The sequence below is a fragment of the Suncus etruscus genome, chromosome 10 (assembly GCF_024139225.1).
Source record: "Suncus etruscus isolate mSunEtr1 chromosome 10, mSunEtr1.pri.cur, whole genome shotgun sequence".
Taxonomy (NCBI): Eukaryota; Metazoa; Chordata; class Mammalia; order Eulipotyphla; family Soricidae; genus Suncus; species Suncus etruscus.
This window is the reverse complement of record NC_064857.1, coordinates 34,600,394-34,724,651: the sequence shown is the minus strand read 5'-3', so window position 1 is coordinate 34,724,651 and position 124,258 is coordinate 34,600,394. Positions and strand designations below refer to the sequence as shown.

Genomic DNA, 124,258 nt, shown 5'->3' with positions numbered 1-124,258 from the left:
ATCTTCCACTTTCAAGCCTTCTTGGGCAGCCCGTGATGCCCCAGGAAAGAGGGAGCCCCTAAAAGAGACTGTTCTGCCTGCTCACCCAACCCCAGAGGCACTTGCCCCTCCAGGCCCCTTCCCCCTCGCCCCCTCCCGGAACTCTGTCTCTATGCTCCGTTTGAGGCCCCATCACCATCCCCTGTGCTCAGAACCTTTCAGGACAGGCCATCTGGGGGGCAGTCCCACCACAGCTCTCAGATCATGGGGTGGTGCCCAGGTTTGATCTAGGGGCAGCCGCTGATCCCTGTCAGCAACACCCACACAGGCAAACTCAGAAGAGAAGAGCTGACTGACCTGGGCAGCCCACACTGGGAACCAGGTGGAAGGTGGCTGCAGGCAGTGAGGCAAAAGGAAGGCTGCAAGGCCGTGGGAGGCTCTGATCTATGCTGGGCCTTGACCTTCCCGCCCTTTCTGCTGTGAGGCCAGGGTGGGTGGGAAGGGTCCACACCTGAGCAGCTGAGTCTCCCCTGCAGCCACTCATAGGCCTTCAGAATCAGATGGAAACATGGAGAGGTTGGGTTCAGCTGCTTTGTGCTATGGTCTCACCTTCCTTCCTCATCCATCAGTCATTGTTCTCTCAGCTTTTTTTTTTTTTTAAAGAATGTCTGTAGAAAAAAATGAAGTCATGAAATTTGCCTACACGTGGATAGACACGGAATCTATTATGCTGAGTGAAAGAAGTCACAGGGAAAGAGGTAGACACAGAATAGTCTCACTCATCTATGAATTTTAAGAAAAGTAAAAGACATTATTGTAATAATACAGAGAGACAATAGAGATGAGGGCTGGAAGGTCCGGCCCAAGATATGTGGTGAGTGGTGAGTTCACTTAGAGAAATAACTACACTGACAACTACCATGACAAGGGTAGTGAGTGAGAGAAATGGAATGCGTTTCTCGAACACAGACAGGGGGTGGGAGAGGAGGGATATGGGGGGCATTGGTAAGGGGAATGTTGCACTGGTGAAGGGGGGGTGTTCTTTTTAATAACTAAAACCCAACTACAAACATGCTTGTAATCATGGTGCTTAAATAAATAAATGTATAAAAAAATAAAGGAATGTCTGTGTAGTAAGTTAGAGCGTCTGCACACCAGATTCCTGAAAACACCTTTCTATTCATACACACACACACACACACACACACACACACACACACACACACACACACACACACACACACACACACACCCGTGATCTTCCTTCTCTCTGGAAGTCACTGTGATTCCTTCATTCCTAGGCTAGGGCTGGCCCTTGACCCCTGATGTGTCCATGATCCTCTTGCAACTAGGAAATTGTCTACAATGATTTAAAATTGGCAAACTATGGGGGCTGGAGAGATAGCATGGAAGTAGAGCGTTTGGCTTGCATGCAGAAGGACGGCGGTTTTAATCCTGGCATATGGTCCCCCGAACCTGCCAGGAACGATTTCTGAGTGTAGAGCCAGGAGTAACCCCTGAGCGCTGCCAGGTGTGACCCCCCCCCCCCATAAAAACAAAACAAAACAAAAAAATTGGCAAACTATATCCTTAAAATGGGTAAACTATGCTGCATGTAAATAAAATCTTCAGGGGCTGGAGAGATAGCATGGAGGTAAGGCGTTTGCCTTTTATGCAGGAGGTCATTGGTTCGAATCCCAGCGTCCCATATGGTCCCCCATGCCTGCCAGGAGCAATTTCTGAGCCTGGAGCCAGGAATAACCCCTGAGAACTGCCGGGTGTGACCCAAAAAACCACAAAAAATAAATAAATAAATAAAAATAAAATAAAATAAAATCTTCACTGTTGGGACAAGAGCAACAGTACAGCAGGTAGGAAACTTGCCTTGCATGCAGTTGACCTGGCACCCCATAGGATCCCCCAAGTCCGACAGGAGTAATTCTTGAGTGCAGAGTTAGGAGTAACTCATAACTACCGCCAGGTGTGGCTCCCAAACTAAAATAATAATAACAGTTTCAATGTTAAAGGACCTAAATTTTAGTAGCATTTATTCTTGAAACTTTAAAACAACTGATGATAGGAAAGATACAAAGGAAAATTCCCCTTAGTGGAGAAGTCATTCAGCCCCAAGCAACAGAATTCTCAGGCGTGGCCTCTGACCCCACACAGATGAAACAAGTAAACAAAACCTCCAGATTGGAAAGACAAAAGGCCTTGCCAGAGATAGAATGAGCTCAAAATTAAATAGAAATGAGAAGCTTTTTTTTTCCGGCCACACCCGTTTGACGCTCAGGGGTTACTCCTGGCTATGCGCTCAGAAATCGTTCCTGGCTTATGGGGACCATATGGGACACCAGGGGATCAAACCTTGGTCTGTCCTATGTTAGGTACTTGCAAGGCAGACACCTTACCTCTAGCACCACCTTCCCGGCCCCAGCTTTTTTTTTTTTTTTTTTAATGGCCTAACCCAAGGGTCTCAAACTCAATTTACCTGGGGGCTGCAGGAGGCAGTCTGGGTAAGGCAGGGCCACATAAGGGATCTCACAAAAAAAGTCCTCAAACGTCATTTATTAACAGTTTTAATTATTTTTTCTGAACATGAATAGAACATTGAGTGAATATCATGAACAGTTCTTCTGAGCATGGCATCTTTTGCCTATTCCTTGCTGCCAGAGACTTGACAGCGCTTCTCACAAATCTGAACCACATTTGGCTTTAGAGAGGAAGCAGTTGAGACCCTCAGTATGGCTTGAAAATTATCATCATTAAGTCTAGACCTGTACTTTGACTTATTTAAGTTCAATATGGAGAATAACTTTTCACACAAATATGTGCTCCCACAAAGGCACATGGTGCGCTTGAACATTCAGGAAAGCTCAGGGAAGCTGGGGGGCAATTCTCTCAAAAATTCCCCTTGCATGTCTGCTTTTCCACTAATCTCCCTGAACTTGGCTTTGAGATCAGAGTGGCATTGCAGGTCAATGAACTCCATTTGAAGCACAGGAGGGACATCTTGCACATCAAAGGAAAAGGGGTCCACAAAAATTTGGAAAGTGGCTCTGTGCTTTTTGAAGTCTGCAAATCTGTGATCAAATTCCTTCTCTAGCTTAAAAATAGCATCAACATATTTCTCACCACTGAATGGTATGTCTGCATCCACAAGTTCCTTGCATGCTGAGAAATGGTAAAGGTTTGTCTGAGAGAGCTGGGATTTCCATAACACAAGTTTTGTGGAGAATGCTCTCACGTTGTCATAGGCAGCACTGATAAGCTGCCTCAGACCTTGTAACATCTTGTTTCGTACATTCAGCTTATGTGTGATGTCAACAAGAAAAGCTAAGTCCATGAGCCATTTGTGATCACTCAACTCAGAAACAGTATTCCCATCCTTCTCCATGAAGGCTTTCACTTCTCTCAACTCAAAAAATCTTTTCAGGACATTTCCCCTGCTGAGCCAACGTACCTCGGTGAAATAGAGCACATCTCCATATTCTGACTCCATTTCCTCTAAAAAAGCACGGAACATCCTGTGCTTTAAGCCCCTGGATCTGATTTGGTTGATGCATTTCACAACAACAGACATCACATTGTCACACAGCAGGCATTTACTGCAAAGGGCCTGCTGATGGATAATGCAGTGAAGAGCAATGGCCTTCTCTACACCCTCCTCTTCAATTTTTTTTGAACAAGTGCCACCAGTCCATATTTCCTCCCTGTCATCAATGGCGCTCCATCGGTTATTATTCCAACAAAACTCTTCCATGGCAAACCTGCATTCTCAATGGCATCACACAGATGCCGAAATATCTCATTAGCAGTGGTCTGGCCATGCATTGGAATTATTGTGAGCAGCTCCTCTGTCAATTCAAAATTCAATCAACACCACAGACATAAATAGTGAGCTGCGCAGTGTCTGTTATATCTGTGCCCTCGTCAAGAGCAACTGAGAATGCATCAAAACATTTGGCTTTCTCACACAGTTGATGATAAATGTCACTTGACATGTCAGAAATGTGCTCTGCCACAGTGTTGGCAGAAAGGCTGATTTTGCTAAACTGACCTTTCTTTTCTGGACAGATAATACTTGCAGCCTGTAACATGCATTTTTTTTTAACACACTCTCCTTCTGTGAATGGTTTCCCTGCCTTAGCAATCATCTCACTAACCATATAACTAGCTTCAACTGATGTAACATTCTCTTTGGTTGCTTTCTTGGAAGAAATCTTGTTGCCTCATTAGACATGCTTTAAGACTGGCAACCCGCTTGACTCTCTCATTTCCTTGATATTTTGCATATTCCTCAGCATGTTTAATTGAATAATGGTGTTTCAAGTTGTATTCCTTGTGCACTGCAAATTTCTCTGAACAAATAAGACGTGGGGATGCCCCTGTGCTTAACAAAGAAATACTGCATCTCTCACTTTTCCTGAAATTGTCTGTGCTCGTCATCAGTCTTTCTCTTCACTGCAGGCTTTGATGAAGTCATGATGAAGGTATGATAAAATCTAATTCTGTAATAAACTTCTCTCCCTTCTCTCCCTTAGGCCTCCAATAATGCAAGGGACAGCGGGCAGGAGCAGCAGAAATGACGTCTTCACTAGGCGCAAAGTATTCGCGATTATTCGCTTACCGAATATTTGCAATAAAAAATCGCATTAGTAAGAAAAAAATCGCAAAAAATCGCATTAAACATTTGTATACCCAGAACGGAACTGCTCGGGGTGTCCGAATGTTTAATGCAATTTTTTTCTTACTAATGCGATTTTTATTGCGATTATTCAGTAAGCGAATAATCACGAATACTGCGATATTTGAAGGCCAGCCGCGGGCCACAAAATGTTGTACGGAGGGCCGCAAACGGCCCGCTGGTCGCGAGTTTGAGACCCCTGGCCTAATCCTTTACCATTGGAATGTTGAATGAGATTTTCCCTTGCTCCCATTTGAATTTAAAAATCTTTCAAAATATTAAATAAATAAATAAATAAATAAACAAACAAACAAATAAATAAAAACCTTTCACACAGGGCCGGAGAGATAACACAGAGGTAGGGAGTTTGCCTTCCATGCAGATGGAAGGTGGTTCAAATCCCGGCATCCCATATGGCCCCCTGAGCCTGCCAGGAGCAATTTCTTAGTGTAGAGCCGGGAGTAACCCTTGAGCCCCTGCTGGGTGTGACCCATAAACAAACAAACAAAAAAACTTTCACACCAGGACTAAGAAACAGGCACAGCAGTAAGGGTCCACAATTTAGCATTGCCCCACTTGGCTTCAGTTCCCAGCACTGAAATCCTCCTGCATGGCTGGGGACAGCCCTGGAGCGGGGGAGTGGGGGCAGTGTCCCCATCACTGAAGGGTCTGAGCAGCACCAAATCCTCAAGGCCTTACATAGACCTGCCACTTGGTTGCCTGAGAATCCCTAGCTGTCATCTAGTGCATGACAAGCCCCCACCCCTCCAATAGATATCATGCTTAGAGAGACAGGTCAAACATGCCCTGAATAGTCAGGACCTTTAATTTTGCCCCAGCACCACAGAGCCCACCCAAGCACCTCTGAGTATACCCCACTCCTCAGCATTCCAGGGGATGTGCTGGGTGAAAGCCATACCATACATCCCTCCCCTCCTCAGTGAAAGAGATGAAAGCCTCGTGCCTCTAAGTGGATGTGCTCAGATTTATGGGAAAAAAACATCGGGTTTTTTGAACTGTTTCTACATAAATCAGCTCTGCCCATCATGCTCCTTAGCCCTGCTGAGCTGAGACAGGTTGAGTTCATCTTTTCCAGGAGAATTACCAGACTCAGGGTTGGCAAAGCCCATTGGTACTTGTTTGTTTCCTTTCATGATGGTTGTTTGTGTTCCCTCGAGGAACACCCTGGAGGGTATTTTTTTTCTTTTGGTGTTTTGGGGGCGCAGCGGTGGCTCTCAGGGGTTACTCCTGGCTCTGTTCTCAGAAATCGTTCCTGGCAGGCTCGGAGGACCATATGGGATGCTGGGAATTGAACCAGAGTTGGTTCTGGATTGGCTGCATGCAAGGCAACCCCTACTGCTAAGCTATCCCTCCGGCCCCCACCCTGGAGTCTTGAACCCAACACCAACCCCTGCCTCTGGGGAAATGCCCTGAATTTTTGGGGAAGATTGTAGTATGTGATTTTCTGGGTCACCTCCAACTCCAAGACTCAAAATAGCTGAGTTCTGAGGCCACTCTCCCCTGGAGCATTTGTGATAAGTCCTGGTTTGGGTGGAAAGGGCAGGTGGTGTCAAAACGACATTGGATTGAATCCTCAATCTGTTGCTGCTGATTCTCTCTCTTTCTCTCTCTCTTTCATTGCAAACTCAAGTACGTCTGCATGCAATCTGGGCAGAGGGATTGTTCCTGCTCTTTTGTATTTTTCTTTGTTTTGGGGCCACAGGGGTTTATACCTGGTTTTGCATTCAGGAATCACTCCTGATAGGGCTCATGGAACCATATGGACTGTCAGAATTAGAGCTCAATCAGTCGTATACAAGGCGAGCTCCTACCTGGTTGTATCATCTCTCTGCTTTGGTCCTATCCTTCTCCACAGTCCTGGAGCAACAAGGACACAAACTTGGGATCAGCTAATTGCCTTCATGTCTCCAGGCCAGTGTTTCTCAACTCTTTTGTTCCCTTCTGACCTGGATTCCTTACTATGCCCCCTTCTACTGGTTGGTTTTCAGCCTCCTACTGTGAAACGACACCACACACACACACACACACACACACACACACACACACACACACACACACACACACACACACACACACACACACACACACACACCTCTCAGAGAGATAGCACAGCGGCCTTTGCCTTGCAAGCAGCCGATCCAGGACCAAAGGTGGTTGGTTCGAATCCCGGTGTCCCATATGGTCCCCCGTGCCTGCCAGGAGCTATTTCTGAGCAGACAGCCAGGAGTAACCCCTGAGCACCGCCGGGTGTGACCCCCCCCCCAAAAAAAAGAGAGAGAATTGCTGCTCCTTATCATGCATATAATTAGATAGTTATATCCCAGCCCTCACTCAACAAAGACAAGGTTGAGGCAGGGATCTTGCAAGAGCACACTTTGTTCTTCCTACAGTCCAACCAAGATTTCTTGTTCTCTTGATTTTCTTGTTCTCCTAGATCCATTTCTTTCTGTTCTGTTTTTTTTTTCATCAATATATCCCTTTTGCCACATTTATGCATTAAGTTGATTCATTATTTTCTGTCTATAAATACCCCAGGAGCAGGGATAAGTATTTGGTTTATAAATGCTTTTATAAAAAGCACCTGAGTAATAATATGGGTCAAAAACGCTATGAAATGGGAACCAGAGCAATAGCACAGTGGATGCGGCATTTGCCTTGCACACGGTCAACCCTGGTTCCATATGGTCCACTGAGGTTATCAGGAGTAACCCCCGCCAGGTGTGGCACAAACCCCTCCCCAATGCTACTGAATGAATGTTTCCTTTTACTAGAAAGTCCTTTCATAAAGACTGAGTTTTTTTAGAATCTCTGGGGATTTGTGGGGGAGGAAAGGGACAGGTATGCCCAGAGTTGCTCAGGGCTTACTCCTGGCTCTGTGCTTAAGGATCACTCCTGGTAGGACTTGGAGACCATATGGGGTGCTTGGGATAGAACCCAGACTAGCAGACTTGCTTGTAAGGCAAGTGCCAGGCCTGCTGTCATATAGCTCCAGACAGATCCCTTCCTTCCTTTTCCTTCCTTCCTTCCTTCCTTTTCCTTCCTTCCTTCCTTCCTTCCTTCCTTCCTTCCTTCCTTTCTTCCTTTTCCTTCCTTCCTTCCTTCCTTTCTTCCTTTTCCTTCCTTCCTTCGTTCCTTCCTTCCTTTTCCTTCCTTCCTTCGTTCCTTCCTTCCTTCGTTCCTTCGTTCCTTCGTTCCTTCGTTCCTTCCTTCCTTCCTTCCTTCCTTCCTTCCTTCCTTCCTTCCTTCCTTCCTTCCTTCCTTCCTTCCTTCCTTCGGCTTTTGGGTCACACCCAGCAGTGCTCAGGGTTTACTCCTGTCTCCATGCTCAGAAATAGCCCCTGGCAGGCTTGGGGGGACCATATGGGGTGCTGGGATTCAAACCACCATCCTTCTGCATGAAAGGCAAATGCCTTACCTCCATGCTATCTCTCCAGCCCCATACCAGGTATTTCTATAAATTTTGTAGAGGCATAGTTTTCAGATTACCAAATGACTTATTTCAAGAAATGGTTCTGGCCTCTCCAAACCCAGTGTTTCCACTTAAAAATATAAATGAGGGGCTGGAGAGATAGCATAGCGGTAGAGCTTTTGCCTTGCATACAGCCGATCCTGGCAACCCATATGGTACCCTGTGCTTGCCAGGAGTGATTTCCGAGTGCAGAGGCAAGAGTAACCCCTGAAAGCTAGCGGCTGTGACCAAAAAAAAAAAAAATGAGTGCATAAAAAATATAAATGAGATTATCAATTTCACAGGATTTCTTGGAGACATAAATAAGAAGACTGTAGGTGACTCAGGACCTGGTAAATACTCAGAACATAATAACATTATTCTTACCATTGTTTTTGCAAGAATAAGCCCTTTCATTTATGGGCACATATTGTACAAGGAAATGAGTAAGCCAAGCAGTAGACAGCTCATATATTTACAATTTGGAGGTATTATTGATGGTGTTCTTGCACTCTTGTAACAAAGCATTTTGTGCAGCTGGTCAGAAACAATATATGAAAACTTTCTGATCACTTTTTATCATGTCGCACAAAGAAATCTATCACAGTTGTATAGCTCAGTGGGGCAGATGATGTCTTTCTATGCTTAAGTGGCCAGCCTTGAGTTACTGGTTCAAAGCTCTGCCAGACTCCTCAATACTTAATTCTTGTAGAAAATCTAGGAGTAGGGACCACAGAGATAGTACAGTGGGGAAGGCACTAACCTTGCATATGGCTGATCCAAGAATAAGCACAAAATAAAAAGTTGATTTATGACAAAGAACAGAAACAAACACAGTCTTTGCTTTGGGCCACACTTGGTAGTTCTCTGTGTTTAGTCCTGGATCTGTACACAGGAATTACTCCTAGTGGGTTTTGGGGGACCATATGGGGTGGTGGGGATCAAACCCAGGTCAGCTGCATGCAAGGAAAGTGGTTTTTTGTTTTTGTTTTTTTATGGTTTTTGGGACACACCTGGCAGTGCTCAGGGGTTACTCTTGGCTCTCTGCTCAGAAATAGCTCCTGGCAGGCATGGGGGACCATATGGGACACCGGGATTCGAACCAACCACCTTAGGTCCTGGATCGGCTGCTTGCAAGGCAAACACTGCTATGCTATCTCTCCAGGCCCAGGAAAGTGTTTTAACCCAGTACTATATACCCAGTTCCAACACTTGTATTTTTCATAAATTATTCTAGTGTATTTTTTGGTTTTGTTTTTATTTAACATGGTAGATTAGTGAAAGTTATCCATATTGGGAGGGAGGTATCTGCAGTTCATTTGTTTTCATTTTTGTGCTCTTATATAATGTCCAAATATTATGGAGAGCTTTGAAGATTTGTTTTTTTAGGTGTTTGCATGTTTGGTTGGTTGGTTTTTGTGTCATACCCAGCAATGCTCAGAGGTTACTTCTGGCTCTGTGCTCAGAAATCACTCCTGGTGGGCCAGAGAGATAGCACAGCAGTAGGGTATTTGCCTTGCATGCAGCCTATCCAGGACAGACAGTGGTTCGAATCCTGGCATCCCATATGGTCCCCCATGCCTGCCAGGTGCAATTTCTGAGCGAAGAGCCAGGAGTAACCACTGAGCACCACAAGGTGTGACCCAAAACAAACAAACAAAAAATAACTCCTGGCAGGTTCAGGGGACCATATAAAATGCCAAAAATTGAACCTGGTTAGCTGTGTGGGAGGCAAATGCCCTCACTGCTGTGCTCCATCCCCTATTTTCTTTTTATTTTTTCTTATTTACAGGAATCTATTGTTTATTGGGAACGGTTTCAACTTTGAAGAAGATTAAAGGTTTGGAGATAGATGGATTGATAGTTCTACAACAATATGAATACACTTTACAATGTGAATCTACTTAATGTCACTAAAATGTTACATTTAAAATCATTAAAATGGGGCCCGGAGAGATAGCACAGCGGCGTTTGCCTTGCAAGCAGCCGATCCAGGACCAAAGGTGGTTGGTTCGAATCCCGGTGTCCCATATGGTCCCCCATGCCTGCCAGGAGCTATTTCTGAGCAGACAGCCAGGAGGAACCCCTGAGCACCGCTGGGTGTGGCCCCCCCCCAAAAATTTATTAAAATGGTAAATTTTATCTGGGGAGGTTGACTGAACCACAACTAGAAAAAAGAAGCAACACAGTTTTTTGGGGGTTTTTTTTGGAGTTTTTTTTTTGGTTTTTGGTTTTTGGTCACACCCAGCAGCACTCAGCGGTTACTCCTGGCTCTATGCTCAGGAATCAATCCTAGCAGGCTCAGGGACCATATGGGATGCCGGGATTCGAACCTTCGTCCTTCTGCATGAAAGGCAAATGCCCTACCTCCATGCCATCACTCCAGCCCCAGCAACACAGTTTTAATCAATACCTACAGGGGTTGCAACTGGGGTTTTAAAATCTGGAATTTTGAAGACTGGAGCAGTAGTACAGCAAGTAGGGTGTTTGCCTTGCATGCAGCCAACCAAAGTTCAATCTCCAGCATCCTCTATGGTGCCAGGAGTAACCCCTAAACACTACTGGGTGTGACTAAATTTAATAAAGAAAGAAACTGGAGCCAGAGGGATAGTACAGTGGCCTGGCCTTGCATGTGGCCAACCTGGGACGAACCCGGGTTCGATCTCCGGCATCCCCAAGCCTGCCAGAAGTGATTTTTGAGCCCAGAGCCAGAGCCAGGAGTAAACCCTAAGCATTGATGGGTATGGCAGAAAGGAAAGAAAAGAAAAGAAAGAATGAAGAAAGAAAGAAGAAAGCGAGTGAGAGAGAAAGAAAGAAGAAAGAAAAGAAAAGAAAAAAGAAAGGAGGGGCCGGGCGGTGGCGCTGGAGGTAAGGTGCCTGCCTTGCCTGCGCTAGCCTAGGACGGACCGCGGTTCGATCCCCCGGCTCCCATATGGTCCCCCAAGAAGCCAGGAGCAACTTCTGAGCGCATAGCCAGGAGTAACCCCTGAGCGTCACAGGGTGTGGCCCAAAAACCAAAAAAAAAAAAAAGAAAGGAAGGATGGAAGGAAGGAAGAGTAAGAGAAAGAAACAAAGGGAAAGAAAGAAAGAAAGAGAAAGAAAGAAAGAAAGAAAGAAAGAAAGAAAGAAAGAAAGAAAGAAAGAAAGAAAGAAAGAAAGAAAGAAAGAAAGAAAGAAAGAAAGAAAAAGAAAGAAGAAAGAAGAAAGAAAGAAAGGAAGAAAGAAAGAAAGAAAGAAAGAAAGAAAGAAAGAAAGAAAGAAAGAAAGAAAGAAAGAAAGAAAGAAAGAAAGAAAGAAAGAAAGAAAAAGAAAGAGGGGCCGGGCGGTGGCGCTAAAGGTAAGGTGCCTGCCTTGCCTGCGCTAGCCTTGGACGGACCGCGGTTCGATCCCCTGGTGTCCCATATGGTCCCCCAAGCCAGGAGCAACTTCTGAGCACATAGCCAGGAGTAACCCCTGAGCGTTACCGGGTGTGGCCCAAAAACCAAAAGAAAGAAAGAAAGAAAGAAAGAAAGAAAGAAAGAAAGAAAGAAAGAAAGAAAGAAAGAAAGAAAGAAAGAAAGAAAGAAAGAAAGGAAAGAAAGAAAAAAGAAAGAAAGAAGAAAGAAAGAGAAGAAAAAGAAAGAAGAAAGAAGAGAGGGGCCGGGCGGTGGCGCTAAAGGTAAGGTGCCTGCCTTGCCTGCGCTAGCCTTGGACGGACCGCGGTTCGATCCCCTGGTGTCCCATATGGTCCCCCAAGCCAGGAGCAACTTCTGAGCACATAGCCAGGAGTAACCCCTGAGCGTTACCGGGTGTGGCCCAAAAACCAAAGAAAGAAAGAAAGAAGAAAGAAAGAAAGAAAGAAAGAAAGAAAGAAAGAAAGAAGAAAGAAAGAGAAGAAAGAAAGAAAGAAAGAAAGAAAGAAAGAAAGAAAGAAGAAAGAGAAAGAAAGAAAGAAGAAAGAAAGAGAAAGAAAGAAAGAAAGAAAGAAAGAAAGAAAGAAAGAAGAAAGAGAAAGAAAGAAAGAAAGAAAGAAAGAAAGAAAGAAAGAAAGAAGGAAAGGAAAGGAAAGAAAAGAAAGAAAAGAATGAATGAATGAATGAATTTGGGACCAGAAAAGTAGGGTGCTTGCCTTCCAAGCAGCCAACCTGGTTTTGATCCCCAGCATCCCATATAATCTCCCCATCCCTGCCAGGAGTGATCTCTGAGCACATAGCCAGGAGTAAGCCTTGAATACTGCCAGGTATGGCCAAAAAAAAAAAAAACAACTAAACAAACAAACAAATAAAACAAAAAATTTCAGGAGCTGGAGAGAGATTGCTTGTCTCGCATATGTTTGACCCAGTTCAAGCCTAAACACCACATATGAACTGTTGAGCACAACCAGAGGTCATTCCTAAACACGGGCTTACTCCTGAGCACTACTAAGTATGGTCCAAATCTCTCTCTCCCAAAAAGAAAAGATTTTAAAGGGAGGGAGGGAGGGAGGGAGGGAGGGAAGAAGGGAAGGAGGGAGGGAAAGAGGGAGGGAGGGAAGGAAGGAAGGAAGGAAGGAAGGAAGGAAGGAAGGAAGGAAGGAAGGAAGGAAGGAAGGAAGGAAGGAAGGAAGGAAGGGAGGGAGGGAGGGAGGGAGGGAGGAAGGAAGGAAGGAGGGAGGAAGGAAGGAAGGAAGGAAGGAAGGAAGGAAGGAAGGAAGGAGGAAGGAAGGAAGGAGGAAGGAAGGAGGAAGGAAGGAAGGAAAAAAGGAAGGAAGGAAGGAAGGAAGGAAGGAAGGAAGGAAGGAAGGAAGGAAGGAAGGAAGGAAGGAAGGAAGGAAGGAAGGAAGGAAAGACTCATGATGCCCTTACAGCTGAAAAATGTAACACTGAAGCAGAAATGAGGCACAAGGTACATAGCAGCAGTCCAGAAGAAGACAGAAGGGGACAGTGAAAAGCCACTGCTCTGGTGGTCCCATGACAACAGGTCATTCCATGAAGATCAGTAATTATAGGTGGGGTCAATCTGATAAGTCTGTGAAGCTCTATATCATCCTTACTAGAGTACACCAGGTACTCCCCAGGGGTGTGCAGGTACCCTAACAGAAAGATCATTTGATCATTTTTGTTTGGTTGGTTTTTGGTTTTGGGTCACACCTGTCAGCGCTCAGGAGTTACTCCTGGCTCTACACTCAGATATCACTCCTGGAAAGCTCGGGGGACCATATGGGATGCTGGGATTCGAACCACTGTCCTTCTGCATGCAAGGCAAACGCCTTACCTCCATGCTATCTCTCTGGCCCCTCGTCTCCATTTTTTCATGGTGGTAAAAAAGTCACAATGGCTGGGAGCATATGAACACTGCTGAATGTCCACCACTACTACCAGCTTAGAACTTCATTTTCCCAAACTCGAATGTCAACACTTATCTCCCATGAACTCTCAGGCCCTCCAAACATGATCCCTCCAGGAACCTTATATCAAAGGTATCATAGAGCATTTGCTGTTTTGTAACTGGATTCCATATTACTTTTGTTTGTTTTGGGGGGGGGTCACACCTGGCAGTGCTCAAGGGTTACTCCTGGCTCTACACTGAGAAATCACCCCCAGCAGGCTCGGGGGACCATATGGGATGCAGGAACTCGAACCACCATCCTTCTGCATGCAAGGCAAATGCCTTACCTCCATGCTATCTCTAGGCCCCCTGATTCCATATTATTTTGTTTTGTTTTTGGTTGTTTGGGCCCCATTTGGTGATGTCCAGGGCTTACTACTGGTTCTGTGCTCAGGGAATGCTCAAGGAAGCATATATAATGCTAGGGATGAACCCGGTCATCCACCTGCAAGGTCTTACCCACTGTACTATCATACCAGTCCCCCTTCTCAAACTTTTAACTATGAAACAGAGCCAGAGAGAAGTTACTTAACTAAGGTCACCCCCACCTTGATGACAGAGCAATGGCAGTAACCCAAGTGGGTTAATTCCAAGACATCCTTCCACCTGACTTGAGGATTCCAGTTCCGCCCTTCACATTTGAGATCCGTCCCCGATTGTCCCAACTGTTCAGATCTGAGTCTCCCACTGTCTTTTTAGTAGCTCATTAACTTCCTCCAAGTCTGGCACGTTAAGCTCCAGTGATTTTCTATCCTTGTCCTGAGTCACTGTTTATAACTCTCTCCATTTCACTACCCATTTTGCCCTGGCCTCATCCCCCATTCCCCAAGGGGAAACCAGTGGAGCCTGCTGTCTTTTGGAGGAACTTATCAGGTCTTCGTCCAGGTGCAGGATGCAAATGAATATTCCACAGCAGTGTGAATAGATGGGCAGGAAGAAGGGCAAAGTTGAGGTTCCTCAATACATCTTATGCAGCAAAGGTCCCATCTGGCTGCTGATCTTAATTTCCTCTCTAGACCAGGACTCGGGACCCCAGAAAGCTGTGAGTTATTAATCCTGGTAGCTGGCTGCAAAGGAGCTTTAGTAATAGGTCCCTTCCTTTTCTTACTCCCAGAAGAGAGTCAAGATATCTATTTCCAGGAGGCAGCAGGTTGGGCACTTGGTTTGCACACAGCCAACCCGGGTTCCATTTTTGGCACTGTATATGGTCCCCTGAGCCCTGCCAAAAGTGATCTCTGAGCACAGAGAATTTCTTGTCCTATGTCAGAATAGAGAGACACCAAGGCACAGAGCAGGCTTACCCCATGCCTTCTTCAGGGGTAGGCTTAGGGGATCTCCAAGAATGGAAAGTGGCTCCTTGGGCAGTCTGGCCCTGCCTTAGAAAGCTAACCTCTAGGGGCCAGAGAGATAGCACAGCAGTAGAGCGTTTGCCTTGCACACTACATATCCAGGAATTTGGTGGTTCGAATCCCATATGGTCCCCCATGCCAGGAGCAACTCCATAGCACCACCAGGTGTAACCCAAAAATACTAAATAAATAAATAAATAAATAAATAAATAAATAAATAAATAAATAGTTAACCTTTAAAGGGAGGAGCTCTGAAGGTAAGCATAGGAGCCCTTCGAAGGAATATTTTCTACCCACAATGCCTATGGTCCCATTCAGGAGGAAATAAAAGATTAAGTTAGAAACACTTCATTTCTTCCTCTTCTTCTTTTTTTGTTTCTGGGCCACACCCTGCTGCACTCTGGATAACTCTGGGTTCTGTGCTCAGAAATCACTCCTGAAAAAAAAAAAAAGAAAGAAAGAAAGAAATCACTCCTGGTTTGGGGGACCATATGAGATGCCAGAGATCGAACCTGGGTGAGGTTCATTGTACTACCACTCCAGCCCCCTCCATTTCTTTCTTTTTTTCTTTGGGGGGGGCCACACCCAGCGGTGCTCAGGGGTTACTCCTGGCTGTCTGCTCAGAAATAGCTCCCGGCAGGCACGGGGGGAACATATGGGACATCGGGATTTGAACCAACCACCTTTGATCCTGGATGGGCTGCTTGCAAGGCAAACACCGCTGTGCTATCTCTCCGGGCCCGCCCCCTCCATTTCTTTTGAACAGCAGACAATGGGGACTAAAAGAACTAGCACCAAAGGGCAATATCTTACAGAAAAATTATACCAGAATCCCCTGGAGAAACAATAAAGGGTCATCTCAACGAAGAAGCCAGTTTTGACCGAACATCTCATAAGAGGAAGGACTGACAAGGATTGAAGTAAGTGGAAGAATGTCAGACTAGGGGCTGGAGCGATAGTGGTTAGGGCGTTTGCATGGCATGCTGCTAACCTGATCCCCAGCATCCCATATGGTCCTCCAAGTCTGCCAGGAGCAATTTCTGAGCACCGAGAGCCAGGAGTAACCTCTGAAGGCCATTGGGTGTGGCCCACAAACCAACAAACAAAAAGAATGTCAGATTTGGACTATTCATTTTCCCAGAGCCAAAAGATAAGAACAGTTTGTCTTGAATTTACAATTCCTACAGAGACTCACCCTGACTTTGTGTAGGTTTGCAGATAAGATGGAAGGTGCTTTGCTGACCTGCCCACGAAGAGATTCTTGTTCATTCTTATAGCCACTGGTCTGCTACCTTCCTAAAAATGTGCTTGCCTATTCTCTTTATTTAAAAAATGCTCTATTGGGGCTGGAGCAATAGCACAGCCATAGGGCATTTGAACGTGGCCAACACAGAAAGGAACCCAGTTTGAATCCTGGCAACCCACATGGTTGGAGAGATTTCTGAGCGAAAAGCCAGGAGTAACCCCTGAGTGCCACATCTGGGTGTGACCCCCAAAACAAAACAAATTAAAAAAAAAAAAGCAGACATCGTCTGATGTCTGGATAGCTATTTTGTTTCTTCTATGTGTTTTGTTTTATTTATTTATTTATTTTGGTTTTTGGGTCACACAAAGCAGTGTTCAGGGGTTACTCTTGGCTCTTCACTCAGAAGTCGCTCCTGGCAGGCACAGGGGACCATATGGAATTCCGGGATTCGAATCATCATCATTCCTGGGTTGGCTGCGTGCTAGACAAACACCCCCTACCGCTGTGCTATCTCTCTAGCCCCCCCCCCCTTTTTTATCTTAATCATTGCCTGTTATTTTGAGGAAGGGTTTGTCACCAGACAACCATGAAGGTCTTTGATAAACAAGCAGCAGCAAAACTTGGTCTATGAACTGAGCTTACCATGGGTGGAATGGAAAAGTGTTCAGGGGGGACGATGAGGCATAGTGGAGGAAGTGGACACTAGTTGAGAGTGTGGGGTTTGTTGCATACTTATGAGACCCTATCATGAACAGAATTGTAAATCATAGTGCGTAAAAAAGTAGATAAATAGGGGCCAGGGAGATAGCATGGAGGTAGTGTTTGCCTTGCATGTAGAAGGTCGGTGGTTCAAATCCTGGCATCCCAAATGATTCCCTGAGCCTGCCAGGTGCGATTTCTGGGCATAGAGCCAGGAGTAAGCCCTGAGTGCTGCCTGGTGTGACCCAAAAAACCAAACAAACAAAAAGTAGATAAATAAATTCAGCAGCAAGAAGCAGCCGAGTTCACCCTAGCTCGACACTCAGGCTCAAATCTGGCCCCTCTTTAAGGAAGTTAGGTTGTGGTGTTTGGCAAGACCCCAATTTTCCCACGGGAGGAGGTGGACACAGAGAAAATCTTTGTGTTTTGTGGAAGCTCTGTAAGCAGGGGTGTTTCTGAAACTATTTCCTGGCTCTCCCGCTGCCCCATTTGTCGAGCAGAGTGTGAATTCTCTACCCCTGCAAGTCTGTTGCAAGCAGCCACTGTCCACACTGCAGAAAACCAGGGCATGGAACCATCACCAAGTCCTCCAAAGAAAACATCTAACTCCAGGGAAACCCGAGGCTGAACAGCGCTGGGCTATACAGGTATATATATTCAAATACAGGTATTTGAATATAGCTCCTGAGACCTTGCTGGGCAGAAACAACAACAAAAAACTAAATTGGGGGCCTACTGGCTTCCCACCCGCATTCTCAAAACCATCAACATGACCAGGAACCAAAGAAGACTGAGGGGAGGGTGCTGACATACCTATACCTAAACTCATGTTGGCTCCCCCAAAGACTCCTCACCACCTTTCCCCATGGAGATTTAAGGCTCCAGTTCCAGAACCCACCAGACTCTGGCATCCCAACACGTACCGCTGGTGCCCTCTAGCGGTTAGGATGTGGAGCTGTTGTGCCAAGGCCATTATGCATTGCCTCCTTTTTTTGTTTGTTTTTGGGTCACACCCGGCAATGCTCAGGGGTTACTCCTGGCTCTATGCTCGGAAATCGCTCCTGGCAGGCTCAGGACCACCGACCTTCTGCATGAAAGGCAAACACCTCAATGCTATCTCTCCGGCCCCTGCCTTCTAATGGTCAGAGCATGAAGCTTCAGGGCCATGCCCACCATGAGCAGCACCCTGAGTCAAAGCTTTAGTGTGCTGGATGCTGGTGGTATGCAGAGCATGCCTGCATCCGTCTGAATACTCCTTCAGTGGAGCACCACAGCAACTTCTTTCCCCTGCATCCTTTCCTACCCCTAGGCCCAGCTCTTCTGAACACCTCATGGCAGACTTAACTTTGCTCCAGTTCCTCCACCTGAACACCAGAAAGCCTACTCACTCAGTCACTACCCTGTCCCACACTGGACCCCACTCCAAGGCCTCTATGACCTACCCAGATGCCAGCAATTTTTCCCTGAATGGAGACATGCACCTTAAGTGAAGAAAAAACATTCTCAGGGCCCGGAGAGATAGCACAGCGGCGTTTGCCTTGCAAGCAGCCGATCCAGGACCAAAGGTGATTGGTTCGAATCCCGGTGTCCCACATGGTTCCCCGTGCCTGCCAGGAGCTATTTCTGAGCAGACAGCCAGGAGTAACGCCTGAGCACCACCGGGTGTGGCCCAAAAACAAAACAAAAACAAAACAAAACAAAAACAAAAACAAAAACAAAAAAACCCCAAAACATTCTCAAAGGGGATTGAAGGCAAACATACCCCAAAGTAGATGTAAGCACACAGGTGTTGCTGGTCCAGGCACATGGTCCTGCACACACATGCTGCCTGCACCTTCCCTTCATATATTTACAGAGATGTGTGCTGGGGGTACTCTCTGCCTTTAGAGAACCCCAGGCTCACTTGAGCACTTACTCTCTTTTCCTCAGAATTCCTGAGGGGGGCCGGAGAGATATCATGGAGATAAGGCATTTGCCTTGCATGCAGGAGATTGGTGGTTCAAATCTGTGCCTGCCAGGAACAATTTCTGAGTGTAGAGCCAGGAGTAACCCCTGAGCGCTGCTGGGTGTGACATCCCCCCCCCCAAAAAAAAAGAATTCCTGAATAAAAACCCATGAGAGATGGGGCTGGAGAGATAGTACAGCGGTAGGGTATTTGCCTTACACACAGCCGACTCAGGATGAAAAGTGGCTCAAATCCCGGCATCTCATATGGTCCCCCGAGCCTGCCAGGAGTAACCCCTGAGCATTGCCGGGTGTGACCTAAACACCAAAAAAAAAAAAAAAAAAAAAAGAAAAATTTATTTAACTCTAAGAGGAGAGGAGAGAAATTGGCATGAAGATAAGGAAAGAGATGATGGTGTTCCACCCATTTCTCTTTAGCTGCTGTTAGGCAGCAGAGACACAATCTTTCTGACAGACACACAAGGTGGTAGGATATGTGAAACCTGTGATTGCCTGCAGCTACATGCCAAGTGACCAAAGACACACCTTACCTGTAGTCCTCAGCCAGGACCTGCCAAATGTGGGAGCTAAAAGTCTGTGTGTGGGGGCCGGAGAGATAGCATGGAGGTAAGGTGTTTGCCTTTCATGCAGGAGGTCATCAGTTCGAATCCCGGCGTCCCATATGGTCCCCCGTGCCTGCCAGGAGCAATTTCTGAGCGTGAAGCCAGGAATAACCCCTGAGCACTGCCGGGTGTGACCCAAAAACCACAAAAAAAAAAAAAAAAAGTCTGTGTGTGGGTTCAGAAACGGCTGAAGGCAATGGGTATGACTTTTCTTTCTTTTTGTTTTGTTTTGTTTTGTTCTTGGGTCACACTTGGTTCTACGCTCAGAAATCACTCCTGCAGGCTTAAGTCCCACATATGGGATGCCAGGATTCAAACCACCGAACTTCTGCATGCAAGGCAAATGCCTTACCTTCATGCTAGCTCTCCAGCCCTGGGTAAGACTTTTCTTAGTGGCAGTATTAACTTGAAAGGATTCTGCATTTTGTGTTTTATGGAGGCAAAAAGACAAAGCCAGGAGTCAAGTTTTGAGATGTTGTTACTAATTGCTTCTTTGTTATTTTGTGTTTTGTTCCAGGTGGCAGTCAGGGGTTACTTCTGGCTCTGCATTCAGAAATCGCTGCTGGCAGGCTCGGGAAATTATATGGAATGTCGAGAATTGAACCCAGGTCTATACGGGTTGCCACATGCAAGGCAAACGCCCTACCACTGTGCTATCACTCTGGCTCCACTATTTTCTTCTTTGTATAATGGGATACTTCCTACTTTATCTTCTATTTCTAGAAGGCTGTTCAGAGGTTCAAATGAGATTCTGGATTATAATAATTTGAATTATTTGGGGAGAGTGGAGGATGGCTTGGGACATACCCCAGCAGTGTTCAGGGCTTATTCCTGACTGTTTAGAGATCACTCCTGGAGGTGCTCAGGGACCATATGAAGTGCCTGGGATTAGGACCTGCGTTCAGCTGTCTGCAGACAAGCACCTTCCCTGCTATACTAATGTTTCTGGCCCAATAATTTGAATTCTTATTCCAAAGTCTCTAAGCTTTTCCCACTACATTATTTTCTCCTTTTGGGGGGTGGGAGGGAATCACACACAGTGGCATTTAGGGGTTATTTCTGGCTGTGCTCAGAAATCACTCATGGCAGGCTTGGGGGACCATCTGGGATGCTGGGCGGGGATCAAACCCAGGTAGGTCATGTTCAAAGCAAAAGCCCTACTAGCTGTGCTATCACTCTGGCCCCTAGATTGCTCTTTTTATCCTATTTTCTGTGTATTGGTTTTGTTAAATTGTAAGTTTACTTGGAAGTGGTTTGTTTTTGTTTTTTATGGTCACAACCAGTGATGCTCAGGGCCTACTACTGACTATGAACTCAGAAATCGCCCTGACCATATGGGACGCAGGGGGGATGGAACCATGGTCTGTCCTAGGTTAGTGCGCTCAAGGCAAACACACCTTAACGCCTGCGCCACCACTCCAGCCCCAGATTTTTTTGTCATGCTTATTATTTGAAGAAACGTAGAGACTACTCAATATTATATAATTATTAAAACAATCACAAAAAGTCATGTCCAGCAACAGAGAAGATTCCCTTTGAAGCACTATCCATAAGGTCCACTAATAAGAATCTGCAGAAAGGACATGCCCACGTTAAAGTAGTCAAATGTGAGTCTATTGGTTTTGGTTTGAACTAAGCAGAACAAACAAAACAACCGTAAGTCAAAAGTCTCATTTCTAAACAACTTAATTTATTCTGCTTATCTCAAGACTTGACTAGACAGAAACTTTTATTTTTTTGGGTTTTTTCGGGCTACACCCGTTTGATGCACAGGGGTTACTCCTGGCTAAACGCTCAGAAATTGCCCCTGGCTTGGGGGGATCGAACCGCGTAGCGCTTGCAAGGCAGACACCTTACCTCTAGCGCCACCTCACAGGCCCCATGAGCATTAACATCTTTTTTTTTTTTTTTGGTTTTTGGGCCACACCTAGCGGTGCTCAGGGGTTACTCCTGGCTGTCTGCTCAGAAATAGCTCCTGGCAGGCACGGGGGACCATATGGGACCCTGGGATTCGAACCAACCACCTTAGGTCCTGGGACTAGACAGAAACTTAACAACTTTATCATGAGTTTCAAAAGGAACTGATTTCAGAAAAACAAAAAATAGTTGATACATGAATAGGTTAGATACATACAGCTTAACCCAATATATATGATTTACAGTCCATGGAAACTTGGACCTTTTATGATTTGGGAATGATTATAAGAAAACTGGATAAGCGTTGTTTTCAGTCTGAATAACACTAATATGGATATACTGTCTTTCAGCTGCATAAACATTTTGGTGTGGATAATAAAAGAAAATTTATTTTATTTTACTTTTGTTTTTGTGCCACACCGGGCAGCACTCAGGGGTTACTCCTGGCTCTGTGCTCAGAAATCACTCCTGGCAGGTTCAGAGGACCATATGGGATGCCGGGATTGAACCCTGGTCCGTCCTGGGTTGGCCACGTGCAAGGTAAATGCCCTACTGCTGTGCTATCACTCCAGCCCCATCTTCTAACTTTTTCATTAAAATAGTCAAATAGGAACAGTCTGCATGCAGGGCAGATTGCTCCACATTTAATGGTATGCTGAAACTAGAGGATGCTCCACATCAGCCTGACATTGATGAAAGAAATGCACAGACTCCAGAGTCTTTAAATATAAGAATCTGATACCAACCATAGCTAAAGTGTGAAAAAGTTTCACTGGGACCATGGAGAATGACTCTGGTTGGACAGACTGGTATGCCTGGAACCCAGAGTTGGTCTTATGCCAATAAACTTCTGGGGTGAGGTCTTTTTGTAATCAGGTCAAGGATTTTTTTCCATTTTCTCCATTTTTCTGGACCTATGCAAACAACGGCGATTGCCACTATCACACCTTTACTATATTTTTTTACTCTTATCCTTTAAGGAAAAAAATACGATTTACTGAACTTAAAAACAAATAACTGTAGTAGAATGCAGGTAGGGAATGGGTAGGGGGGGTAATGTTACACTGGTGAAGGGGGGTGTTCTGTTTATGACTGTAACCCAACTATGATCATGTTACTTAAGTAAAAAATATAAAAAAAAAAGAAAATAAACATGGAAATATTAAAAAAAAAATAAAAGAAAATAGTCAAATAGGACTGGAGAGACAGCACAATGGTAAGGCATGCAGCTGACCCAGGACAGACCTGGATTCGATTCCTAGCATCCCATATGGTCCCCCAAGCCTGCCAAAAACAAAAACAAACAAAAAGAAAACAAATGAACAAAAAACCAAAAAGTCAAAATAAAACTATCATCAAATTGGGAAATTTAGTAATTTTTTTGTTCTGCCTTTGTTTTGGGGACACATCTGGCAGTGCTCGGGGCTACTCTTGGGTTTGTGCTGGGGGTTCATTCCTGGAAGTGCTTCAGGTGACTATGTTGCCAGATATCAAATATGGGTCTACTACTGCATACAAAACAAGCATTTGCCATTTTAAATTATCTGTCTAGCCCATGATTATTTTTTCTTTATTGCCATACCTGGCAGCACTCAGTGGCTACTTCTGGTTCTGTGCTCAGAAATCACTCCTGGTAGGCCCAGGAGACCATATGGTAGCTGGGGATTGAACCCAGGTCAGTCGAGTTTAAGACAAACCCTCTACCAGTTGTGCTATTGCTCTGGCCATCATGATTTTTTGTTGTTTTTTGAGGGCCCACACCTGGCATTGCTTAGAGGTTACTTCTTGTTCTGCTCTCAAAAATCATTCCTAGTGGTATTTAGGGGAACCTTATGGGATACCAGGAACTGAACCCAGGTCTACAGCATGCAGGACAAGTGCCTATACTACCCACTGTACTATCTCTCCATCCCTACTCATATATATAAATACATATATTATGTGTATATGTATCTATACATATATGTGTATATATATTATTTTCTTACCATAAAAATATAATCACAGTAGGGAAGACCTTCAAATCTACATTCCCCAGCTGAGACAGCATCAGAGCTGAAAAGCAATCCAGCAATCCAGCCTCCACATTAGGCCACCATCTCAGTAGAATCTGGCAATAGAGACTGTGTCTACAAGATCTTCAAAGCCAAATATCTGGAAACCTGCTAGCCCACAGTGAGAGAGGGCAGAGCCTCAGGACACAATCTGCTGTTGTTCAAGCTCCCTGGCTGTTACAGTCTTGGCTGTGTCTCTCCAGCGGTCAGACACTTCAGCTGCCACACCTATACCCCCAGGACCCTCAAGACTGTCAGTGGGAGTCCAACACTATGGCTTAATGCATCCACGTAGCGTGGGAGATAGGACTCACAGCCATCACCCAGGAGCCTGCCCTCCTAGGCTGATCCTGGACTGACATCACTGCACTCAGATTCCCTCTGTTCATCTTTCAACGATAACTTCTATTTCCCCTAACCCTCTGCAGCAGAAATAAAGTGAGGGAAGAGGCTCAAGGGGGTAGAGCCTGTGCCTTGATCTCCAGAATCTCCTGGTTCCCTATATAAAACAAAAACAAAACAACTATCGGCTTTCACCTTTCCCCCAGAGGCCAGCAAGAGTTGTGCCCACCAACCAGTTCCCAGCTCTGTTCCTCTTCCTGTCGGGCTTGCTTCATTGTTCTAGGATCAGCTCTTCTCAACTACTTCACAAGTGCCTCTCACCTCCAAAGCCCAGACACTTTCTTTGTTGTTGTTGTTTTTTGTTTGTTTGTTTTTGGATCACACTCGTCAGTGCTCAGGGGTCATTCCTGGTTTCACGCTCAGAAATCATGCCTGGCAGGCTCGGGGGACCATATGGGATGCCAGGGTTCGAACCACCATCCTTCTGCATGAAAGGCAAAAGCCTTACCTCCAAGCTCTCTCTCCGGCCCCCAGCTACTTTCTTTGAAGACAGACTATAACTAAGAAAATAGACCTGAGTATGTGGAGATAGGTAGGTTTAGTCAGAACTTCTCTGATAACAAGAGAAAGAAATGCAAGCATGAAGGTTTTGACACAAGTTCATTTGGTAACAATAACTGCAAAAGTAAACAATATTTCAATTCAATTAAGTTTTCTTTTGTTTTGGGGTCACACCTGGCGGTGCTCAGGGGTTACTCCTGGTCTGTGCTCAGAAATCACTCCTAGCAGGCTCAGGGGACCATATGGGATGCTGGGGACCGAAGGAGGGTTTGTCACGTGCAAGGCAAATGCCCTATCCATTGTATCATTCCAGCCCCAGTTCAACTAAATCAATACAAAATCAATGAAGCCTCTCCTGGAAGGCATATATTTCAATCCTCACAAATGACTAGATTTTTACCACTAGTAAATCAAGATTATAACAATACCAGACTATGGGCTAGAGACAGCACAGTGATTAAGATCCTTCTTGCACATAGCTGACCTGGATTCAATTCTAGGGAGCCCTATGGTCCCCAAGCACCACCAGGAGTGATCATTGAGCACAGAAGGTGTAGCTCAGAAAACAAAAACAAAAAAAAGGGGTTATTTGGCTGTGATTCCAGCTTTCTTTTTTTGTTGTTGTTGTTGTCTGTTTTGTTGTTGTTGATTCCAGCTTTCTACCAGAACCCACTTTTATCCCAATGCCTACTCTGTATTTTCTGGTAGTATATATATATATATATATATATATATATATATATATATATATATATCTGTACACATACACACACACACACACACACACAACTTTGAAAGCACAGCAATAAAGCGTTTGCCTTGCATGCAGCCAACACAGGACAGACCCCAGTTCGAATACCGGCATCCCATATGGTCCCCAAGCACTGCCAGGAATGACCCCTGAGTGGAGAGCCAGGAGTAACCCCTGAACACTACTGGGTGTGCCCCCAAAATAAAAAAAAAAAAAAAGGACATTATTATAGGGAAGGAGTCAGGAAGTATATAATCCTTATTGGTCAACTCTCCAAAGATCACTCAACAGTAACTCTAAGGAAAAAAAAAATCAATATTTTTGGACCAGAATTTTTGCTTCTCTTGTTTCCAACTTAATAGCCTAGAAACTTATCTGGGTTTATTGTTTCAGACCACACCTGGTGGTGCTCAGGACTTACTCCTGGCTCTGCACTCAGTGATCACACCTGGCAGGATTCAGGGACCAAGGATGAAACCCAGATTGGCATTACATGCAAGGCAAGCACCCTACCTGCTGCCATCTCTCTTTAGTCTTAGCCTAGAAACTTTAAGGATGTTGGGGAGAGTTATCAGTTAAGTAAATGTTTCCCCATGCAGCCCTCCCCATTAACCTGCCCAGTTCTGTCTGGCCAGAACTAATCCATATGAAGATGAATTAGACTAACCTGTCTGGAAAGGCCCTGCACGACTGTATCTTTCAAACTTCCAAGTCTACAATCCCCAGGAAATCTAATTATGTGCCACCGAAACTGTTGTATGTCATTTCCTCTTATTTCAAATTATAATGGATGAGAAAGAGAAGATGGTCACAAATAAGAAAAGCCCACCCTGCTCTTCATGGACTGTCAGGAGATGGAAAGGGTCAGCTGAGACCAAGAGAAAGTTATCATGTTGAAGGGCTCCAGCTCAGGACACTCCACATTTCCTCTTTTCTCTGACATTCCTAGAAAGATTCACCATCGCTCCAACTTCCAAGAAGGCTGGATTTCCAGCATCTGGAAAGGCTTTGCACACAACTCAGCAGGCTCTCAGCTCTGTCCAAGCTGTGCTCTTGAGCAAGGAGTTCCAGAAATAACTTCATCACAGCTACGTTATGATGTAAGAGTGATGACCCAGAATGAATGGCCTCTTGAATTTCTAGGCTCATTCTGGAGAAACAACAGACATGACAAACTCAGCAAATAGGTCCTCATCACCTATTGCTTTTTCTTTTTTGTTTTTTTTTGGATCACACCTGGTAACCCTCAGGTTACTCTGGCTATGCGCTCAGAAATCGCTCCTGGCTTAGGGGACCATATGAACCATATGGCTGGGGGATCAAAAGGCTGTCCGTCTTAGGTTAGTGCTTGCAAGGCAGACGCCTTACCTCTAGCGCCACCTCTCCGGCCCCTATTGCTTTTCTTTATTGGGGGGGGGGTGGTGTCACACCCGGCAGCACTCAGGGGTTACTCCTGGCTCCACACTCAGAAATCACTCCTGGCAGAATCGGGGGACCATATGGGATGCCGGGATTCGAACCAATGACCTTCTGCATGAAAGGCAAATGCCTTACCGCCATGCTATCTCTCCGGCCTCCCCTATTGCTTTTCTTTCTTCTTCTTTTTTTTTTTGGCTTTTGGTTCACACCCAGCGGCACTCGGGTTACTCCTGGTTTTGTGCTCAGAAATTGCTCCTGGCAGGCTCAGGTAAAACATATGGGATGCCAGGAATCGAATTGGGGTCTGTCCTGTGTTGGCTTCGTGCAAGGCACATGCCCAACCATTGTAGCTATTGCTCTAGCCACTGGCTTCCTGCTTACTTACCTCTGAATCTGGAGAATTCTTTTTTTGTTTTTTTGGTTTTTGGTTTTTGGGTCACACCCGGCAGTGCTCAGGGCTTACTCCTGTGCTCAGAAATCACCCCTGGCAGGCACCGGGGACCATATGGGATGCTGGGATTCGAACCACTGACCTGCATAAAAAGCAAACGCCTTACCTCCATGCTATCTCTCCAGCTCTTCTGGGGGATTCTTGAACTTCATAATCACATGAATAAAGTTGTTAGAATAAATTTGTAACCTCTCTCCTCTCTCCCTCTGAAATCCTGCTTCTTTTTTTTTTTTTTTTTTTGGTTTTTGGGCCACACCTGTTGACGCTCAGGGGTTACTCCTGGCTATGCACTCAGAAGTCGCTCCTGGCTTGGGGGACCATATGGGACACCGGGGGATCGAACCGCGGTCCGTCCAAGGCTAGCGCAGGCAAGGCAGGCACCTTACCTCTTGCGCCACCGCCCGGCCCCTGAAATCCTGCTTCTTTAATAAAAACTTGAAAGGGGCTAGGGAGATAGTAGCAAGTAAAGTGCTTGCCTTGCACACAGTCACCTAGGTTTGATCCCCTGCATCCTATATGGTCCCCTAAACATAGCTAGGAGTAATTTCTGAACAGAGCCAGGAGTAACCTCTGAGCAGCACCAGGTGTGGTTTAGAAACAAAAAACATAAAAAAAATGGGGCTGGAGAGATAGCATGGAGGCAAGGGCGTTTGCCTTGCACACAGAAGGACGGTGGTTCGAATCCCGGCATTCCATATGGTCCCTTCAAGCCAACTAGGAGCGATTTCTGAGCATAGAGCCAGGAGTAACCTCTGAGCGCTGCCAGGTGTGACCCAAAAACCAAAACCAAAACAAACAAAAAAAATAACAAAAAATTAACATGGAGCCAAAGTGGTAGAACAGTGGTAGGGCATTTGCTTTGCACGCAGCCTATCCAGGACAGATGGTGGTTCGAACCCCAGTGTCCCATATGGTCCTCCAAGCCAGGAGTGATTTCTGAGCTCATAGCCAGAAGTAACTTCTGAGCATCATCGGGTGTGCCCCCCCCCAAAAAAAAATCAACATGAAAGTCAGCAATGCTTCCTATTCTAGAAACATTACAGATCTCATTAAGTAAAAAGTATGAGGTCAACAACAAAATGAGCCTCAAATCCCCTATCGGGGAAGAAAATCTCTGTGTAGATAATACTATCTATTATTATCAAAGTGATTCCCATCTAGCACTTTGCTTCCTTTTTCTCATGAAGTTTCTCACCTTTCCAGTTTCCTGTTTAAATTTTTTTGTTTGTTTTTTGGCCACACCCGGTGATGCTCAAGGGTTACTCCTGGCTATGTGCTCAGAAATTGCTCCTGGCTTAGGGGACTATATGGGACACCAGGTGATCGAACCGTGGTCTGTCCTAGGCTAGCACGGGCAAGGCAGTTGCCTTACCCCTTGCGCTACCACTGTCCCCCCTTTCCAGTTTTCTTTCTTTCCCCCTTTTTTTTTTTTTTTTGGTTTTTGGGTCACGCTCGGCAGCACTCAGGGTTTACTCCTGGCTCTACACTGAGAAATCGCTCCTGGCAGGTTCAGGAGACCATATGGGATGCCGGGATTCGAACCATTGTCCTTCTGTATGCAGGGCAAATGCCTTACCTTCATGCTATCTCTCCCCCGCCCTTTTCAGTTTTTTATAAGCAAAACTATGGCTGATTATATTCTGGGACTTCCAGGCAGATAATTTGTTTCAGATATCACAATTTTCTGAGAGGGCTAATGTCTTTATTTTTGAAAATGGCAATGGCAGGGCTGGAGCAATAGCACAGTGGTGAGGGCGTTTGCCTTGCACGTGGCTGACCCAGGTTTGATCCCCAGCATCCCACATGGTTCTTCAATCCTGCCAGGAGTGACCCAAAACCTAAATAAATAAATAAATAAATAAATGAAAAAAAAAATGCAATGGCTCCAGTTTCAAAACAGAACTCCTTATAAATAGTAGCTATATTTGTAGTCAGGGTGAGAATAAAGTAGGCAGGAAGTCTGACTTGCACGCAGAACAGAAGGACCCAGATCTACCTCTTACCAAGGCAGGACCGCCAAAACAATAAATTAATAAATGTCTCTACAGGGTCTAAAACAATGTATTTCTCCATAAAGATTTGCAGCACTAAGGGTGCCCCTCTAAGTCCTGCGATGTGCTTTCCTGCCTCAGTATGCCTCAGTGTATCGTACTCTGTACTCCTGCTCTGGGCCCAGTTTCAGGTGTGGTGTGTCTTAATACTGAATAATTAAATCTGGCTTTCTCACCTAACAATGTTTTATGTGTGACTATGTGAGTTCCATTAAAAACAAGCCCTGAGATTCCCCCAAAAAAACAAAAATAAAATTAAGATAAAATATTCAGTCAACTTCACTACCGTCCTTCCCCACTACTAGTTTCTTTCCTCAACCTCCATTTAATAACCAACGAGTGTTTCTGGGTTGTTTCCTTCCTTCCTCCCTCCCTCCCTTTCTCCCTTCCTCCCTCCCTTCTTCCTTCTACTCTTTCCTTCCTTCCTTCCTTCCTTCCTTCCTTCCTTCCTTCCTTCCTTCCTTCCTTCCTTCCTTCCTTCCTTCCTTCCTTCCTTCCTCTCTCTTTCTTTCTCTTTCCTTCCTTCCTTTCTTTTTCTTTCTTTCTCTCCCTCCCACTCCCTCCCCCTCCCTCCCTCCCTCCCTCCCTCCCTCCCTCCCTCCCTCCCTCTCTCTCTCTCTCTCTCTCTCTCTCTCTCTCTCTCTCTCTCTCTCTCTCTCTCTCTCTCTCTCTCTCATTTGAGCCATACATGGGGGTACTCAAGGATTACTTCTGCTCTGTGGTCAGGAAGCATTCCTGGGAGGCTTAGGGGACCATATAGGATACCAGAGATCGAACTGGAATTGGCCGCAATCAAAGCAAACACTCTACCCCACTGTGCTATAGCTCTAGCCCCTGGGTTATGTTTCAAATGAAAGTGCAAACAGTTCACATTCTCACTTTTGAGCCAGAGACATCACTCAGTGGCCACATTGTTTGCCTCACAGGGTCTCCTGAGCACCGCAAGGAACACCCCCAACTAACTATGAAGTAGCCCCCAGCACTGTGGAATATTCATACTCACACACCACCACCACCCCAGGGGGGAAAAAAGGAGAAAACATGTCTACAGAGGGAAGACAGGAGAGTCATGTAAGTGGAGAAACATCTTTTATTCCCTCAGGGCCCAACCTGAATCAAATCTCATGGTCACAACTCTTAAAGGAAGGCTATGAAGTCAGTAAATCACTCTCACATGCTCTCTGCTCTCCTATTCCTTAACCATCTACCAAAGTACATACTAGATATACCTATAACCCTCTTCCCGCTGCTCTAAAATCAGTGTACAAGAGTCAATAAAACCAGAAATGACTCCCTGGGACCAATGTGACCTATTTAATGACCAATACCAGCATGGTCAGGGTGGACCAGCCATGGGTCACATTTCCCCATCATTTCCTTTCGAAATCTTGAAGTTGCATCAATATTGTCTTCATTCATTCCATTTAAAACCTCTAAAAGCTATCAGGAGCATGTCCTTATGCACATGCCCAGCTGGTGGAAAGGAAAAAGCCTCCCGCTCCTAGATCAAGGCCATTTGAGCACAATCCCAGTCAGTGGGACTCCCAGAATAGCCAGAAAGAACAAAGGAGAGAAAAAGTTCACAGATGAAAGTACGGCTTAAAAAGTAATATGAGACCATGTAAAATCTGAATCCTCCAAATCGAAGAAATTACTAAAAACAATGACTTGACTGCAGTAGCAGTATTGACATGATTCTATTTCCATGTGGGAAATTATTTTCACAGCCCCCCCAGACGAAAAAGACCATCAATAATGAACCTCAGGACCATTAAAAAAGGTCATTAAAAATCCCCCAGAACACTCAGACTTCAAAGACATCTACGTCTGTGCCTGTGTGCTGTCAGTCTCGCCCTCAGAAAGGAACCAGACGTGGTCTCCGACCCATAGCAGACAAGACCATGTCAGTCTGGTTGCTGAGGAAAATACATCATGTGAAGCAGACTATAAAAATGGAAGCGAGAAAACTAAAAATTACAATGATAAGTCATTTTCTCCTTCCCATAGTTTTTCCTTGATTTTGCTCTCTGAGGACTCAAGATAAAACAGATCATATTAGTCACAGATTCCTGAATTAATCAGACTTCACCTCATGACTAAGGTGGCCAATGATAACTACTTTTGTACGATGAAAACAAAGGGACATCGAGATCAGCAGGACCTTTGGGCTGTGGTTCCACCACGTTCACTATGAAACACACGAATGTTAGCAGACACTGGAGAAGGGGCAGGAAGGCCCATTGTAAGGTGACATGACAGCAGGACGAGCTAGACTGTAAGGAGGAACAGGTTCTACCTGGTGGGGGGAAACCCACATGATTAAGTTTCATATTTATAAAATCATCACTCTGAATTCAGGATAAGAGGCATTTGGTTGTAGATACAATTCCATCTGCAGACTAACTTTAAATTTAGAGAATAACACCCATTGCATTAATATTATCAGTGTGGCTTCGTAACGTGGTTTCTAGGTCCACCCACTATTGTTTTTTTTTTTTTTTAGTTTTGATACAATTTACAGCTGTGAAGAGAGGCCCTGCAGCCCTGGCTCAGATACAGTCTCTGGCTTCAGAAAGTCCATCGGTCATGCAGCTGGCTGTCATTGCTGAGTCTGCTGCCAGCCGAAGTCTCAGAGCTCTGGCTGTGCCGTGTGGACGAGTCCTCACCATTTAAGCTTTTCCTACATACAGGACACGTGTCATGCTGAAACAAAAAACAGTCTTTGTCAGTGACTGGCCTGAGAATCTGGAAAGACAACAAAGTCAGGACTGGCAGGCTTGAGTGAAGAGAGTGAGAGATACCTTCCAGTTTTCGTACTCTAAAACACAAATCACTATGATGCCATTTGTTTACTACAGAAGACAAAACTTTTCTCCATTGAGAACACTAGTTTATTTGAAAAAATAAAAAGGCACTAAAATACCCATGAACTGGGCCAGAATAATAGCACAGCGGGTAGGGTGTTTGCCTTGCACATGGCTGACCCAGTACAGACCCAGGTTCTATCCCCGGCATTCCATTTGGTCTGTTGAGCCTGCCAGGAGCGATTTCTGAGCGTAGAGCGTGGAATAATCCCTGAGTGCCACCGGGTTTGGCCTCCACAAAAAAAATAAAATAAAAAAATCCGTGAACTGTTACTATAACACTCATTTTGCTTTGCATGTTTCCTACCCAGGTTTGATCTCCAGCACTTTTTTTTTTTTTTTTTTTTTTTTGGTTTTTGGGTCAGACCCAGCAGCGCTCAGAGGTTACGCCTGGTTCTGTGCTCAGAAATCGCCCCTGGCAGGCACTGGAGACCATTTGGGATGCCGGGATTCGAACCACCGTCCTTCTGGATGTAAGGCAAATGACCTACCTCCATGCTATCTCTCCGGCCCCTGATCCCCAGCATTCTATATGGTCCCCTGAGCCTGGCAGGAGTGATTTCTGAGCACAAAACCAAGTGTAAGGCCTGAGCACAGCCACATGTGACTCAAAACCAGAACAACAAAAGAACTGGCATGCTTAATCAAAGGTAGGGGCATATAATCTCACATACAGTACACCAGGTAACAAGATGATCAGAGATCACCAGATCACAAAACCAGGACGCTGCCCAAATCTAGATTTAAGGGTGTTTGAAAGGTGGAAGTGAACATTGTGGGCCATACCCAAACATGACTTAACAACGTACTCTGTGTTCACGGAATATTCTGGTGGTGCTCAGGATGGAACTAGATACTATCTTTCTGGTTCCCAAATCAAACTCTTAAAAGAAATCAGAGAATCTAAACCAGCAACCTGGGCTCTGATTTGCTATCCCTGGTCATAGCAATTCCAAGTGGAGGATGACCTACAAAAGTTGTCAATGTGCTTCAAGGAATCAACAGAAAATTAGACTGCATCATCAAAGCCTCTCTGAGCTTTGCATCACCAAAGCATTCTCTCACTCATGGGTTCAGTGCCCTTTCCCATGGCAGTTGCCCTACTCACCAGTTCTAACCAGGGCACGATGCAACTGCTATGGAAGAAGTGGTTGCAAGGCAGCTGCCGGACCTTCTCTTCCACTGTGTAATCTTCTTTGCAGACAGGACACTCAAGACCCGTATCTGTGGAGGAAATGTCTTTTAAACGTAACCAGCAGAAAGGAAGGGGAAAATGAATTCAGCATCTCTAATAACTCAAGGAACAACTACAGAAAGACACAAAGGGTGCCCAAACTGAAGCCAACAGGAAGCATATGTCACAATTCAAAGCAAGATGGATCTGGAGTGGAGAGAAGGGAACACTAGGACAATTACAGAAGGAGAAAGAACCTGCTCTAGAGGCAGGTTAGGGGCAGTAGGAGGGAAACTGAGGACACTGGTGGAGGACAGTGAACACCGGTGAAGGGACTGGTAATGAAGCATTGTATACCTGAAACTCAATCAGAAATATCTTTGTAACTTTGCAGTTCAGGGTGATTCAATTAAAAAATTAAATAGATTGGTGAGGCCGGCGAGGTGGCACTAGAGGTAAGGTGTCTGCCTTGCAAGCACTAGCCAAGGAAGGACCGAGGTTCGATCCCCCGGCGTCCCATATGGTGTCCCCCCCAAGCCAGGGGCAATTTCTGAGTGCTTAGCCAGGAGTAACCCCTGAGCATCAAAACGGCTGTGGCCCAAAAAACCAAAAAAAAAAAAAAAAAAAAAAAAAAAATAGATTGGGGCTAGAGTGGTGGTGTAAGCGTTAGGATGTCTACCTTGCACGTGCTAACCTAGGACGAACCTCAGTTCGGTCCCCCAATCCTGGAGTGATTTCTGAGTGCAAAGTCAGGGGTAACCCCTGAGTGTCACCAGGTGTGGCCCAAAAAACGAAAAAAAAAAAAAAATTAAATAGATAACTGATTTTGCTTTTTAAAAAATGGTGCAGAGGGTCTATCTGACAGGAAGATTAAAAACCGGGGGGGGGGGGGGCTGCTGAGCAGGGCTGGAGTGATAGCACAGTGGTAGGACATTTGCCTTGCACATGGCCAACCTAGGATGGACTCATGTTCAATCCCAGGCATCCCATATGGTCTCCTGAGCCTGCCAGGAGTGATTTCTGAGTACAGAGCCAGGAGTAACCCAAGTGCTGTTTGGTGTGAACTCCCACCTAAAAAAAAATAATAATAAGGGGGGAACTGAGGGCCCCAAGAGAGAGAGCACTAGAGTGAGGTGCTGCATGTATCCTGCCCACTGGGTTCAAATCCCCTTCACTACAGCAGAGCCCCCGAAGCACCAGATCTATATTCTAACCAGATTATAGCAGGAGCTCTGGAGGCTACACTTAAACGGCAAGGTGGGAAAATAAACCAGGCTCTAAGTGAAAATGGGAAAGCATCTTATAGAGGTGTGCTCACCTCAGGCAGCCACTTTCTACTGAGAAAACATTGGCTATTTGTCCACCACAACCAAGGGAGTCTTACTGGCAATCTTTAAGTAGTTTAACTGTTTCAAGCTCCTTTACCCTCATTTCCAACAATGTACATCCTCTTTCAGCTTGATGCTTTAAAACCCACTTCAGAAGTTGCTAACTGAAAGCTGTGTTAGAGAACGGGAGGTAGCTCAGCTGTAGGGCACACACCATGTATGTGAGGTCCCAGGTTGGATCCAGCACCAACACTGCAGCATCCTTTGCCCTATGGGTTTTAGACCACATCCAATGATGCTATGGACCATTATAGGTCTGGTAATAGGGGTTTGTTCCTAGCAATGCCTGGAGGACCATTTGATGTCAGAGATCAAGCCCCAGGTTGCATCAGCCCACGTACAAAGTCTGCACTTTGAGCTATCTCCCCATAATTTTAGCTCATTTTTAAAATTATTTTCAAACTAATCTTCCCTAAAGATTACTTTAAGAAAGTAATTTTTTAAGTCTTTTAAATTTCTTCTTCTTTTTTTTAATTTAAACACCATGTTTACAAACATTACTGTAGCTGGGTTTTGGTCACAAAAAGAATACCCCCTTCACCAGTGCAACATTCCAACCACCAATTCACCCCATATCCCTCCACCCACACCCTCTGCCTATATTCAACACAGACATTCTACTTCTCTCACTCATTAACATTGTCATGGTAGTTGTTAGTGTTCTAACTGCACTCACCCCTCCTTAAGGTGAGCTTCATATCGAGAGCCGGTCCTTCTGGCCCTCATCTCTGGGCGTTATTACAATAATGTCTTTTATTTTTCTTAAAACATATAAATAAGTGAGACTATTCTGTGTCTGTCTCTTCCCTCTGATTTATTTCACTCAGCATAATAGATTCCATGTACATCTATGTATAGGAAAATTTCATGACTTTATCAGCCAGATAATATTCCATTGTGTATATGTACCACAATTTCTTTAGCCATTCATCTGTTGATGGGCATCTCGGTTGTTTCCAGAGTCTGGTTATTGTAAATAGTGCTATGAGGAAGGGATTTTTGTATTTCGTTTTTGTGTTCCTAGGGTATATCCCTAGGAGTGGTATAACTAGATCATATGGAAGCTCAATTTCCAGTTTTTTGAGGAATCTCCATATTGTTTTCCATAAGGGCTGGACTAGGCAGCATTCCCACCAGCAGTGAATGAGAGTTCCTTTCAGCACTTATTGTACTTGGTCTTTGTGATGTGTGCCAGTCTCTATGGCGTGAGATGGTACCTCATTGTTGTTTTAATTTGTATCTCTTAAGGAAGTAATCTCTCATTCCTGTATTTGGGAAGAAAAATCACTAACGACTATCTAAAATAACTAGGCTGCAAGGTTCAGGGTCCTCTCTAACAAAGCTTTCCCTGCCATCTAGAGGACCTTCTTCTACTCACAGAGACATCATCAGTTTAAGGTCACTCTCCTAACAAATGCACCGGGAGAAGGGAAGGCAAGGGAGCAGTCTAGTGGATCTTATGCCGATTTACTTTCTGCATGAAATCTAGAAGAGGAAAATGGGAATTACCCAAGAAATACCTATTGGTTGAACCACCAGAAGGAGTAAGATACCTTCCATTTCTGGCCCTCAAGGAGGAATTTTAGAAGTGGCATAGCTGTTATGTCAAGATTCATAAAAGAAGGAACTGCTAGAATTTCTGAATAGCGATCAGAAGATGACAGAATCAGTAGGAAAATAAACCTACCAACTTGTTCCTGAGTCACTGGCACTGTTGGGAGAGACGCGATCTTGTCCTTGTCAGCTGGGGGAGGGCCTGTGTTTTCCAGTTGTCCTAAAAGCTACAGAAAAAGAAAAAGGAAGTGATGAAGCTGCAGACATCTGACTATCTCTTGAAGGAAGCTGCTCCAGCTAGGAACAAACAGTGGTGATGTTAGACAGATTAGTTGTGCTTACTTTTGCCAGGCTCTGAGAGGCTTGGTTTCCTCATTCCTGCTGTCAGAACACTGACAACTACTTTATCATTTCAGAGGACATTAGTGTAAGCCTAAGGACAGACCCATCAATGCAAGGTCCACCTCTGGGCATAGCAAGAGGCAGCAAAAAGGCCATAATGTTATAAAATTACAGCTGAGATAAAAGTAACATACCTGATTCAAACACTTCATTCTGCCAGAAGGAAGAAAAGGACCGGGGGGGGGGGGGGAAGGTATGAAAAATAGCTATTAAGCCAAGAAATAGGTAAATCGCTGCCTATCAGAAGAGTTGGATATAAATGGCATGCTTTCTGGTCTCAGCAATCCACAGGGAAATGGAAAACCAATTAAATTAAAATGAACGAGTGGAAGTACTTATACATGGCATGGGAATACCTTTTTCTCTGCTTCCTTCCCCTACTTTGCTCCACCTAGCAGAGAAACACCTGCTTCAACATATGAGCAGATCCTTTTTAGTGTGTGTGACAAAAAAATACAAAGTACTGTTTGTTTCAAAGCAGTTTCCTTCTATGGAAGTAAAGCCATCTTCTAGAAAGTCTCTAGGCTCTTCAAGGCGCATGGAAGCTGAGCTAAGCCCATAAACCTTTGATCCTTTTAGTAAACAAACACCCATAAGATCAAAACACCAGTGAAAGCAGAGTGACTGACATTTCCGAAAGTAGCAGAAGGAAACAGAAGTCTGTGGAAGCAGGAGACACAAGGACAGACATCCCAGAGGCAACTCCTCACCTGGGTTACAATGGCATCAAGCCCTGTCTGACCCCAGGCATAGTCCCCAGGGTTGGAGTGCAGCGTCCCGCTCCTATACGGGAGATGAGACAGACAGCGTTAGACGGAGCAGCCAGGCCCCCTGGCACCGCAGGGAGAGCCAGCAGAGTGTGGTGCTGGCTCTGAACTGGAAAGTCACTAGGTCTCTAAGATCAAAGATCAAAGAATTCCCAGACACTTTCCAGGTCAAACAGATTACCCAGAGATTCTCTCATTCTCTAGGAGCATAAATGTAAAATGTACTTGCAATAACATATGGCAAGCCAGTGCAGAGCGACTGACTCACTAACTATTGGCTAAGAGGATTCTGTCTTCTTCATGCCCATGTACATTCAACAGAGATGAGGCTGCTTTCTAGGCAGTGTTTTCCCTTATAGCTAAAATGAAGGCTAATAGCAGCAGCAGGTATCCCTCATTCTAAGAGACTGTATGGACAAGATTTCAAGTTGAGAAGTAGCTGCTTCATCTCTCCAAGTTACACCCTGGAACAGTTACAAAAGGACATCTTAGCAGCTCCTCATTCTGGAGTGGTCGGGGAAACTCTGCTGGGAGTTCAGGCTCTTGGGCTGGAATGTATTTTAAGAAATGAGAGGGGCTGGAGAGATAGCATGGAGGTAAGGCGTTTGCCTTTCATGCAGGAGGTCATCGGTTCGAATCCCGGCGCCCCATATGGTCCCCCGTGCCTGCCAGGAGCAATTTCTGAGCCTGGAGCCAGGAGTAACCCCTGAGCACTGCCAGGTGTGACCCAAAAATAAAAAAAAATAAAAAAAAAAAAAAAAAGAAATGAGAGGTCGGAAAGGAGGGCGAATGGGTGGATGAGGACCCTCCGAGCAAAGAAGTTTTCCGGGCAGATTCAAAAGCGGCAAATATCCAGACGAGGAAATTCCTTCCTTCACCCCCACCCTATTAAATGTCACTATGATATTGATGGCCTTTTGCTTCTCACCGACCTTACTTTGAAAAAGGAAGCTAAATGGTGTGCTTTAAAATTCAGAAGACTTTAGGAATAAAACCTTCCTATGAGAGAGAAACCCACAGTCAGACAGATTCCAGACTAAGAGGGACCATCTCACTCCCCACTTCAACACACCCTCAAACCAGAATCTGAATGGAAATGGACATCACTGCCCAGTCCCCCTCAAGGAGCAGAGCCCTCCTCTGAGCCTGCAGGATGAAATATAAATTCTGATGACATCTGGTCTAAGGGGATGACATGGCCAGAAGCCTGCCACTTAAATACCTCTATACTTACCCGCACAGTTTTCTCTTTCTTTCTATGACACAGAGACTCTAATACCTAAAATGGTGCTACTCCAGCAGAGTTTGACAGAAGGCAATCAGCTACTCACCAGGAAAAGGGGTGAGGAGATCCAGGAATTGCAGAATTTGCAAAGAATCCTGCAAAGATCTGTTGTATTACCCTGTTGGAAGGGAAAAAAATTAGATGAGACACAGACTAATGGAAGTTTTAAAGCTCTCTGTCTGACCTATTCTCTCCCCAAACCACAGAGGCTTCTCATGGCCAAGCCAGCCTGCAATCTGGAAGAGGACAGGTATGCTCATGGCAGCTTCCTGGACTTGGCTCACTTATGAATCAACAGATTTCTGTGAGTCAGACTGGAAAAAAACAGACTCTGTTGCAGTTTTCAAACAAGGTTCTTTGGAGGTGTTGGTGTGAAGAAAGACAGAAAGGGGGCAAGTTCATGGCAGGCCTCCACCCAATCCTGTCCTTCCAACCCCGGAGCAGCAGTCTGTATGTTGTGAACTGGGTTTCTGTATGGGACACTATACCAAATCCTTTCAAATTTTCATCAAGAATAATTTTTGTTGGGGCCAGGGAGCACAGCAGTAGGGTGTATGCCTTGCACACGGTCAATCCAGGACAAATGGTGATTCGAATCCCGGCATCCCATATGGTCCCCTGTGCTTGCCAGGGGTGATTTTTGGGCATAAAGCCAGGAGTAACCCCTGAGCATCGCCAGGTGTGACCCCCCCAAAAAAAAAGAATAATTTTTTTTTTACAAGCACATATTATTCCTCAAAGAACACTTCAAATATACAACACACACAGACATGCTTGGTACCTGTTATACAGAACACTTACAATGGCATATTTACCCAGTCTGATATCCTAGTGAATTGCGTTTTTAATCCCCTAAAATGGTAATAGGGTGATGCCTCCACAAAAGAAAAACACAAAGGGAATGTCCCTCTAGATCTCATTTCCTCAGTGATATACTTCTGCTCATCCTCAAATATAACAGACATGCTACTTTTTGGCGGTGTGTGTGAACCAAGCTAGTTTTTTTTTTTTATTAAATGAAACTTGCTTGGGGAAAGAAGAGAGATGTGCTCAAGAGAAAACATAAGTTTCTCAACAGTGGAAATAAAGATATTAACAAAGAAACAGAGACAGCCAAGCAACATGTGTTCAGGGGAGAACACAGGCTTGAAGAGCTTGCCAAGCTATGAATTCGAATATACACCTCAGGCTCCCTGTTACTAAGAAGATCAATAAAATAAGGAGAGCAGATAGTATTAGACTTCCTCTTATCCTCAAGTTCAACTACGAACTACACTATTCCTCCTAGATTTGTTCTGAAATTCTCCCACACAAATTGCTTTATATGCTTTCCTTCAGTACAGGCTATCTTAACTACTTTTTTTTTTGGTGGGTAAAAGAGGATCTGGCCCACACCCAATAGCACTGGGGGTATTTCGGCTCAGGTTTGACTACAGTGATTTTGTTTTGTTTTGTTTTGTTTTTTGGGCCACACCTGGTGACACTCAGGGATTACTCCTGGCTATGCGCTCAGAAATCGCTCCTGGCTTGGGGGACCATATGGGATGCTGGAGAATCAAACCGAGGTTCATCCTAGGCTAGCTCGGGCAAGACAGATGCCTTACTGTTTGCGCCACCCACTCTGGCCCCTGATTACAGTGCTTTTTGATTGCAAGCACATACTCAGTCTTTTGTGCCCAGGAACTTCCTTTGTGTTTGTTATTTGGGCCACAACTGGCTGTGTTCAGGGATCACTCCCAGGAGGGCTCAAGGGACTTCTTGGGTAATGCCAGAGATCAAACCCAAGTTGGCTATGTGTACTATCTCTTTGGGCCCTACTTACTTCATGTATGGCAGGGTAACTTCCCAGACTCAGTGACACTAGTATAGTGCCTTTCTCCTGGTCACTGTACTGTGTCTAAGGGATTCTAGACTGAGGCAAATCAAGACATTCTTACAAAACGCCTCAGTTGGAAGTAGAAGCTCATGTGATCCTGGGCCAGAACCAACCGGCTGAACTGTTCCTAATGCACTAAACCTGGGAGACAGGAAGCATTTGCTGCTACCAGGCTCTGGGGTAATTATACAACCAGTATAAACATCATAAACTGTGACAGCTGAAAAAGGGTGAGACTGTAACCTGTAACAAAAACCTAGAATGTGATAGTAACATTATAATCCAGCCCTGGGAATCAGCGGGAAGAAATTTGAGAATAGTGTCAGTGAAGGTTTAAAGAGCCTTGATAAAACAGCAGATGCATAAGAGCATTGCAGAAGATTATGGATGAGAACGTAAAATAGAAAAATAGAGAAAATATTACTAAAGACTAAAGGAAAAAGAATCTTTGCTACGAAGTGGCAAATCTTATTGTTTTGTTTTCATTTTGGGGCTACACCCGGAGCACTCAAGGGTTACTTCTGGCAGGCTCCAGGGACCACAGGGGATGCTGGGGATCGAACATGGATCCATCCCAGGTCAGTCACATGCAAGGCAAATGCCCTACTGCTGCGCTATCACTCTGGCCCCCAAAGTGGCAAATATTCTTTTTTTTTTTTTTTTTTTTTTTTTTGGTTTTTGGGCCACAACCGGTGGTGCTCAGGGGTTACTCCTGGCTGACACAGGGGACATATGGGATGCCGGGATTCAAATTGGCTGCTTGCAAGGCAAACACCACTGTGCTATCTCTCCGGCCCCCAAATATTTATTTGTTTTTTTTTTTTTTTGGGGAGGGGGCCACACCCAGCGTTGCTCAGGAGTTACTCCTGGCTATCTGCTCAGAAATAGCTCCTGGCAGGTACAGGGGACCATATGGGATACCAGGATTCAAACCAACCACCTTAGGTCCTGGGTCGGCTGCTTGCAAGGCAAACACCACTGTGCTATCTCTCCACCCGCCCCCCCCCCAAATATTCTTAACTAAACAATGTGGAAGGCAAAAATTGTGGCTATGAACAGGGTGGCAACCTAGTTAAGATTTCTAAGTGGAAGTATTTAAGGTGTTACTAAATTTATTTTTGCTTACATTAAAATACAAGAAGGGAAAATTTTAAATAGACAAAAAAAAAGTTAAAGCTGGATAATTCTCAAATTTCCCTGTCTCTCCAAATGGTATTGATTCCAAATAAAGACCAACCCAGGAGTGCCAAAAGAAAATGGTTAAAGATGAGGGCAGAGCGGTGGCGCAGCGGTAGGGTGTTTGCCTTGCATGTGGCTGACCTAGGACAGACTGCGGTTCAATCCCCCGGCGTCCCATATGGTCCCCCAAGCCAGGAGCGATTTTTGAGTGCATAGCCAGGAGTAATCACTGAGCTAAAACGGGTGTGGCCCAAAACAAAACAAACAAAATAATGGTTAAAGATGAAGACAAGAGGTGGCTGGAGAGGGCTGGTGCAATAGTATAATAATATAATAATATAATGCAGTGTTTGCCTTGTAAATGATGGACCCAAATTCGATCCCCAGCATCCCATATGGTCCCTGGAGCTTGCTAGGAGTGATTCCTGAGTGCAGAGCCAAGAGTAACCCTAACACAGCTGGTGTAGTACAAAAACAAAAAGAAAGAGAAAAAAAAGAGAAAGGAAGGAAGGGAGGGAGGGAGGGAAGAAGGAAGGAAGGAAGGAAGGAAGGAAGGAAGGAAGGAAGGAAGGAAGGAAGGAAGGAAGGAAGGAAGGAAGGAAGGAAGGAAGGAAGGAAGGAAGGAAGGAAGGGAGGGAGGGAGGGAGGGAAGAGAGGGAGAAAAGGGGGAGAGAGAGAGGGAGGGAGAGGGAGAGAGAGAGAGAGAGAGAGAAGGAGAGAGAGAGAGAGAGAGAGAGAGAGAGAGAGAGAGAGAGAGAGAGAGAGAGAGAGAGAGAGAGAGAGAGAGAGAGAGACTGGAGATACGTGGGCATGGCCTTTGTCTTGTACATTCCCAGCCTGAGTTTGATTCCCAGCATCCCAGATGGTCTTCCAAACACTGCCAGAAATAATTCCAGAGTGCAGAGTAAGGAATAACTCGACTGGGTATGACCCCTCACCCACCCTCCTAAAATAAAGGGATGAAAGCAAGAGTACGTTCTAAAAATTGTCAGTCTTAGAAAGATCCAGGATAGCATTTCCCATATGGCTCTCAGTATGCCTTAAAATATTCCAAGACACCTATGTTAAAAAAAAAAATCATAAAGGGCCCGGAGAGATAGCACAGCGGTGTTTGCCTTGCAAGCAGCCAATCCAGGACCAAAGGTGGTTGGTTCGAATCCCGGTGTCCCATATGTCCCCCGTGCCTGCCAGGAGGTATTTCGGAGCAGACAGCCAGGAGTAACCCCTGAGCACTGCCGGGTGTGGGGCCCCCCAAAAAAAATAATAAAAATGGGGGTCACAGCACAAGACTTGGGGTTAATCAGCAAGACAGGAAGAAGTTTGAAAGGAGGCCACAGTCAGTAAAAGGCTGAGAAACACTGACCCTAGAGAAACTTCCATTAAAGCATTAGGCTTCTAAGAAGTTAAGAATGCCTGTTCACTTCCTCAGGATGCCATACCAAACTCCCAAACAGAGTAGTGAGTTTCTCACAGCCCTGGAGGCCAGGAGATGGATATATGCAAAGATGCTTAGTCCAGTGCTGGTTCCTGCAAAGAATCTGGGGGCAACAGTTCACCCTGAACTTCAGGCCAACCCTGGCTTTCACATGCATCTGCAGATTTTGGCTGCTCTTTGGGGCGGTCTTGTCTTAACAGCCCAGGTTCCAGCACCTCTCTTCTGGCAAGAACACTACTGACTCAGGCCTGCCGAACCCAAGATGGTCTTATTCTAATTTGATTGTATTTTATAAACTACATCAGAATACAGACAGTTACCTCCACATAGACCAAAGGTTAGGAGTTGAACAGACTGTTTGGAGCATTGATAAGCACTATACTTGAGCAATCCCCACAAGTCCAAGGTATAAGAAAATTATCTAGAAGCCATCTGGAGTGTGGTTTTTGTCTCATGGCATTAATCTCACCATTCACCAAGGAAGTCAAAGGTTTAAAAAGAACTAGCCAGCTTCCACTGAAAGGCACAGAAATGGGAAAAAGAAAAGAGGTCCTCAAAATCTACTGGCTCAAGAAGCTCTGCAGCCACACTGTCTAGTCCTCACGAAGAAGAGAGAATGACAGTAAAGCAGAAGTCAAGCTAAGTAGCCTTAATTAAAGAGTTTCCAATATTTACCAAAACATTACTTGCCTGGGATCAGTGGTTACCTTGTACCCTGTCCGCTCTGAACAAAATTCTCTACACTAATTAAATGCCTGTCACCTCTCTGCATTCTGAACAAGTGAGGGCCAGAACGTTCAGTTTATAGGAAGGAGAAACCATACAGTTGGTAGGGCACTTGCCTTGCAGGAAATTAATCCGTGTTCTATCCCTTACACCACAAATCCCTCTGAGTACAGAGCCAGATGCAAGTCCTGAGTTCAGCTGGGTGTGGCCCAATCCCCCTCCTCCACAAGGTAAGTCTTTTTTCTTTGTTTGGGGTCCCACCTGGTGGTGCTCAGAGGTTACTCCTGGCTCTATGATCAGAAATCGCTCCTGGTAGGCATGGGGGGAACATATGGGATGCTGGAATTCGAACCATGGTCTGTCCTGGCTTGGCTGTGAGCAAGCCAACGGCCCTACTACTGTGCTATCTCTACGGCCTCAAACAAGGCGAGTCTTAATTTGGAGGTTCAGACTAAAGAGCAATAAATCACTATTAAGTCAGACAGTATAAATGTGTTAACAACAATCAGATGCTACAAAGAAAAAAAATAATCAACAAATATAAACACTTTACCATCCTGAAATATTCTTTAAGGTGAAATATAAACGACTCCTTAGGCTTATCCCAATCTGAGCAAAAAAATTTCCATGCAATTTTCACTTTTTTCCATAAACAAAAAACTAGCCATCTGATTGCTTATGATTTTGTGCTAAGAAAAATGCAAAGTCAGCAGCATAGAAATAAGCAGAAATAAATTTTCCAGTCACTAAAACAGAACCTCCTCCCATTGCAAATTCACAAATGAGTTTCCTGACACAAGTCAGCTTCATTTGAGGTTAGATAAGATGAGTCAGTCTATTCTGGATCCAATCATTACACCTAGATAATACAAATTATCATGAAAGCTGCAGATTAGGGACAAGGCAAACACTTTAGGCACACTAATTATTTGCAGAATGAGTAAACAGTGAGATAGGTTCTTCTTTACCTAAGCAAAAAAAAAAAATGCTGCACTCTGTCAATGAAAATACATCTTCCAGGAACTTTGCAAATCCCACAGAACTGAACCTCTCACTTGTTTTCTTTGTTAGTTTCTTTGCTTTCATTCTGGGGTACTGAGGCTACTCTATGCTGAGGGCTAGGGGGCATTGCTCCTAGTAAAGTTCAGATCCACCTAACGTCCCACCTGCAAAGCATATGCTCACTGTTGTGTGAGCTGTATCGCTCCAGTATGTATAAGGCTCCTCTGAACATATATTCTATTCCATTATGCAGTAGGTGCAGGTGCTAGTCTCTGGAAAATTGCTCAGAAATAAGTCTTGTTGGTTTTTTGGTTTGGAGGGGAAGTTCTTCATCCAACAGTGCTAAGGACTCATTCTTGGCTCTATACTCAGGTATCACTCTAGGTGGGAACTGCAGAACCGTATGGAATATAAGTCTTTATTTTTTTCTATTATTTGTGTTTTGGGGTCACACCTGGCAATGCTCAGAAATCACCCCTGGCAGGCTTGGGGAGCCAATATGGAATGCCGGGAATCGAACAGGGATCTCTTTGGTATTGGCCGCATGCAAGGCAAGCACCCTACCTCTGTGCTATTGGCTCCAACCCCAAATGTAAGAGACTTAACCCAGGTCAGCCACATTCAAGGCAAGAGCCCTATCCACTGCACTGTCTCTACAGACCCCAAAATAAGATTACTACCTGGGGCCCCAAGCACTTGACCCAGGTTTGATCCTGAGCATTCTATGTTCCCTGCAGCACTGCAGGACTGACCCCTGAGCACAGAGCCAGTAGTAAGCCCCGAGCACTGCTGGGTGTGTGCCTCTCCTTTCCTCCCCAAGAGAAAAAGATATTTATGAATTTTTGTTTGTTTGTTTGGGGGCTACACCCGGTATCATTCAGGGGTTACTCCTGGCTATGTGCTCAGAAATCGCTCCTGGCTTGGGGTTGGGATGTCAGAGATGGAACTGAGTGCAAGTCAAATGCCCTCCCTCTGCACTACTGCTCCGGCCTCATTCATGAATTTTTAATGTATTTCTAAAGCAAGCTTTATAAATTTTACATTTTATTATTCACCATGGTGTGATAGCTTTTGAAACAGTCATATGTGCATTCTTGCTATTTGGACCAATACCACAATATTCATGCATTTGACATTTCCCTCCTTTTCCTTAATTTGAGGGGTGGGGGCTGAGGGGATCTGGGCCACATCTAGCTATATTAAGGGCTTACTCCTGCTCTACTACAGTCAGGAATCACACCAAGTGGGGCTCATGGTGAGGTGTGGTACTGGAAATCAATTGGCTCTCTGCAATACAAGTGTCCTACTCAGTGTATTATCACTCTGGGCTCCCTCCTTTTTCTTGTCTTTTGGATCATATACCACAGAAATTCCCTTTTCACGTTTTCTCACTTTAGGAAGTTTTCTATTTAATTTAACTTCAAAGAAAGGAGAAACTCCTGTCCTTCCCATGAAAATTTCTTGTTAATCAATGAAGAGTTTTGTTTTTTTTGTAACTGAATAACCAAAACATATACAGCTATTTATGAATTGTTTGCAGGTGCACAATGTTCAAACACCAACCCCTTCACCAGTGTTCTCTTCCTTCCACCAATATCCCTGGTTTCCTTCTCGTCCCCAGCTTACCTTTATGGGAGGCACTTATTTTTCTTCATTCATTTATAGGCACTGTGGTTTATAATACTATTATAATGGTATAACATATTACTTTATATAGTCCTCATCCAGAGTAACCACTTCTCTCTGTCATTGTTTATTGGCCCTTTCCCTGACCTAGCCTTTCCTCCCCGCAGTGGCAATCTTCCTACTAAAGGCCCATTCTCCTGCTCTGTTTGTATTTTTCTTTGGGGTATTAGATATTCCCCTAACATGTTTCTTATATCTTGCATATAAGTGAGATCATTCTGTTCCATTCCCTATGACTCATTTCACTCAATATGGTAAACTCCAGCTTCATCCAAATATCAGCAAATTGCATAACTTCATCTTACAGCTGAGTCGTATTCCATTGTGTATGTGTCCCATAGTTTCTTTATCTAGTCATCTACTCTTGGACACTTCAGTTATTTCCAGATTTTAGTTATTGTGAACAGCACTGCAATGAACATACAGGAGGTGCAGGGGTCTTTATGTACTATGTGTTTTTGGACCCTTAATACATATCCCAATAATCAACTAAAAGAATTCAAAAATAAAAGGGGAACCTAATTTCCCCTTTATATTTCAGTTTTATACAGAATATGTAAGTTAATAACATATATTTCTTGTTTTCATTTTTTTGTTTGTTTCTTTGTTTGTTTTTTTGGGTCACACCCGGCAGCGCTCAGAGGCTACTCTTGGATCCATGCTCAGAAGCCACTCCTGGCAGGCTCAGGGGACCATATGGGATGCTGGGATTCGAACCACCATCTTTCTGCATGCAAGGCAACCGCCTTACCTCCATGCTATCTCTCTGGCCCCATAATAACACATATTTCTAGCCCTCCAAAAAATAACTTCCATCACTATTTACAAGATTTTCTTAAGAAGTACTCTATTGACCCATATTGATGGATTTGATCCACATCACCCAGATTTCATGCAGCTAAGGATCATGTTTGGTTTTCTGATTGATGATGACTTCCTCTGCACATGCTTGGATAAACCTTTCCATCTATCAACTGCTTAATAAAGTATTCTCTCACCTTTTCAAATTAAGAGGATTGTGTGTGTGTGTGTGTGTGTGTGTGTGTGTGTGTGTGTGTGTGATTGACTCTGAGTCAGCAGCATGCAAGACAAAACCCCAACCTGCAGTGTTATCGCTATGCCCCAGGGATTTCTTTTTCTTTTTCTTTTTTTCTTTTTTTTTTTTGGTCTTTGAGCCACACTCGGTGGTGCTCAGGGGTTACTCCTGGCTTTACACTCAGGAATCTCTCTTGGCAGGATCGGGGGACCATATGGGATTCCGGGAATCAAATCCGGGTCTGTCCTAGGTCGGGAGCATGTGCAAGGCAAACACCCTATTGCTATTCTAGCTCTCTGGCCTCTGGTCTTTTTATTTTAATTTTTTAGTCACATCCAGCGATACTCAGGGGTCATATGGAATTCCGGTGATTGAACCCATATTGAGAGCATGCAAGGAAAACATTCAACCCGTTGTACTATTGCTCCAACCCCAGGCATTTACTTTTTTCAATATATTTTTTCATTTAAACACCATGGTTACAAGATTGTTCATAATAAATATTTTTCACAGTCATACAATGCATATTTGCTGCCACAAATGTCAACAGTTTCCCTCTTACCCTCCCATATTCTCTCTCACCCCCATCTCTCTCTCTCTCTCTCTCTCTCTCTCTCTCTCTCTCTCCCTCCCTCCTTTTTTGACACTATCATTTATACTATTGCAAATAAAGGGGTGCCATGAATGTCCCTTTCATATTAGATCCTTCTCTGCTCTAACAATACTCTCTGCTCTATGCGGCAAGCTTTCTACCATGAACTGGTCTTCCTAATCTTCAACTCTATTGTCTCTGGATATCATCCCCTTACAGTCTTTAATTTTCCTTATATCCCACCGATAAGTGAGATTATTCTATGTTTATCCCTCTCACTCTGACTCATTTCTCTCAGCACAATACATGCAGCCTTTCTGAAAAACATTTTGGATATTCCTTAAAAAACTGGAAATCAAGCTTCCTTATGATCCTACTTCTAGGGATATACTCTAGGAACAGAAAAACACTATACAAAAATGCTCTCTACACTCCTATTTTCATCACAGCACTATTTACAATAGCCAGAATCTGGAAGCAACCCATGTGTCTGACAATAGATGAGTGGCTAAAGAAACTGTGGTATAGCCACCCCTACAAAGCTCATTTTTATTCCTTAACACTCTCACCCCCCCCCAAACATCACTAACCCACATTACTCTTTTTAACTTCAGTATTGCACAATCCTAATCACAGACCAAAGCCATGCATTGTGTGTAACAACCCCAAACTGTTTCAAAAGACATAAAATGGACACGTATTTCTTTAGAATATTTTGTGTTTTTTCTCTGACAACTATAAGTCTTACTAAATATTCTCTTATACAGTGACGATTCTAACCACTTTTTATCTTCTCTTTATGAGCTGTTCAACAAGGAATTTTGGTGAAAGAGTCCCCCAGTTGAATGCTTATGATTGAACCATGTCATGGGGATTGTTGGACTTGTTCTTATGGCCCCCATATGCAACAATAACGCCACGTGGCATTGCTCCTTTTTTGCATAGGCACATTAAAATGGGAAAATACTATACATACAAATAAGATCCTATCTAATAGAGATTGGAATACACAAATCTTGTAGTGCAAAGGGACCTTACACCCTGAACATTGACATAATGACCTGGCACAGGCCTCAGAAGGAAGGGCATTTTCCATTGACCCTTGAGCCAGGGAAGCCATCCACGAAACATCCAGGTTTGTCTATAACATCACCTGGAAGCAATCCTCTACCACGGAAGACCCTACCACTGCTCAGACATCGACCTGCTCAAAAGAGACTTCCCTTAATACTGAGAAGACCTGCTTACAGGACAGGGCTTCCTGCATTGCTCTTTAATGGTGAGGTGAAAGGAGAGGACACTCCACATCCTGACTTCAATGTAGGATATGCAGATTCTAGGATCTTTAATACAGAAACACGATACCAGCAACAGAGACTGTGTGAAAAGTGTGTTGGCACTACAGACAATGTCTTGGATTGGACGATCTAGCTTGCCTAGAACCTAGAGTTGGTCTTATGCCAGGAAACTTCAGGGATAGGGTCTCTTTGTATTTAGGCCAAGGTTATTCCTTTCCATGCCCCTCATATTTTGGTGGGCCTATGCAAACAACAATTGCCACTCTAACACCGTTTTTACTGTGCTCCTTTGACTCTAATCCTTAAAAAAAAAAAAAAACCACTTAAAATTTGAGTTTAGGGCCCAGAGAGACAGCACAGCGGCGTTTGCCTTGCAAGCAGCTGATCCAGGACCAAAGGCGGTTGGTTCGAATCCCGGTGTCCCATATGGTCCCCTGTGCCTGCCAGGAGCTATTTCTGAGCAGACAGCCAGGAATAACCCCTGAGCATCACCGGGTGTGGCCCAAAAACCAAAAAAAAAAAAAAAAAAAAAAAAAAAAAAATTGAGTTTAACTTAAGCTAATATGCATGTACATGGAAATGTAAAAAATACTATGCCTCTGGGCCCGGAGAGATAGCACAGTGGCATTTGCCTTGCAAGCAGCCTATCCAGGACCAAAGGTGGTTGGTTCGAACCCCGGTGTCCCATATGGTCCCCCATGCCTGCCAGGAGCTAGTTCTGAGCAGACAGCCAGGAGTAGCCCCTGAGCACTGCCGGGTGTGGCCCAAAAACCAAAAACCAAAAAAAAAAAAAAAAAAAAAAAAAAAATACTATGCCTCTAATGTTTAAGGAGTTACATAAGTTTTATGGCTTTAGATTGCCTTGTATGCTGTTAAGAAATATTATAATGTGTTACAATCTGGGGACTTGAGGGACAAAGTAATTGTACATGGATTCTGTTTTATTTATCTTAATGTTCTTTGGCTGAAAGTTCAAAGTTAAGATATCAGCAAGGGGACTTCTTCTGAGAATTATGTTATGGGTGATTGTCCTTCCACTGTAACTTTACCTTGTCCTCTTTCTTTGCATCTTTGTTCTCATAATTAAAAATAAAAAAATTAAAATAAAAAAAAGAAACTGTGGTATAGCTACACAATGAAATATCATGTAGCTGTTAGGAAAAAATGAAGTATTGAAATTTGCTTATACATGAATGGCATTTCATTTTTAATTGATCATATAAGGTGATACTAGCCTGTACAACAATTGATTCAGTAATAGATACATCATAATCCTATTGCCCATCAGTAATCAGCCTGTTAAGATTTTCTGGTAATACTTCCATGACATGTAAGAATCAATACTACAGTTGGTCTTATGCCAGGAAACTTCAGGGGTAGGATCTTTTTGTATTTAGACCAAGGTTATTCCTTTCCATGCCCCTCATATTTTGGTGGGCCTATGCAAACAACAATTGCCACTCTAACACCGTTTTTACTGTAATCCTTAAAAAAAAACACTTAAAATTTGAGGTTAACTTAAGCTAATATGCATGTACATGGAAATGTAAAAAAATATTATGCCTCTAATGTTTAAGGAGTTACATAAGTTTTATGGCTTTAGATTGCCTTGTGTGCTGTTAAGAAATATTATAATGTGTTACAATCTGGGGACTTGAGGGACAAAGTAATTGTACATGGATTCTGTTTTATTTATCTTAATGTTCTTTGGCTGAAAGTTCAAAGTTAAGATATCAACAAGGGGACTTCTGAGAATTATGTTATGGGTGATTGTCCTTCCACTGTAACTTTACCTTGTCCTCTTTCTTTGCATCTTTGTTCTCATAATTAAAAATTAAAAAAAAAAAGAACCAATACTACATACGGAAGCAAGCCGCCTGTTTCTGAGTCTGCTAAAACAAAAAAAAAAAAAATTTTTTTTTTTTTTTTTTTTTTTTTTGGTTTTTGGGTCACACCCGCCATTGCTCAGGGGTTACTCCCCCGGGCCCAAAACAAAATATTTTAATACCTCATTTTGTAGACTTATTAGGATTATAGGCAATTTACATTTTCTAATGTAGCTTTTCCCAAAATGTAATATGAAATGTTGGCAAAATATTTCTGTTGCTGTTTCAGTCTTTCCTTATTGACTCATCAAGTTAGTTTTTGTATTACTGTATCATTTTATATTTTATTTTATGACATTTTATATATTTCGTATTAATAACTACAATATTATTACTGCTGAGTAGAAATAACTGTAGAAATGAATCATTAGGGGCCAGAGAGATAACATAGACATAAGACGTTTGTCTTGCATGCAGAAGGATGGTGGTTCGAATCCTGGCATCCCATATGATCCCCCGAGCCTGCCAGGAGTGATTTCTGAGTATAGAGCCAGGAGTAACCCCTGAGCGCTGCCGGTTATGACCCAAAAACAAACAAACAAAAAAAGAAATTAGCATTCTATTCCCCCCATCAGAATATAGGTGACATTAATGGACATAGATGACTTATTTGATAAATCTAAATTGCAAGATGAAAATATTAAAAACAATAATATCCTCATCTTCAGACAAAAATTATTAGTTATCTGACTGCAAGGAAGGTAAAAAACAAATTTTTGTTTGTTTGTTTTTTGTGTCCATGGTTAATATGAGTAAAATTCTCAAAATGTTACTAAAACATTGTAGAACATAAGACAATTGTTAATGATCCTATTTAATCCCTGCATAATTGTGCCCTCTCCCCAGCTCAAGGACTGTATAAGAGGAGTATTTCAAGCAGAGTGAGTAAAAAACTAAGTATTTGATAAATGCCTTCTCCTATCTTACAGAGAGACTAGAAGATATCCCAATAATATTCAGATTGTGGTGGGATTTTTTTTTTTTTTTTTGGAGAGAAGGGGGTTAGACTGTACCTGAAGGTACTCAGGACTTATTCCTGGCTGAGTTCAGGAATCACTCCTGGAGGGATGAAGGGGACCAGGTCTGCTACATGCAAGGCAAGTGCCTTCCCCACTGTACTATCTCTTGGGTCCTCATATTGTGTTTTAAAGCAGATAATAGACATAAAATTAGGGTTAGGGTAATTCTCTCCTTTCTTATTTGGCATTTAAAGAAACTTCTTAAAAAACATTTATTTTCACTCAAGAAAACCCCAGCAGAAGCTGTCCCATAGGCAAAAATGATCAGGTGATAACCAGAAAACACAACATGATCGCTTTACTCTGATATCCCAACTCTCTTCATTTAGAAGCTATAAATAAAGGCTGCTGCCTAAAATGTACAGATTTTATAACTACTCTGACAAACTAGGATACTGGAACATCAAAATAAAAAATAATTAAAACAAAACCAGAAAGACAGGACAAGATACATTAAGGTGCTTGCCTTGAATGCGGTTTGAATCCCGGCACCCATAGGATCTCCTGAGCTGGCCAGGAGCAACTTCTGAGCGCAGAGCCAGGACTGACCCCCGAGCGCCCCTGGCTGTGACTCAAAAACCAAAAAAAGAACCAAACAAACAAAAAAAATCACCAAAACCCAACAACAACAACAACAACAACAACAACAACAACAAAAAAAAAAAAAAACCACCTCAATCACAAATATCTTTGTAATTCACAGTGATTAGATTTTTTTTTAATGTAACGAAGGGGATGGAGAGATAGTACAGCGGTAGGGTGTTTGCCTTGCAAGCGGCGGACCCAAAATGGACAGTGGTTCAAAGTCCGGCATCCCATTTGGTCCCCTGTGCCTGCCAGGAGCGATTTCTGAGCACAGAGCCTGGAGTAATCCCTGAGCACCACCGGGTATCGCCCCCCCCCCCCAAAAAAAATTAATATAAAGAAAAATAGAACAAAGGAGCCTGAGAATTGAGCAGTAGTATTACTGTTAATTTAAATATCAAAATAAACAAAAGAATCCGATATCTACTCAATCCCTGACTATCAAACTTCAGACCATCTACTACTTACAAAGAAAAAACGGAGGGGCTGGAATAATAGCACAGCAGTAGGGCATTTGCCTTGCATGAGGCCAACCCAGGCCAACCCAGTTTGATTTCCAGCATCCCATATGGTCCCCGACCCTGCCAGGGGCAATTTCTGAGCACAGAGCTAGGAATAACCTTCAAGCAATGCTATGTGTATCCTCAAACACCAATAAATAGATAATTTAATTTTTTAAAAAAGGAAATTTTAGTAGACAATGATAAATGATCAAACATTCTGCATTCTTTCACTGCATTCTTTTCCTACCATGGACTGGGCCTCCTGGTCTGTGTCTTTGGTTATTATACCATACTATATTTCTTTTGGAGGAGGTTGGGAGTTGGGCCATACTCACCAGAGCTCAGGTATTACTCCTGGCTCTGGGCTCAGAAATTGCTCCTGGCAGGCTCAGGGGACCATATGGGATACCAGGGACTGAACCCAGGTCTGCTGTGTGCAAGGCAAGTGCCCTACCTACTATGCTATTGCTCCAGGACACGAAAAGGGTATTTTTGCTGTTGTTGCCTGTTCTGCTTAGCAGTCAACTAATCCCTGGCTGACAATACACATGTGTGGGATGAAAGCAGGCCCATAGTTTTCATTGGTAAATTTGTTGATTTAACTTTACTTGTTTTGCATTTTAAATACTGTATTTATTCCTTGTGGAGTCAGACATCATAGAGGCTAAAGGTCTCCACATTCATTCTCTCCCCCCCCCCCCAGCTCTTAAGCTTGGCTCTCTCTCCTCTCTCCAATCTACGGCCTCACATATATAAAGTGAGTGCTCTATGGTTGAGCAATCAACTCTATAATCCCAGCCCCCACCTCTACATTCTCTATTTGTGCTCTGTGCACCTCCACCCCCATCCCCAAATCAAGATTCTGTATTAACGCCTGCATTTCTTTTTTCTTTTCTTCTTTTGGTTTTTGGTTATTGGTTTTGGTTAACCTGGCTTCACTCAGGGGTTCCTCCTGCTTCTACGCTCAGAAAACATTCCTGGCAGGCTCAGGAACCATATGAGATGCCAGGATTCGAACCACCATCCTTTTACATGCAAGGCAAATGCCTTACGTCCATGCTATCTCTCCGGCAACTCCTGCATTTCTAAACTGGGTAAAGAGATGGTCCAAAAACAGATATAAACATAAAAGATAAAGTTTGGATGCAAGGAGTTCAGTTTTTATCTGAACAAGTTTGGAACATTTTTCCAGACAAAATGCTTAACATGTTATAAATTCAAACCTTAAATCAGGGGAAGAAGCAATCTAAAACTATAGACCTAGGAATGTATACCAATGTTTAGCCATTCTCAGGGCAATGCAGGAAAGGGGGAATTTCAATTCTGGGGGTAGTGAGGAAGGGGCAGGGAGAGACAAGAGAACTTAATGGATATATGGTAGTTGATGGACTCAACTACAGGGTACTACTCAAGGAGAGAAGTGAAAGGAAGCCACACAGAAAGGAAGCAGAGGATTTGCCTCTGAACACTGCAGATTGTTAGAAGTCTAAGAGTTCATGGACTTGTCCAAGAACATCAGATTTCTCATATCCTCTATCTGTCCAAGAAGGAATGCCTGCAACTAAATCTGAAGTTCATAAAACAAAGGATGATCAACTAGAAAATAGAGATGTCTTAATGCCCTGGCAATCAGTAACTTGTGAAGAGCGAGAGTGAGAAGGTATACCACTCTCCAACAAGAGTTTCTGAGATGATGGAAATGTTCTGACATTTGTGCTATTGTAATGGAAAAACCTTGAGTTTGGGACTAGAAAGACAGTATATCATGTAAGGCTCTTGACTTAATTGTAGCTGACCCCATTAAATCTCCAATATCCTATCATCATCCCCTGGGACTGCAAGAAGTGATACAGGAGCACAGAGCCAGGAGTAAGTCCTGAGTACAACTGGGTACACCCCAAAAGCACACACACCGCCCCCACCAAGAAAAAATAATTCTGAGTTTTTGTTTGTTTGTTTTGGTTTGGTTTTTGGGTAACACCTGACATTGGTCAGGGGTTACTCCTGGCTCCACGCTCAGAAACTGCTACTGGCAGGCTCAGGGGACCATATGGGATGCCGGGATTCCAACCACTGTCCTTTTGCACACAAGGCAAACGACCTACCTCCATGCTATCTCTCCGGTCCCAATTCTGTGTTTTTTTTTTAACTTAAAATTCATTTAAGTTGGGGCCGGAGAGATAGCATGGAGGTAAGGCGTTTGCCTTTCATGCAGGAGGTCATCGGTTCGAATCCCGGCGTCCCATATGGTCCCCCGTGCCTGCCAGGAGCAATTTCTGAGCCTGGAGCCAGGAATAACCCCTGAGCACTGCCGGGTGTGACCCAAAAACCACAAAAAAAAAAAAAAAAAAAAAAAATTCATTTAAGTTGATACAGACACCTGTGGGTTGCTTTATAGAGAATGCAACACTAGATCCAGTATACCTGAATTCAAATCTTGGCTCTACTACAAATCCAGATTACTTTATTCCTTGTCTCAGTTTATTCCTAAACAAAATGACAACAGCAATTGTACCTACTAATCATATGGAATAGCTGAGCAAAAAAAAAAAAAAAAAAAAAAACCAACCATGAAGCACAATCTGATGCATAAGGCAAACACCCTTTTTTATATTAATGTTTCCTGATCCTACTAAATAGGATTGATAAGATCAAGAGCCACCATCTGTTGTGTCACTATATCCTCAGAATCTAGTACAATGCCCTAGCATAAAAACATCCAGTAAACGTTTTTTTCACAAATATTTCCATACTCAAACTGTATTTATCCTATGACATTTAGTATTAGGCCCAATACTCCACTCTGCTAGGTCTAATGCCATTTAATATCATTGGTATCCCTTTTAGTGTCTTCTGAGATTCTGATAAACATATTAATCTAATAATTTTGGCGACACAAAATAATAGTCCTTAATGATCCTATGGCAAGGTTTAATAATTGGTAGCAATTTAATAGATTCATATTCATTATGCCTCCATCTTGTCTAAATATTAGAACCTTCTTTTTTCTTTGCTTTTTTGGACACACCCAGTAACACTCAGGGGTTACTCCTGGCTATGCACTCAGAAATCACTCCTGGCTTGGGGGACCATATGGGATGCTCGGTGATTGAACTACATACAGTCTGTCCTAGGTCAGCGCATGCAAGGCAAATGCCCTACCAATTGCGCCACAATTTTAAAAACTTCTAAAGATTTGGTTATGGGACCAAAGAGACAGTACAGCAGGTAACGTACTTGCATTTACATGTAAGGCAATATACACATATAGGGAGGGCCATCCCCACCATTTTAGGAAATGGGGAGAAGGCTCAATATGTGACTCAATAATCGTATAGAAAAAGCCTCATATACATGAAATCTGAGTTTTCAGGACCTCCCACACCCAACCCACAAGAGAGGAACCCTGGTACTTACCCTTCAATAGCTGGAGATCTGTCTGGACGAGTGCTTCCTTGCGATCTATATCTCCGAGTCATTGGGACCCGTGGAGGTCGACTTGGTCCCCAAAAATCTGTATGAGTTTGATGGCCCCTCTCACTAGCTCTATTATCTTGGTCCAGTGGACTTCTACTTAGAAATGGTCTAAAATCTTGGAAAAACATGGTGTGGTCCAGATGGTCCCAGAGCTGGTGAAAGACAAAAATAAGCCATGTTACTGGCCTCAAGAAGAACAAAAAGAGGAAAAGGAATACTGAAGAAGAAAACAAAAAAAAAAGAAGAAGAATGACTTTAGTACTTTAAAGTTCAGCTGCTCCACATGAAAGTAAGTACACTCCCCCAATTTCATGGAAAACACTCTTTGTTTTGTTTTCTTGTTTTTGGGTCACACCCGAATGTGCTCACAGATTACTTACTCAGAAGTTGCTCCTGGCAGGCTCGGGGGACCATATGAGAGGCCGGGATTCGAACCACTATCTCTCCTGGGTCAGCTACGTGCAAGACAAATGCCCTACCACTGTACTATCTCTCTGGCTCCAGAAACCAGTTTTTAAAGTTTATGTGAGGGGTGGAAGGGGTGGAGGTGGGAGATGGGGGACATTGATGATGGGAATGCTGCACTGGTGAAGGGGGGTGTTCTTTTTATGACTGAAACCCAACTACAATCATGTTTGTAATCATGGTGCTTAAATAAAGATAGTAGGGTTTTTTTGTTGTTGTTTTTTGGGGGGTGGGGGACATCTGGTGATGCTACTCCTGGCTATGCGCTCAGAAATCACTCCTGGCTTGGGGGACTACGTGGGACACCGAGGGATCGAACCAGTCTGTCCTAGGCTAGCGCAGGAAAGGCAAATGCCTTACTGCTTGCATCATCACTCTGGCCCCAAGATATTAGTTTTTTTAAAAAAAAGTTTACGTGTGGGGCTGGAGAGATAGCATGGAGGTAAGGCGTTTGCCTTGCATGCAGAAGGATGGTGGTTAGAATCCCAGTATCCCATATGGTCCCCTGAGCCTGCCAGGAGCAATTCCTGAGCATTGCTGGTATGACCCAAAAACCAAAAACCAAAAAAAAAGTTTATGTGAAGCACTGGTGGAGGGATTGGTATAGTAGCTCTGCAGTATGAAACAACAACTTCAATACTATTGCAAACTATGACACTTAAATAAATAAAACATTAAACAAATACCTTATATATTCAAAAATTGAAAAGATAAAATAGAATTTATGTATGAGAGGAAAAAAGTAATTTCTAAAACAGAAACAAGTCTATTGCTAACCTTTTCAGTAATACTGATATCATAGGGATTTCTGGTCAGTTAGTTTTCCCTTCTGAAATTTAAAAAACAAACAAAAAAAAAAACACTGAGAGTCAAAAATGAGGACAAAACCAAAAGATCATAGGCAAATTCCCTAGTGGATAATGTGTTTGACTGACAATATGACATGCATTACAGGATAATCTAAGACTGAAATAAAACGAGTATGTTTACATGCTGCTTTTTTTTTTAAAGGCATCATCACCACAAAGTGGAGTCAATTGTCTATAAGATAATTTTCCTCATCTAAAAGTTGTATCAAAACAGAGTAAAAGTCAGGCCAAAGCAGTACAGGGATACCTAATTCTGTTGTATACTTTTACCATTAAAAGGGGATGCATGATAACTGGGCACAGGGGAAGAACTTGTTGGGTTTGGCCAAGAAATAAAGCAAAGAGTCAATGGGGTAGGAAGAGGAGTGGGGAAGAAACACATAAATATTAGGGGGGGCCTACACCAGGCAATGTTCAAATGTGACTCTGCATTTAGGAATAACTCATGGTGGTGCTCAGGGTACTATATGGAACACTTGGTATCAAACTTGGGTCAGCCACATGCAAAGCAAATATCCAATCCACTGCTCTATGACTCTGACTCCTAAGCTGTAATTTTACTAGTACCCCATATATTCATAAGTACACTTATTTCACTCTCTCCAGTACTTTTATATATATATATGTATATATATATATATATATATATCTGTATATATAATCTTTCTGTTTTATATCTAAAACAATGCATGTGCACATAACAAGGACATAAATATGCTCAGCTCCTAACCTTAGGTCCAAACCCTTCCCAGTTTCTCTACCCTAGACTGACCCTTTCTCCTAGGAGATCTTCAATTGTCTCTTTCTCACATATTCAGAAGAGGGTTAGCACTCCACTCTGGCAACCTAGCCATATTACAACCTACCAGCCATAACAACTATTAATATTCTTTTATATTTGTCAATAGCCTTACTTTTTTTGCTCATTTCCCTCATTTTATTATTTATTTTGGTTTGGTCTGTTTCTGTGGCCACACTGGTGGTGCTCAGGGCTCACGGCTCTGTGCTCCAGTATCATCAGTCCAGTACCATCTCCCAGGAGAAAAACAGCCCAGCTCCTCCACTAAGCTCCAACAGAAAATGATGGCCAGGGCTAGAGAGAGAGCACAACGGAAGGGCATTTGCACTTAGCCAATCCAGGATCGACAAAGAAAAGAAAATGATGGCCAACAACTCTTCCCAGGTAGTCAGAAAGTCAGGCCAGCAACTCTAGGGTCTTCTCAGAATATGGAATTCGGAAAGTGAACACCTAGATTCCCCTTTCTGCCTGAAGGCACAGTGGCTCATAGCCACAACTAACACCCTCCTATAAACAGACCAGATCCACAACTTAACGTTATCAAACTGCTAAGCCACACTTAGCACATCTACAGGTGCTGGACCATGTAGCAACATGCAGCCAGGCAACACCTCAAAATTTCATAGCAGTGTCAGCCCAGTAGAATCACAGCAAATCTGATGGGAAAGTTGCATAGATCACTAAGCTCAATGAGCCTAAACAGTAACACAAAAGAATCAATTAGCATCAACCAAAGTCCAATAAACCTGTTAGAGGATGATTTTAGTAATAGTAACATTATTGAGAGAAAGAACAATTATTAAAAACTGACCCATATTGATCTAAGTTTTGATAATTCCATTTCCTTTGTGTTGTAACAATACAAAGTAAATTTATTTGTGCTTGCAAGGAGGCAGGCTAGGGTAGTGGATAGGAAACTGGAGAAACTGGTGGAGGGAAGGTCACATTGGTGGTGGTATTGGTACTTGAACATTTAATGTCTTTAAAAACTGTATTATGAACAACTTGGTAAGTCAAGATGTTAAATAGAAACTTGGAAAAGAAACCCATTAGGCTGAAGCAATAGTATTATGGGTAAGGGATTTGCATGTGCCAACTGAATATGTTCTCCTGAACACTGCCAGGAGTGATTCCTGAGTCCAGAGTTGGGAGTAAACAGAGCACCACTGGGTTTGGCCCCAAAACAAAACAAAACAAACAAAAGTCATCATGCTTAAACCCAAGACGGGGAAAAAACAAAAACAAAAACTAAGGCCTGAGCAATAGCACAGTATAATGGGTAGAGTACTTGCAAGTAGCCCACCTGGGTTTGATCCTTGGAATCTCATATGATCCCCCAAACTCCAACAGAGGTGATCCCTGAGCACAGTCCTAAGAGTAAGCCCTGAGCACCGCTGGGTGTGCACCCAACAATGAATAAAATCACTCCTGGCAGGGCTAAGGGGATCATATGAAGAGTGGAGATTGAAGCTGGGTCAGCCACATACAAAAAGCTTTAGCCCCTCCCCCCATTTTTTCTAGTTTAAATTTGGTTCTTGATTTTTTTTTATTGTTGTTATTGTCTTAATAGTTGGCCCATTGCTCAGGGAACCGTGCAGTGCTGGAGGTCCACAAAGGTTGTGTACTTCAGCCCTTTCAGCTGTCTACCCAGTCTGACTTCTTTAGTTTCTATATTTCCTGACTTTTAAATTAAAAATACATAATAAAGTATAAAATGCAAATACTAGATGATCTCACTTATTTGAGGTACAACAGAAAACAAAATAAGGGAGCAACCAGTATTGTAAAATGTCAATCCTTTGACCTTGGATCACACACAGATTACCAAATAGAAAAAAGGGGAAAATGGGACTGGAGCGGTGGTGCAAGTGGTAGGGCATTTACCTTGCACACACTAACCTTGTACAGACTGAGGTTCAATCCCCCAGCTTTCCATATGGTCCTCCAAGCCAGGAGTGATTTTTGAGAGTATAGCCAGAAGTAATCCCTGAGTTTCACCGGTATGGCCCAAAAACAAACAAAAAATCCAAAAAAGGGGCAGACTACAAATGGCACAGGGACAGTGGTGAAGGATTTTGGACACTTAGGTGATGATCAAGGTACAATAATTTCATACATTAAAAACCATAATGTTAATACTATACTAATCAGGTTACCTAAACTATAATAAAAATAAATAGATAAAAAATAAAAATGCATGGAGACTGAGCAATACTACAATGATTAGAGCATTTGCCTTGCATACAGTCAGCCCCAGTTTGATAGCTCATCCCATATGGTCCCCACAACCTCCTGAAAGTAATTTCTGAGCACAGCCCCCAAAATAAATAAAAAGATACAATTGTAGCCTACATAGTAAATACAACCTTAGGAATAGAGACTATATCCTGTATAGTGAATATAAACCACATAGGCTACCACTGTATCTGAAGAGGAGACAACTGTGACCTCTTCACAATTCTGGTTGAAAAGCAGAGCAAAACTGAGCATATGAACTCATATCCCAGAGCCACCACCATGTAAGCAATGGCCTCACTCTACAACTTCACCATTAATCTCAAAAGAGATGAAAGCCAGGCTGCTGGGGTTGGAGAGATAGCACAGCGGTAGGGCTTTTGCTTTGCAGGCAGCTGACCCAGGGTGATACTGAATTCAATTCCTGGCATACTACATGGTCTCCCGAGCCTGGCAGGAGCGATTTCTGAGTGCAGAGCCAGGAGTAACCCCTGAGCAAGCCCAAAATCCAAAAAAAAAAAAAAAAAAAGCAAACCTGCTAAATTCACAGGCACTCTCACTTCAGGCTACAAACTCTGGAGCACCCTCAGGAGAGGGTAAATCATGGCCCTGAATTTGTGGCAGCCACACCCACACCTAAAAGCCATCAACACACAATCAGCCCAACTTCACTGCTTCACAACTAATTTCTGCCAAGATGCCAAACCAATAAAAACTTTCAGGTTCACCAGTTTTGAGGGTTGAGAGCTCAAGTGTCTTCTTGGAGTGGAAGTGGGAGCAGAGAGACTACACCAACCCCTTCTGTACTGCTGGAAGCCTCATAAGCCACATACACACCATAGCCCCTGACATGTCAACTACAGCCCAGCTTCACTGCTCCAGGAACCTCAGAAAAGATGCAAGCTAAACCTCTGAAACTCATCAGCCTAGTTCTATAGATCTTGGAGCTCTTGGTCAGAGGGCCATGTGCAGCACCTCCAAATTCCACATAATGGAAATAGTGTCCAAATAGTAATAGCCAGTAGGTGCACAGGGAATTAGATAAGAACATAGCATAACTGGGCCGGAGAGATAGCATGGAGGTAAGGCATGCAGAAGGACAGTGGTTTGAATCCCGGCATCCCATATGGTCCCCCGAGCCTGCCAGGAGTGATTTCTGAGCATAGACCCAGGAGTAACTCCTGAGCTTTGCCGGGTGTGACCCCAAAACCAAAAACAACAACAACAACAACAAAATAGCACAATAAATAAAAAACACAAACAGCTTAGTTAAACCTTCAAACAGTGACCCCCCCCATGGTGAGATAACAGTTTTCATAAACTTCCTTTTACTAGAATATTTTTCAGTGATTCCACTAATTTTTTTTAACAAGCAACATAACAAATTATTTTGTGCCTGCTAAGGGTGCCCTTGGGTGTGGAGAATAGGTAGTGGTAGAGGGAAGGTCCTGTGGGTGGTGAGATTGTTGTTGGAACACCGAATGCCAAAAACAACAGTATTATTAACAACTCTGTAAACCATGGTTTTTTAAATAAAGTAAATAAAATTTAAAAAATTTAATTCTGCATATGCTTTGCTCCTGCTATTAAGTAAAATATTCAGTTTCTATATATAACTTTTTCTCTAGAAATATGAGTATAAAAATGTATAGCCTGTGAATAATAACTTGTTTCTCTTACCTCTTTGCTTATCTAAAAATCTACCTACTTTTTAAAACCCCATTACTCTCCATGCTGTGGTAATATTGGCTGAAATTTATTAAGGACTCTATTGCAGGTGTGCTGACCTACATACCTGGCATGAATCAACTCATTCAAATCCTTATAGCAGCACTATGAAGGAGGTATTGCTATTTCCCCCAAATTGCAGTTGAGGAAATAGATACAGAAAGACTAAGTGGTCCTGCCCAGGTTACAAAGTAAGTGGTAAAACCAAAATGCCAATTCAAGGGATTGGCTCCCACCTTACTACTCTGTCACATTTATTATTCTTTTCCTGAAGAGCCTGAAGAGTCTCTTCCAAAGATGAAGCCAATCAATCTCTCTCTTACAGTTCTTACTACATCCCACAATGCACCCTTGCTTTCTTGTCTCCTATGTGTGCTCTTGCTGGCCAGCTAGTTGACAAGTTCCTCACAGGCAAAGCACTCAGGTTATCTGTTTCTTACCCCTACTTCTAGAGAGTGCTAAGTTTGGAAGCACGAGATATAAACTTCAGTTTGTTTTTATTTTTTTAATCCTTGGCAGTTTTTATAATATTACAAAGACAGGTTATATTCTTCTCACTTTCTAAATGTATCACTAAAAGAGGAGAAAACAGAAATACTCACTCATGATGACAAAGAAATCCACAGTGGAAAAATTGACCACAACCACACCCTCGACACAAACTCTAAAGAACATGAAGTCACAGGCTATGACTTGACAAACTGCTTATATACTTGAAAGACAGATGGCTCATACCAGTGTCAGATTTAGCATTACTAAAGTTAGGAAACTGACTACATGCATTTATTTTTTCTTTTTAATGCATCTTCTTCTGGTGATTCATAGCTAAAAACTGGTATATGAATGCTGTTTCCATTTCCCACAGAGGACTAATACTTAAAGAAAACCAGGTAGCATTTTTTATGCGTGTATTAATAAGGACAATTCGTAGGATCAGAAATCACACACATGAGGGAGAAAAGAATACTAAAAAGTCGAAAAGGCCTCAGCCATATATACTATCTATTGTTTCAGACCAAAAATAAAATAAAATTTTGAGAAAAGGGAAAAGCTACTACAGCCTAAGTCAGATAAAATGAATAAAGTAGAAGAAAATATAATACTGAAAAAAAAAAATTGGGCGGGGGTGGGGGGGGAGTTTGGGTCACACCCGGCAGCACTCAGGGGTTCCTCCTGGCTCTACGCTAAGAAATCACTCCTGGCAGGCTTGGGGGACCATATGGGATGCCGGGATTTGAACCACCGACCTTCTGCATGAAAGGCAAACGCCTTACCTCCATGCTATCTCTCCGGCCCCTATAATACTGAATTTAATATAAACATATATCCAAGATAAATAGACTAATGTCTCATTTTATGTCACAGTTAAGATATTCTCCCCCCCAAATATAGATACTATTTTCTTTTTTTTTTTTTTGGTTTTTGGGCCACACCCGGTAACGCTCAGGGGTTACTCCTGGCTATGCGCTCAGAAGTCGCTCCTGGCTTGGGGGACCATATGGGACGCCGGGGGATCGAACCGCGGTCCGTCTCCTAGGCTAGCGCAGGTAAGGCAGGCACCTTACCTCCAGCGCCACCGCCCGGCCCGATACTATTTTCTATAACTAGACATTGACCTGCTTTCTCCTTTGTTGTCCTGCTACTAAAGCAGAATCTGTAACATGGGTAAGGCAAGCTTTTTATTCTCACATAATAAAGATATCAAGACAGAACTGAAACATCAATATGTAAAAACAGCAGTTTGGAGCTGATTCTATCTCTCCAAATTCAGGACTGACCAAATACCTCAGGCCAAGTTCGATGATCAAAAACACAGATCTCTCTAAGGGCTATTCTAGCCCACATTTTTCTAACATTTTGATGTCTCGCTGCACTGGGAACTACAAATCTATAATTTTAATACCTACCCATCAGCTAAAGAATTCCTATGCCCAATAGAAAACTTACCTCTGCAAAATGTGTTGATGTGCTACTGTCTATTCGGCTACCACCACCACCTAAAAAACTGAAGCGAAAAAGAATGAGTAGTGATTCTATTCCCAGGAACAATCTCCCCTCCCAGAAGCTAAATATAGAATGGGACAAGAGCAAAACCCAATAAGGAAAAGCAACTCAGCCCAACATGACACCTACAAAGCAAATGATTAGGAAACTGGCATGTGGATTAATTTAGAAAACATATTACAACCAATTCTACGAGCATGGATAAATCAAGTGAAAGATTAGACAGAGCCATAAAACTTCAATTTTAATCTAACATCACTGCAGGAAGTAGCATTCTTCTGGGTAGATGGTGGCCTAGCAGTGAAGGCCACAGTTCAACTGCAAGAGCCTGAGAAGGCCAAGTTGTTGAATCCAAGGGTTGGAGACAGAGACACACACACACACACACACACACACACACACACACACGCACGCACACGCACACGCACACACGCACGCACGCACGCATGCACGCACGTGCCACACCCAGTGACGCTCAGGGCTACTCCTGGCCATGCGCTCAGAAATTACTCCTGCTTGGTGGACCCAAGAAAATATTTTTAAGACTTTTTTTTGTGTGTGTGTGGTTTTTGGGTCACACCCGGTAACGCTCAGGGGTTATTCCTGGCTATGCGCTCAGAACTCGCTCCTGGCTTGGGGGGACCATATGGGACACCGGGGGATCGAACTGCATCGGTCCTAGGCTAGCGCTGGCAAGGCAGATACCTTACCTCTAGCGCCACCGCACCGGCCCCAAGAAAATATTTTTAAGTGGGCGGTGGTTTGAATCTGGCATCCCATATGTCCCCTGAGCCGGCCAAGGGCAATTTCTGAGTGTAGAGCCAGGAGTAATCCCTAAGTGCTGCTGGGTGTTACCCAAAAAACAAAAAAACAAAAAAAAAAACAAACAGGGGCCGGGCGGTGGCGCTGGAGGTAAGGTGCCTGCCTTACCTGCGCTAGCCTAGGAGACGGACCGCGGTTCGATCCCCCGGCGTCCCATATGGTCCCCCAAGCCAGGAGCGACTTCTGAGCGCATAGCCAGGAGTAACCCCTGAGCGTTACCGGGTGTGGCCCAAAAACCAAAAAAAAAAAAACCAAACAAACAAAACAAAAATAAACAAAATAAGATTATCAAAATGGTATTCTAAAAAAAATAAAAAGAGGGGCCAGTGCAATAGCACAGTAGTAAGGCATTTGCCTTGCATGTAGCTAACCCAGGACAGACCTGGGTTTGATTCCCCGCGTCCCCCAAGAGCGAATTTTTTTGTTGTTGTTGTTTTGTTTTGGGGTCACATCCGGTGATGCGAAGGGGTTATTCCTGGCTCTCTGCTCAGAAATCGCTCCTGGCAGGCACAGGGGACCATATGGGATGCCGGGATTTGAACCACCGTTGGTCCTGGGTCGGCTGCTTGCAAGGCAAATGCCCTACCGCTGTGCTATCTCTCCGGCCTCCAAAAGCGATTTCTGAGCGCATAGCCAGGAGTAACCCCTGAGCGTCTCTGGGCGTGGCCCCAAAACCAAAAATAAATGATTAAATAATAAATAAATTTAAAATAAAGAAAAACCCAAACAACCACTGACTATCAGATAAACTCATCTGTAAATTAGTTTCACTCATTTATTGTAAACTATTGCAAATTATATGTAAACTTTACTAAAGTTTATTGTAAATCATAGGTAATCACACTAAAGGCTCTGGTACTCTGTAGCACATTATAAAGGGTCTGAAAAAAAAATAAGAGTTCCACTCATAGCTGATTCTATTCTTATCCTCTCATCTTTCAGAGAGGACATCTCAAATGCATCTTCTTCCACTGAACCTTTCCTAAACTCACAAGTCAAAATAAACTCTATCCCACTCTTAATTCTGATTTTAGGTTTTAATCAACCTAGACTTATCTCAGTTATTTCCACCTTTGCTCTCATTTCATAAAGATAAATTCAGAGAGTAAAGAGTATATCACCAGATATTGTAGGGTATTTATACCTATTTATATCTCAGATACTATGAGTCCTCATCACCTTAGAAAGCCCTTTAACTTAGGATCTTATATTGATAACTCAAAAGAAGACTGAATTAATATCACAAAATTTAAGTAGAAATAAGTAACTGAACCCAAAGACTAAAAAGAAATAGCATATCCCACTGTCCCCATGAAATAAGTAAAGGGGAGAGAGAAAAGCAAGTGAACCTCGTGGGGAAGAGGGATGGAAAAATTACCAGAACATTAAGCTCTTACTTCCTGTTCAAGAGATTAAACAGAAGCAAACATACATGTATGCTTATTCCAAAGACATAAGGTCTTACAAACTACTACAAGTAGCTTACATTTTCAGAATTACAATATAAATTCAAGCAATGTGCTAAATTCCATGAGGAAACAAAACACCTAAGTCAGTCTGAAATAGAAACTGAAAAAGCAAAGCCATGTATCATTCTCAATCTTGAGAACTAGTAATCAGAAAACATCTTTACTCTTGCATTTGCTTCAGAGATTTGAAACAGTTTTGTAAAAACACTTTACACATGTATGGGGTCGGAGAATAGCACAACAAGTAGGGCATTTGTCTTTCATGTGGCCGACCTGTGGCTGACCTGGGACGGACCCACGTTCAATTTCTGGCATCCCATATGGTCCTCCTGAGGGCTGCTGGGTGCGACACCCCCCAAAAAAAATTAACCCCATGATTCCCCTACTGTAGAAAAACTAACAACAAACAGCTTAGTACGCCTTCCAACAATGACTTAATAACTACATCATGAGATATAACAATTTAACAAGTTTTCTTTTACTGAATTTTCTCCCAGATAATTCCATTACCATTTTGTTATAACCAGCAATATAAAATAAATTATTTTTGTATTTTCCAAGGAGGTAGGCTTGAAGATGGGTGGGAAACTGGGAACGATAGTGAAGAGGTGGTGTGACTGGTGCTAGAATATTGTATGCCGGGCCCGAAGAGATAACACAGCGGTGTTTGCCTTGCAAGCAGCCGATCCAGGACCAAAGGTGGTTGGTTCGAATCCCGGTGTCCCATATGGTCCCCTGTGCCTGCCAGGAGCTATTTCTGAGCAGACAGCCAGGAGTAACCCCTGAGCAATGCCGGGTGTGGCCCAAAAACCAAAAACCAAAAAAAAAAAAAAAAAGAATATTGTATGCCAAAAACCACTATATTAGGAGCAACTTTGTAAACCACAGTGTTTAAATAGTCATAAAAAAATGAAAAAGCCCATTATTGTCCCCAAACAACCAATATGCTTTTAACACATGCAGAGCGTAAGTACGTAAAATAAACGTTTGATGCAATTATAATATCACAAATATAAAGCTTTTTCAAGTTAGTTTGGCATCCACACAAAACCACTAATTATGCTATCATGCTAATTTATGGATTTACAGTTGCTTCTATTATTTAAATAACAAGATTATTAAATCAACATTTAATTTTTTTTAACAAACCAGATCCCATGCCATATACTGCCATAGGAGCTCTAGATGATTTGGACATATCACCAGTCTTTAATAAATTTATAGTACATACTGTAAAATGTGTAGCTTTTCCTGGTTGTGGAAGGGACCTTCAGTTTAGGTTCTGCCAACAGCAACAGTTAAAAAAATCATTTACTGTCATTGAAATCCCGCAAATCAGTCCAAGAATAAAAGAAGCTCCAGATTAGTCACGACTTCAATTAACCAACCAATGTTTAACCACAATTACAAAAAATAAAACATTGTGGGTCACAGCAGTAGTACAGCAGATAGGTGCTTACTTTATAAGTGCCAACCCAGGTTTGATCCCTAGCAACCCATATAGCATCCTAAGCCTACTAGAAACAAGAAACCAGGAATAAACTTTGAGTACCACCAGGTGTAACTACCCCCAACCCCCCCTCCCCCCAAAATCCATTCTGTCAATAGTATTTTACTTTTTAAAATTAGCCTGATTTGGGGCCGGAGAGATAGCATGGAGGTAAGGCGTTTGCCTTTCATGCAGAAGGTCATCGGTTCGAATCCCGGCGTCCCATATGGTCCCCCGTGCCTGCCAGGAGCAACCCCTGAGCACTGCCGGGTGTGACCCAAAAACCAAAAAAAAAAAAAATAAAATAAAATAAAAAAATAAAAAAAAATTAGCCTGATTTATCAGCCAAGAAGTTCTATAGAATACTGTCACTTACAAAAGTGTTTCTTGGGGCTGGAGAGATAGCATGGAGGTAAGGCATTTGCCTTTCATGCAGAAGGTCGGTGGTTCGAATCCCGGCATCCCATATGGTCCACTGAGCCTGTCAGGAGTGATTTCTGAGCATAGAGCCAGAAATAACCCCTGTGCTCTGCCAGGTGTGACCCAAAAACCAAAAACAAACAAACAAAAAAACCAAAAGTGTTTCTTTTTATATACGTTTTATACCTTTACTAAAGCAAATGAAAGTCTATCTCAAGTATTACAACTCAAGTTTGTGTTGGGTATTATACTAGTAAAACAGTATTACTTGACTACAATAATCCTAGTAAAAGAAAGGAATCCCAGATAAACAGACAGCTCAATAAGCTAAAGGTCTGCTTTGCAGTACAGATTTGTCCCTGGCCCCCACCATACTGGCTTTTGGAACACTGCCATGAGTAATTTCTAAGTATAGAATCAGGAGTAGGCTAAAAACAAACACTAAAAATTTAGAAGTTAAGGCCGGAGAGATAACACAGTGGTAGGGCATTTGCTTTGCATGCAGCTGATTCCGGACCAACCGCGGTTAGAATCCCGACGTCCCATATGGTCCCCTGTACCTGCCAGGGATGATTTCTGAACAGAGTTAGGAGTAACCTCTGAGTGCCACTGGGTGTGACTCAAAAACAAATAAGAAATTAGAAGGGGACCAGAAGTTAGATGGGGTAGAGCTTTGGGCCTGCATGCGACAAACACGTCTGATACTGGGCACCCCATACCAGGAGTGATTCCTGAGTGCAGAGCCAGGAGTAATCCCTGAGGCTAGAGAAACACAGAGAATAGGAAGCTTTCCCTGCAAACAATAGACGTAGGATCAATTCCTGGCATCCCATATCGCCCACCATGTACTTCCTGAGAGCAGAGCCAGGAGTAAGTCCTGAGCATCACCAGGTGTGGTCCAAAACCAAACCAAGCCAAAAAAAAAAAACAAAACAAAACAAAACAAAAAAAAAAAAAACAAAGAAAACAAACGAATAAAAAAAAAAAGACAAAAGAAAACAAAACCAGTTAGTAGCTTGTCTAGGAATGCAGCTTGGTGGTATATATAGCACTTGTACTGCATGTTGAGATCCTAGGTTCAAGCTCAGTAGAAAAATTAATTTTTTTTAAGTCATCCAAAAAATTTACGAAACCCAAAACTTCCTCAAACTAGGAATTGTGACACTTGTCTTTCTTTTTGGGGGTGGTGGGACATATCCCTGATTATCCCTGACTCTACATTCAGGAATTACTCTTGGTAGTGCTTGGGACCACGTAGAATGCCAAGGATCAAATCCAGGTTAATCAGGTTCAAGGCAAATGCTCTATCCACTGGTACGATCACTCTAGCCCCAAACGGTACTAGTCTTACACATGTGTTAATATTTCTATTCCAGGTGCGCATATAGTTTCTAGAGTCCCACCAGAAATGATGCCTTAGGTGTGGCCCCAAAACTAACCAACAAATAAAAAAAGCCAAGTAACTTTCTCTGGCTAAAGCAATCTTTACTTAGTTTTATTTTTAATCAGACTTCATTCCCAGTCTACCAATTGACCCTCAGGCAACAAAATGGTCACTAAAAGTATATCAAATGTCAAAATAGGAGTCAGAAAGATAGAACAGTCGGGAAGGAACTTCCTTGCATGTGGCTAAACCTGGTTCACACAGCACATGGTCCCATGAGTACCACCAGGAGTGATCCCTGAGCACAGAGCCAGGAATTTGTGCAATGCCAGGTGTGGTCCAAATACCCCCACCCCAAATAAATAATAAAAAAATATCCAAGTCTCAGAAAATAAAAACTTGTCAAATTTATGCTGAATGTAAATACTAAAGAATACCACACACAATCACAAACAGTGGATCTCATCACATTTCAAATTTTTTTCTTTTCTTCTAAGGGGAAAGGGGTTTGAGCCACACCTTGTGGCTATTATATGTGGTAATAGGGTCAAATCAGGGCCAGACACATGCAAATCAAGCTCCTTCCCCATAGTGCTATCTCTCCAGCCCACATTCCAAACTAACATTTTTTCCCTTCCCTTTCCATATGTCACTCTCCTGCTCTCACATTCTTCCCTACCCTTCAGTAGAAAATAGGGTCATAAAACACATCTTTTCTATTCACTCAGTTGATGCTGAAAGAACATGATTTTTATAACATGCCTGATTTATTCTAAGCTTATACAATACCTGGAATCATCTGTCACTTCTTCAATAAAGCCTGATTCACATCTGGGACAAATATATTCCTAAAAAAAGAAAGAAAGCCTTTCATTAGAAAGCTAAGATCATATAATAATATTTACTATATAACAAAATAATATTTACTATACATGCTACTATGAAATGTACTTGCTGATTCCCAGGATAGTTTTCTACTATATTCTAGTAAATAAATAATTCCTTAAGATGTCTGCAAAATGGCTTTGTAAATGGTTCCCAGGAACTGTTAAGTGTGAGGAAGTTAAAGATATTTTCTTTTTCATTTTTTTAATGATAGAATAAAATCATCATTTTTCTTTTTTTTTTTTTTTCCCCTTTGGGTTTTGGGTCACACCTGGCAATCCTCAGGGGTTACTCCTGGCTCTATGCTCAGAAATCACTCCTGGCAGGCTCGGGGACCATATGGGATGCCAGAATTCAAACCACCGACCTTCTGCATGCAAGGCAAATGCATTACCTCCATTGCTATCTATCTCTCCAGCCCCCACATTTTCTGTTTAAACTTAATAAAAAAAAACAAACCCAATAGATATAGAGCAGTAAACGATTATAATTCTGATCGGTTCAGAAACTATTACTTCTTACTATGTATATATCGAAAGCAAACTAAATCAAGAACACATCAATATGTAGATAAGAAATTTATAAAGAAGTTTTGTAATATTTCTATCCTATTTTTATTATCAGTGGTACTAAGTAAAACCTAACATCCTCAGATAAGTCTACAGATATATACAAACAACCAAAACAATTCCATTTAATTAGTCCAATGTTGGGGCCGGACTGCAGTTAGATCTCCAGGTGTCCCATATGATCCCCCAAGCAAGGAACAATTTCTGGGCGCATAGCCAGGAGTAACCCCTGAGCATCACCGGGTGTGCCCCCCCCCAAAAAAGAATAAATGGGGCTGAAGAGATATCATGGAGGTAGGGCATTTGCCTTGCATGCAGAAGGATGGTGGTTCAAATCCCTGCATCCCATATGGTCCCCGGAGCCGCCAGGAGCAATTTCTGAGCAATTTCTGAGCGTAGAGCCAGGAGTAACTCCTGAGCACTGCCGAGTGTGACCCAAAAAAACAAATAAACAACAACAAAACAAAAACAAAAAAAGAATAAATAATAAATAAATAAAACAGCCCAATGTTTTTTTCAAAAGGATTTAAAGAGGGGCCAGAGAGACAAACCGATGGGCAGAAGCACCGCCAGGCTTTCCATGCAGAAGGCTCAGATTTAATCTTCAGTACCACCAGGAGCAGTGCCCTGAACATAAGCAGGCATGGCCCAAAATAAACAAGCAAAAAGGAATAAGGAAGAAAGGACCAATTGTTTGTGTCATATGAATTTGGTAGGGGTCCAACACACAGTATATAGCAGGGAAGGCTCCTGTATTGTATTCAGCCAACCAAGGTCCCAATTCAATCCCTGGCACTTTATGGTCCTCAAAGCACAAAGGCAGGAGTAAGTGAGGCATACTCCCAACCCCTGTCCCCATGAAAGATTGGTTTGGTAAAGATATCAATCTTTAGTTGTTGTTGTTGTTGTTTTGTTTTTGGGTCACACCTGGCAGTGCTCAGGGGTTACTCCTGGCTAAATGCTCAGATATCGCTCCTGGCAGGCACGGGGGTGGGGGGGGGGTGGGGAGGTGGAACCATATGGGATGCCAGGATTCGAACCACTGTCCTTCTGCATGGAAGGCAAAAGCCTTACCTCTATGCTATCTCGCTGAGCCCAATCTTTTTTTTTTCCAAAGCAATCTTTTATTTAATAAAACAACTGCTACAATTAATGCACTTTGATCATAAAAACAAATGCCTGCTGAAGTTTGGCTAAAATATCAAGGTAGGCTTTATTTGAGATGGTAATCTAAAATGCTAATCCAGGGCCTGAGTGATAGCATAACAGGGAGTGTGGAGGGTCTTTGCTTTGTACTCCTCTAGGCCAGGTTAGGTCAACCTGGGTTCAATATCCAGCATCCCATATGGTCCCCCAAGCACTGCCAGGAGCAATTTCTGTGCAGAGCCAGGAATAACAACCCCTGAGCGCCACTGGGTGTGACCCAAAAAACAAAAATAAAATAAAATAAAATGTTAATCTATCTAGGCCAATGAAAGAGGAATGGGTCATGGGTGGTAATGACAGACTAGAGTGTGCAAGGAAACTGGAGGGGACAGTTGTGCTAAGAGCAAAAAATCAGGGTATACCAGACTTCAGAAAAATCTGTACTACTGTAGATATGAAGCTTCTGGTCTCTCACTTCACTACATATATGGAAAACACTAAAAAGGAGCATGCCTCAAACTATTTCAGAAATAAATGATCTGGAAACAATATAGATCCTGATTCTTTCCCTTGATTCTTTCATCTCCCATCTACATTGGCAATACAATTCTATATTTACTCCCTGCACTAAGAAAAAAAGAATCCAGGGGCTGGAGAGATGGTACAGTGGATAGGGCACTTGCTTTGCATGCATTGTATGGTCACATTGTATTCAATCCCCAATACCCCATATGGTACTCTAAGCACTGTCATGATGAATTCCTGGGTAACCCCTCAGCATTGATGGGTGTGATTCATAAACAACAAAAGAAAAAAGAGGATCCAAATTCTAGTGAGGGGCCGGAGCAATAAATAGCACAGCAGGGGGGCATTTGCCTTGCCCATAGGGACCCTGGTTCAATCCCTGGTATCCCATATTGTCGTCCCCCAAACCTGCCAGGAGTAATTTCTGAGCACAGAGCTAGGAGCCCTAGCGCCACTGAGCATTTTTGGGTATATGGCCCCAAAATCAAAACCAAAACCAAATTTAGAAAGTTGACGCTGAATCCTGTTTTCCACATTGCTGTGATAAGCCACCATAACTGTTCTAGACCTATCATATCTTCCCTCTCCCACATTCTTACTATAAATATTACATTTGCAGAAACTCCCAAATGCATACCTCCAATCCTGACCACTCTTCAAAACTTCAAATCTCTACTTGCCTTCAAGTTTTCTCTCATTACTTTGTCACAGGCTCACATAACTGGGCCCATCCTGATACCTTCCACATTCAAAGATCAAATGCTGGCACAAATCAACAACACCTTTCTCACATCTAGGACTTTGTGGTTGCTTTACTATCTTTTTCTTTTTTTTTTTAGTTTTCTGGTCACATCTGGCAGCGCTGAGGGGTTACTCCTGGCTCTATGCTCAGAAATCTCTCCTAGCAGTCTCCGGGGACCATATGGGATGCCGGGATATGAACCAATGACCTTCTGCATGCAAGGCAAATACCTTACCTCCATGCTACCTCTCTAGCCCCTGCTTTACTATCTTAATCCAGGCACCTCTCACCCCCCCTGAAGTAGTCTCTTCAAACCTTTCTTCCTTTGTCTGCACACTGGTACTAAAGACAGATCAACCTTTTATTATTTTTAAACTGGGGCCAAGGGGTTGGAGTACAGCAGGTTAAATCCTTGCAACCCCATATGGTCCCCTGAACCCACCAGGATTAATTCCTAAGTATAAAGCCAGGAGTAATCTCTGGATTTTGCTGGGTGTGATCCAAAAACAAACGAGCAAAATCTTAAAAAATGGGTCCCAGGTATCAGACTCACACTTGTCATCTACCAGTCAAGCTATCTTCCCATCCTCAAAACAATCTCCTCCCTCCCTCTTTCCTATTTTTGGGCAACACCTGGAGGTGCTAAGGGGCTAATTCTGGCTCTGTGCTCAGGAATTACTCCTGGCAGGCTCTGGGGACCATATGGGACACTGGGAATCAAATTCAGATTGACGACATGCAAAGCAAATTCCTACTTGCTGTACTATCGCTCCAGTCCCTAAAACATCTTTTTTTTTTTTTTTAATGGAAAATGAGGGGCCGGAGTGATAGTACAATGGGTAGGATGTCTGCCTAGCACATGCTGACCTGGGTTCAATTCCTGGCATCCCATACAGTCTCCCAAGCCTATTAGGAGTAATTCCTGTGAAATAAATCAATTAATTGATAATCTTTTAACTATTACTCAGGGCTGGAGAGAGAACATAATTCTAGCACAGTACATGGTTTCCCAATTATTACTAGGTATGGCCCAAATGCTAAAATGCTACCAGGTATGGCCCAAACCATCCCTTCAACCCCCCAAAAAATCTTTTAGTTATTTTCCAAAACCACTTGTGCATTTCAGCACAAGGAATTTAATTTCTTTAACTCATAAAGCTCATTTCTGCCTCTAAGTTTTCCTGCAATACTCCTACATACATCTGAAGCACTACTCTTGTGACCTTTTTTTAATCCCACCCTCTTCCTGTAACTTCTTAAAATGGTTCAGAATCCTCAATTAGGCTCCTCTACTTTTTTTTTAGATAATATTTTTTATTTAAACACCTTGGTTACAAACATGATTGTGGTTGGGTTTCAGTCATATAAGAGGACACCTCCCATCACCACTAATGTCCCAAATATCCCTCCTCCCCACCCCGCACCCACCTATACTCTAGAAAGGCTTTTCTATTTCCCTCATACACTCTCAATGTTAGGATAGTTCGCAATGTAGTTATTTCTCTAACTAAACTTATCACTCTTTGTGGTGAGGTTCATGAAGTGGGCTGTAACTTCCAGCCCTCCTCTCTTTTGTATGAAAATTACTGCAAGAATGTCTTTCATTTTTCTTAAAACCCGTAGATGAGTGAGACCATTCTGCGTCTTTCTCTCTCTCTCTCTCTCTCTCTCTCTCTCTCTCTCTCTCTCTCTCTCTCTCTCTCTGACTTATTTCACTCAGTATAATAGATTCCATGTACATCCATGTATAGGAAAATTTCATGACTTCATCTCTCCTGATGGCTGCATAATATTCCATTGTATATATGTACCACAGTTTCTTTAGCCATTCATCTGTTGAAGGGCATCCTGGTTGTTTCCAGAGTCTTGCTATGGTCAATAGTGCTGCAATGAATATAGGTGTAAGGAGGGATTTTTGTATTGTATTTTTGTGTTCCTAGGGTATATTCCTAGGAGTGGTATAGCTGGGTTGTATGGGAGCTCGATTTCCAGTTTTTGGAGGAATCTCCATATTGCTTTCCATAAAGGTTGAACTAGACGGCATTCCCACCAGCAGTGAATAAAAGTTCCTTTCTCTCCACATCCCCACCAACATTGCTTGTTCTCATTCTTTGTGATGTGTGCCAATCTCTGTGGTGTGAGGTGGTATGAGGTGGTATCTCATAGTTGTTTTGATTTGCATCTCCCTGATGATTAGTGATGTAGAGCATTTTTTCATGTGCCTTTTGGCCATTTGTATTTCTTTATTAAAGTGTCTGTCCATTTCTTCTCCCCATTTTTTGATGGGATTAGATGTTTTTTTCTTGTAAAGTTCTGTCAGTGCCTTGTATATTTTGGAGATTAGCCCCTTATCTGATGGGTATTGGGTGAATAGTTTTTCCCACTCAGTGGGTGGCTCTTGTATTCTGGGCACTATTTCCTTCGAGGAGGCTCCTTTACTTTTAATGTCAGTGGAAAGATCTAACATTCATTACCAGTATAAAATGGTTTTCTCTTAATATTTTTTGTTCACAATTCCCTGTTTATTATTTTATGGCACATCAAAATTTTCTATCAATAATTTGATGCTTTTACTTGTGTCTGCTTGATAAGCTCTAACTGTCATAACAGCGAGGTCACATCAGTCTTACTCACTGCTATATGCCTAAGTCAGATTCATCCAACAAGTACTTACAGAGTAAACAAACAAGATGCCACTAGCTACACACCTCAGTCAGGAGTCAAAGCACCTGCATGTGATATGGAGGAAGGGCAGAGTGTATCCTCTGGAAACCTCTGGCAGAGAACTCCAGAGGCCAACTAGGGGCTCTAAATTCAGGAGGCCTGGGTGTGACCTGGTACCACCAGGAGTGGGCCCCAGTCACAGCTGGGTATGACCGCCTACAATCACAGGGGCAGCTGTATAGAGAAGATTCTGCCAGTATCCACTGCAGAGTCAGCTTCCAAGGAAGCAGGGAGGTCTCCTTCTGTGATGAGCAGGGAAAAGGGTGGTCTTTGAGCAGGGCTCAGTTTTATCCTACCAGCTGGACCCAATGTCTGGGGTCTTGACTAATAAAAATGTTATTTGCAAGGATGTATCTTGGTCTATTCAGAGCAACCACAAGATTCTGGTCAATTTTCTTCCTTAATCTTACAAATTCATTTGAGCTTCAATAAAAAGGAAAAAAGGAGGCCAGGTAGAGAGATCAAAGGTTAAGAGCATTAGAGAGCATATGGATGTCCTATATTTAATCTCTGGTACTCCATGGCCCCATTCTCAGCATTGCCAGGTGCTGCTCAAAGAGAGAGAGCAAGGAAAATAATTACCAGAGCATTTAAAGGCATCTTTTCTTTTTTTTTTTTTTTTTTGGTTTTTGGGCCACACCCGGCGGTGCTCAGGGGTTACTCCTGGCTTTGGCTGTCTGCTCAGAAATAGCTCCTGGCAGGCACAGGGGACCGTATGGGACACCGGGATTCGAACCAACCACCTTTGGTCCTGGATTGGCTGCTTGCAAGGCAAACGCTGCTGTGCTATCTCTCCGGGCCCTTTAAAGGCATCTTTAAGGATGAAACACAACTAAACAAGCAAGTGGAAGCAAAGATAATCAAATGGGACTACATAAAAAAACAAACAAACAAACAAAAACCATGATGAGTCGATTTTAAAAATAAATAATTTTTGGAGCTGGAGAGATAGCATGGAAGTAAGGCATTTGCCTTTCATATAGAAGGTCATTGGTTCAAATCCCGGCATCCCATATGGTGCCCCCAGCCTGCTAGAAGCAATTTCTGGGCGTGGGGCCAGGAGTAACCCTGAGCACTGCTGGGTGTGACCCAAAAACTAAAAATAAATAATTTTTAATATAAAATATTTTTTAGAAAGTTGCAAAGTTTTGGTTATTTGAACACAAATAGAAGTAGAGAACTCAAACTGCTGGAAAAGTAAATTGTGGCCTAATCACAACATAGTAGAGCCTAAGATTTCAGAGGTTTGTTCTAGCTGTCCACAAGGACCAAGATGTGAGTATGGGAACAGGACTAAATCACAGTTAAAGAATTAAAGATGGGGCCCGGAGAGATAGCACAGCGGCGTTTGCCTTGCAAGCAGCCAATCCAGGACCTGAGGTGGTTGGTTCGAATCCCGGTGTCTCAGATGGTCCCCCGTGCCTGCCAGGAGCTATTTCTGAGCAGACAGCCAGGAGTAACCCCTGAGCACTGCCGGAAGTGGCCTAAAAACCAAAACAAACAAACAAACAAAGAGTTAAAGATGTACTTCAGAAATAAGCTTGGTGATGGAGTGAAGAGAAAATCATTTCTACAGGCCTGAAATGCAACTGAGAAGACCAATAGGGTTGTCATCCAATGAAAGTTGTTACCCAAATCCAAAATCCAAATCCAGGGGCCAGAGCAATAGCATAACAGTGGGGCATTTGCCTTGCACACAGCCAACCCCAGACAGACTCCAGTTTAATCCTGGCATCCCATTTGGTCCCCTGAGCTTGCCAGTAGCGACTCCTGAGTGCAGAGCCAGGAGCAACTCCTAAGCATCACCAGGTGTGACCTCAAAACAAAAACAAAAAAATTCAGATCCAAAGGGCTGGGAAGCTCTTCCTTCTCCATCTACAAAACCAAGTATAATACTGAATTCACCAATTCTCTTCAGGAAAGCAAGAGCACTCTCAGGGCTCATATGACCAACAACTCATATTTTACAAAGGGAAATATTTACAGTTGAAGCATTTTTTGTTTGTTTTTTGTTTTTGGGCCACACCCGGTGACGCTCAGGGGTTACTTCCGGCTATGCGCTCAGAAATCACTCCTGGCTTGGGGGACCATATGAGATGCCAGGGGATCAAACCACAGTGGTCCGTCCTAGGCTAGTGCGGGCAAGACAGATACCTTATCTCTTGCGCCACTGCTCCAGCCCCTACAGTTGAAGCATTTTAAGAAAGAATAAGGGCGGGCCGGAGAGATAGCATGGAGGTAGAGCCAGGAGTGACCCCTGAGTGCTGCCGGGTGTGATCCAAAAAACAAAAAACAAACAAACAAAAAAAAAGGGAATAAGGCATAAGCAATAGCCAGCAGGTTAGGGTAGGGTAGGGTAGGTAGGAGGGATAATTGGGGACACCGGTGGCAGAAATATACAAGGTTGAAGGGTGATGTACCAAAAAACATGACTGAAACTCAACCATGAACAATTTTGTAACCACATGTAAAATCACCCTACGTGCTGTATCTCCAACCCCAGGTGAACAATCTAAAGCAGAATCGCTGCAAGAAATAATCCAGACAAGGCTGAGGGTGAAACACAGGTATTTTGGCAAACTTCTCCCTCATATCAAGAGTGAGTTGCCTGCTAGAACGGTCATTTTTATAGAGTACAAAGACCAATCCCATGTGGGAGACTAAGAGCAGAGTAAATAAGAACAGATAGCTCAGGCTATCCTGAGCCAGTCCCATCCAGATTTACATGTAAGACAATTTCTGTTTTAGGGTAAAAACTAATTGTAAAACAGATACAAAGAAACTATGGATTATCTTTGTTTTGGGTAAAATAAGGTATAATCTAACAATCCTGGTGCTTTAAAAAATTACAAAATAAAATAAGGAATGAAGAGGGCAGAGGAAAGGTACCTACCTTGCATGTGGCAATCCTCGCTCAAATTCCCAGAACCCCACATGGCCAAGGCTCGAATAGAGTAGGAAAAATCCTTGAACATCACTGGGTGTGGCTCAAAAAAAGAAAGAATAAAGACTGACCCCAAGGGACAGACATAAGCAAGGAAAGAGCTCTATACTAAGCTAGTGGTAGCTGAAATTAAGTTATCTGGATTCAAGAAAGCTTAAGTGATTGTTCCCCTGACTATTCATGATAAAAAAAACGAGTTTACAAATCAGAAAACATTATACTATATTGTTAGTATGAGTCATACCTACAAGACTTAAACACTAAAAAGACTCAATTTCAGGTCAATAAAACTGTCATGATTTATGGCCGTACTCCCTAATAGAACTAACAGTCACAACCTTCAGCATCTTGTCCCTTTATTCTCCATGTCTGGACTCTGACATATCAGGAACTCCAAACAGAAATGTATAATCAACCAACCTTCTTTAGCTCATTGTGCAACAGGATGAAAAATCAGGTCACAGGACAAAGAGCAATTTGATCAAGCTTATGCTTGATCAGATGGACAAAAGGCTAAATTTTCTAAGGAAAAAAAAAACTACAAAAAATATCAGAAAAATTGACATCATATAACACAATACAGCCAAAAAAGGTTTAGTTAGAATGCTATTTGATTGCACAAAGCACAGATAGTGAAACAAACACATGAGGCAGAGAGACAGGTAAGGCAATTGCCTGGCACACAGCAGATCCAGATTCAATCATTGGCACCCCATAGAGCCCCCCAAATTCACCAAGAGAGATCCCTCAGTGTAGGGTCACTGGTAAGCCTTGCGCACCACAGGATGTACCTCCCCCCCCCAAGAAAAAGAGCAGTGGGCAAGATATAAAATGGTAAATGATCCAAAAAGCTTTGTTTAGCCTTGATATGTTACAACATTGTTCAAAGTTATATCCTTATACCCAATTGTAAAATTTTCTACTCTACTGACAGACAGAATCATCTTATCTAAACTGATATTACTAGAACAAATACAGTCAAAACTACATTCTAGTATACAGAAAGAAGTATGGTTGGGGAAAAATATATACTCCAGGTTTAAAAAGTCAGTGAGGGGCCAGAGATAGCACAGCGATAGGGCATTTGCCTTGCATGTGGCCAAGCCAGGAGGGACCCAGGTTCAATCCCAGGCATTCCATCTGGTCCCAGAGCCTGCCAGGAGTGATTTCTGAGTACAGAACCAGGAGTAACCCCTGAGCGCCTCCAGGTGTAGCCCAAAAAGAAAAAAGAAAAAAAAAGTCAGTGAAAGAAAAAGTCAGATCATATACAAACTGTATATTCTTTAAGTAAAATCACACTGTGTGCATGCGTGTGTGTGTGTGTGTGTGTATGTGTGTGTGTGTGTGTGTGTGTGTGTGTGTGTGTGTGTGTGCGCGCGCCTGCCTTATAGACTGCCCAGGGGTTTTGGCTATTGTCAATAAAAATGGGAGGAAAAAACTAGCACAATGTTTATCAAGATATTTCATTTTTGCTTTGATTAGTTAATTAATGTATTGGTTTTTGGGCCATACCCAGAGGCCTTCAGGGGTTACTCCTGGCTCTGCGCTCAGAAATCACTCCTGGCAGGCTCAAAGGACTATATGGGATGCCAGGAATTGAACTGTGTCCCTCGAGTTGCCCTCATGCAAGGCAGATGCCCTATCGCAATGCTCTATCTCTGGCCCCATTTTTTATTTTTGTTATTATGCTAATATTTGAACCCAGGGCCTCCTCACATATGCAAAGCAGGTACTCTTTAACAGTAAGCCACATCCCAGCTCTAGTATAATATAAAAACAAGCCTCCCCTTAGGCACCTACATTTGGCAAAGACCAATACACTATAATTATTTGGTTTTGCAATCAATAAGAGGTTATAAAATTTAAGAAATTACACTTTTATGATTTCTACTTGTAAATATTACTTTCAACTACTTTTTCTTAGAGGCCACACCCAGCTATACTCAGGAGTGACCCTAGCTGGACTGGACAACCATCTTTTTTTTTTTTTTTTTTTTTTTGGTTTTTGGGCCACACCCGGTGACGCTCAGGGGTTACTCCTGGCTATGCGCTCAGAAGTCGCTCCTGGCTTGGGGGACCATATGGGACGCTGGGGGATCGAACCGCGGTCCTTCCGAGGCTAGCACAGTCAAGGCAGGCACCTTACCTTCAGCGCCACCGCCCGGCCCCTGGACAACCATCTTTATGTGGTGTCAGTTGGCTGTATGCAGGCAAGTGCCTTAGTTGGCATATAATTCAACATATTCTCTGACCTCCTTTCAACTATTTATTTATTTATTTATTGTTTTTTGGGTCACATCTGGCAGGGCTAAGGGTTACTCTTGGCATTATGTTCAAAGATTGCTCCTGGCAGGCTCTGGGGGACCATATGAGATGCCGGACCACTGTCCTTCTACATGCAAGGCAAACACCCTACCTACATCCAGGTTATCTCTCCGGCCCAAAATTTCCACCTTTTTTAAATGCTCAATAGAAGGCTTCAGAGAGATAGTAAGTGGATCAGACACTTGCCTTGCACATAGCCAACTCAATTCCATGGCATCCTGTATGATCCCAAAATCATCAGGAGTAACTTTTGAGCATTGATAATAAGTATAATCCCAAAACAGCACCACCACCAACCAAAAAAAAAAAAAAATTCAAAAGAAAACCATATTACAAAAACAGAACATATTTTTTTTTTTGGTTTTTGGGCCACACCCGGTGACGCTCAGGGGTTACTCCTGTCTATGTGCTCAGAAGTCGCTCCTGGCTTGGGGGACCATGTGAGACGCCGGTCCAGCCTAGGCTAGTGCTGGCAAGGCAGACACCTTACCTCTAGCGACACCGCGCCGGCCCCTAAAATCAGAACATATTAACATTATTATTACTATTATTTGTTTATTGGGTCACACCCAGAGGTGCTCAGTGGTTACTCCAGGTTCTGTGCTCAGAAATGGCCTCTAGCAGGCCTGGGGGACCATATCGGATGCCAGGATTGAACCACCATCCATCTTGGAATCAGCTGCGTGCAAAGCAAACACCCTACCACTGTGCTATCTCTCTGGCCCCATATTAACATTATTAACTAAATAAAATCAGAGAACCAATAGTTTTAGGAGTTTAACTGAGTTAAAAGGAGTTTAAAGTACAGAAGATCCACTACAATCAGCTAAGTTCTATTCAACAAGTTCAACTACAAATGATTTCTAAAATAATATTAGAGTATCGTGTTGAGTGAAATCAGCCAGAGGGAGAAAAACAGACTCTGAATTATACCCCTCAAAATGAGATATAAAGAAACTTCCTTGGGGAATATCAAATGCCCAAAGGCAACAGAAAAGAAGAGCAAGAGAACTGATCTTCAATAGGAAGTCTGCTGCTGGGGCAGAGGTGGGGGAGGGAGAATATGTTAGGGAAGGGAACACTAGAACAATACTGGTGGGGTGGGGGGAAGCACCTGTCAAAGAGGCAGGTTGGGAGATAGGATGGAAATTGCAAACACTAGTGAAGAGGGACCGGTGTTGGAACACTGTACAACTGAAACTCAACCACAAATATCTTTGTAACTTTGTAATTTATGCTGATGCAACTTTAAAAGATCTTAAAAATAGGGGCCGGAGAGATAGCATGGAGGGAGGTAGGGCGTTTGCCTTCCATGCAGGAAGGTGGTTCAAATCCCAGCATCCCATATGCCTCCCCTCCCCCCGCAGGCCTGCTCAGAAATCGCATAGAGCCAGGAGTAACCCCTGAGCGCTGCTGGGTGTGACCAAAAACAAACATCACTTAAAAATAAATAAAAATAAATGCATTTTCTTGATGTGTTTTGTGAGCCCCCACAGAGGGCTTTTATTTCTCTGGAGAAGACCATGGTATTGCCCTCTATTTTTCTTCTTCCTCTTTGTCCTTCTTCCTCTTTCTCCTCCTTCATCTTCTTCCTCTTCTCCTCCTCCTCCTCCCTCCTCTCTATATGCATAAATATATATAGAAAGATCTATGCAAATATAAATATATGCATGAGGTTGGATACAGAAAAATGAGAACCAGAGCAGGAATCTGGGGTCAGAACAATAGTATGGCATTGGCTTTGCACAGTCAAGTCAGGTTCAATTCCCACTGACCCTGAGGGATCTCTCCTCTGAACCCTCCTGAAGCATCTTGAAGATGCTCAGAGCCAAAGTAAGCACTAAGCATTGCCAGGTGTGGCTCCTCCAAAGGTGTGTATGGGAGCTGGGGAGGGGTGGAGGCATCTTTCTGTCTGAATAGACAATATTCTCAATGAGAAAAGTATGATCATATTCGGGGGCACTATGAACATTTAGGGAAGGTTCAGTGTGTCACTGAGATAAAGAAATGAAGTGATTTGAATGGGCAAATCTAGAGGAAAATCTAGAGGTCTAGAAGAAGAGTGCGGTGGGGAGGAGTGGGGATTCTTTTCATTAGACTTGTTTCAAATTCTTTGGCAGCAAGGGAGATAGTACAGTGGGTAGGGCACTTGCCTTGAATGAGGCTGACCCAGATTCTATCCCATTAGACTAACTGGTCCAAGTACCACCAGGAGTAATTCCTATTTGGGGGAGAGGGGGGTTTGGGCCACATAGGCAGAACTCAGGAGTCACTCCTGGCACTTTGCTCAGAAATTACTCCTGGCAGGCTCGAAGAGCTATAGGGGATGCTGGGGTCAAACATTGGCCAGCCATGTGCAAGGCAAATGCCTTATCCACTGTGCTATCACTCCGTCCCCTGATTCCTGAGTGCAGAGGCAGGAGTAACCCCAGAGTATCACTGGGTGTATAACAAAAAAGAAAAAGAAAAGAAAAAACCTGTTTTTATTTCCATTTTGGCACCATGATTCATGCCAGCAGTAGCAGTCATGTCTCAGGCAGGCATTGTCCCAATACAAACCCCATCACCAGAACTAGCCCCCCACTTCACCTGAGCAAACTCAGCTCTGCGGATGATGCTCAGGGTCTGATAAGAATGGCCAGTTTATTCCCTCACTCTGTCTCCCAACATCCCACATATAAGTGACATTTTTTGGGGGGAAGGCAAAACCCTATGATTCTCAGGGATTACTCTTGCCTCTGCACTCAGAATATCACTCCTAGCTTAGGGGACCAGATGGGACACCAAGGTCGGTCTGGATAGGCTGCCTGCAAAGCCTTACCCCCTACCGCTGTGCTATGACTCTGACCCCATAAGTGATGTCATTCTGTACCTGTCACTCTCCCTTGGACTCACTTGGCTCAGCATGATCCCATCTTCCCATAGAAGTATCTATCTACATTGCAGAAAACACAAAATTTCATCTTTTCTTATAGCTGAGTAATATTCCACCATGATAAGAACCAGTTTCCTGATCTGCTCATCTGTTCTTGGGCATGAAGTTATTTCTAAATCTAGATTTCTATGGTGAAATTTAAAAGCAGCTCTGCTTAAACTTTTCCTACTCATGATCCCTATTTATCCATGAAATATGCCATGAGTAAGCACTGCCAGAACTACACTTCAGATTTTCAGCATTTTATTTTCAATTAATTTTTGGTAGCTGCACCATTAGATGCCTTTCACTGTTGCCATATTTTCCACAGTCCTCACACAGTTACATTAAACTGTTATATTGCAGACAATATACATTGTATATTCTTTTTTTCTTTCTTTTTTTTTGCTTTGTTTTTGTGGATTGTTTTGTTTTTGGATCACACCTGGTAATGCTCAGGGGTTACTCCTAGCTATATGCCTCTGGCTTGGGAGGACCATATGGGACGCCAGGGATAGAACCAAGGTCCGTCCTGGGTCAGCCGCATGCAAGGCAAACGCGCTACCACTGCACTATCACGCCAGCCCCAATATACATTTTATATTCTATACAACCTATCCATACTATTGTGTACATTATATACTATCATATTGTATACCATGGTTTTCAGAAGTTAAAGTTGAAAGTACCCGCCTTGCAAGCATGTTGTCCTGGTAGGTCTGCATGTATACCTGAGTCACCTGGTACCTCAGGTGACTATCACCTGCACCTTGGTCATGTGTGTGCATGCAAATTGCAGAGAGCATAATAAAAAAGGCATGCATCACTACTGAACTCATGCAACCCACCCTAGAGTCTGGCCCTGCAAATACCTTTTAGTCTGCAGGGAGGAAGGGTGGGGCATGGAGTAATATACTACAGCAGGTAAGGTAAGGTCTGCCTTGCATAGGCCAATCCAGGTTTGCCCATATTGTCCTCTGAGCTCCACCAGGAATTATTCCTAAATGCAGAGCCAGGAATAAATCATGAGCATAACCAAGTGTGGTCCCAAAACAAAACAAAGTAGCTCACAGAACTGAAGTTCAATGCTAGTCAGTGCACAGTTCCCCAAATATGGTAGAGTATATACTCCCACTCCCACCAAAAAAAGTCACTGGAGGGGCCAGAGAGATAGCACAGCAGTGTTTGCCTTGCAAACAGCCAATACAGGACCTAAGGTGGTTGGTTCAAATCCCGGCGTCCCATATGGTCCCCTGTGCCTGCCAGGTGCTATTTCTGAGCAGATAGCCAGGAGTAAATCCTGAGCACCGCTGGGTGTGGCCCAAAAAACAAAAAAAAAAGTCACCTGAGTAGCCACTTTGTCTATGCTTGGTTGCAGTATCTACAAAAATGTGTGCATATACTTCTCCCCTGTACAACATATTTGCTCACTGAAAATTGTGCTGTTTTTGTCATTATCTTCTTTTACTAATCCTTTATCTTACCAATAGAAGATTATTTTTTAAGTATATAAGATAAGAAAGTTATGTTACTTATAAATGTCATTTCATTATACGGACACATTTTTAAGTATTTATGATAAAAAAAAAAAAAAAGAACCCTGAGTGTGAGAGTTTGAAGATCAGATGCCAAAAGAGTGAAGTTTCTGTTTGAGACTTCAAACCTGCAAGTTTGACCCAGAAAATCCTGGAAGAAAAGGGATAAGTAATCAAGGAGCTTCTTTTAAGAATTCTTAAAAGGGCCAGAGAGAGGATATAAAGGTTAAAGTGCTTGCCTAGCATGTGGTTTTGTCTATAGCAACTCAGGTTCCACCCATTCCCTGTACCCCATAGGGTCCCCTTGAGTCCCAACAGCAATGATTCCTAAAGTGCAAAGCCAGGAGTGAATTCTGAGCACCACAGGGTATGGCCCATAAAGCAAAACCAAAACCAAAAAGTATTCCAGATGCTGTTTTGAACTTGTGTGTGAGAAACTCTAAGAATCTGAACTGTCCACCAAGATCTCTCTAAAATAAGTAAAATAAACTCATTCCTCTCTAAAACAAAATAAGCACATTCCTAGTCTACTTGCAATCAAAGATCACAGAGCTCCATTTCTCTGAATGCCTCTGAGAGGTGAAACTCAGTATCATTTTACAACAGGATATACTTCGATAAACCTAGAGGGTCCAATATCTCCACTCCAGACACAGGAAGAATGAATAGTAGACTAATAAGTGGTAACTTTAATTAACAATCTAACTAAGAAACAAAATTTGGTGGGCCAGGGAGAGAACTCACAGATCTGTTAGTAGGCTCTGTCTATATGTAGGCCCCAGCAGTGCCTACTTCCCCAAGAACCACCAGGAGAAACCCCACAGAGCCCTATGACGATGTGCCACAGAACCCGAGTGAGCATTGTTGGTTGTGACCCCAAAGCAAAAACAAACAAAAAAGGTTTAACTATACAATCTTCTGAGCTTATGAAACTTTTAAGAAGTGCAAGAAAAGTACTGAAAGTAAATCTAATACATAAAATCTTTTTTAAGCACCATGACTACAAGCATGATTGCAGTTGGGTTTTAGTCATAAACAGAATACCCACCCTTCACCACTGAAAGTAAATCTTTTTGTTGTTGTTTGTTTGTTTGGGGGTTTTTTGGGGGGGGTCACACCAGGCAGCACTCAAAGGTGACTCCTGGCTCTATGCTTAGAAACAGCTCCTGGTAGGTTGGGGCGGGGGGGGGGGGGGGGGTCGGGACCATGAGATGCCGGGATTCAAACCACCGTCTTTCTGCATGCAAGGCAAATGCCCTACTTCCCTCCATGCTATCTCTCCGGCCCCTGAAAGTAAATCTTGATGAGCTATAGAAAAGCAAAAAGTTAAGCTTAGTGCCGAATTTCTGTTTTGATTTCAAACTGGAATTCCCAGGCACGTGTGCAGGACTGCTCAATTAATTCCCAACTAACAAAAATTGTGGATACTTTCTTGAGAAGTTGACCTCTGTGTGTGAAACTTGAGAGGAGTGATCCAATTCCTCTGGCCTCAGTAACTGCAAGAAGAGAAAGTGACCCAGTAGATACTGCAATACTGGAACCACAACCATTAACAACTGCCCTAAACAAACTCCAGAACTTCGCTAAAATTTACTGTCTTGAGTACCTTGCTGAAAATTCCCCTCAGGATCCCAATTCTCATCAGAATCACAAAATTAGAAATCAGTTATTCCAGAAGTTTTTTGGCACCACTGACACTAAGATAGTGACTTACCCTTTATCCCTTCCCCATGGTACTTTTAATTAACATTTTGGGCCCCAAAATTCTTTACTCTGTGAATTGTGGGTTGTTCAGAGGTATTCCCAAACACTACCCACTGGATGCCAGAACAACTCTCCCTCCACCCCGTTGTGACAAACAAAAATGTCACCAGGCACTGCCAAATGTCCCTTTGGGGAGCAAAACTATCTCCTCCTCTATGCCAGCTTCTTGGTGGTTATTTCTTAGGTTTCGAAGGCAGAAAAGTAGCAGTGCCTACCCATAGGCCTCCTCATTCTTAGCCTTCTAAAGTGACTAGAAGATACAGAAAACTGTACGTTCTCTCCTCTTCAATGGGACACTTTCAGCCCTAGCATCCTCTATCTAAGTTAAGGTCATACACATAAAAAAAAGTTAAAAACATTAAAAACACAAACTATTAGCACCTAATTGGTACTTTCCTCCAAAAGATAAGAAATTTCATCTGTAGTAAGTTCAGTGATTTTTTTTTTAATTCTTTGTCCTTCCTCGTACTAAAAAGTCCCAAAGATTTCTCCAACAAACACATTTTTCTAGTTAGAATTTCAAAAGCAAAACTAGGATGCCAAGACTTATGCATATTCTATTTCTATGTTCCTGTAGAAAATACATTTACTGACACTATGCTCAAGCATCACCTGGTAATACCTATATTCTGCACCCTGAAATCTTTTAAAGATTTCACAATAGTAAATCCACTTTTTAAAATATAATATTGAGTATGCAACTCATCAATAATTTATTCATTCAAGAAGTATTTAATAAGCAACTGCTATATAACTCTATCATACAACTCAAACTTTTAACTGGTAAATAACAAAATGTAAACTCTCTCAAATGTAAGATAACCTCTCATATCCAATTCAAATCGCTAAATTCCTTCCTCTGAGTCAACAACACAAGTAACAATACTTAGAGACTGCCTTGGGACCTTTCTAAGAATCATGCAACTTAAACACAACTTAAGAGTTTATGGGGCCCCAGTGATAGCATAGTGATGGTCGGCTCATGGCCGACCCAAGTTCAATCCCTGGAATCTCTTATGGTCTCCTAAGCCTGCCAGGAGTAATCCCTGAGCACTGCTGGATGTGGCCAAAAAAAGAAAAGAAAAGAAAAGAAGGGCCGGGCGGTGGCGCTAAAGGTAAGGTGCCTGCCTTGCCTGTGTTAGCCTTGGACTGACCGCAGTTCGATCCCCCGGTGTCCCATATGGTCCCCCAAGCCAGGAGCAACTTCTGAGCACATAGCCAGGAGTAACCCCTGAGCGTTACCGGGTGTGGCCCAAAAACCAAAAAAAAAAAAAAATGTTTCTACATTAATTCTTGGGGCCGGGCGGTGGCGCTCGAGGTAAGGTGCCTGCCTTGCCTGCGCTAGCCTAGGACAGACCGCGGTTCGATCCCCCAGCGCCCCATATGGTCCCCCAAGCCAGGAGCGACTTCTGAGCGCATAGCCAGGAGGAACCCCTGAGCATCACCGGGTGTGGCCCAAAAACCAAAAAAAAAAAAAAAAAAAAAAAAAAAAAAAAAAAAAAAAAAAAAAAAAAGAAAAGAAAAGAAAAAGAATCAAGGAGCCAGAGTGATAATACAGACAGCAGAGTGTTTGCCTTGCATGCAGATGACCCAGGTTTGGTCCCTGGCATCCCATCCAAGGTCTCCGGAATGACCACTGAGTGAAGAAGTAAGCTCGTGAGTAAGCCCTGCGCATGGCTGGTGTGGCCCAGAAATCAAACAAAAAGAGTTTATTAAATCACAACATTTTTCAGAAATCTAGCATGGGGATTGCAGGGTACTGGGTCTCAAGGAATCTGGGTCTCAAGCATGTGAGACAGGTGCTCTGTCCCACACCCACAGCCACCCTTTTGTAACTTTTACTATGGGTGCTTTATTTTCCTGTATACAGGCCATTACAAGAATAGCATAATGGTAATCACTGGTAGGTATAGCACCAGGCAAAGAACCAAACCAGAGGCCAGAGAGAGCTCAGTAGGCAGGATCATCTGCAGTACCACATGGGCCCCTGAGCACTGTGACCTTAAGGATGGCTGAGTTGTAGGCCAAAAACAAACAGAAAAAAGACCAGCTAGATAACACTACTAATTGATAATGATATTTTATTAGATCAATAGAAGTGAGAGATAATAAGAAGGTACAGGGAGAGAAGCCTGGAATTCTGCCAGGCTGAGCTCAGGTGAAAGAGGCTGGGAGCACAGCCTCTGACAGGCCTTATCTAAACTACCCAGATCCCTGAAACACCTAAGTATCACCTAGTCTCAACAATACTAGAACAGCTCACTCATCTGTTTAAAGATGCTGCTACTGTAGTTACTCTCATAGGACAATATCCAGCACAGACTTGAAAAAGCAGGGTGGGTGGGAACCTCCTTGGGTGCAGTAGTGGCCAGTTCAGGCCTCTCCCAGAGATACCAGGTATCTCCTAGTAGTTCTACAGTGCTTTTCTGGCCCACATTTCTTTTTTTTTTTTTTTTTTTTTTTGGTTTTTGGGCCACACCCAGCGTTGCTCAGGGGTTACTCCTGGCTTTGGCTGTCTGCTCAGAAATAGCTCCTGGCAGGCACGGGGGACCATATGGGACACCGGGATTCGAACCAACCACCTTTGGTCCTGGATCGGCTGCTTGCAAGGCAAACGCCGCTGTGCTATCTCTCCGTAGCCCACATTTCTAACTTTCAAATCCCAGAACATCACTAAAATTATTCTCACTGTAAATAAAAAATATATTTTTGATCCAAGAAACGCCTCTTTCTTCACTCCTAGAATAGGCCCATTTTTGAAGTTTACAATAATGATGTTGCTGAACATATTTCGATTCTCAAGGTCCTTTCGTGACTTCCCTTCATTTTTCTTTTATCTTTGGGTCACACCAGCAGAGCTCAGGGGTTATTTTCGGGCTGTTTGGGGCTGCTGTTCCCAAGGAACTCAGGTGGGGATACACCCAGGTCTCCCTCTGAGGATCCCTTCATTTTTGAACATCTTCTATGTGAAACTTCTTTTCAAGGCGATATGGCATCAAGACACCCTAGGGCCTAGGCTGTTTCAGAGGGTAGATGTGAGGGAAAAGGAGCCACAGTTCAGATGACTCACATGCCACATCCACAAGCAAAGCCCCATGTCACACATGTTGAGTGTGGCCTGGGCAGGACCCCAGTGTGATCCCAGAAGCCCCTCAAGTTCAGTCCCATCACAGTCAGGTATACAAGCACACTGAAAGGTCACCTGGGTGAGCGCTGCAACCCAGAACCCACTCAGGAACTAAGGAGGCCCTTCAGCGAGCACCAGAGCACAAAGGCACTACCATGAAGACCAGTGTAAGCATCTGATCACAAGCAAATGGGACCCACCAGCAAAAAAGGATAAAGCGGTAGAGCTTTTGCCTTGCAAAGGGCTGCCCAGGACAGACCTAGGTTAGAACCCTAGTGTCCCATATAGTCCCCAGAGCCAGGAGCGATTTCTGAGCACAGAGCCAGGAGTAACCCCTGAGTGTCACCACGTGTGGCCCCAAAACAACAACAAAAGCTATGTAAAAAGTGAACAAGAGCTACTAAAATATGAGTGAGTGAGAACATTTGTGCAACTTTTTACAATCGTATTGATGGTAACACTTTTGGTGGGTAGTTATGGCCCTTCACCACCACCAATCCAGAAAACTACTTTACTACAGACACATAAGGTAACTGGGCCTATGGGTCTATAAAGTGAAAAATGATGGAAAGAACAACAAATAACATAATAATCATTCAGAGCTGATCTTGTACAGGCAAGCCGCAGCTACAGACTTGCAAAAACTTCACTGAATCCAATTACTGGAGAGAGATTCTGGAGACTGAGAAAGAAGGTGAATGAAGGAGAGCTAGGAAACTCACAAGCTAGTCTAGGAAGCAACCACAGCTCAACTCTCAACAGGGCTCTTGGCCCTACTCTCCAATTCTGCTCCACTGCCCAGCTCCCGGTCCAGCTCTCAGCTCACCGCTTGGTGGAACAAACAGTAAGGTATAAGCCAGCTTTAAGGCAGTTCCCCCTGCTAGTGAAAGGAACCTTGGGGACCATTGCTCAAAGCCAAGATGAAACCAGTATTTGGAGGGGGGATATGACCATCCTTGTAATTCAGTCCAGACAAAGGAAAACTTCATCCACGACAAATCAGATCTGGAAGCGATTCAGTGAATAGATGCTGCCTTGCATGTGCAAGGCTGGACAGATGGGAACACACACACAGAGGTTACACACAAAGGTATATGACACACATAGGTACAAACACCCATGTTACACAGCCACAGACATACACACACACGTTTCCCTGTAACATTCGTCTAGTTCTAGAAACAAAATCTACGCTAATATATACTGGGATTCTCTGGCTAATACAAAGTATTGTTTTTAAACGGTCCATTGTTGTATTGAAATGAATAATGAAAATATCCTTCAGGACTAACAAATACTTTGTTTGGTTTTCAGTACCAGACAGATTTGATTTGTACTGAATCAGTAACTTGTAATCAACATTTTCATGATAAAAAAAAGATGAACCTGGGGCTGGAGCAGTGTACAAGCAGTAGGGTGTTTGCCTTGCACGCGCTAACCAAAGCGGACCCTACCGCAGTTCAATCCCCAGGCATCCCATATGGTCCCCCCTAAGTCAGGATTGATTTCTGAGCGCATAGCCAGGAGTAACCCCTGAGCATTACCAGGTGTGGCCCAAAAACAAAAAACAAAAAAAGATGAATCGCATACAACTCAAATCCAAACTGCATCCTGGCCTCACAGCACCTTTTCCTAAAACATTGTCATTAAGTCAATTAATCCACTCCCACTCACTCTAAACTATTCTTTATCTGAACACCACTTTATCCTTTGTAATTCAAACAAGACAACTTTCCTCTCCCCACTGACCTCACCAGCTACCACAGTTCCCTCTCTGAACTCCAGAATACTCTATCCATCCTTCCTTACTTTATACATTGTCATTCTTTCCATATTGGTCTTAACTTTACAACTAAACTGTTAGGTCCCAAAGGAACCACATATTACTCCAAATGGCCTCCAGGAAACTGAGCAGGAAATAATTTTGTTAGGCCTCAATTTACAAATCAGGCATGACAGAAAAAGATCAGTAATTCTTCCAGGCATCAAAGCAAGGCTTAGAAAAACACCTGAAAAGTCTTACTAAATTACCCCTTTTCACGAGCACTTTGAAATTAGGTCCTGAGGTCGTAAAAAGAAAAGCGAGAGGAGGTTGTGGGCTGTTGGAATGATTTCTTTTTTTTTTTTTTTTTTTTTTTTTTTTTGGTTTTTGGGCCACACCCGTTTGACGCTCAGGGGTTACTCCTGGCTATGTGCTCAGAAATCGCCCCTGGCTTGGGGGGACCATATGGGACGCCGGGGGATCGAACCGCGGTCCTTCCTTGGCTAGCGCTTGCAAGGCAGACACCTTACCTCCAGCGCCACCTACCCGGCCCTGGAATGATTTCTTAATCAAAAAACAAATAGTGAACAGCAATTCAAAGATAGCAAAGCTTAAGGCTTCAATGTTCAACGGGGCAATAATCTTCAACAGGGCTCGAGAAGGTAAAGGCACTGATCTGGTTGGAGCCCCCACACTGCACTGGGTCCTCCCAGACCTGTCAGGAGTGATCCCGAAGCACGGAGCCAGAAGTAATTCCCTAAGCACTGCCCGACGTGGCCCAAACCAAACCTAAATAAAGACAAGCTGGATCTGGAAAGATGGTGCAGACACCAAATCCAGGGTCTCAGGTACACCAACAGTGCAGAGTTTAAGGAAAGGACTTGCCTTGCATCTTAATGACTCCATTCCCAACTCCAAATAGAGTCCACCTAGGAGTGACTCCTGAGCATAGGGACAGAGTAAGCCCTGGGCACCGCCAGGTCTGACATCCACCCTCCTCTACCCTACCCTACCCTATCCTACCTTATGCCACCCCACCCCAGCCCCCCAAGAAAGCCAGAACAGTAACAGCATCAACTTGTCACCGGTCACACAGCTGAGTACCAGATTCCTTCAGTAGGAACAGAGATCTGAAATGTCCTGATGTCCGCTTGCGGGGGACGACAAGGCGCTAGCGGCAATGAGATGCAGCAAACACACGCAGGCACACACAAGGGACCAAGTCCAATCGGAAAGCAAACCCCAGAGCACAAGCAAGTGAAACTGCAAAGTGTGACGCCGGGAGACGGGGCAGCGGACGGGGGTGGGGGGTGACGGGTGGGGTTTGGGGGGGGGGGGAAATGCCAAGTCTGGAAAAGTCCAATTCTCCGTGCAAAGGCTGCCGTGCAAAAACAGCCTTTGGGGACTCGGACCGACCCGGCTGCCTTCCCAGTCCTGGGGGGGGGGGGGTGAGGGAGGCCGAGTCTGGGTTTAGTTCTTGCTCCCGGGTTGCATCGGCCCAGGGACGTGTCGGTGCGGGTTCGAGGCCCGTCTCCGAGAGGACAGACTCAACCCCAACCCCCTTCTGCACCAGCAGGGCCCGCTGCGGGGAACGACGGGGGGGATGCGGGCGCTGCTCCCCTTCAGGACCGTCCCCGGAATAGCGCGGGCTGCGCCAGGAAGCTGCTGCACCCCGCTGGGGACCCCAACGGCGCGCGACCGGCCTCCCTCCGAGTGCAACTGCGGGGTTCGGCGGGTGCGGGCCGGACGGGGGAACCGGAAGTCCGTGAGTCAGTCAGTCTGCGAGGAGGAAGCCGGCGACCCTGCAGGCCTGGCGGGGTGGCAGCCGGTGAGTCCGCGGAGGCCGAGCCGGGCCCGGCCCGGTTGGACCCGGTTCGGTCCGGTTCGGTCCAGTTGGACCCGGTCCGGTTCGATCCAGTTTGACCCGGTTCGGTCCGGTTCGATCCAGTTGGACCCGGTTCGGTTCGGTCCGGTTCGATCCAGTTGGACCCGGTTCGGTTCGGTCCGGTTCGATCCAGTTGGACCCGGTTCGGTCCGGTTCGGGTTCGACCCCGGCCACAGCCCCCTCCCAGGCAGGCGCCCCAAGGGCCGGCGGCGCGGAGCACGTCTTACCGGGAGCTTGGGGCTGACCTCGCCCTTGCAGAAGTGACAGAAGAAGCGGTGCGCGGCCACCGCGGCGCCCGCGCCCGCCCCGGCCGCCGACGCCTCCGCCATCTTCCTCCCTCCAGCCGCGGCCGTCCGGGCCAGTGAGAGCGCGCGGCCCGCGCGTCCGCAACCTGCCCGCCGCCGCTCCCTCAGTGGGGCCGGCTGCAGCCCGGAGGCCGGCCCACGGCGGTCACGTGAGGCGGCGAGCCCGGACAGCAGGCCGGAAGACGCGGCCGCACAGGCCCCGGCCCGCCCTCGGGTTCCCGGAGGAGACGCAGGACGATGCAGGCTGCGGCTGCGGCTGCGGCTGCTGCCCGCCGGACGCCTCAGCTAAAAGCCCTCGCCGGTCCTCCAGCTGCCTGGTCAACGAGACGAATGCCAGAGCGGCGCGGGCACCACCGAAACGCTGGGGTAGAGCGGCGCTTCTTTCCTTCCGGCGCGCTGACGGGTCTCCCCGCACCGGCTTTAGCGAATCCGCTAGAGGAGGAAGCGCAGTACGCTGATGCTGCTGCTGCCCGCCGGACGCCTCAGCTAAAACCCCCTCGCCGGTCCTCCACTGGCTTTGCCAACGAGATTAAATGCCAGAGCGGCGCGGATATCACCGAGACGCTGGGGTAGAGCGGCGCTTCTCTTCCTTCCGGCGCGCTTCCGGGTCTCCCTGCGCTGGTTCTGGCGAGCCCGCTGACTGATGATTGACTGTGCGTGTTGGCCAGAGGTTAGTGGGGAGCGCTGCCCCAAACAGGTGACTCCCTCCCCATGAGGATCTCGAACTGAAACGAGGAATGACGGCCTCAGAGTCATGCAAAGAGTATTTGTGGGGGTCCTGAGGTGCGGAGTGCGGGCGCGGGAACTGCACCCAGACGCGAGGATGTGGGTCAATGGGAAGCCAGAGCCTGGGAGAAACATGTCGGGGTTCAGTGCTGCTTCGATTCGTGCATCAATCGTGAATCTGTCCCCTCACTTTTGTCCCCCACTCGAGACCACAGCCCTAGAGGGTGTGTGGCCCTCTAGGGCAGGACAACGCTGATCCCCACTCCCCCCTCGCACTGCCACATTCAAGGACCGACATTAAAGTCAGAGCCATGCAGCTCTATAAAGCAGCGTTTTCCAACCTCTTTTGTGCAAAGACACACTTTTTTTCATGAAAAAAAAAATCACGAGGCACACCACCATTAGAAAATGTTTAAAAAAACTTGACTCTGCCTATATTGACTATATGTAAACTAATTCTCTAGAATAGGATTCCAATAAACACAAAGAAATTAGTTGATAATTACTTTATTGTGAAATAATAAAGTATTTGACAATTGTTCATATTTCTGTTCACTCACTCAGTGTGAAACCTGTTTGGTCTATTTGTGAGCCGAAGCCACATGTTACGGATGAAATTGGAATTTTTTCCCACAGCATACCAGACAATTTCTCGCAGTGGTTAGAAAACGCTGCTATAAAGAACTAATCTGCTTTCTTAACCCGCTCTATCTTTTCAGCACCACAATTACTGATTTTTCACTTCATTCGTAATGAGCACCTCTCTCACCAACAGCCTTCAACATATTTGCATCACGTAAATGCTGGTATTGCATCGGTTTATCTTGTTGATCTATGCACAAGCATAAGCTGATTTATTCACGCAATTTGGTAAGTCGGTGTTCAGTGAGATTTTTTTTTGAGGGGGTCACACCTGGCAGCGCTCAGGGATTACTCCTGGCTCTACACTCAGAAATCGCTCCTGGCAGGCTCTGGGACCATATGGGATGCAGGGATTTGAACCACCAACTTTCTGCATGCAAGGCAAACGCCTTACCTCCATGCTCCCTCTCCGGCCCCTCAGTGAGATTTTCAAGGTTTTTGGTTATGTCAGTTTGCACTGCAGAAAGTTCATGAATTTATACTTAAAACAGCTTTATCCTCAGGTAAATGAAACACTTTATATATATTGCTGACTTTTTCTGTTTTAGCTCTGAGAGTCCTCAGTACAATGACTCAAGCTGAAATTAAACTGTGTTCTTTACTGCTGCAAGAGCATTTTGGAGAGATAGTAGAAAAAATTGGAGTCCACCTCATCAGAACTGGCAGTCAGCCACTGAAAGTAATTGCCCATGACACGGGAACATCGCTGGATCAGGTGTGCTGAGATGACACTAATTTGCTTTTATTTTGTTAACGCCTCTTATCTAGCTTTAAATATTTGACTCCCTTGCTGATCAAAAAACAGTGTTATTTGGGGGTGAAGAATATGAGCCATAACCCCCACCCCAGGCCTGTGCTTCTAAATATGCCCCTAGTTCCAATAACCTTCCTAGGTAGATCTTTCCTTTTTCCTCACCATATTTCATTTGTTTGCACTGAGGTTAGTGGGAACCAAATAACTGAAGTTAGTGGTTAGTGCCTTGAAGGAACAGGAATAATAAACAGAAAGAAAAAGGTGCTTTGAGAAATAAGGATCATATCAAAGAACCTTCCTTCTTTCTGTCATTGGCACACATTCTTACTTGCTATTCCAGTGGATGGACAGTAGAAGTAAAGGGGTTTTTATCCAGGTAACTCCTAATGCTTGGTAAACTTGTGAACACAACTTTCCTGCAATTGAATTATGTTTTCAGTTCTCTTCTCTTTCTTTTGGTTCCTCTCTAGGTGAAAAAAGCCCTCTGTGTCCTCATCCAACATAACTTGGTGCTGTATCAGGTGCACAGACGTGGTGTGGTGGAGTATGAAGCCCAGTGTAACCGAGTACTGCGAATGCCTCGATATCCCAGATACATCTATACTGCCAAGACTCTGTACAGCGACACTGGGGAATTGATCGTGGAGGAACTGCTCCTGAATGGAAAAATGACAATGTCAGCAGTGGTGAAGAGAGTGGCCGACCGGCTCACGGAGACCATGGAGGGTCAGTGCTATGCCCGTAGCTCAGCTGGCCACAGGAGTGGGCCCACAGCTCTCCTAGGCCATCTCACCTGCCTCTCTGCTCCTGTTGTGCAGATGGCAAGACCATGGACTACGCAGAGGTAGCAAACACATTTGTGCGACTCGCAGACACACACTTTGTGCAGCGTTGCCCCTACGTGCCCACCACTGAGAATTCAGATCCTGGACCGCCACCGCCTGCCCCTACTCTTGCCATCAGTGAAAAAGACATGTACGTGGTTCCGAAGCTGAGCTTGATAGGTAAGGAGCTTTGCTTCCTGGAACTGCCCTGCCCTGATCGTTGTTTCTTTTCCCTCAGCAGTAGTTAGAATAAACTAGTCAATTTTGTCAATTTACTGTGTCATAGTGACCACAAATCATGCCAGGGGCCACAGAGGGCCATGCAAACTTTGCCTCTATTGGGCCTTATCTAATCTTAAGTACCAAATGGTTCCACACATCTCTGGATGAACCTTGGAGGTCCCCCAGCACTGCTGTGGTGCCCTGGTAGTACCTAACCCAATGGGACCTAAGAGGCTCTGCATTCTGGGGCCTCACACTTAGCCTTCCAGCCCACATGATCAAATGTCACCAAGAGGCCCCAAAAAGAACAAGTTCAGGCACTGGAGTAATAGCACACAGGTAGAATGTTTGCTTTGCGTGCTTTCGACCTGGATGGGTATGGGTTCACTCCCCGGCATCCCCTATGATCCCCCAAGCCTGCCAGGTGTGATTTCTGAGCGCAGAGCCTGGAGAAACTCCTGAGCACAACTGAGTGTGGCCCAAAAAGAAAAGAAAAAAACAAGTTCAGAGTCAGAGAGGGTACAGCTAATAGGGTGCTTGCCTTAAAAGAAGACAATCTGGGTTTAATCCCCTGTGCTACATATGGTCTTCTGGACCCCTCCAGGAGTGATGCTTAAGTACAGAGTGAGACATAAACCTTGAGCACTGTCAGGCATGGCCCAAAATTTCAAAAGTAAATTTAAAAAATTTAAATAACATGTTCCATGACTTACAGGTATCTTTAAGCATCTTAAATTAGTCAAATGTTTATAAACTAACAAGTACTTTATTTTTTCTCTTTCTCTTCATTGCTATACACATACTTGGTGGAGATACTTCCCAGGGCTCACACACTTTAGCTGTGGCTTATGGTTCCCCAAAATGACAAGGACCCTGCTAGAACACAAGGGCCTGGCCTCACATGTGCACAATAGCTATATCCCTGGGTCCATGGTAAGCAAAAAATATGAGACATTATGAAAATATGCAGCAAGGGATGGGATTTTGGGGAGCTTTACAGAGCATAATTGAAGTAGTGGGATAAGAATTAAGACTTGCAGCAGAAGGTGGAACCCACCAGCGAAATGACGGGCACAGAGGATAAACACTTCTGCCACCGTAGTAGTTATGAGCAAGAACAGAATCTAATGGGAACAGAGGGAAAGAAAGCTGTGGTTAAATAGTGATCAAAGGAAAGAGGGTCAGTAAACAGGCTTAGAAAAACAGGCAGCGGCTCTAACAGGCAGCACCTTTGCATCTGCACTTCACCCTAAGACAAAGGGAAAAGAAAGTCTAAATTGGCAAGTGACGTCATCTGAATTGTGGGTTTTTTGTTTTTGTTTTTGTTTTTTTTTTTACAATTTTTCTGTGTTTGGAAGCTAGAGCAATAATATGGCAGGTAAAGCATTTTTTTATTCTCAGCAAACCCAGCATCCCTGGCATCCCATATGTTCCCTTAAGCACTGCCAGTGGTAACCCCTGAGCACCGCTGGATATAGGCCTCCCCACCCACCACCACCATACTCCCCAAAAAAGATTTGTCTGTCAAAAGAAAAGATGGGGCATGGGTAAGTATATTGGTTGTGGAAAAGTGACAGATCCATATCAGCAACCTCTCTGCTTCTGGCTTTCACAGTAGAAGGACAATACTGCCTTTTGCTCTGAAGCAAGCATTGGAGCAAGAGCAACTTGAGGAAGAAAGAGGATAACTTCTTTGGAGCATGTTAAGTCTTTGATAATGTTTTCATGTGGACCAGAGATGTGTTGCATGCTGCTGACCAAAGTTAGAACCTTAGCACCCCTTCCAGTTCCCCAAAACCTTCCAAGATTTGGGAGTAACTTATTAGTACAGATCCAGGAGTAACCCTTGAACATCACTGAGTATGGCCCAAAAACAAACCCAAAAAAGATAATGTCATCTTGCTCTCCTAAGCTGTGACTTGGGACCAGCTCTTCAAGGTGTCTGGAATAGACACAACTGCTCTTGTCTTCTGTCATGTCCTGTCATGGGGAATGTCATAAGACCTCATGAACTGTTTGTGATCCTTGTACTCGGCAGGGAAAGGTAAAAGGAGGAGATCATCTGATGAAGATGCTTCTGGGGAGCCCAAGGCCAAGAAACCCAAACATGCCGCAGATAGCAAAGAGGTAAAGTCTTCCTGATTAGGATCCTCACCCCAGTACTGCCAGAAGGAACCCCAAGATAACAGCTCACAGAACCCAAAGGACCTGGGTGAAGCAGTCTTGTGAGCATCAGTAAATTCTCACCCCAAGTAAATTAACCAATGGTGAATTCCAGAGCTGTCTCCTTTTGAGGCCTCTCTGCCTTTTTAGACTAAACTTATATGAGCAGAGCAGAGGTATATGGAAAAAAGAGAGTGTAGGAAAGGTTTGAGTTTTTCAGTATTAAAGATGTGTGTCAAGCATCTCAACATTAGTATAGCTAAAACGATGGACTTCCTCCTTCCAAATATCTACCTTCTCCTCAGCTTTATATAATCTCAGTTAAAAGGCACTACTATCTAGTCCTGAGCCTCTTACACCCACCCTCACTGTAGTTTCTCCTGAAAGACCCTACTAATGGTTGGGAATAGGGGCAGTCTCCATGTTAGCGCCTTTTTTCCGAATCACTAAATACCACAGTACATAATTTTGTGCTCCAGGTGGAGAAAAGAAAGACAAAAGGGCCAAATAAGTTCAAGAGCCTCTGAGTCAAACCCTCTAGGATCCCATTTGCTTAGGCTCAAATCCTAGAAACCATCAATTAATCTTGTCAGAAACCAGAGCAATAGTACAGCAGGCAGGGCAGTTGTCTTACACATTACTGACCCAGGTTCAAACCCGGCACCCTAGATGATCCCCTGAAGCCCACCAGGAGTGATCCCGATTGCAAGAGCCAGGAATAAGCCCAGAGCACCACAGGGTATTTAAAAAAAAAAACAAAAACAACTCAGGGCTGATGCTCTAGCACAGTGGGTAGGGCATTTGCCTTGCACACTGTCAAACCAGGGTCAGGTTCAATTCCAAGCATCCCATATGGTCCCCTGAGCCTGCAGTAGTGATTTCTTAGTGAAAAGCCAGGCATAGCCCTGGTGCACTGCTGGGTGTGGTCCAAAAACCAAAAAGAAAAAATGCTCCAATTATTCACATCAACCTAAGTGCCAAATAAACAGAAATCCAGTCATGTCTTCATATTCTCAGTCCTGCTCTATTCCAGGTCACTATCATATCTGAGCTCGCACTTCACTGTTAGTCTGTATCCTTTCCCCACTTCTGCCCACATGGTTGATGGCTGGGGTTGAGCAGTGCTTATATGCTGGGTGGAGCTTAAACTGGCTGCCATGCTGCATGTTCCATGCTCCTGAGAACATGCTCTATGGAAGGAGTCCCCAAACTATGGCCCAGAGGCCACATGTGGCCAACCAAGGACACTTATTCAGCCTGCCAGGTGTTTTTACCACGCTTTCTGTCCTTAGCCAGCCACCTAGTCCCCGGGCCCACTGTGAGCAGGTGTGGGATGTGCACCACACTCTCCGATTCCCCTCCTTCTCCCTGTCTCTTGATTCTTCCTCTCAGTCTCAGACAGAGGTCCTCAAAACTACAGCCTGCCAAAAACAGGCCCATAGTTTCCAATGAAATACTGGTAAGTCTGTTGATTTAACTTTATTTGTTCATTTCCTTCCTCCCTTCTTTTTCCTTTCCTTTCCTTTCCTTTCCTTTCCTTTCCTTTCCTTTCCTTTCCTTTCCTTTCCTTTCTTTTCCTTTCCTTTCCTTTCCTTTCCTTTCCTTTCCTTTCCTCTTTCCTCTTTCCTCTTTCCTCTTTCCTCTTTCCTGTTTTTGGGCAATACCCGGTGGCGCTCAGAAATCACTCCTGGCAGGCTCGACTGCATGCAAGCAATGCCCTACTGCTATGTAATCAATCATACTGGCCCCTGTTCTTCATTTTAAATATTATATTTGTTTTCATTTTGTTTTTGTTTTTTTATTTCAAAATAAGATATGTGTAGAATGCATAGGAATATGTTCATAGTTGGTTTTGTTTTTTTTTTAACTGTTGTCCAGCCCTTCAGCCATCTGAGGGACAGTGAATTGGCCCTTTGTTTAAAAAGTTTGAGGACCCATTCTCAATGGTTTTTGGTTTTGGGACTACATCCAGCTGTGCATATTTGCTTCTGACTCAAGGAACCCTATGCAGTGCTAGGAATTTAAAATGGAGTCAGTAGAAGTGACTTCATGGAAGACTCGTGCCTTACCCCTGTAAACTCTCTATCTCCAATCCCCGTAGCCCCACATTTTTAACCTTAGGCAAAAGGAGAAATATTTTCCTACTGTAATAAAAAGAAGGCAAAAATGTATATATAATTTTGTTTGGTTGGTTGGTTGGTACACCCACATTCAGCTGCATTCAGGAGTTACTCCTTGCTCTACACTCAGGAATCACTCGTGGCATGTTCAAGGGACCATATAGGATGCTGGGGATCGAACCCGGGTTGGCTGCATGCCTACCCATTTCTGCCACCCCCTAAAATTTTGGGGGGTTGAGGCTAGGTGCATAAAACTGGATGGCTTTTGGCCTAATGGTTTCTGTTTTCTCTGTACAATCATCTGAGAATGAAAAGGCTGAGGTATATGGGAGCGATGAGGATAACAGACCCACATTAACTGAGAGAATACCTAGAGGTGAACTTAGAAGACCTGGTGGGAATTGAGCACTATGAGTCTCATTGCTGAGACAGACTAACTCATGAGATCTAGTCATTCTTCTCTCACCCCTGTAACTGTGACCGAATAGAAAAAGAAACAGTGATATATGAAATCCTTGCTCCCTCTCTCCTTGCCAGAAAACGCTCCTCCATGTCTCAACTTACTTTTTCCATCCTTTCCTTCTCAGCCCACTCCAGACGATGGGATTTACTGGCAAGCCAACCTGGACAGGTTCCACCAGCACTTCCGGGACCAGGCCATTGTGAGCGCTGTCGCCAACAGGATGGAGCAGGTGCTGTCTCAGTGGGTGGGCTGGTGATAATCAGGGACTGCCCCTCTTTTGCCAGCAGTGGCCACTGGCATTGAGCCAGCACCAGCCCTACTGAGCAAGTTCATAATTCCACTCTCTGTCACTTGCAGACCAGCAGTGAGATTGTGCGAACCATGCTCCGAGTTAGTGAGGTCACCACACCTTCTTGCGCCATTTTCACGCAGCCCTTGTCCTCCAATGAGGTGAGTCGTGTGTTCCTGCTCTCCCTGTCCACCATTCTCAGATATCACAATAGAGCCTTTGAGTTAACTGGAGGCCTGAACTTGTGAAGGAGATGGGAAGGGAATCCTCCTCAGGTGGTCAGCCCTGAAATGGTTGATCTCTCCGCACCTTGCATCGAAAGTGCCCTTATTATTTATTGTGTGGGGTCTTAGAGTCATACCCACCCACATTCAGGGGACACTGGTGCTAGGATTGCATAGAATATTCTCCAACTTTTGACCTATCTCACTGACCCCCATTTCTGATTTTTGTTCACGTATAGTGTTGCGTGAATATTTGTGTACATTTTTAACTGGTATTATCTAAAACACTTTTGTTTCAGTGATGTCAGCAGTTCTGAGTTCCCAAATCCCATTTATAATATCATTTTTCTCTGTAGATCTTCAGATCCCTGCCTGTGGGCTATAATATCTCTAAGCAAGTTCTTGATCAGTATCTCACTCTCCTGGCTGATGATCCGGTAAGGTTGGGTTTGCCTTTTGAGGGCCATTGTTTTTCCTGCTGCATTTATGGTGATTTCTTCTAGTGATATCTGGCATCATTCTCCCATGGCTCATGCTCTGCCTGCCCAGCCCAACAGCTTCCCCACTGCCATCCAACTGAACAGCGCCCTGCTGCACACTGTTGATCAGCTGTGCTCACTCAGCAGCAGACACACTGCACCTCCCTTTCAGCTGATACTCTCTTTTTTCAATAGCTGGAGTTTGTTGGGAAGACCGGCGACAGTGGTGGAGGAATGTATGTCATCAGTATCCTGCCAAGTTATTTCATTCCAGCCTAGCAGCCCAAGCTGCCAAGCTTGGAAACAGAAGGGCAGCTCTTGAAAGAGAAAGCATGCTTGGGCCAGAGTGATAGCACAGCGGGTAGGGTGTTTTACTTTGCACGTGGCCGACCCAGGTTCAATCTCTAGCATCCTATACGGTTCCTTGAGCTTGCCAGGAGTAATTTATGAGCTCAGAGTCAGGAGTAACCACTGAGAACTGCTGGGTATGTATGGCCCAAAGCAAAACAAAACGAAGAAGATATGCTAGTATTTGGTATACTAAGTGAGTTCAGTAGTGGCACAAGTACATTTAGGTTGGGTCCAGGGCAATAGCACAGCATAGGGCATTTGCCTTGCATGAAGCCGATCCAGGATAGAACCGGATTTGATTCCTGGCATTATATATCGTCCCCCAAGCCCGCCAGGAGCGATTTCTGAATGGAGAGCCAGGAATCACCGCAGAGTGCTACCGGGTGTGGCCCAAATCTCCCCCAATAAATAAATTTTTTAAAAAGTACATTTAGGTAGAAGAATTAAAAAAGGACTTTTAGTTAAATTCGTACTCATACATATACAGTAGATTGTAAAATACTTGGATGTTGTGAATGGGACTGATGTGGAAACAAATCATTTAACTTTTGTTTTTTAAAAGCGATTGATTGATTGTTTGATTGGTCTTTGGGCCACACCCAGCGGTGCTCAGGGGCCACTCTTGACTCTGAACTAAGAAATTGCCCCTGGCAGGTTGGGAGCCCATTTGAGGTGCCAGGAATCAAACCTACTCCCTCCCAGGTCAGCCACATGCAAGGCAAACGCCCTACCGCTGTGCTATCTCTCCAGCCCCATCATTTAAATTTTGAATTAGAGACTTGAGGATAAAACAACTACAGTAACCAGGCCAATACTTTACCACATGACCTTAACATTCTCCCTAAAGATTTACATAAGGCTCTTGCATCCCTGGCCACCGCTACTCTGGAGTCTGTCATTCAGGAGAGGTAAGGGGTCACCTAGCTGGGACTCGGGTAAGATACCTTTCCAGACTCTACTTGAACAAGTCTATGTGTGTGGTAATTATCAATACAAGAAGCTGGGGCCGGAGAGATAGCATGGAGGCAAGGCGTTTGCCTTGCATGCAGAAGGACGGTGGTTCAAATCCCGGCATCCCATATGTACATTTAGGTTGGGTCCAGAGCAATAGCACAGCATGGGCATTTGCCTTGCATGAAGCCGATCCAGAATAGAACCGGATTTGATTCCTGGCATCCCATATGGTCCCCCGAGCCTGCCAGGCGCGATTTCTGAGTGTAGAGCCAGGAGTAACCCCTGAGGGCTGCCGGGTGTGACCCCCCCAAAACAACAACAACAACAAAAAACAAGAAGCATACAGCCCCTTGTGGGCCTCCCCCAAGATATTCCAAGTGGGCCATAGGTGAAAATAATGTGAATGGGGAGGTCAAAGCCTCAGACTTGGGAGTCACAGGAAATAAAGAAATTCCAAAAGGACCAAGGTCAGGAAGTCACATCCCCAAGTAAATAACAGTATAAATTTCCACTTGCTACATCTTATCCCAATTGAATGCAGGGTCAACCCCTCCAGGGAATCTGCAGTTGGTCACTGTTGGAGCAGTGCTATTATCTGTATGCAGGGTCATAGAGGGATTCTCTGACCTCTCTTTGCCCCTGACTCCACACACACAGAAAGGAGCCAGCAGCATCTGGACTAGGACTGCAGCTCACTGGTATCGCCATTTATGTGTTTCCTTCCTTCCTTTCTAGATTTGGATCTCGCTGTGCCAGAATATTTCGTCTAGTTTTGCAAAAGAAACACCTGGAGCAGAAGCAGGTGGAAGACTTTGCAATGATTCCAGCCAAAGAGGCAAAGGATATGCTTTATAAGATGCTTTCAGAAAATTTCATATCACTCCAGGTAACCAGTGATGTGATATTACCAATCAGAAGGCAAAGCAGGCCTCAAGTGAAAGAAACTGAGGCAAACAGTGCATCTGGCTCTGAAACAAACAAACAAAAAAAGATTGAGATTTAGCCAGCACTTGAAAGATGATGACCTAGTAAAAATGAGGTACCTTTCTTTTAACCTCTGTGATTTCTTTTTTTTTTTTGGTTTTTGGATCACATCTGGCAGTGCTCAGGGGTTCCTCCTGGCTCTATGCTCAGAAATCACTCCTGGCTCTATGCTCAGAAATCACTCCTGGCAGGCTCAGGGGACCATATGGGATGCCAGGATTCGAACCAATGATCTTCTGCATGAAAGACAAACGCCTTACCTCCATGCTATCTTTCTGGTCCCTTATCCTCTGTGATTTCTGTCCTTTAGTTTTTTTTTTTTTTTTTTTATTCTTTTTTTTTTTGGTTTTTGGGCCACACCTGGTAACGCTCAGGGGTTACTCCTGGCTATGCGCTCAGAAGTCGCTCCTGGCTTGGGGGGCCATATGGGACGCCGGGGGATCGAACCGCGTTCCGTCTCCTAGGCTAGCGCAGGTAAGGCAGGCACCTTACCTCCAGCGCCACCGCCCGGCCCCCTGTCCTTTAGTTTTAAGCTTATTTTTTTGTTTTTTTGTTTTTGGGTCACACCTGGCAGTGCTCAGGGGTTACTCCTGCTCTACGCCGCTCAGAAATTGCTCCTGGCAGACTCAGGGGACCAAATGGGATGCCGGGATTCAAACCACAGTTCCTTTATATGCAAGGCAAATGCCCTACCTCCATGCTATCTCTCCGACCCCAGCTTTAAGCTTATTACAGATAAAAATTTTTTCCAATGCCAGGGATTATTTCTGATTAAACAGCATCTGTTCATTCCTTACTTTGTACAAACCCATGTAGTAGACCCTTTGAGGAGCTAGATGGGATTGAGTTGGGATTGAGTTTGTAACCAAAATCAGCCCAGCCTCTTTTTTTTTTTTTTTTTTTTTTTTTTTTTTGGTTTTTGGTTTTTGGGTCACACCTGGCATTGCTCAGGGGTTACTCCTGGCTGTCTGCTGAGAAATAGCTCCTGGCAGGCACGGGGTGACCATATGGGACACCGGGATTCGAACCAACCACCTTTGGTCCTGGATCGGCTGCTTGCAAGGCAAATGCCGCTGTGCTATCTCTCCGGGCCCTCAGCCCAGCCTCTTACCCAGTTATACTATGCAAATTTCTTGCTGTCATTTTTCCCTTCTAGAAAATGGGGTAGACAAGGGTCAGAGCAAGAGCACAGCAGGTAGAGCATTTATCTTGCACGTGGCTGACCCAGGTTTGATCTCCAGCATCACATAGGTTCCACTGAGCCTTCCAAGCGTAATTTCTGAGCATTGAGCCAGGAGTAATCCCTGAGTACTGCTGGGCATGACCCCAAAACAAAACAAAAAAAAAAAAAAAAGAAAATGGATTAGATGGTGAAGAGAAATGGTTTTTGTTTGTTGCAAAGATCTCATATTGAATGTCTGACACAAGAAGGTTGCTCAAGGGGCACAGTGGTAAGGTATTTGCCTTGCACGCAACTGACCCAGGATGGACTGAAGTCCGATCCCCCGGCGTCCCATATTGTCCCCCAAGCCAGGAGTGATTTTTGAGCGCATAGCCAGGAGTTATCCCTGAGCATCACCGAATGTGGCCCAAAAAAAAAGATAAAAGAAGATAGCTCAGTAATGGTAGGTAGTTGCCTTCTCCTTCCCCACTCGGGATGCGGATAGTTAAGGGACCAGTAAGACCAGTCATCACAGGTTGAGAATGCATAAGTCACTGAGGCTGAGGGATGAGGGATGAGGGAAGGGGTCGTGAAGGAGCAGGCAGATTGCCCTCTCTGCAAGGGCCAAGGAAACATCTCTCTCTTTCCCTGAACAAATAGGAAATTCCCAAAACGCCAGACCATGCTCCCTCCCGGACCTTCTATTTATACACAGTGAACATCTTGGCAGCTTCCAGAATGTTGCTGCACAGGTGCTACAAGGTAACTTCTGGGCCCTCTCCCTTCATCACTGGCTTCTACTCCTGCTGTAGCCCTTGAACCATTACTCTGTCTCTTGTTTTCCCATCTCAGAGCATAGCCAACCTGATGGAAAGAAGGCAGTTTGAAACCAAAGAGAACAAGTGAGTAGCCCTTTTCACTTGAACGTTTATTTTTGTTCGTTTGTTTGTTTTGTTTTGGGGCCACACCTGGTGATGCTTAGGGGTTACTCCCGGCTATGTGCTCAGAAATCGCACCTGGCTTAGGGGACCATATGGGACGCCAGGGATCAAGCCGAGGTCTGTCCTGGATCAGCCATATGAAAGGCAAACTGCCCTACCGCTGCGCTATCGCTTGGCCCCATTGAATGCTTATTTTATTTTGTGTTTGTGTGTGTGTGTGCCACTGCACTATCACTCCAGCCCCATTGAATGCTTATTTTATTGTGTATGTTGTGTGTGTGTTGGTTTTTGTTGTTGTTGTTGTTGTTGTTTTGGTTTGGTTTTTGGTTTGGTTTTTTGGTTGTTATTTGTTTGTGTTTTGTTTGAATGGGTCTCTCCCAAGCAGTGTTGAGAGTCCTGGGTCAAACCCCTATCTTTATCATAAAGGACCTTTGGCCTGCCCTTCCAGTCTGGGCACCTAGTGCATTGGTGCTGCTCCGGCCTAGCTGTGTTAGAGGCCTGCTGGTGCCTGGGGGCCACAGTGCTGATGATGGACCTCAGGTGTATGCACATGCAAGGTTCGAACCCCTGACTCCTAAGTTATCCCCTGGCATTCAGGGTTTATTTTTGGCTCTGCACTCAGATATTGCTCCTGACAGGCTTGGGGGACCATATGGAATTCCGGGGATCAAACCCCGTTCCATCCCTAGTGGCTGCTTGTGAGGTAAATGCCCTGCCATTGTGCTATTGCTCCAGTCAGGAATTTCTGACAGAAGTGAATATCAGTAGAAATACTAGGCAGTCTAGTTGCATGGACACTGACTTTTGTTGGCATAAACTTTAGTATCCACTTTTCTAATATTTACCTGGGAAATGACTTTGCAGATTCACTTCTTGAGAAATGTACAGAGTGAGGAGCCAGAGCAATAGAATAGGGCATTTGGCATTTGCCTTGCAAGCTGCTGACCCAGGACAGATTCAGGATCGATCCCCAGCATTACATATGGTCCCAAGAGTACCATCAGGAGTGATTGGAATAACCTGAATGTGGCCAGGTATGTCCCCAAAACAAAACAAAACAAAATAGAAATGTAAAGAGTAACCCCAAATTTTACATACAACTGGAAAGCAGTAAGAGATCCAGGAGTGAAATCCTAGTTCTAATTTAGTGGAAAAGATTCCTCACTATATATGTGGCTGGAGCGATACACAGCGGGTAGGGCATTTGCCTTGCACACAGCCAACCTGGGTTTGATCCCTGGTATTCCATATAATCCCCTGAGCCCTCCAGGAGTGATTCTTTTTTTTGGGGAGGAGGGGAATTTGGGTCAAACCCGGCGGCACTCAGGTTACTCATGGCTCTGTGCTCAGAAATAGCTCCTGGCAGCACGGGGAACCATATGGGATGCTGGGATTCGAACCACCACCGTTCGTTCTGTGCTGGATCGGCTGCTTGCAAGGCACTCCATCCAGCCCCAGGAGTGATTCTTTTTTTTTTTTTTTTTTTTTTTGGTTTTTGGGCCACACCCGGGGGTGCTCAGGGGTTACTCCTGGCTGTCTGCTCAGAAATAGCTCCTGGCAGGCATGGGGGACCATATGGGACACCGGGATTCGAATCAACCACCTTTGGTGCTGGATCGGCTGCTTGCAAGGCAAACGCCACTGTGCTATCTCTCCGGGCCCCCAGGAGTGATTCTTGAGTACAGAGCCAGGAGAAACCTCTGAGCACCACTGGGTGTAGCCCAAAAAAGATTCCTCACTAAGTAAAAGTATCTTTCAACTTTATTTATTTTCATTTTGTTGACACACCCAGTCTTGCTCTGGGTAATCCTGGCTCTGCTCAGGGATCACACTGGGGCTTGGTACCTTATGGAATTCTGGAGATCAGTATCAGATCAGCCATGTGCAAGGCAAACAAACACCCTACCTGCTGTACTACCACTCTGGTCCCACATCTTCTAATTTGAATAGAAATATATATAGAGGGGAGACAGGATCCATTTTGACCAAGAACCCAGTGGGGGGCTCTGCTCAGCCCAGTGCTGAAATGTTTGTGAGTAAATCCCCCCCAGGTCAGGGACATGCCCTAGAGCTGTGACCTTCTGACAGGCGCCTTCTGGAGAAGTCTCAGCGAGTAGAAGCCATCATCGCATCTATGCAGGCAACAGGTGCCGAGGAGACACAGCTACAGGAAATAGAGGAAATGATCACAGCCCCTGAACGTCAGCAGCTCGAGACCCTGAAACGTAATGTTAACAAGTAAGCAGTGTACACTTGACTCGGTTATCTTTCTGTTTTGTTTTGGAGCCACTCCCTTAGAAGTCATGTGTGTGAAGCCAGAGATCAAATCTCGTTCTCCTTTATACAAAGCATAAGCTAGCGCCTCAGCCTAATGTCATAAAATTTGCATCTATGTCTCAAGATACCTTCTCAAGGTTGGAGAGAGTACTGCTTAAGGCCTGGCCCAATCTGGCCCAATCTGGCCCAATCTGGTTTGATCCAGATTGAGTATGGTCCAAAAGCCCTTCATCCCTTGCCCCAGAAATAATTTCCATACAGATCCAGTCAATGTCCTGCAGTGCCTTCAACTCAATAAGACCACCCCTAACTCTTCTCCAGCTTCATGGACAATACAAGTGAGCCATTTGCCCAAGATTAAAAACTGAACACAGGGGCTAGAGAAATACTGGAGCCATAGCACAGCAGGTAGGGTGTTTGCCTTGCACAGGGCCTACCCCTAGTTCAACCCCAAACATCCCATGTGGTCGGTCCCCTGAGCCTGTCAGGAATAATTTCTGAGTGCAGAACAAGGAGTAACCCCTGAGCACAGCCAGGTTTGCTCCTCTCCAAAAATAAAACACAAAATACTGAACATTATCCTCAGCTTGTTTCCTGCCACACCCAACTAAGTGGTTGATTTTTCAGTAATGTACCTCAAATTGGACCTTTCAGATTATGGGTCCAAGTGCTTCATCTTAATTTCTTTTGTTTTTTTTTGTTTTGTTTTGTTTTGTTTTGTGGTCATACCTGGCAGCACTCAGGTTATTCCTGACTCTGAGCTCAGAAATCACTCCTGGCAGGTTCAGGGTACCATAGGGATGCTGGAGAATGAACCCAGGTTGGCTGCATGCAAGGCAAACACTCTACCTGCTGTGCTATGGCTCCAGTATCTCATCTTCATTTTATTTTTTTTCTTTTTTGGATTTTGGGCCACATCTGGCAGCGCTCAGGGGCTACTCCTGGCTATCTGCTCAGAAATAGCTTCTGGAAGGCACAGGGGACCATACGGGACACCGGGATTCGAACCAACCACCTTAGGTCCTGGATAGGCTGCTTGCAGGGCAAACACTGCTGTGCTATCTCTCCGGCCCCTTTTTTTTTTTTTTCATTTATTACATTTTGGTTTGGTTGGTTGGTTTTGGTTTTGGAGCCATACCCAGTTTTGTGGATTGAGGGAACTGTAGAGGGTACCAGGGATTAAACCTGGGTCAGATTGTGCAAGGCAAGCTCCTATCATCTTCATTTCTTTTTGTTCCTCACCATTCACTCACTTCAAAGGAATTGGCTTAAATCTGAAGAATCCTTTGTGGAGTTTTAAGTCTTCCAACTCAAGAACACGGAAGCCTTTTCATTTGTTTACATCTTCTTTAATTCCTTTTAATTTTTTTCAACAATATTTTGTTCCTTAAATTGTTTTGTTTTTATTTGGAAGCTACATCCAGTGGTGTTCAAGGCTACTCCTGGTTTATTGCTTATACTTAGGAGACCATGCAGTGTTGGGGATTGAACCTGAGCCTCCTGCATTCAAAGCATGTTGTACTATGGCTCTTTGAGTTTTTACCCCAGCATTGTGTGAATTCTTGGAGAAAATATTTTTTTGTTTTCTGAAGAGCAAGGAGGATGTTGGCTTATACTTGGCAGTGTCCAAGACTTACTCCTGATAAGGGTCAGGGAACCCCATATAGTGTAAATGGGTTAGCAGCATATAAGGCAAGTCCCTTAAACGAGTACTAATTCTCTAGCCCCCATTTAATTTTTTTCCATCTGGATGCCAGATTATCTAGTTCCTCAGTCAGAAGTTCCACTAAACACTAGGTGAAAGTGAAAGCACCCTTATAATGTTCTTGAGTATAGCGGGAAGTTTTCAATCTTTCACCATTTTGAGGTGCAGGGGGCCACACCCAGAACTTCTCAGGAGATTCTCTGTAGTGCCAGGGATCAGATCAGGTTGGCTGTGTGCAGAAATGCATCTTAGATCCTATACTATATCATTCCTGCCTTCAGTCTTTCACTGTTATTTGTGAGTTAACCTTTGGGAATTTCAAGGATACATAATCAGGTTGAGGAAATTCCCCTCTATTCCTAATTATTACTCATTTTAGGCCTTAGCCACTCTCATTTTTTGTTTTTTTTTGTTTTGGGGCTGTTGGGGTGTTTTGGGGTGTTTTTCTCTTGGTGAGGTTGGGTTGGGGAATCTGGTATTGTAGTTACCCCTAGATCTCAGGTCACTCCTGGGGGTGGGGGGCGGCTCAGGAGACCATATCTGGTGCCTAGGATCAAATGAGTGCTTTCCCCACTGCAATATTTCTCTGGCCCTCAGTTCTGCGTTAAAGCACACTAGATAGTTTGGTTTTTTTTGGGGGGGTTGGGGTTTTTTTGTTTGTTTTTTGTTTTTTTGGGTCACACCCGGCAGTGCTCCGGGGTTACTCCTGGCTCTACGCTCAGAAATCGCCCCCTGGCAGGCTCGGGGGACCATATGGGATGCCAGGATTTGAACCACCATCCTTCTGCATGCAAGGCAAACACCTTACCGCTGTGCTCTCTCTCCGGCTCCCACACTAGATACTTTCATACTTGTGCTGTAATACATGCAGTTCTCTCTCCTGGTTGTTGAAACTTTCCTCAGGAAAGACAGTATCTTTGAGTTTCCAGCAATCTCACAGTGCATGGCACATAAGATATGCTCAGCAAATAGAAGATTGGTCTGTATGGAAGCAGATTTGCTTGCTTCCTATACACTATGATCAGGATTGACCAAGCTGCTTTCACTTTATTTGAGTCCCCTTTCTCTGGGCTCATGGATCATCCCTAGGGTCTCAGTAGGCCAATGTGGTGCCAGGAACCAAAGCTGGGTTACTTGTGTGCAAAGCAAATTCCTTCCCCACTGTGCTCTTACTCCAGCCCCAGTAATTTCACTTTTTCCTCAGGTTAGATGCCAGTGAGCTCCAAGTAGATGAAACCATCTTTCTTCTGGAATCATACATTGAGAGCACCATGAAGAGACTCTGACCCAGAATAAGAGAGATTTGAAGGAAAAATAAAGACTGTCTCATGGCCAGAGGATGCTGTAACAGACAGGACACTTGCCTTGCATGAAGCTGATCTGGTTTCAATCCATCAGGCTCCCCAAACACCACCAGGAATGATGTGTGAATGCAGGGACAGGAGTAAGCCCAAAACACTTCCCAGAATAAAGTAAAATAAAGACTAAGGATGTGTCCTTTCAAGTTGGATACATTGCAGATTCTTGTACTAATACTAAGACTATCTCCACCAGCCAGAATTCACCAGAAAATTTTATTGTTTATAATTTTCTTACCCATCTTAAGCCCATAAAATGACAATAAAAAAATTATGTTTTCAGAAGGCTAGACCTGTTCTTTATTTTGTTAAGATATAATATTAAACATGCACATACATTCATTAGTAAGGAAAATTAGTAAGTCTGCCAGGGAGGAACTATTTTTTTGTGTTCAGTAATCTTTTTTAATTAAAATCAATGTTCTAGGACTGGAATGATAGTGGATGGGGCATTTCATTTGCCTTGCGTGTAGCTGATCTGAGTTTAATCACCAAACACTTCATGTGGTCTAAGCCTTACAAGAATGATTGCTGAGCACAGAGCCAGGAGTAAGCCTTGAGTACTGCCAGATATGCCACCCCACAGCCCCCAAAAACTTTTTAGTTTGCTTTTTGGGCCATATCCAGCAGTGCACAGGGGTTACTCCTGCTCTGCGTTCAGAAATTACTCCTCGCAAGCTCAGGCCAACACCCTACCCACTGTGCTGTCGCCCTGGCCCCCCAAAAATAACTTTTATGATTATTTCATTAAATACTTGTATGCCAATTATAGCGACATTACAGTAGATCTGAATTAACAAAAGTATCTCTGCCTTCAAGCTATTTTCTATTTTATAAGGCCCTGTTATATGACCAGACAAGGTCACAGCTCCAAGGCAAATGCTTTTCTACAGAGCTACCTCCCCTGTTTACTAGGTCAGGCCTACAGAGATCTCAGATGAGTCAGTCTTAAGCATACACCTGGTGGGAACTGGCAAGTCTAAAGCAATCCTGAAGGGCTGTGGCAGAACAGAAAGAGGTCACAGGAAAAGGCTTAAAGAAGGTGACATTTGGGGCCGGAGAGATAGCATGGAGGTAAGGTGTTTGCCTTTCTTGCAAAAGGTCATTGGTTCAAATCCCCACATCCCATATGGTCCCCCGAGCCTGCCGGGGCCAGTTTCTGAGCATAGAGCCAGGAGTAACCCCTGAGTACTGCCGGGTGTGACCCAAAAACCAAAAAAAAAAAAAAAAGGTGACATTTAATCTTTAGCGTGAAAGTTAAGAATTTGGCAGATAGGATGAGGAGAGCACAGTGTGCTTCTTGAGAGAGCTGTGAATAGGTTCTGATTAGAAAATGGGGCAGACATCCTGGCAGAATTGAGGCTTGTCACTCTGCTAAAAGACATCCTCCAGAGCAAGGACAAGCTAGTGACCAGATTTGTGTCTTAGAAAAATCCTGCAGATTGGGTCAGAACAATAGCATGATGGGAAGGGAACTTGCCTAACACTGCTGATTCAGATTGAATCCTTGGCCTTCCATATGATTCCATGCGTATTGCCAAGAATCCCTGAATGCAGAGCCAGGAATCTGCACTTTAGGGGTGGCAAAGAAATTGCTTACTGAGTTATTTAGGGGTGTGGGCTACCTCAGGAACAGGAGGAAGGTTTGAATACCAAGGGTCAAAGGAAGTGAGTTTAAGGAGCTAGGGAGGTAGGCTTGTTTGCCATCAAGGAGAAAAGGCAGGAGGGGCTAAAGAGATAGGACAAGATAGGACATGGCACTTTCCTTGCTTTTACACTGGAACCCACGTTTGACCTCAGCACTGCTTTTATGCAGTGAACCCGGCTGGGTTTGACTCCTTCACTCTGTGTGAACAGGAAGTTCCACTGGGTGTGGCAATGGGACAGTCGCTGAAGACTCAGATGTGTTATTTGTCATAAGCATCACGCTCACCAATGTTGTAGGCTACATTTCCTGGAGTGCTGCTGAAATCAGCAAGGCACCCCACATTCCCCACAGCTTGCCTAGTGCACTGCAGGAAGTCCACCTTGGGTGGTCAGCCCACTGTCTCCGGCTGCCAGCAGGGGGTGCCGGGTTGAAGATGGAAAGGCTGATTCTCCTGTTCCTTCTTTCCAAGGCGCCCCACTCAGGCGGGAGCAGAAGAGTGACCCCTTGTGGGGCGGGGCTGAAGTGGAGTGAAGTGGAGCCAACAGAAGCCACCAGTGACCTGGTATGGAGCGACTGGCTCCAGCCTCTACCCCCCACCAAGTCCTTCTTGGCAACTATACGAGTTGTCCTGAGGCCCAGGGACCAGGCTGTGCAGCTATCCTTAGGACACGCCACCTACACGTCTTCCTCGCCTCTGAATCAGAGACCCAGTGGGTCCCTTCATGGGGCTGAGTCCAGATGGGAAATGGCCCACGTGTCCCCACCCACGCACCTTCCCACCTGCTGCTGACACTGCAGGCGCCATGTGGGATCTCACGAGGAGGGAACCAGCTGGGTTCAGCTTGCCCTGTCCTATGTCTGATACCATGTGGGTTTGGCTGGAACACTCACTGAGGCTTGGGTATGTGGAGGGTTTGGAGGGTGTCCTTGGTTGAGGAGCCTAAGTACTGCCCTCTGTGGACTGCCCTAATCACAGCTACTGGATGCAGCTTCCTGAACCACACCTACCCTGACCATTCCTGGGCCCTATGGGTAGTGTAGGGCTGAGACAGGAGCCAGTTGCCCTGCAACCTCTGTTCAGTCTGACAACACCCCTTAAGTCCATGTGGGACATGCACACACATGTACACATAGGCATGCACTCAACCTGGTATACTATCACTCCGGCCCAATTCTTCATTTGTAGCAGGACAGCCCCTGAAGAGGTTGACTGATGGAGGGATGGAGAATGAGGCCCTTTTCTTCCAGCTCGGAGCACGCGTCTGCCACCCTGTCTAGCCCACGGTTCTGAGGTGAAACGGCGGGTAAACAGCTCGCAGACAATCAGGCTCGTGGAAATATTTGCTTTATTCGGATGGACAAAACTGAAGTCCAAAGACTCCGATTCAGTTCCAGCCAGCAAAAGCCTCTCGCCTTCCACAGACCCTTGCTCTTATAGTCCAGAGTCAGGTCCCACCCAATGGTGGGATCAGATACCAACCAATGGTGGAAGCAGAATCAGGTCCTACCCTAGGGTGGGGGCAGAATGCCAGGTCACACCCTAGGGTAGGGCACAATCACCTAATCAGATTAGGGTGAGCAACATAGTAATCCCCCAAAATATTTACATACACAACAATCCCCCCTTTTGTTTTTAGTAAACAAACAATATTGTCTACAATTATTAAAAGAAAAATTAGTCAATAATAAAAGAGCGGCTGTTTGCATAAGCGCATCACAGGAAAATGTAAAGAAAAACTTCTAACCTAAGCACAGGGTGTCTAAAACCAGAAACATGTATCAAGGAATCAACTACAAGCTCCTTAGAAGATAAATCTAAGACGTACATAGATCTTTCGAAGAGACACCAGAAAGGTTGTGTAGCAGGCAAGAAGAAGCACCTTTTCTTTATTTGTTGTTGTTGTAGGTGGTGGTGGTGGTCGTTTTTGGGTCACACCTGGCAGTGCTCAGGAGTTACTCCTGACTCCACGTTCAGAAATCGCTCCTGGCAGATACCGGCATTTGAACCAATGACCTTCTGCATGAAAGGCCAACGCCTCGCCTCCATGCTATCTCTCCAGCTCCATTTTCATTCAAGTTCAGGTAGACCAGAAAGCCCATCTTTGAGGGCATTGAACTAGGCCTTTATTTCGGAAGAAGTGGCACATACACCCTCTGCACAGTGGGGAGCCACTGCAATGATGATCAATAGGTATCTGAACTTAGTCCAAGTTCTTAATCCGGTCTGAAGTCCATAAGATGTCTGAAATTGATGTCGACTATTTATAGATGGGAGCTTAAGTCACAAACCAAAACAAAATGTTTAAGGCAGAGACCCTCCCTGTGTAAATAAACAACTTGAGGGCCCATCCAAAATGGATGGAACCTTCTATAAACCTAGTATTTTGCCTATGATGCGCCCACGCAAAAAACCCTGAGAACAGACAAAAATATCATTTGGGAAATTATAGACAATAATATATAACTCACAAACCTAAAGTCAAGAAAGCAAAACCTTAATGTAATACAACATCGATTCCTAATATTAAAAACTAAAATAGAAAAACATTAATTACGATAGTCAAAAGAAGCGTAGTACCAAACATAACTTCAAAGGATTACAGTTATAGGAAAAACAACAGATGTAATTTCTACAGAGTTCAATACCAATCTGTAAATATGAGGGGTCTGGAACTCCAAAAAGACCGGCAGAAGACACTTGATGGGTCTGGAAAAGCCGGTTGAAGCCTTGTACAGGAGATAACATCAAGCTGAATGAAGAAGGAAGGCCAGTACAGTCATCCATGTGTTGGGGCATCCCCAAGCGTTACATCATTACATCATAAGTTGGTTGGGCTTCTGTATTTCCTTTGGGATCGGTGCAATCTTGGGGTAGCCATTGTAGAAACGGTCAACAATAGCATTTTGTATGTGGATGGAAAACCAGAAATTCAGATAGCACAGTTTAACTGGGATCCAGAGACTGTGGGTCTTGTCCATGGATCTTTTCTCTGGTGTTACATTGTGACACAAATCCCAGGTGGCTTCATTTCCAACAAGTTTGCAGCATATATGGTGTAAAACTCCAACAGTCATGGATTTCTTCTTCCCGCCGAGATCAGGAAGCTTGTAGTTGTGGGTGAAGGAGATGGGTTGCACATGTGAAATCCTGAAAATTAAAATGTTAAGGACTAGGAAGAGAGAAGGAAGGATAAGGAAGACTAATTTGGGGAAGATAAAGTTAGGAAAAAGGAAACTATATACAAAATATGCAGAACAGACAGACACTAAACAAGACATACATACACAGACTTCACAAAAAATATGGCCATAACACTCACTCATACTAAAAAATATTTGTTGGAAAGGATCCAAAATAGAGCAAAAGAAAAGAGAATTCAGCTGAATCAATTAAAAGCTCCTTAAAATGTAATAGCCGGCAATTGTTTAGATAAATCATTTCAAATTCACAAAAAAAAATTTTTTTTTATGGTTTTGCCTAGCAGATCTGAAAGAGAATTTCATGCATAATACAAACATGGACAACTCTACTATACGTGTATATCAGTATATATACAAAGTTATTGTATAACAGTAACTTTATGATAATCAATCATAGGCAAGAAGCACTGTGAAGAAAGTCCACCTAAAATTATCATTATGTCAGCGTCTTAAAACCTAAATTGAGGGAAATAAAGCAATGATGTTAAAATAAAAAGAGTGAAAGTCGTTAAATGAGTATACCTAGAAAGAAAAACAACATTAATATGATGAGAAATTTCTCTTTCAGGTGAACCTTGACTAAATTAATTTGTAAAATTTCATGATTAACTGAGACCTAGAGCAATAATGAAATTAAGACATAAATCCATCCTACAAGGAAACACATTGGGGATTCATGATTTTCAATCTATATTCATTGATCATGCCTGTGGAAAGAATCCTAGAGCATTAATAGCAACTGATAAGGAAGTAAAATGATTATCTGGTGTTCATTGTAGATCTCTAAGAAGTATAAAACAGGATGTATGCTGCTGTAGATTTCACCAATGTATTAGGGACTTTTTTGATCTTCTTGTCATCAAAATTTATCCAGTGTTGTTTTGCAGCAATTTTACAGTATGAAGTACAGTGTCCATAGTGAACTTTACCATAATGGTTTGACACCGATGATAAGTTGTATTTCTTAATCTTGCTTTTATTCTCTGAAGTGAATTCCTCTAAATTGAGGTCTTCTAAAGGAAAATCTACATAAGTATGCAATTTTTTTATTTGTTTGCCATCAAAAGCAAAACGTTTCAAGTGTATTATAATACTGGTGGCAGTTTCCATAAGTACGTTTTCTTTGAAAAATCCCTTCTATTTTTGCAACTGTTGCACAGAACTTTGTTGTCATTTCTTAATTCTTCTTCTTTAAAAAATTCAGAGAGGCATTCCTGTAATGTACATTTATCTGTAGATGTAACAGCCAAAGACAAATGAACAAATGTCTCATAAACCTCAGACTTTTGGTGGCAAGTGAGACACTGGAGTATAGATTTGAATTGTCCTTGAAAGAGATCATAAATAATAGATTTATGAGCCTTTTGGTGTTCTGGACTAAATTGTTCATAATTTTCATTTCCCATGAGATGTGTAGTTTTGTCTGTCATTAGATTTACAGTAAGCAAGTCCTGATGTAATCCCTCTATTAGGAACATCAGTAGTTCGTGAGGATCCTGCTGATTGTGTCCAGCAAACTGGTCATTAAGTAAACCAATTGTTACTTTGAAGCTTTCAGGGTTAATATATCTATGAAATCCATTTCCCATGGTTTTGATGAGCCGACCAAATTCTTCGGCTAATTTACCTTCATGCCCCATCGGATTTTTCTTTTTTTTTTTTTTTTTTTTTTTTTTTTTTTTTTTTTTTTTTGGTTTTTGGGCCACACCCGGTGACGCTCAGGGGTTACTCCTGGCTATGCGCTCAGAAGTCGCTCCTGGCTTGGGGGACCATATGGGGCGCCGGGGGATCGAACCGCGGTCCGTCTCCTAGGCTAGCGCAGGTAAGGCAGGCACCTTACCTCGAGCGCCACCGCCCGGCCCCTGGATTTTTCTTGTTAATATCCTTTTTATAATGATCTTTATAAAAATACTGAGTTAAGTCTGAAATATTATACAAGCATTGCAATATTGAGTTCATGTAGCAAGAGTTTCCTATATTTTGGAGCCCAGTTAAGACAGGTTCCTGTCTTTCCTTTTGCATCTCGGAGTGTAAGGGTTTATCACTACCATCAGTCTCACTCATTGTATGGTGTGTGACAGCTAAATCGTTCCCTGCCCCAGAGACCTTAGTAATATTACTGCTGTTAGTGTCTGAAGTATTCTGTTTTTTCTCTGAAGGGGAGTTTGTAGTCTGAACCTGATCATTTGTGCTAGCCCGATTTCTAACAAGACGTAATGGAACCCAAAATTTCTTGGGAGGGTCATCATTTATAGAAACATAGGCATAACCCCTTCCTCTTAGGAGAAGATAGCCAGCTATCCATTTTTCATCCTCCTTGATCCAAATAGGTTTATGGGTTGTTTCTTGTCTCTGAATATCTTCTTTAAAATGTCTTTCCGCTGCAGTGTAGCTTTCCCCTTGGGGTAAGTTAAAGTAATTTAGTGTGATAAGAGTCAAAGACAGCAAATCCGTTGGTGGTAAACCTCTTTTTCTATTTTTTTGCAATTGAGTTTTTAAGGTTCTGTGAGTCCTTTCTACAATGGCCTGTCCCCTACAATTGTAAGGAATTCCTCTGAGATGTCTAATCTGCCATTCCTTACAAAAAAATTCAAAAGTTTTGCTAACATAGGCTGGCCCATTATCAGTTTTTATAGAATATGGAATACCCATCACAGAGAAACATTGTAAAAGAAAACTACAAGCAGCCTTAGATTTTTGAGAAGACATGGGAATTGCCCACATAAACCGAGAATAAGTTTCCACCACAACATGAAGATAAGGTTTCCTTGGAAATAAATCTGTTTGAGTTATATCCATTTGCCAAAGTTCGTTAGACTGTAAGCCTCTTGGGTTTGCTCCTGCTATGTGAGTCTTTTTTGTTAACGGTGCACATACGTTGCAGTTTTCTACGATTTCTCTAGCTTGCCTCCATGGAATTTGGTAATTCACATGTAAACGGCGAGCATTTGTGTGTAGGGCTGAATGTTCCTCTATAGGTGATTTAAATATAGGCATTGCTAGCAAGTCAGCAGTTTTATTTCCTTGAGCCATAGGTCCTGGAAGACCTGAGTGGGCTCTAATATGTGTGATGAAGATGGGCTCAGTTCGTTTTTGAAGAAGCTGCTGTAATTGTTTAAGTAAGTCCTGTATGATCGGGTTATTAGCATTAAGGGATGCAGTGGCTATCACATGACATAAATTTACCACATACAAAGAATCAGAAACTATATTCATGGCTTCAGATACATTTTCTAATAGGTAAATTAACGTTGCTAATTCAACTTTCTGTGCAGATTTATATTTGGTATCTATGGTCATATTAATGTTGTCTCCAGTTATTCCTCCTTTTCCATTTTGGGATCCATCAATGTAAAAAACCTTGGCATTGGGAATAGGGGAATCCCGAACAATTGAAGAAATAACAAACTGAGTTTTCTTTAAAAAGTCCCAAATTTTTCCTGCTGGATAATGGGAGGATATTTCTCCTGTGAAATCTGAGAGGGCCCTTTGTAGAGATTCATTAATTGGCAATATTGACTCAATTTCCTTTTTTGGTACTGGCAAAACTATTATATCTGGACCAAAACCTAGTAAAGATATAGATCTGAGTCTTGCCTTGATAATAATCTCTGAAATCAGTTGTAAGTAGGGGACAACTGAGCGAAGTTGTTTGTTATGTAAATACACCCATTCCAAAGGTCCTGACTGTTGCATCAAGGCCCCTGTGGGGGTTTCTATAGTAGGGAAGATTAACAGTAATACCTTTTCTCCTGGGATGAATCTTGAGAGAAACGATTTTTGTAATCTGCTCAAGAAGATGTCCAATTCATTTTTTTGCAGCTGTTGTTAAATTTCTCGGGCTATCTAAAGCAGGATCACCCTCCAACGTTTTAAACAGATTAGATAACTCTGCATTTGGGATTCCTAGTGCAGGGCGGAGCCAATTTACGTCACCTAAAAGTCTCTGAAAATCATTAAGCGTTCTGAGGTTTTCTTTTTTGATAGAAAATTTTTGTGGACGTATAGACGTCCGGTCCAAAATAAAACCCAAATATTGATACGGTGGCATTATCTGTATTTTTTCTAAAGCTATTTTCAGTCCTGATGTTTGTAAACAGTCAGTAACATAAGAGTATAATTCCTGTAAATCTGCTTCGTTGTTCATTGTGAGCAAGATATCATCTGTATAATGAAATATCATGGCTTGAGGAAATTTTTCACGAGCAGGGCTCAAAACCTTATCTACAAAAAACTGACACATGGTTGGGGAATTCAGCATGCCTTGGGGGAGAACAGTCCATTGGAAACGTCTGCAGGGATGGGTATTATTGAGAGAAGGAACTGAGAATGCAAAACGTTTTTTATCATCTGGGTGGATAGGAATATGGTAGAAGCAGTCTTTCAGATCAATTATAATTAGTGGCCATTCCTTTGGAATAACTACAGGTGATGGTAAACCAGTCTGCAATTTGCCCATAGGTATCATGGATAAATTTATAGCTCTAAGATCCATCAAAAGTCTCCATTTACCGGATTTCTTTTTTATAGTGAATATAGGTGAATTCCATTGAGAAAAAGATGGTTCAATATGTCCTAAACTTAGCTGTTCCTCCACTAATTCTGTCAGCACCTTTAATTTATCAGTTTTAAGGGGCCACTGACCTGTCCAAATTGGTTCATCAGATTTCCATTTTATTTTTATTGGTGCTGGTGTTTTTACGGTAGTGGCCCCCACTAAAAATTTTGGGTTTTTAAATCAAAAGAAGGTTCGGACTCTTCTGGAGCTAATGGGATGTGGAATTCTGCTTTCCACTGTTTGTGTAGGTCACGGCCCCACAGGGATGGTGAAAATGGGCCCACGTGAGGTCTGATTATTGCTTTTTGATTTTCTGGGCCGTAAAATAGTATAGTCCTCGTACTCAACAGACAGGAACTCAGGCCTCCTATTCCTTCTAGGGAATACGGGATTTCCTGAAGAGGCCAATTTTCTGGCCATTCTTTATCAGAAATTACGGTAACCTGAGCACCCGTATCTATCATTCCATCATTCATTCTCACTTTTTTCTTTCTTTTTTGGTTTTTGGGTCACACCCGGTGGTGCTCAGGGGTTACTCCTGGCTGTCTGCTCAGAAATAGCTCCTGGCAGGCACGGGGTACCATATGGGACACCGGCATTCGAACCAACCACCTTTGTTCCTGGATCAGCTGCTTGCAAGGCAAATGCCGCTGTGCTCTCTCTCCGGGCCCATTCTCACTTTTTTCACTCTTAGTCCACCCGCCTTCCTCAGCTGAGCTGGCTCTCCCCAAATACTGTCACATTGTTCTCTACCC

The 124,258-nt window shown here is 43.9% G+C and overlaps 2 protein-coding genes across 3 annotated transcripts; one reads left to right on the top strand and one right to left on the bottom strand.

Moving 5' to 3' along the window:
* Positions 1 to 29,960: 29,960 nt before the first annotated feature.
* Positions 29,961 to 95,504, bottom strand: RNF115 (ring finger protein 115). Its single transcript, XM_049782312.1, has 9 exons — positions 95,381 to 95,504; positions 71,096 to 71,154; positions 64,666 to 64,723; positions 56,563 to 56,774; positions 38,369 to 38,440; positions 36,981 to 37,053; positions 36,002 to 36,095; positions 32,861 to 32,976; positions 29,961 to 31,591 (listed from the first exon to the last, which is right to left on the bottom strand). The coding sequence occupies exons 1-9, from the start codon at positions 95,480 to 95,482 to the stop codon at positions 31,457 to 31,459; spliced, it is 921 nt and encodes a 306-aa protein (XP_049638269.1). The 5' UTR covers positions 95,483 to 95,504; the 3' UTR covers positions 29,961 to 31,456.
* A 556-nt stretch (positions 95,505 to 96,060) lies between these two features.
* On the top strand, positions 96,061 to 114,080 carry POLR3C (RNA polymerase III subunit C). 2 transcript variants are annotated; one of them, XM_049782260.1, is made up of 16 exons: positions 96,061 to 96,128; positions 96,904 to 97,054; positions 97,438 to 97,541; positions 98,051 to 98,306; positions 98,399 to 98,584; positions 100,665 to 100,753; positions 103,497 to 103,601; positions 103,730 to 103,822; positions 104,242 to 104,322; positions 104,560 to 104,611; positions 105,563 to 105,623; positions 106,405 to 106,555; positions 108,476 to 108,577; positions 108,668 to 108,717; positions 110,845 to 110,994; positions 113,943 to 114,080. In XM_049782260.1, the coding sequence occupies exons 4-16, from the start codon at positions 98,156 to 98,158 to the stop codon at positions 114,022 to 114,024; spliced, it is 1,353 nt and encodes a 450-aa protein (XP_049638217.1). In that variant the 5' UTR covers positions 96,061 to 96,128; positions 96,904 to 97,054; positions 97,438 to 97,541; positions 98,051 to 98,155; the 3' UTR covers positions 114,025 to 114,080. The 2 variants fall into 2 exon arrangements, with proteins under 2 accessions (XP_049638217.1, XP_049638216.1); XM_049782259.1 differs by having other exon boundaries at positions 97,375 to 97,541.
* Positions 114,081 to 124,258: the final 10,178 nt, after the last annotated feature.

What these genes read in the sequence shown, in the direction of transcription:
- RNF115 (XM_049782312.1), bottom strand. Translation starts at nt 95,482, where the DNA reads ATGGCGGAGGCGTCGGCGGCCGGGGCGGGCGCGGGCGCCGCGGTGGCC. An exon ending in AGGTCAGCCCCAAGCTCCCG is followed by an intron (nt 71,155 to 95,380) that starts GTAAGACGTGCT and finishes TTCTTTTTTTAG; the next exon opens with GAATATATTTGTCCCAGATG. An exon ending in TTGATGCCATTGTAACCCAG is followed by an intron (nt 36,096 to 36,980) that starts GTGAGGAGTTGC and finishes CTTTTTCTGTAG; the next exon opens with CTTTTAGGACAACTGGAAAA.
- POLR3C (XM_049782259.1), top strand. Translation starts at nt 97,395, where the DNA reads ATGACTCAAGCTGAAATTAAACTGTGTTCTTTACTGCTGCAAGAGCAT. An exon ending in TGGAGGAATGTATGTCATCA is followed by an intron (nt 104,612 to 105,562) that starts GTATCCTGCCAA and finishes TTCTCCCTAAAG; the next exon opens with ATTTACATAAGGCTCTTGCA. An exon ending in TGCTGCACAGGTGCTACAAG is followed by an intron (nt 108,578 to 108,667) that starts GTAACTTCTGGG and finishes TTCCCATCTCAG; the next exon opens with AGCATAGCCAACCTGATGGA.